The sequence below is a fragment of the Leiobunum rupestre genome, chromosome 11 (genome assembly GCF_980474605.1).
Source record: "Leiobunum rupestre chromosome 11, qqLeiRupe1.1.hap1, whole genome shotgun sequence".
NCBI classification, from domain to species: domain Eukaryota; kingdom Metazoa; phylum Arthropoda; class Arachnida; order Opiliones; family Sclerosomatidae; genus Leiobunum; species Leiobunum rupestre.
This window is the reverse complement of record NC_143394.1, coordinates 403,224-529,176: the sequence shown is the minus strand read 5'-3', so window position 1 is coordinate 529,176 and position 125,953 is coordinate 403,224. Positions and strand designations below refer to the sequence as shown.

Genomic DNA, 125,953 nt, shown 5'->3' with positions numbered 1-125,953 from the left:
TGACAAATAGCTCTTTTCTTACCCTTTTCTAATAAAACAGTTAATTATTTATTTTAGTAGCCAAGTACGCTACCATAGTACTATTTAGATTGTAAAATTTTCAAGCCTAATAACTTTAAATTTTGAATTGCGATATATTTGAAATCTGATAATTTAGAAATCCTAGAATTTTAACAACTTAAGATTTGAAATCTGATCATTTAGAAATCGTAGAATTTTAACAGCTGAAGATTTGATATCTGATAATTTTGAAATTTTAACAGCCAGAGATTTTGAAATTGAGAATTATTTTGCCTCGTGCAATCTTCCGCCTTGAAGACAATCCACAAGTTATCTCTCCGTGTTCAGGGGGAAAATGTGTTCAGAAACGATGGACGCAGAGATAGTTATGGCTGCATATTCTCTGATCCCTGAATACAATCTTTGTAAAATCCTCTTAAAGGGAATATAACCTCAGGTATTTGGTGTGGAACACCAACGCTTGCAGCTCTGGCCGCTCTTGCCTTTGGCTTTAAAAATGTTTGGCGCCACTGTACAGGGACATTTGAAAAATTGAAGGGGTCTTCCGTAAAGATTGCTTTGCAGGTTATATCCCCTTTAAATTTGCAATTTTTTCTAAAGGACATTTGCATTTAAATAGTCTCTATTTATATTTGGACATTTCGTTGTTTCATAGTTTCGTGGATGTAAACGTGTCATTTTCCGTGAAATGACTGAAATATTGAGATTCGGAGCTTCGGTTTTTCATTTCGATTGCTTTATATAATTTGGCTCGCGAATGGCATCGATCTGTCTTTGCCTTCATTCGAATCCAAATTTCGAATATTAATGACAACTTAATGAACTACCGTTTTAACAAAGAGGTTAAGCTCCAAACTTTGCGAAAGGGGACCATCTAGGCCGAAAATTCACGTTCAAACGCTTAGGTGTAAAGTCTCTATTAAATGAAACCAGAAGTATGTGATATATTTGTTACTAATTAATTATAATTAATTTATAAAATTATAATTAACGATCCGAGGGTAACCTGCACGAAACGTAATTATATCTAAGTATAAAACCAATACATTTTTGGTCCGAAGGTAAGTGTTCAATGGTAAGTGGTTTGCAGGAAAACCTCGCTCATTAAAAGCTGACTCGAGCCTGTGAACGGACATGTTTCATTTTTTAAGCCGAGATGGATACTTATCTTTTAATGCAAATTATATACTTCTGGTAAAACTAAAGAATTCTATTGCCAAAATTGATTGGACGAATCTAATGGATTTTGCTAATTTGTTTGTTTGACGTTTGAAGAGGAATGGTTTCAACTTCAACGGAGGTGCTGCTTCAATCGGAGATTTCTGGATTTTGGTTCGATATTTTAACTGTAAATTGCGTTGGAGGAAAGTAGGTTTGCGCCTTAATTCGAGGAAATTAATGCGAGTTTCGAAATGCGTGACCATTTTTGCATTTGAAAGTGTTCAAATACGTCTGTTTAAATTTCTTAAAAGGAAGATTATTGTAGACCCCTACGCCGCGAAATTGTGACCGGCGGCGGTGATCCGTTTATTTTCCATCGGCGGCGGCGACGGGATCGGCGTGCGCCGCCTTTTTTTGTCCGTTGAACCAAAATTTACCGGCGGCGGCGTTTATATAAAATTTCGTTTTCATTGTAGGACGTTTTAGCAATCCCTTTTCTAGGAGTTTAAGACGTTAAGAGTACGCACTAAATACCAACAGAAGTGATGTAAAAGAACTACATTTTTGTTAAAGTTGCAAAGAGATCGATATCAACGGAAAAACTGGTAGTCCTGTTAAAAAATATTATAAACCGTCGGCGGCGCGCCGCGAAAACATCGGCGGGAGCGCAAAACAACGATCGGCCTCTTCATCGGCGGCGTCTAGATTATTGGTGGGTTATTGAATTTCAATCCTTTGCCACTAGGGGCGCTGTTATAGACTTTTATGATGAAAGCTTTCTAAGAGTCTTTATTCTTACCACCAAATGCAAGAATATTAATAATATTAACAAAAATCCTCTGGGATAATACCCAAGGCACCACCTTAGACCAAATGTGTTAAAGAAATCAAAGCGTAGTGGAGATGTAGGTGGGTTTCGTTAGTGGCCGGTACATGGTACCTACAGAATTTCGTCGGGGGTACGATTTATGAAATTGAAACCGTCAAATTGCACTCCGCAGAATTCCAGAAATCATACTTCGCTTTATAATTTTCCAAATATCAATTATTTCTGAAAAAAAAATGGTTGTTAATTTTAATTATTGAGTGTAAAGCAGGGTACTCGACGGCTGCCACAGAGTAACGATATGTCTTACAAGTAAGTGTGAAAATCTGATTTTAAATTTGGTACCTTCCCCCACAGTTACGACACCCAACTTTCACGTTAATCAAACATTTATGTCTCCCGTGTGTTTAGAATTTCTAAGCTTGGTAGAACAAGCGTTGGAGAATTAGTCTGAGGGATCCAATGATCTCATGCTTGATTCGGGATAAATACATTCTGATGCTTTAAGCGCTCTAACTGGTTCTAGGTGATTCTGAAATATAATATCGACAAATACATGTACAAAAGAGTTAATTTTTTGGGCGCGCTCTTGATATATCGGTAGATTGTGGCGCGTTGATAAATACTCGAACCATACTACAGAAAGTAACCAAATCATGTGACCACCGTTCTTTTTCGGAATCACCTATTCACTATTTTGCTCAATCTGTGATACAAAGACGAAACACCGCGTACGTGGGATATATCCGTAAAATCTCATTTAATAAGTGCCCGAGATGAACTGATTTTTCTCATTCACTATGGTATGGAAATTTCCTTAGTGTATCTTTAATAAAATAAGTTAGCTATATTCTATATTACACGAGAGCTGATCGACGTACTGAATGTTTTATTTTAGGTGGTCGTCACTTCCTATAAACTACCATGCCCTGAACTTTAACCTCGAATAGCTCAGACCATAGATGGAAATTTACAATTTGGGCAACGTTACGACCAAGTGCCTTTTGGTTCCGTTAAATATAACATTCAAATGGGTTTACTTACGAAGAATGCCTTTATTCATACTTAGTCAGTGGCGTCTGTTTCAATCGTGTTGGATGGCGTCTTATTTTGGGGTGCATTTGGCCGATTTTTCATTTGGCTGACTGCTCATATGTCCGAATGCCCATTAACCGACAGCGCCCCCCTCAGCCCCGTTCTGTATAACCAAGCTGGGCCATCTATAACGCGACCTAGAGGACAGTACCTAGCCAAACGCCCCTAGTATCATCCAACCGCCAAATGAGCAGTTGGCCAAGTGAGCAGTCGGCCAGATGAGCATTCGGCCAAACAAGCAATCGACCGAATGAACAGTCGGCAAAATGCACTATCCATTTGGCCGACTGCCCATTTCGCCGATTGAGAAGTCGGCCGAATGTTCAGTCGCCAAATGAGCAGTCCATTTGGCCGACTTCTTAGTCGGACCAATGTGCAGTCGGCCAAATGGGCAGTCGGCGTAACGTGTATTTTGTGGTTGGCCAAATGAGTAGTCAGACAAACGAAACTCTCCGAATGAGATTTTATTGACTCTTACTGACCGCTAGGAGCAACAAACACAGCACCCCACGCAAGGAGAACGCAACCCGTCAAAAGTCGTGGATTTTCTTGCGTACAGTTTTCATTGGTTAGACGCTTTTGCGCCTGCTGCCGTCGGAAGGGAAAAATTTGGAATTTGTCTCCCCCCTTTCCGTAAAACGTTCAGCGTAAAGGTTCGTCTAATGAAATTTGTACACAACACTGCGTTAGCGTGTTTAAAGGCTAGCTACGTTCTCCTCGTGTTTGTTGCTATTAGCAGACAGGCCGTCAGGTTAAATGAAAAAAAACAAAACAAAATGACCACTCAACATTAGGTGGTTTCTTTTCGCTTGTTTCAGGATTTCGGAGTAGGGTAAGGCTTTAACGTCATTTCACTCTGATTCTGTGGTGGCGAATAGTTTGAGTCGGAGTAAAAACGTTTTTCCAAAATGGCTGCCTGTCGCTTTTATAGCAGATAAATTCTAGCTAGCAGACGACGAAATCCGATTTACTTCTTTGCACCTCTTTTTCACAAGGAGTAAAAAGAGTAGCCCTAATACTCCGGAACAAGCGAATAGTTTATGGGGCGGAGTAATTCTCATCTCCGGAACAGGCGAATAACACGTTTTAGGATAAAAAGAGTACACTTCTTCGCTTCAACCATAAAAACCCATAGATATAAGAAATGTATATAAAGGTCTAGATAAAATATTTCAAAGGGAGTGAATACGGAGGTGACAGCTAGCAGAAACGCGTAATTTCTGCAGGCTATCCTTATAAGACGCTATCTATCGGTAAGAAAGCTCGTGCTATCGTCGCGAGAGCCATTGTCTCCTGCTTAAAAATTATACTAAAAGTCACCAACAGATGGTGTCTAAAGACTACGGCCTGCGGAAAGGTCAAGCACTTAGTACTAAAATGCTAAGAGAGCTCGCGCTCTTGGTCACGTGCCTTCCTCGGTGTCTGCTAGGTGTCAATTCCGTATTTCATGTTAGGCTTAGACGCCCCGAAATTTATCTAGACCTTTATATACATTTCTTATATCTATGGAAAAACCTCCGTTGATTTACTCAAACGGAACTGTGCTAGGAAGAAAATACAATTTTGTTTCAAAACCTTGAGTTCTGAATTATTAGAATACTGCAAAGAACCCTTGGTTTAATTTTTCAGGGCACTCTGAGAAATGTATCGTTGGTTATCGTTTTTCCAATAGCCATTAGATACATACACGCCCACACTAACAAAAGAAGCTAAAAAGCAGAGTGTCAGAATGCGCTACAAATAACCCAGAAAACAATTGGAAACGATACCGGGCCGAGCAAAAGGGATCTGGATGGGAGCCAGACCGGGCTTTTGGAAATTATTTCAAATATCTACGGAATGTTAAAAAAACGGTACTAAGGTGGCCACGGGTCAGGGGAAAATCAGAGAATCTGAAAATATACGTATTATGTCAGGTTATTTAACAAAGTGTCAAAAAATGTCACGAAAAAAGCCAGGTAACGGAATTTCTTATGATCGTTCAATTCAATTCAATTTATTGAGTAGTTGTATTTTCTTAGGTAATTTTACAGAATTTATGGACCGACGTCATTTTGCGACGTTTTTTAAGGGAATCTAGTTACTAGGTTCAAAATTTCCCAATTTTTAACAAATTGTTTTTGATGAAATTGTTCTTGAAATTAATCATCTTTCTAAGTAATTTTATCTTAAAAAAATCAGGGAATTTTTTTGGATTTTGTGCAAGGAAAACTTGAAAAGTCAGGGAATTCTGAAAAGAACGGGGTAGCCGTGCAGGGATGTCTTGGAAACACTATAGTTGCGATAAGTGTTTGTAAATCCAGGGCCAAATATTTCTAAACTTATTTTTAATAGTACAATAGGCAGTTTTTGGGATCATTAAAAACTTTGGATACGATTGCTCTTTTGGAGTAATTTAATGAAAGCGTATATTGAATTTTGTTTAACATTGGTCCCTATTTGGTTCCTATTTTCAGCATCTGGGTTCATATTTTACTCTATTTAATCTTGAAAGTCCCTTTTCCCGTAATTATTTAGTTAATATAGTAAAAAGTACCGATTGTTATTACCACATCGTTGCTTAAAGTCAAAGTCGTTCTAATTTGTTCGCGTTTTGGTCACTCGCCAATTATCACCGATCAATTTTAACCTGACAATTTGTTTCGCTATACAATCTTTAAATACTGAAATAACGTTTTAATGGACGGCAAATCAACCTTCAATTAAGAGCTCAAAATTAGTATTAAATTGTTTGATGGTAAATTTCCAGGTTCCATTTACGGCCGGCGCGGCGCCCTGAAAAAGTTGAAAGCCCAACTGTGAAGTTTATGAAAAATATATGAAATAAGAGGGTAATTTTGGGGCACACATCACGGTGTCCAAATATTGGCTCTGCACTTCAGACTCGTAAAAAGCGGCGTTTCTGAAATGAATTAGGCAATCAGCCCTCAGACCACCCGTATTCTACCTCCATTAACATATCATTTACATCCTTACTTTAAAATCTTGAAATGTCCTTTTTCGCGTAGGAAGGTTTCCACCTAGATGGCGCTAATGGTTCAAAGGCGGGGCGTCAGCTACCTATAGAACTCCAGCTCGGGTATCGACTCGAGTCAGGGCGGTCACAACGCCTCCCTATAAAACCAGCTGGGAGCTGGGAAGCGAGCCTCACTTCAGTTGGCAGTCGCTCGAAGAAGCACGGCCGCGTTTTCACTTTCGTCGAAGCACTAGGGTACCACGCGCGCGTTTGACAGCTCCAACTCGACTCACTATCACCGAATAAAGGGAAAACTTCTCAAATCGTTTAAATTGTAAATTTGAAATCTTTCGAGCATAGTGTCGTGATTTTCTGTCCAATTTATCGAAAACTCTAAACTTTCACCGACAGCTGTCGAAGTTTTTGTGAAATTGATTAACTGAAAGAAAACTCATTATATTAAGAATGGAAATGAGGTTGTTACTCATCCTGTTTTCTAGCCTTGTTTTCCTCACGCTCACTTCGAGTTCGCCCGTTTCAAAGGTAATTTAATTTTTCATTTAAAGGATTTTTATAAATTTGATATCTATTTATTTTAGCAGAATTAGTTATAATTATCGACCATTGGAAACGTAAACCAAAAATTAAATCAACTTTAACTAACTCTTGTTAGAATTTGAAATTGGTATTGCTGCAAAAATGTTTTTTAACATTTTCATAAATACATTATTTAATTAGAATTAGTAATTAGGTGCGTTTTGAATTGACTTTTCTACAAAACCAGTTTTGGAATATTTTCCGAAATACATGATTTAATTAGTATTCGTAATTTGGTACTCTTTGAAATCAAGGATTTAATTTGTTACTATAATCTCAATTTTTAACATTTGAAGTATATATGAAAGTCTAAATGCAATATAAAAAGACGGGTAAAGAGGTTTGATGAGTTGGTGTCAGCCGGCGATCGAGTTTACAGATTTCCTAGCTTATGCTATTCTGTATCGTTCTCTATCCGATTACCTTGATTTATCATGGTCTAGTAAATTAATTGATATTTTGAGATTAGAAAGGCGTATGCTACGGGAGAAATTAATTAGATCTTTCGTGATTTGGAATTTCCCATAATTTGTAAAAATAAGGTTATAATTGCATGTAGTAATTTTCTAATAATAGTGAGATTATTCTTAAGTATATTTGATTATATCTTTATACAATAACCATCATCGAAGCTAATACCCGAGGACTTTTGAAACTAATTACCGGTGGCTGGGTTCAATTGGTATTCTGGTATTCACTTTCTAATAATAGTGAGATTTATCGAAACTATATATTTTCATTAAATTTATAAAATAATGTGTTTTATCCTAACTATATATTTTTATTAACTATTATGGAAATACTGAGATTTATTACATACATTTATTCTAACTATATATTTTATTACCATTTTTAAAATATTGATATTTTTAGTATATATTTATCCTAACGATATATTTTCATTATTTTCTTAAAATTTGGTGAGATTTTTTTAAAATATATATCCTAATATCCTATAATATTTTGTATTACGTTTTAATAATAGTGATATTAGTTTTAGATATTTATTTACCCTAACTATATGATTTTTATGAACATTCAAATTATAATAAGAATTTTCCAGTATATTTATACTACCTATATTTTTTGTTCACTATTTAGTGAAAAATAGTGAAATTAAACTTATATAATTTTCTATACTATGATAGTGATAGTGTTATTAGAGCTCGGGGAAACGGATAAATTCACCGTCGAAATTTAAATTAATCATAAAAAATTCGATTAAAGGGAATATAACCTCGTTTTTTATGTTTTTTATGTTAACAATTTAGGCGTGAAATCACTAACCAGCGCCAAAATATCTGAAGCCATAGGAGGGAGCGGAAAATGGTCGAAGTGTTGGTGTTCCACACCAAAAAACCTGAGGTTATATTCCCTTTAACTGTTTATTTATGGTTATAATTCGCGACTATTATACAATTTTATACGCAACAAATAATTTTTTATTTGGATAATTTTCGGATATGGATATAAAAGAATTGAAAATTTCTTATCCTAACGCCGAGCCCTAAGTGATATTATTTTTAAGTATATATTTTATATTCACTTTTTAATTCTGAGATAATTTTTAAGTATATGTATTTTAATAGTAATGAGATAAAGATCAGGCTAGGAAACGCCCAGGGAGAACTCCTATAGGTAAACAGTCTGCGCACGGTCAAGCTCGGTCTAGACGTTCTTCCTTCGCGTTTTCTGTCGCGGGCTCAGCTCGCTTAATAAAATACAAACTACGACGCGTGGCGCTTGTACATTTCACTAGACTAATAATTTCATTAAAACTATTTCGTTATCTGAAATAAAGTTCCCATTAACAAACAAAATGTTCGAAAGTTTGACACCGTCTACGAGTTATCCGTTTACGTTCCATTTACACGAGTTTAATGTCTCTAATTTGAAGTTAAAAAATTACAATTTAACTGATGCGGATCGGTTCGACCATTTTCGCAAATCTTTTCATATATAAGTGTTTAGGAAACCTGACGGTTTTGAAACTGGAATTATAAGTCGGCCAAGCCGTATATAAGTTTCACATTGTGGCGAGGACAATGTTAAATAAATGGGGTAGGTCCGATGGGCCGAAGACCAGCCGATCGAAGGGGTCCAGCGGATCGAAAACTCACGGCCCGAAAAAAAGGACCAACCGACCGAAATTTAACATACGTTTTTTATAGCAACAAAATAGAAAAGGTTTCAACGGACCGAAAAGTTGTATATCGTTAAATAAAAATTAAAATAACTTTTTTACTGTTCAAGTTTGTTTTTTACTTCTGCCCCGAGATATAGCAGGGTACGCGAAAAACGTTTTAGATTAGATTAGTTCGGATTAGGTTAGGTTAGGTTAGGTAAGCGCGCGGAGCGCGCAAAATTTAGGTTGGATACGTCCGTAACTTATATATATCTGATGTTATTGTTGACCCTTCTTCCCCACTTACTCGTGAATCCATCGTTGGTCTACTCGCGAATTTAAAATCTTCGCGACGTGTTGTTCGTCGTATTCCTAAGGGTGCCCGAACCTTGGCTGCCACCTGCCTCTCGAATATCATTAATAAGGTTGTCCCCGACAATTCGGTTGCCTCTTGGAACATTTTGTTTTGTTATTCCGCGTCGTGCTTACAAGTTCCTGTCGCGGTCGAAGGGAAGCCCGTTTCGCTCGCTACGCGCATTAAAGTAAATATTAACAACTTTCGTGAAGGCCTGGTTCTTCCTTCGATTTCGCGTCTCTCTAAATCTACTAAGAAGCGGTGAGTAGCTCGCAACATAGGGAAAATTGTCGAAGCCAAGCTCTCAGACGGTGATATTACCGGAGCTGTGCGTATTTTCTGCTCGGACGATTCGTTTGCCCCTTGCACCGCCGCTACGCTCGACACTCTTAGGAGTAAGCATCCGTCAGGTTCTGATCACGACGACTCTTCCTTCGAGTCCGGAACAAATTTGTGTTCCTTACCGCACCTTACTGTTTCTGATTCGGGTGTCCGCTCCGCCATTTTATCTTTCCCAGCCGGGTCTGCTGGTGGTCTCGACGCTCTTTCATCACACCATTTGAAGGACCTTACTGGCCCGGGTTCAGGGGCGGCTGGCGGCTGTCTCTTGAAATCTCTTGCCAACCTCTGAAATTTGATGCTCGGTGGCCTCGTCCCTCAGGAGATTTGCCCTGTCCTGTACGGCGCTTCTCTTTGCGCTCTGAAGAAAAAGGACGGCGGCGTTCGGCCAATCGCTGTGGGTCACACTATTCATCGTTCGGTCGCTAAATTGGCCTGCTCCCATATTGCTCCCACCCTTGGCCCTTCTCTCTGTCCAACACAGTTGGGGTTTGGGAGCCGTGGGGGAGCTGAAGCTGCTTCTCACTCCGCCCGCCGATACGTTAACCACCCGCATCTCAGTCCTACGGTTTTACTGAAAATTGATTTCCTCGACGCTTTCAACATGATTCGTCGTGATCGTCTTCTCGCGTGCGTCCTGCAGGATATTCCCGATCTCTATCCGTTCTTGCGCCCGTGCTATAAGGATCCGTCGCTTCTTACGTATGGAGAATCTTTAATTTCTTCGGAACGTGGTGTTCAGCAAGGGGACCCGTTGGGCCCGGCTCTTTTCTGCCTTGTCGTGCAAAAAGTGGCTTCCCGGATGAAGTCTACCCTAAATATTTGGTATCTCGATGATTCATCCTTGGGCGATGCCCCGGATGTAGTCAAGGCAGACCTACTACTTCTTCAGGAGCTTTCGGCGGACATTGGCCTCGAGCTAAACCCATCGAAGTGCGAGCTCCTTATTTTAAATCCGGGCGTTTTCGATGATGACTATTTTACGTCCCTTTTCGACTCGGCCGCCCCTGGCATAAAAATTATAGCTCGTTCCAATTATGTCCTTCTCGGTGCGCCACTCTCCGACGAAGCCATTTCCGCTTGTCTCGCGTCTAAAACTGACGCTTTGAAAATCATGTCGGAGAACCTTCAGGAAATTCCGGCCCATCACGGCTTTTTCCTTTTGAAAAACTCCTTGGCCATTCCCAAACTCTCGTACCTGCTCCGTAGTGCCCCGGTGTGGAGATGCGTAGACGGCCTAAAAGCATTCGATGAGACCCTCCGGTTCACGCTTCAGGCCGTTACCAATACTTTGTTGGACGAGGCTCCTTGGGAGCAATCATCTCTTCCCGTGTCTAAGGGTGGCCTCGGTGTCCGTCACGCTTCCAAACTCGCTCTCCCCGCCTTTCTTTCTTCCGCCACCAGTGTTGCGGATCTCATTCAAGCTATCCTACCGGACTGCGTATCCGCCACGCGTGACTCGGTACTTCATGACGGTGTTCAGCGATGGGAACGCCTGTCGGAAGCGCCATTACCTTCTCCCGATCAGTGGTCCCATCAACGTGTGTGGGAAGGCCCTCTTTTTGCCAAATCATCGTGTTTCTTGGCTGGTACGGCTCACAGTGATAGAGATAAAGCCCGGCTCCTCTCCGTATCCTCCAAGGAATCTGGCTGTTGGCTCAACGCTCTACCATCGCCGGCCTTGGGTACTTTCTTGGACGACGATTCTTTTCGTATCGCCGTCGGCCTTCGTTTAGGCACCCGCATTTGCGCCCCGCACATTTGTAATTGTGGCAGCCCCGTTGATTCGTTCGGGGCGCATGGTTTAAGCTGCAAGAAGAGTACGGGCCGTCTCTCTCGCCATGCCGCTGTCAACGACATTTTCAGGCGAGCTTTCGTCACAGCCGGCGTTCCTTCCGTCCTTGAGCCTCCGGGTCTATCGCGGGACGACGGAAAACGCCCGGATGGGTTGACTTTGGTTCCCTGGTCTGGCGGGAAATCTCTAGTATGGGATTTCACTTGTACGGATCCCCTGGATCCATCTTATCTGACCTCTTCCTCCTCAGCCCCTCTCTGGGCCGCTACCCAGGCTGAATTCCGGAAGAAGGCCAAATACTCCGGCTTGGAGAACCGCTACATGTTTCGGGCCGTTGCCATTGAAACTTTTGGATCTTTCGGGGGAGAAGCCTTAGCCCTGACCCATGCCATAGGTCGGCGTCTTCGTGAGGCTACAGGCGAGCCGCGTTCAGTTGCTTTCCTCCTACAAAGAATAGCGATCGCCGTACAACGAGGCAACGCGGCCTCCGTGATGAACACTTTTCCTCCGGGGGCTCCCCTAGAGGAATATTTGCATTGTTAAAAGTATTTTTCTTGTACATATTTCTATTTACATAATAAAAGAACCATTACGTCTTGAAAAAAAAAAATATCTATAAAAAAAACCTTAATTCGATGTACTAAAAAAAATATAAAGGTGCAAAATTGGGCTGTAAACCGCACAATTGGGGTATTTTCGATCGATTGGAACTCAATGTTAAATCGTTTTCCAATGAATTGGATTTCGGTCGAATGGGCCCAAAGCAAAATTATTGCATTAAATTACTATTCTTAATTACTATTCGAAAGGAAAGGCCTTCGAGGTAAAAACAAAAACGCGCGCGCGTTCAATTTCTTGTGGGGTGTATATATTTTGCCCTTTCAAGGTGGTCTGCTTTGCATGTTCTTGTTTTGATATAAAAATATATATTTCGGTCCGTTGAAACCTTATGCAATTAACTCATAAAAAAGGAATTTTTTAATTTTCGGTCGGTTAGTGCTTTCCTTCGATTGGATGGACTTCGGTCCGTTGGACCCCCATTCGATCGGTTGGTCTTCGGGCCATCGGACCCAGACCAAATAAATAAATTCAATCTAGGTATAATTTAGTTTCCCCCCCCCCTAACGGTTTTCCGGTGTGCCAAAGGACCAATTTTCTGAATTTCACTCACAATTGTCAGTTGAACTCCGTTTTCGCCCCGTAGGTCGTGGCCATCACTTTGGGCGCCAATGTTTTATTTAGAGGAAAAAGCTTGCGTGACCTCCTGTGACGTCAGAGTGCCTTTATGAAATTACGTCCTTTAAAAATACCAAGTCTTAGCATTTCAGATCATATTCGGGTACGCTAGACGTGTTCTTGCTAAAATATTTTTTCTTTAAAGGGAATATAACATCAGGTATTTGGTGTGGAACACAAACGTTTGCATCTCTGGCCGCTCTTGCCTTTGGCTTTAAAAATATTAGGGGTCTTCGATAAAGATTGCTTTGCAGGTTATATTCCCTTTAAAGAGATAGTTCTTAATATAAAAAACCTTGCTAACTTGACGCACCCTGAGCTTTGAACTTGGTTTCAGCCAGCGGTCGTTCACATATTACGTAACAAATACACATTATAATAGCACCATATACACCTTAAAACTATTAGATGTGACTGAGATTTTCTAATAATTGGTGAAAGGGCCCCTTGTGGGCAAAATAGCGCGTTCAATCTTTGCAGGTACCAAAGCGGAGATGTTTCAGTCGCTTAAAGGGAGTATAACCCTCGCAGGGAAGGTGAAACTTACGTCATTACTCACTCGTGGCGCGACAGTCTATGGTGGGGTGGCCGCAGCAAGAGGACCCGGGTTGCATCTCAACTTGAGGCATTGAGTAAAAATTCGGAAATACTCCTTCCGCGTTGAGTTTACAAACTCTCTCCCCACTGGTTAAAGAGGTTTTCCCTTCCCATAAAAACTTGTCGAGGTTAAAGGTAATAGTTAGTGTAGGGAGCTTTTGGCTCGCGTGGCATGAAGTGCTTGCCACCATCCTTCTACCCATTGTAACTCGGCCACCGGTTTAAAGGCATTATAAGTCGCTAGATGACTTGCATGGGCCTAAGGTGGTGTCTTATTTATTATAGACTGTCGCGCCACTAGTGTGTAATGACGGAAACTTGACCCTCCCCGCTCGGGTTACACTCCCTTTAAACGCATCATTTCATTCATTTGGCGTGTTGGTTGAAACCAAACTTTAATGAAAATTTCCGACATTTTTGAAAGAAATTTATCGCCGCCAAAATAGGCATTTCACTGAGAAAGGTAATATTCTATATTCGTTGAATTGGAACGAGGCATTAAAAATCCAGGTGAAAATGTATTCGCTGTTTTCTAATGAGAGCTAAATTTCCGTCCAAATGCTTTACACGAAAATGGTTTTAATTTTGAGAAACTTTCGGAAACTTAGAACTAATCCCAGCATTCAGTGGTTGTCACCGCTCTTTTCCCGAAGATGTCTTCATTTTTGGGGTGTTCTAGATATTTGGTTACAACAAACAATTAAATCGAATACCAAATAGAATATTCCAGCGGTCATATCGAATTGACCTTGAAAATGTTCACGAATATTCGTTTTTGCTCGTCAAATAGTCGAATATTAGTAAACGACGGTAGAAAATATTTCGTATTTCAAATAGTTTGCAAAACTCGTTGACTAGCATGGCGGCCAGGAAAATTTGTAGGAAAAATAGGAAATTTGAACGCGAATTATAAGAAAATATACGATAAAAAATAGCAAAAATAAAAGAAAATATAGAAAACCCCGCAGTGGCGTAGACAAGGGGGGTTTCCGGGTCCAGACCCCCCTTGGGCCTACCTTTGACTACATACTAAATTTCCACCCCTTCTCGAGCCCCTCTTAACATTCACATACTTCGAAGAATTTCTGGCTACGCCACTGAAAAATAAAGGAAAATATAAAAAATTGGCCAAATAAAGTAAAATATGGGATACATGTGAGTACACGACGACGAAATGTTATTAGTTTATACTAAACGGAAAAACCAAAGTTATTATTCTTGTGTTTTACGATAACTCCAGAATATTATTTTCCCGTTGTTTGGTGAAAATTCAAGATAAAATTTAAATTTAAAATAAGTACAACCAGTAATATGATTGAAAACTGGTGAAATTATAGGATAATATAGGAAATAAGGTAAAATTAAAGGAATTTATAGGAAAACATTGAAAATAAATGAAATATAGGAAATCTGGTCCCCCTGCACTATATTGGTTTTTAACGTAACTAGCACCAATCAGGCCAGCACCAGTTAAACCTGGTGGCTGAAATGAGAAATTCGTGGATCCATCAGAAATGGGGCCCCGAATCGTCTTGGCCACTACGAATAAGGTGGTCATTTTCACCCTAAATATAAATCAACAGCGTGGCTAGTGGCGAAAAAGTTTCATTCGTTGAATGCACCACCAAACGTTCTGATTAATATTGCTTTTAAAATGACTGTGGCGGTAGCCTAAATTTGGCTTTACACGGATCTTAAACTAAATTGGTCCTTATTAAAAGACAGGTTAAATTATTGTAGACGCCAATTAATTCAGTACAATCTACACTCCTACAAATTATCTCCATACGTCTTCGAGTGGTAGTTTCAGAAAATGTCTAATTTTGAATTATATCCTTCAAGAATGCATTTTTACATACTTAGAATTTCATTCTGCTTCTAATCTCCCTCACGTTTGAAGCGAACTCCGGTGACGGTTTCCCTTCCCCCTCTATCGTGCTGGGGGGGGGGGGGGGGGATTCGAGCATTATCCTCTCCACTTCATTCTTGCAAAGGCCATCCACCTAAATTTAGGATTATCATCTTAAGTTATTAACTTTCTATTTCGTCGAGGGATTACTGGCAATTAGTGTTATACCTTAATTGCGCTTAAGAAATGGCATACACGCTGATTAATTAGGACGCATTAATTGACCTTTATATTTTTAATTGAACGATATTTCTTCTCCTTGTACGATGTTGGCTCTAATAATGAAACGGAGTTGTTCGGAGTAGCATCGCTCGGTTGTGTTGTTGATGTAATATATTTAATGGCCAGAAATTATCCTTACCAGATAGTATAGTCAAAAGCGGGACGACCCTCGTATTTCTAACCTTTCAATCTCATCAATTTACGTTGGTTTCTATTAGGATTGCATTTACGATACAACTATTGATCGGTTCAAATTTAATCTGATACTACACTCGCATATACTATACACTTCGATATTCGCTGTGAAGATGCTTATTAATTTGAAAAAAATATACTAAAACTAAAAGTGTGTAAGTTTTAATTAGGCCTTGTTCTCAAACCAAAATTAGCTGGCGAACAGGCGAAGGAGCTTCATCGCGTCGTTACCTGGAAGTTACGAACATCACCAAATCCCCTTGCGGCGTATGATTGAACTACGCAATCAGGTCGATAAATGTTTTAGATGTGAACGAGACTTAGAGGGCCTTTAAGTTTTTTTTCCAAAAAGCATGTTACAGAGTTACACCAAAACAGAAAAGAAAGGATGTGTTATTAAAATCTCCACTTTTTCGTGATCGCCTCAGGACAGAATACAAACACACCAACAATAATTCAGACCCACTAGAAGCTCTCGGTCGCTGCGACTTAGATGTTGTTTATCAACATTTATAATTTAATTCTGTGGGTTGTATACTTCGCTTGTATCAGGTGTTTGCATTCGCGATTAGGTTTCTATGTCGTTGTAATCTTTAGCACGAGAATCATAGCTAACAATGTGGTTTCTATGTCGTTGTAATCTTTAGCATGAGAATCATAGTTAACAATGTGGTTTCTATGTCGTTGTAATCTTTAGCACGAGAATCATAGCTAACAATGTGGTTTTTATGTCGTTGTAATCTTTAGCATGAGAATCATAGCTAACAATGTGGTTTCTATGTCGTTGTAATCTTTAGCATGAGAATCATAGCTAACAATGTGGTTTCTATGTCGTTGTAATCTTTAGCATGAGAATCATAGTTAACAATGTGGTTTCTACGTCGTTGTAATCTTTAGCATGAGAATCATAGCTAACAATGTGGTTTTTATGTCGTTGTAATATTTAGCATGATAATCATAGCTAACAATGTGGTTTCTATGTCGTTGTAATCTTTAGCATGAGAATCATAGTTAACAATGTGGTTTCTATGTCGTTGTAATCTTTAGCATGAGAATCATAGCTAACAATGTGGTTTTTATGTCGTTGTAATATTTAGCATGATAATCATAGCTAACAATGTGGTTTCTATGTCGTTGTAATCTTTAGCATGATAATCATAGCTAACAAAAGTATGATACTGATAGATCTCCCTTAACAATAGTCGCGGAGTGTTTTTCCAATCTGGAACAGGAAACTCGTGACTCCATGCTACCTTCTTTTGCTCAACTACTTCCAGGTCAATTTGATGGAGATAAACGCATTCAGATCCCAAATTTGAAAATAACTACCTTCGGTAATTCATTATAATTTTGCCAAAGCAAAGCATTCTTTTTAATTTTAAAGGTGTTTAAATTTTCCCTAAGCCTTGGTTGGAATGTTTAAAAGAAAACCGTCGGAGGCGACTTATCTGACAGTTCTAAAAACTAGTTACTACTGGCAGAGAGTTGTTGTTAGTCCTTGTGCGAAACACACTATCACGTTGGGAGAAATTACCGGAGAAAAGGAGGTATTATACTTACGTTATTACGGTATTTATGTCTATAGCTACAATTACAGATCACACTGCTGACTCGATCCTATTTCTGTTTGCTGTAGCCTGATTGTATCAAGTCAGACTATACCACTTCTAAAGGTCAAGTAATTGAGCCACTAAGACTGTCCAATTAATTGGCAATGAAATGACCGGTGGAACAGCTAAAATTGGTACATATTTTGGGGAACCAACACTATTTGAAATTCAACCAATGAAATTGGGTTATTACACAAACTATCTGACTCGTGAGCTCTGTAACCTTTGACCCGTCGTCCGCTTAGTATTTAATATTGCTTATGATTTAAATCTTGCTAATTATTTAAATAGTAGCTAACGCCTTTTTTATTGTCCAAATAACAAATAATTTTGAGAGGTTAAACCTAATTTCTAAATTTCATACCGAAAACAATTTAACTGAGAGAATAAAAGATGAAGGCCGTAAGACCTTTTTCACGCAAAACAATGTTTCGCCAGGGAAACTATTTCTGTAGAGCATTAATTATATAATTAACATAAAAGAATTAATAGCGCCACCTGGTTTATTTCATTAGGTATTATTTTAGGCAATAAATTAACTCAGGGGTGACCCTAAACTAGTGCTCGGAATTGTTTATTCATTATCCACAAATTTTCCGATTTATTTAAAAAACGTTGATAAAAAGAATATCATTTTAACTTATTTAATTATGTTTTTTACGCAACCAAGCATTTATTTGAATAAAAGTGGCATTTATTTAAATAATTGTTTGTTTTATTTAAATAATAGGCTTATTCACTTTCGATTATTTAAACATTTTACAATTTTTATTCAACTATTGGTTATTTAAATAAATATTATTTAAATATCGCCGAGCTTATTTTATTCATGGATAAAAATTAATCGAATGCCGAGAACTACCCTAAACATCGCCTTTTTGGAGGTCATAATCTATTCTCAAGGTCGATTTTGAAAGTCTAGTTCGCCATTACAAAGGTCGAGATTAGTAAAGATCCCTGAATTAACTAATAAAAAACCTCAATTATTTGAAATGGGAATTTTCGTCGTACTCTCAGGGTGATTCTTGCCAGATGGTTCTTCACGTTAACTTGGCAATGCCACTTAAACTTCTCTGCATGAGTTGAAGATTGTGGTTAAAATTGTGGAAAGTCGATACGTGTCCCATTGGGCTATCGCCAGGGAAAAGTGTTTAAACTCTGATATTCCTTTATTTAAAATCTTTGCCTAAGATTTCCCCGACCTACTGAGCATTTTAAGAACATGGTGGGGATTCTCATTGGCAATGAAAATGAGAACGTCACCCATAACGAGTTGGAGCTCAGAGCGCAGTTTCCTTGCAGCCCAAGCCCAAGTCATAACGACCTTAGTTCCCTTATACATGACGGCAGTATCATTAAAGGTTCACTATGAACGGTTCACCTTTCATAGTCTTTGGCAGTATACTCCAAAATCAATTGATATTTGTAGTTAAATATTTATTCGGTCACAATTTAATTGTTGTACTTTATTTAAAAGCAATTCCGATAGAAATTAAGTTAATTATGATTACCGATATGACGTGAAATGTTTTTTCGGCCTTAGCTAGACGCAAATTAAATATACTGCCCGTCATGTTTTAATCAAAACGACGTCGTTCACTTTTAGCAAAGCCTATAGGCTTGATGCGTAGTTTAAATTTTGGTCCCAAGTATCGCCGCCTACCGATCGAGTTTTAAATTGAATATATGAATGTTGCCTGCTCGTTCAAAATGACCTCTGCGCAGCTGAAAGTTTAAACCGAAAAACATTAAAATTCAAAGGTCATCTGCTATTTCTTCATATATTTAGTTGACGGGTATTGAGGCAGATGGCGCTAAAGTACCTAAGCTCGAAGCCTATAGGCTAGAACCCCTAATGAATTCGGGTAGCTAAGAGCTATGAATATGGGACTGCAGATATCAGAGGCCCTTTGATATGTTGTTCAGGATCCTAGGCGCAGTGTTGTTTGGGGGCCTCGTTTTGCCCCCCTTCGAGAGTTTCTTTGGGTTTCTGTCTCTCCGCGGGCCTAACATCAAATGCCTAAAGGCTAGTTCCCACTTGCCGAATTTTCGAGACGAATGAAATTTTCGCACAACGAAAAAAGACGCGGTTTTTCGGTCGCTGGGGAAGCGGTTCTCACTTTAGCGCGAAAATTTAAAAACGCTGAAAACCACTCGTGCGGGTTTTTAGTAATGTCTTAGGCCTACCATAAAACATCAGTTCAAAATGAACCAAATGGATGTTCCTGTTGATAATTTCAATAAATAAACGATTCTATTCGAGAGATAATTACCTTTACTTCAGTATCTTGGTCAAGTTGGCTGAGCTGCTTTTCTAAAGACCTAGGCTTAATAAGTGACGGACGGAAGCGGAATAGATCGAGGGAACGCGTTTTCTGAATGGCCAAGGTGTGGACGTCAAAAAATAGAACATTTGCTAGATACCGCGGACACGTGACTTTAGCGGCGAATTTAAAAAAATTAGCAAATTTTATTCGCGAGCGTCAATTTTCAGCGCGAAAATTGTTTTTTTCGCTAAGTGGGAACTAGGCTTTAGTCGGAAAATCAGGAAAAAAGTCTAAACTTCACCAATCACGTACTTTGCAGCGACAGTTCGTCTGATTTTCATATTCCGTGTCACCCTTTTGGGATCAAGAAGCGGAAGAATTTACGCTTCGAGTTGTGTGAGGGCACAGACCACTTACACGAAACGGGACTATTAATGCTGGCATAGATACATTTTTCTCGTAAAATTCGAGTTATGCGCCTTCTATTGGCAGTTTATAGAAACTTTGAAGGTACTACATAAATTAATGTTTCAAATATTAAATATTTTACGAATAATTACAAAGAGCTTTTTATTAATTAATATTGAGTTAAAATAGTAATTATTTAACAAATTATTTAAATAATAGCTTTGAAGGACTTATTAAATTAATATTTAACGAATCATTTAAAATGCACCTTTAAAGTATTCAATATCGGACAAATGATGGCGCCACCATCATTTGTCCGATGTTGAATACTCAAGTTGAAGAATATTGTTAGTGTGCCGTTACGAGTCCCATTGGATGTTAATGGTCTGTGGCTATGGTGATATCCGAGTAGAATGGTATTATCCCATATTCTCAGTACCCGAATACATTATCTGTTATCTCTAGAGTTTAATTTCCCAAATAAATTCTTCGTAATTAGCAACTTTTTGCGCTTTATGTTAACCTTACGCTATTAAAGATCTCCCGAAACTACTTAATTTTAAATAAGCGTTGACCTCTACGACACCAAATCTAACTAACTAAGGAGGTGTAGGGTCAAAGTGTACGGCGTCAAAAGTCGGGAACAATGTATTAGCGTTTATTATAGTTCCCGGTGGGGCACTCATAAAGTTTCTGGTGAACTTTTAATTAAATTTACACTTTTGAACTCCTCCTGGCAACGGCGGCGGTAAACGCAAGTTCATATTGATATACGCCTTCATATTTTCGGTGTACGCATATTGATCTCGTCGTACCGTACACGCAAATGTAATTTTTCGAGAGGGGAACATAATCGTATTAACATTTGCCTTCTTTGTCTCGCGCTCTCTTTGCCCAAGTTATTAACGCCGAAGTCTCTTCGTCTACAACAAATTTTGATCACACCCCTCCCCCAACCCATCACTGCCCCCCCCCGTCACTGCCCTCCCACCCCCCGTCACTGCCCTCCCACATTCAACTGCTCATAAGTTAGCCCTTTAAACTCTGGCGACGAAATTTATTCTTAGGTATACCAAAGAGGTTAAGATCACCCTTTTTTATGAAAAAATGGTCTGAAAACATGTTTTTGGTAAAAATGCCATTTTAAAGGGAATATAACCTGCAAAGCAATCTTTATGGAAGACCCCTTCAATTTTTAAAATTATCCTGTACAGTGGCGCCAAACATTTTTAAAGCCAAAGGCATGAGTGGCCAGAGCTGCAAACGTTGGTGTTCCACACCAAATACCTGAGGTTATATTCCCTTTAAGAGATAACAATAATTGAAAAAATTCTTAAAAAATTAGTTTTTAGATAAAAATTCGATTTTAAAAAAAGGTTTTTAAAAAGTAAGATTTATATAAAAATAGAATTTTGAAAAAAGATTTTGAAAAAAAGGTTTTTTAAAAAATACGGGGTTTCAATAGAAAAAATAGGATTTTTGAAATAAATGATATGTTTGAAACAAACTAACAAATTATTTTTGTTAAAGTACTTTAAGGGAAAACAAGACGTACGACGGTCAGAATACACACAATCCTTCTAATGTGTTAAGTTTGTTTGAGCTATTCACAGCAACCTGCAACACCGGTATCACAACCAATATATATCCACGGTCACGCATAATTGTATTTACACTTATTTGTTACGTCTAGTCATACTTTGAAAGCACCGAAGATTCCTTCGATCAGTGTCACTCTTATTTTTTACTTCGGATCGCACTTATTTGTTACTACTAGTCAGCCGTTGAGTGTCACACTTATTTTTTCTGGTTATACGACAAAGACTAGTTCGATCAGTTTCATACTTATTTGTTACTTCTGATCACACTTATTTGTTAAGTTGAGTGTCAGACTTATTACTTTTGGTCCTACGCCGAAGACTAGTACGATCAGTGTCATACTTAATTGTTACTTCTGGTCATACGTTGAAAGTGTGGCGCACTCTGAACTGCCTTGAAAAACCAAGGATCCTATATGTTAGAAGGATAGGTAGCCCCCCGGCCAGCCCGTGTTTTCAAAACGCCGGCAGCGCCATCGATATTAAGAGAGCCTCTAATAGTGGGACGTCTTGTTTCTCAAGGACCAATTTTGGCGGTGCTTCCTCCATGTTTTGTCCTTGACGGAATCTAAAGACTGATTCTCTATCGCACATGACCCACCGACGGCGCTGCCATTTTTCGTCCCTCGCCTCATATCCTTCTAACATATAGGATCCTTGGAAAAACTCTAGAGGGAAACGGGCGCGTAGACCTCTATAACCACGTGGATTTACAATGTTGGAAATTGCGAGGGTCCGTATTCGGTGCTCAAAAACCTTACTTAGAATTAAAATTAAGGAACGTATATGAAACTCTAGGTTATATGTAAACCACAGCTATTCAAAAATATAACTTTCATGAAAATCGGACTTAAATTAAGGAACTGTATGTAGATTTTTAGGCGAAAATATAAAACCACGAAAATTGGGGTCCCGTAAATTACCCTGGAAACTATACTTAATTTTAATATTTAGTTTATTTACTGATATAACCGAAGTTGTAGGTTCGCTGAATCCTAACCTATCCAATAATATTTTTATAACGTTATCGGACTTAATTTTAAATAAAATATCAACCACATACAACGAAACCACCGAAAATAGTAAATTGTGCAAATGCCCAACTTCTAAGGCTCCGATTTGAAAACTTTATGAAAGGCTATCAATGGCGATGTATGTACATTCGAACGAGATATCATTGACTCTTCTAGCCCTAACCGTTGAAGAGTTATGCGCGGCACGGTGGCATCGGCATCGGCATCGGCTACACTGTACGTGAGACTAATACACACAAATCTTAAGGATTGTGTGTAAAAACCACTATTTTAAGAAAATACATTTTTGAAAAAGATCTACATTCTGCTAATTTTCTATTTTCAGTAACAACGACTTTACAGTTTACGTACTCAGACTCGCCAAGAAAAATCTCTTACATAATTAACCGAGAAAAATCAATAAGTTTCGGTCCAAATTAGATTCGCTCTTGTAGTTTGTAGAATTTAGTTTGGCAATCCTGTTTCTCAATAATAATAACAATAAAATGCAAGAAAAACTGAAATTGAACCGCAAACAAACGATTTTCATTACGTAACTTGGGAAATCTTTTACCGAACTTAGAAAACTCAACCAGGAAGCGCTCGCACCGTAAGATTTCTAATGCACCAGCTTTGACGTCATTTAAGCAGAGACGTAGACTTTAGTGGCGAAGCTGTAAAAATCTTTAATTTTTTAAGAGAAAAAGGACATTCAAAATCAAAGCTTTTGTCTCCAAAACAAGACAAATAAACATCGCATTTTGGTACCAGAGAAACGTTAAACTAGTAGCGCCGTTCAACGGTCAAAATTTTAAAACCGGTACAACGTCAGTCGGTAATCCGTGAGGTATTTTTTGAATGGCTTTTTGGCGATCAAGGTTTCTAGCGCCTATTTTTATTTACGATTGAGCAGTAATAAGTTAAAATAAGAATACGAAATATCTTTATTAATTTTAATAAAAATATGATGTATTAGTTCGTTAATTTTAAACGAACTAAGAATAAATATCTGGTTAAAATACAAAATCACGGGACATTAAAAATATCCGCTTCTCCATAGAGGGCGACACTATACGGGCAAAAATCACTCTGGGAATTGGTTTCCGACAAGGAGAATAGATACTACACCACGAAAGTTGGTCATGTATGCAAGGAGGATAGGAAGGGAGGCGAAGTAGGAGGGATGAACGCGCCAGCATCCTTGTAAGAAGTTTAGCGCGCGCTCGGCGGGAAAATTTCGGAAAAATGGCGGCAACACGTAGCGTAGCGGCCGCAATCTTTTTTGTCCGACTGATGAATTTTGTTTGGTCTGGCAGCCCGGTTTATCTAAAACGGATTAGCTTTTCGAATTAAGTCCCTAATTAGCTTGAAATACATACAGTCAAAAATTGCAAGGTTAACGGTAATAGTTAGTGTAGGGAGCTGTTGACTCGTTCGTGTGGCATGTAGGGCTTGCCACCACCCTCCTACGCATTGTAACCCGGCCACCTGAGTTAAAAGGTTTTAAAAGTCGCTCGATGACTTAGGCCTAGGGTGGTGCCTTGGGTATTAGCCTAGCTGATTATTATTATTATTGTTTAATGAAGCTACTCAACGTTATTGGGCTTAAATCTTTATTAATGGCATAAGTGTATAATATGGTTACATAACTGTGACACTTCCTACTCTTCACACGCCAAAGTTTTACCTTGGAGGAGGGAAGTATTCTGGAGTAATTAATAGCGGTAATAAGAACGTCCTTTCCCGCCTATTGCTGTTAGAATTACCCAGACTACCCCGGTTTTTGGTCGGACGTCAGCTTTATATGCCATCATTCTGGCTTGATGACGTCCGACCAAAAAGAGCATGATGGGAATTTTACAAAGCCGCAGGTGGCGCCCGACTTTTCCACTCCAGAATACTTATCTCATCCAAGGTTTTACTGAGAGCTATTCGCAAGACCGACTACAATAGGGCTTCGTCGCCATTTTGCGTCCGCTTGCTAACGCGTCACACGTAGCCTTTGACAGCGCCTCGCTAGGGGGAGATTTTCTTCTTGCGATGACGTCACTCCGTTACTAGCTCTCAGTATAATATTCCCCAAAGTGACAAACTTATAGAATAATATTATAAACTTATGATAATGGTTTAAGTGAGGCGGAAAACATGACATCTGCAAATCGCTTCACCGCGTCTAAGATTATAATTTCTATACAAGAATGACTAAAGCCGCGTTCACACTTACCCCTAGAATCGCTTCGTTTAGATAACTAGTTTTCGAAACCAGCGTGAGAAATCGCTTCGTGTTGGTTCGGGAAGCAACTTGTCCAAGTCCGTTCGCTAAGAATTATCGTCGGCGGTCAAAACTGGCATACAAACCGACCTAAACTGGGTTTTAGGCTCTAGTGTGAACGTGGCTTTAGATGAGTCAATCCCGTTAGTGCAAGACGCCAGTTTAGCGAACCAATGAGACACCGACCCGATTCGATTTGAGAAGGAGCTTCATCTTCTTGAGAGCAACGCTAAAAACGTCGCCGGATAGTCTTTCTCCCGAACTACAAATAAATGCATTCTGGTTTACATACATCAACTACTTATCGCTATTCGGACTTACAAAACCAAGAATGAATTCGGGAGAGCAGATAATTGGTAATATCTGCTTATTACATAAACGTTCCTCACCTGAAGTAGCTGATGCGTGGATTAAACATAATCGCGTTTGCCATAACGAAGTCACTGGAGCAGAGACGTCATTTCAGGATTTTTCAGGAAGGGGCAGAACTTAAGCTCCGGAAAAGAGTTTTTTTAGGGAAAATCTCATATTTTTTTAGTTTTAATGGAAATAGGTTTTCCATAATTGCTACTGATTTTCAGGATAATTGGCAGAACAAAACATTTTCCCAAGACATTGTACTTCATCCAATTAGAAAAATTCTTTTTTAGCTTATAGAAATTTAGGTGGGGGGGAGAAGCACACACCGCGTCACTTCTTACGATTCATCGGGTGTAACCCTCCGCTATACGATATAAAATAAAAAAATGCACTGACCACAGATATTTAAAAAGTTATTTTTGTGAAAATGTTTTGCGTAACATCAGCGATCACAACGGTAATTGAAATTTTAGTAGCTAATACCTCTTAATAATAACAATAATAATAATAATCAGCTAGGCTAATACCCACGGCACCACCTAAGGCCTAAAGCGTGTAAAAAACATGCAGTTTCCAATTTAACGGGTTTTCAAGCGGAAGTGGAAATTATCTGTTTGAAACAGGTTGAAGCGGAAAATGAACATTCTTTCAGCGGAAGCGGATTTTAATAATTTTTCCCGCCACTAGCGATTGTGAAAATGGGTCTTCAGTCAGCTAGCGACTTTTAATGCCTTCCATACCTCGTGGCCCTTTAAGCGAATAACATCATTGTACTTCTCTCTAAGGTTATGATATTAACATATGTATATAATATATATCTCAGAGTTGTATTAATTTGCTTATTATTATTATATTATTATTCGCTTGAAATGTGACCTTTTCCAGGTAAATTTTCAAAATTTCTTTTGAAAGAAAAATAGTTATAGATCGATTTTCTAATACTATTTCATGGGGAAAATAGGGTTAATAAATATGCTAATATCCTTACGTAGTATTATATTTATATCGTTAGCTGAAGTAATGCACTTTGCAAATTTTTAGCCTTAATGTTGTCAGTATAGCTAGGCCAGGAATGTCTTTGAGGAAGGCGAACAGGTCACCTACAGGCGAAGAAAGTCCCCTACGAGAAAAGGAAAAGCGGCTATAGGCAATGAAGTATAGTAGTTCGTCCATGTTACGTTATTATCGTTGCAATTACAAAGACGAAATAGCTAGCTTGAAACGGAGTCTAGTTGCACTTGGACCCAAACCGCTTATTGCCTCATCGAGTTCTCTGCTTTACTCAAAAATTTAACAAACCCACCAAAGAGTTCTCTTTTATAAGAAGCCAGCGGGAACTAGGCGGGACAAGATAAAAATATTATTTCATCAAATCAAATTGTTCAAAATTTAATATATTTGGTTTGCGGTTAGTCGTTCGAAACCAAACTTGCGAAGGTGCGTGTTTCATTTTTACGTCATATATGGATACTTCTTACTATAGAGATGTAATATCTACTTCTGATAATATTCGCGTTATAAGACAGTTGTCTTAGAATTCAAGTTCGCAGGCCCGGCAAGAGAGGGGAAGCCGGTACAAATTCCCAGGGCGCCCGTGTTTGAACAAACGGGGCATATTTCACCGGTTTCGCACCGAAAACGTAGTCACGGCTCTTTTGGGGCCTTGAACTAAGAGGCGTACCAATAGAGGTGCAGAGGGGGTATGTGGAACCGGACGTCGCTCTAGAGGTCTTCTGGAGGGGCGCCAAGAGGCCCAAAATTATTCCAACTATACAGGGTGTCTGCATTTGATCGGCCCAGGCATTATTCTCAAAAACTATACTTTCTAGAAATGTGAAATTTTCAGTATGTACTCTCTCGGGGGAGATCATTGTTATTTGTAAATTTCTAAAAAATCGCGAATTGTTTTTGAAAGCTACGTGGTAGACGAAAAGTTTAAAAAATTTGTTTGTTTTTCAGTGACGAAATGTCCGATTTCCACCATTAAAGGTTTTCGAGTATGCTTTACAACTTGCTTCTTGAAACTTTTCGTCTACCTCGTAGCGTTCAAAAACTAACACTTCTAAACCCGTGAAAAATTTCACGATTTTTCAGAAATTTACAAATAACAGCTATCTCCCCCGAGAGAGTACATACTGAAAATTTCACATTTCTAGAAAGTATAGTTTTTGAGAAAAATGCCTGGGTCGTTCAAATGAAGACACCCTGTATACGTTTCTTATATTCAGATGTTCCTAAAAGTCGTTTAGATGCGTTTGACATTTTAAATTAATGTGCGAGTAGAATTTAGTTTTTTTATGTTTTTAATGACAGAACACTGTTGCAGGTCGAACTCATCTGGATTTAACTGGGTATGTAATCAGTATATAATTACCAGTAGAACACAACCGACGACGTAATATGTAAGGGATAAAGGAATATTTAAAAATTTATGTTATTAATGACATACATCGTGGGCGTCAAAGCTAAATTTTTTACCGGGCGCTGGACCGGATATTTTACCGGGGCCCGGGCCTGCTCTCGGCCACCCAGCAAATTTCACCGGGGCCTGGGCCTGCTCTCGGCCACCCAGCAAATTTCACCGAGGCCTGGGCCTGCTCTCGGCCACCTAGCGTATTTTACCGCTGCCCTTGGATTCATGTTCCCATTAAAAGACCGTTTGCAATTGGATTTATGATCGCTATATAGAAATGAGCTTATCATCTGTGTGAATTCTATGATTCTGTACGTGGACGGTATTTCCACGTAAAAATAGTTCGATCCAAAATGGGCAAACTCAAATTGTTCGATACTCGCTTAGAATAAACATCACGTTCGTCGCATTTTAGCGATGTTTGATTGAGTTTCCTTTGAGTAAATACGACAGTATATGAAAGGCTAAGCCAACTCTAGAAAACGCGTAGGCGAACCTGTTGGGTAAACAGTCTGCGCGTAATAAAGTTACGCCTTCCCGATTCCTTAACTTGTACGTATTAGTTGTCTCAAAGTTTTAGGAACATCTGAAATTGCCTTTTTATTTTGGCCCCAAAAAACTCCCCATCAGAAAACCCAGTTTGTGAAACCGAAATTCGCTTTTGTTCTTGCCCTAAATGTAAATTATGTAAGATATATTTGGAATTTATGCTGTATTTTTCCGCAATTTTTCGTTTTGTTGAATTTACGTAAAAAGCTTACGCGAACTGAAATTCGCTCTACTTTACTTTAAAATGGTTTTCTCAGCGATGATAAGCGTTTGTCACAAGGGAGAAGATACTTTCGCGGGAGTTACGCCATTAGAGGTCGATTTTGTAGATACCCCGAGACTTACCAGATGGCGCAAAAGAATAAATTTTCTTTTATGCCGAATTTTTTCTGAGTTTTATTTAAAGTTTTTACACAAAACATCGTTTTAATTTTTAAATAATATGGTATGCATTTTTCTCTTCCCACTAAATAGCGCCATCTAGTAAAACTAAAAACATTAAAATTGAACCTACAAGAGCTTCGTACTATATGTTTGTTTCTCTTTAAACAATTTGTGAATTGGTTTCTAAGAGCGATGAAATGTGAGGGTCTTCTAGCTTTTGGTGGTTGAAACCGGTAACGTTGGTATACAGTAAAAGCCTCAGCAGCGGTTTGACATCCAAACTATTGGGCTGCTTTTTGATAATTACCCAAAGTGCCCCAATTAGGTCGTAGAATGGTAGAGCTTTGTGTATCGTCGCCCTTTGGACCAGGCAGCACTTCCCTCACTCTCCCGTGTATCCTACAAACTACTTCAAGCTAACAAACATTTAGAGCTTCGATTTTCATGATTTTATTTTTTTAGGATTGCGAAAATTTACACTTTAGCGAGGTTCACACTTACACATAAAATCGCTTCGTTTTAGAAAAAGTTTTCAAAACCAGCGTAAGAAATCGCTTCGTGTTGGTTCTGGAAGCGACTCGTCCCAGTCGGTTCGCTTAGAATCACTTTCAAAACGACAAGGCGGGGAAGTCAAATTGCTCGTATTTTCAAAAATAATGGGGATAAAATTCTAAATAATGTCCAATAATATTACTGTATGTATAGTAAACATGATTAACTAATTGTTTTGGGATATATTTTAGTATTTTCAAAATTCTGGTCATAATTTAAAAGGATGTTAAGCCTTGGCTATAAGCGAACCGGGGTGAAGTGATTTCGCGCGTGTGAACCAAGAATTATCGTCGGTGGTCAAAACTGGCATAAAAACCGACCTAAACTGGTTTTTAGGCTCTAGTGTGACCGTGGGATCAATACTTATTTTTTACAGAATGAAACTTCAAAATTCTTATTCCCGTTTCAGACGACGCTTATAATGCAATACTGTTTGGTTGTGTGCCCAAGACATGTACCTGTAGTGTCGCGCGCTAAAACGTCATTTCAAAATCAGTCAATTGCGTTGAATAGTTGATTTTATAAAATGTCTTTACGCTTGCCCAACTTGTTGAAATGTTGCCCTGGAATAGTTCAGCCAATGCCTACGAATGAGTTCATAAGCTCTTTAGTGGGAGAGAAAACGGAAGCGGGGAGGCAACATTTCAACAAGATGGCCAAGGTTATTTTATAAAAAGAACTATTATGTAAATTGTAATTGGATAAAATAGAAACACATTGTCGAATTTGCGATCAAAGTGGTATTGTGAATTTACAAGCAATAGACCATTTTCGTAAAGATATTTATGAAAAATCAAGTTTATTTTACTAAATACGGTTTCATAAGCAGCGAAAAGTGATTTTTTCATGTAAAAACTATAAACCTGAGATAAATTCAGAAAAATACAACGATGGATTTCAAATAATTTAAAATTCCTACGTTTCGGAATGTTGTCTCCATCTGGTTAGATTTCGCGTATTTGAGAATCGAACTCTAATGGCGTTACCCCGGCGAAAGGATCTTCTCTGTATGAATATTCAAGGGCCAGAGGGGAACGTTCCGGGCAGCTAGTGGCTTGTTTCCCTCTTCGTTAGTCCGCGAATATTGTATTCCCTTTAAACTTACAATACACCCGTGTAGCGCGATGAAGAACGGACTAGTCCCTGGGGCAACTTGATTTAAAAGTACGAAAATAGTTTCTGCATATAATTAATGGTAAAATTTGAATTTTTCGAACCAACTTAAGCTTGTCGGGGTGAACGGCCGTACACCTAGCGGATAATTCAGAAGGCTCTGATCACGTGGGGTGGTTTTGATCTTTTTTAAAGGTTTAGGATTTGAAAAATTATAATTATTTTCAAGATATCAAATATAACACATTTGACAAGTTGAATTTAATAAAATCAGCACGGTATATTATTGGTTTCCTAAAACTGGCATCTTCCTCCGCGATTTAAGCACACGATGGTGACTATTTCCACCCACTAACTCGAGGGGTGGAATTCGACCATGAACCCGTCGGATCGTTCAAATTATACAAGTTAGTATCTACATTTATTTAGCTTTAAATAACATACACGTAAAGAATTAAAATCTGTGATAATTTTAAATTTGGTTTAAGAAGCTCGTGCTAGTAATTTTGACAGGGCACTCAGAGATCCTATAATTCCTATAATTCTGAAATGGTCCTATAATTAAATTTTTATCCTATATTTCGTATATTTTTAACATTCAGTTAAAACCCAACTGATCAAATTTATAAAATATTTACGTCCCAACAAGAATCTTTGCATAAATTGAAATTATTGAAGGAGCAGATTTGAAAAGTGATCTGTCTTACATTGTTACTAATCCTTTTAAATACACGCTATAAAACGTACGTAGTTTAATCCTACATAACTCTTTAAAATTGGTAATTTAGTCCTATAATTATCCTATCATTTTTAAATTTGTATCCTATAATTCCTATATTTTTTGAGCACTACTTCGATTCGGCACAGTACTTTTGGTAAAGTAGATAAGTCCATAATTTAAAAACTTACTAATAACTCGTACCGATAGGTCTTCGAGCAACGCGAAACTCGGATCAAATAGATCGTATATACTATTCTCCACCACACTCCCCCCTTTTCGGCTTTCCGTTGCTATATGCAACGCGTTTTGAAATTTTTAATGTTTAGGCTTAGTTTCTCTTTTCGATTTGATAGTCGCCAGCCAGATTTCCCGCACGGTACTGATGAGTTCCAAATAGAACGAAACCGGTCTACCGTTGGAATTTCTGGATATTTTATTTATTTTTAATTTAGTTTATTACTCGAAGATCTATTTGATCCGAGTTTCGCGTTGCTCGAAGACCTATCGGTACGAGTTATTAGTAAGTTTTTAAATTTCTTCAAATTTGTTTAGGATTTAGCTATATTATCCCTTTTAATTATGGACTTATCTACTTTTTCGCGTATTTTGTCATCCTTCTCACAGTCCATAGGTGGTTTCTTCTAACTTAACTTACAGTACTTTTGGGCCATCTAGTGGTGCAATATTTCACAAAACAAATATTCCCCGCGAGATAACACTAATAAAAAGTTATATATACAACGTTATTTCAAGTGCACAAATATTTTTTATTTAAAAACATATAAATATTTACAAACCACCGTAAAACATTTTTAAATCTACGCTTTTATAATCATCTATAATCTTTAATACCCTAATCGATTAGTAGTTAGAAATTAGTTGGCTAAATATTATTTTATTAAACATTTAATACCCATTTAAAGATACGCAATTAGCACGTATACATAATAGAATCGCAACCATAGAATCGGGTTTTGAAACGAGGCTGCTAAACTGAAGTGGTAAATACGTGTCATTTGCGGAGGAGCGTTTTAGCTTTGAAATGGAGTCGTTGAAAAGGTTCTCTTTGGCGAAGAGATAGCTAATTCGAATAGAGAATATGAGCGAATTGATCATTTATTCATCTTTGTAAAGATTTTCAACTGTAATTTTGGGGCAATGTAATATGATGAGTTTCCTTTTGTTTCAAAGGCCTCTTTGTTCGTAGAAAGATTTAGCTTATCTACCGCCACGAGTTCCTCTCTTAGAACGCTTTCAGATCCCACTCTGAGCGTTCTAGTACCGCAAAAGAGAGTGCTCTAAGATGGTAAATCTCTAACTTAGTTCCAAAACTAGACCCTTAGACGAACAAATAACTTAGAAGCACGCGTGACGCCAGCGCTGTGGCGGCGAGTTTCGGCAACTTATCTACTCAAACAAAATTACGTGCTTAATCTTCAAAACATGAAATTTGAACTCCCTACAGTAGGTGGTATATTTTCGCCTGTTCTCGGACTAAAAGTGTACTCTTTTTACTCTAAATGGTTTTATTCGCCTGTTCCGGAAATGATATTTACTTTGCACCATAAACTATTCGCTTGTTCCGGAGTATTAGAGCTACACTTTTTACTCCTTCTGGAAAGGAGGTAAGGGAGTAAATCGAATTTTGTCGTCTGCTAGCAAGAATTTATGTTCTAAAAAGGCCACAGGCAGCCATTTTGGAAAAACGTTTTTACTCCGACTCAAACTATTCGCTACCCCAGAATCTGAGTAAAATGACGTCATAGCCTTTTTCTTCTTACCCTACTCCGAAATCCCGGAACAAGCGAAAATAAACCACCTTGTAATAGAAACGAGTGTCTCATTCTCAGTCAGACTTTTTCCTCTCACGTAGCTGGACGAAAGGATTTTGTATTTAATGGTCAACAGCGCCCTCTATTGCAGATAAATAGAAGAAAACAATGGTGGGGTAGATTAATTATGAAAATAATTTAATAAAATGTATTTAATTTTATAATATATAAATGTGATATAATACATAGGTTACGTAGATGTAGCTATGGGCAATAACGATAAAAGCCGGGGATACCTGCAAATGCAGGTATGGCTTCCGTTATCCAACTTCCCAACTTGAATAATCCAGGATAGACGATAAATAGCTAGCTTAGATCTAAAACCAAGTATTTTGACTAATGCGTATTCATTTCTGACGTGCGCTGCTGGTAGGTATCACATTAAAAGAAAATGGCGGTGATTTTATAGCGAGTCAGATTGATACCGCAACTGAAATTACTATTTTGAAGTATTGAAATGTATTTCACTTGTGTTTATATTATTTCGGGGGATCTGGCTAATCTTTAAAAATGTAAATAAACTGTCATTTGAACTTCTTAAAATTGATTTGTTAGGGCCGGTAGATCATCAAATAAATAAATTTAAACTTCATGGTTTTGGGCCGAACAATTTTTAATTATTTTTTACATTTTGGACTTACCTGGTTTAGGAACCAATGTAGTGAAATGCAAAGCTCCATCTTTAATAGGAAATCGTCGTTAGTTTCATTTGACAGGTTAAGCAGGGCCATGTGGGAGGTTTAACGGGAATATTAGATTGCATCTACTACAATGTATAATTATCTTGACTTTCCCGGTCATAACTATATAAAGGGCTCGTGTTTAACTCCGGTGTTACAAATGCAAATAGATCGATTTACAAGTTGGTCACAGAGAAGGAATCATTTAGAGCGATCCCAGTAGAAATTCGATTTTAACGCTTTTATTTCTACTAGATGGCGCTAGTTTACGGTCTTGAATGGACGGAAATAAATACTCAATCATTTTAAACAACAACCACTTTTAACGCTATTTTGAGGCAGGTTTTATGTTAAACATAAAAAGAAACACGAAAAAAGGATATTTTCCCAGGTCTTAAGATTTAAAATTCTTTTCACTTGTGAACTGTGTATCGATCTATAAAACTAATGATAAATACCGGCTTATTGGCTTTTCGGGGGGCGGAGCTTACTCTGCGAGCACGAGGCTGATTTGGATCCACGCTGAATATCGCCTCAACATTCTCCCGAAGTAGAAATTGATGGTGTAATGGTAACACGTTTGTACGCATGACTACTGATTTTCGAAAAACATTATGTGGTTTCCATTGATTTTCTTAAAGGGCAACTGTCCCCAAAACCAAAATTTACGATGTTTTTTTTACCGAATGATAGAAAATATATTAATGATTATGTCCCTGAAATTTTATAGTTATTGGAAAAGTATATAAAAAGTTACGCTACTTTTTCCGCAACCTACATCAAACGTCTCCAAAAATTTCAGAAATCGTGGTTGAACCTACGTGCAGCGCCAAAAGAATGAAGCCGCAAAAATTTTAGAAAGGGCGGCGTGTAAGCCATTTTAAAAACACGATAAACTACAATCTACGAATATAACTCGGTTAGAAAGTCAATGAGAGTGTTGTAGCAGACGACAGTTCCGAACAAAAAACGATAAAACCGGGGAAAATAAATTTCGTTCACGAGATGGCGCTGCAGGTAGGTTCATCCAAGCGGTTCTGAGATTCTTGAGCCGGTAGGGATAAAACACGAAATTTGGTTGCTAATAATAAATCAAATACTGGAAATATTAACATGAAATTTTTTGTATAACCATTTTCGGACGTCCTTTATCCATTTAAAATGTTTTTAACCAATTTTAGGCTGGTGACAATTCCCCTTTAAGTGTTTTTTTACTACTTACGACTTAAGTGATTGATATTTCTTTTGCGAAAGCGTAATAAGCCAAAGGTACTTTTAGTGGAAACTAATGTGTCAGTGGCGCAGCAATAATGCAACAGACCAAGCGTTGAAGTTCATTGGAAATGTTTGATGCTTTTCACCTGCTCCGGGGGTTCGCTTTTTAATCCGTTGACCAAATACCAAATCATTAATAACGCAACTTTGACAGCGATCCAACAACATTGAAAATAAATTTTATTAAAGGCTGGTTTAAAAAAACTAAATTCCTAGGACAACTTGGCAAGTGGTTTTAAGAATATCCTTTTTCATACGTTAAAGCTTTTAAAAAGCTATTTGCGTTAAAATTTCTTTATAATAATTGTTGCCACAATTTTAAACCAGCCTTTAATTCAATATATGTTGTTGTATCGCTGTTGAAGTTGCGTTATTAATAATCGCTTGATGCATTTCAGGTGTTTCCTAGTTTCGACGAAAGTTTGTAAACGCGATAACCTCTCAACCGTTGGTTGTAGAGGGATAATTTTTGCACTTTCTAAATATGAACCGACCATTGTGAATTCAAAAACGCGCGAGTCAGTGCCGTAGAACCAATATTTAAAAAGTTGTCAAAAATGAGTTTTGACGGTTCCCGCCAAACTATTAATTTTGGGCGGACGAAACCAATAAATAACGAAAGATATTGGAAAATAAATAATAGTTGCAATTGGTTTCATCGCTCTAACTATTATAGTTTTCTAGCAGAATTAAAAAGAGGGTAAAAATTTCACCTGTCGAAGACTTTTTAAACAGAGTGTTAATTTAACTCCTAATAGATTATGTTTTATATTTTTTATTATAATTTAAAAACTAATCATATGTAACAATTGTATCGCCTATTTGGCGGCCGAGATATGAATTAAAAGACGATGTTTCAGGTTCTTACTGTCATTACTATTTATTTGAGACTTACTGACTCAGTATAGCACGATGCCGAGTCCTGGTGGAAGGAAACGAAAGATTAATTAGATTTCCCCTTAAGCCTGGTTTTCTTCTAAGTTTAAAAAAGTCTTAACTTGAAATCTTACGTAAACCTACTTTGAACATTTCAAATCTAATTTTGAAATCAGGAAAACTGAATTATTGTAGAATATTAATGTCATAAAAGTTTCAATGATATTATGAAGAATGTATTTATTTATACTCAGGGAGAATTAATTTGTGATGATTATTTTGAGCGTTTCTCCAATTGCACCCGTTGGGGCCCCGGTATGCTCCTCCGTTTTAATAAAATCAAATAATACTGCAATCTCATTGGTTCTTAAAAATTAGGTTTTTCGACGCGATTAACGCTGCTGCGAGGACGCAAAAAATAAGACCGCCTCCTCCCCCCCCCCCCCCCCTTAGCATGACGACGTTAGGGCCTCAACGTGTCCGTCGATATTCCTTCTCCCTGAGTATAAATAAATACATTCTTGATATTATCAACAAGTTGCACTGACTAAGAAAATCTGGAAAACCAATTTTAATGGGAAAAATACAATAGACTCATGATGAAAGTTGGGGGCCGAAAATTAACATTTTTACCTGGCAACTCAGCATTTGGACGGAACATCCGTTTCCTGACTTCCGCCTGTAAATTTCAATGGCGGTCACGTGGGTCAAAACGTCACAAACAGGATGTTCCGTCCAGAGGTCTCACTTAAGCCTCGTCCGTCTGCGGCCCCTCTTTTGTTATGGGTCTATTACTAAATCTCTAAACTTTTTTTTTAAGAAATATATTATAATAACTCAAAGTGTGGGGTGGCGGAGTGGTTAGCACTTTCGCCTCGCAGCAAGAGGAGCCGGGTTCGATCCCAGCTTGTGCCACTGGGTGAAAACTCGGAACTACTCCTTCTGCGTTGAGTTTGCAAGTTCTCTCCCCACTGGTTTAAGGGGTTTTCCCCCGAGATCTTCGGTTTCCCCTTCCCATAAAAACTTGCCGAGGTTAACGGTAATAGTTAGTGTAGGGAGCTGTTGGCTCGAACGCGTGGCATGCAGGGCTTGCCACCACCCTCCTACGCATTGTAACCCGGCCACCTGAATTAATGGCTTCAAAGTCGCTTGACGACTTAGGCCTAATGTGGTGCCTTAGGTATTAGCCTAGCTGATTATTATTTATTATTATTATACTTATTAAACAACGAATAAAATAGTAGCTTGAAGTTACTCTCAAATTAGTTTACTTTGTCAAACAATTAATATCGAAGATTCTATATTTTTAAAAACCAAAATTATCGTGACTCGAAGTTACCTAATCAACTTTTCCTAAATAAGTATATCTTAACTGGAAGTTACTATAAAGTTAGATGTATTTAAACCAAAGTAATATATCAGTTTCTGATAAATCTGGTGGCTGAAAAGTGCCACCAATAGGCCACTTGATACTTCTCTTAACAAAAGGGTTGCGTAATTTCGCGTCAAAGAAAAGTTTAAAAATAGCGCGTCTAAATGCGGGTTTCTTCGTAGAAAAGTTCATAGAACCCGACGTTTCAAACGTCTACGCTTCCACGGTACTTCGCGGGCGTTTGGGGAAGCCGTACTTAATCTCGCTATTGCTTAGGTGTATTCGCGGAATTAGTGCGCGGGCCCTCCTTAATGGAGATCTGGCTCCTTTGTGCCTGCGACCACAAAAGACGCGCCGGAGATTAGAAGCGCGTTTTTCCAGGAATTGTTGTGGAAAAAACGCGAAGTTGGCGGATATTTTTTGCCTTCAAGCATTTTAATACTCATATTACGCATTTTCGCGTAAACTAAAAATGAGCCTGATGTAGATAATAATGCTCGAGAGATGATTAAAAAGTCGGTCGTGTTTAAATAATGCAAACATCTCTGGCCTTTTGGCATATTACCCGAGGAATTTAATTTTTAGTAAGAGCGCAAGTATGACACTTCATTTGTGTTAATTTGCTTAACTCGGCAACAAAAGTTGCTAGATGACTTGAGCCTAGGGTGGTGTCTTGGGCTAGCAGCTACTAATCTTTGGAAGTGCCAGGTAACGGTACCAAGGGCGTAATATTTCTTAGGAATCTCTAAAAAGTACTTTAAAGGTCAAAAAGGGGCGCGCAGTTTGAACCGGAAATGAAATGCTGGAAGGATCAGGCAAGGCTTATTGAAAACTGAAAAGCTTTCAACAGTAAATACAATAGAGATAAAATCACGATGCAGAATGTAAAATTGACTATAAACATCTTTATTTATTTATTTATGTAGTTATTTAGTTATTTTTTAATTTAATTGAGACATCTTTTTTTGGACACTGACTCTCTCTCTCAGCTCCAACTTGGACTAGCACTAAATGTTGTATATTATCATCCTTGGTAGTTAATTGGCGGCTCTGTGCTGGGAGCTAAACCTTAATTACGCAATTACTCTAAAAATAATTTCGGTGATAATATTAACTATTTGACATACTTATTGTTCTTACGTTACTTTGGTCATACTTACGTATTATGTTACTTATGGTGAATGCTTTATTCAAAATTCTAATGTTCCCTTTATTTCACAACATTTTTATTTAATTATTTTAAATTTATTTCGTAATCTCTCGTTTGTTTTTAAAAATTTGTGAAATTCTTCGCGTTTTGAATTTATTTGTATTTGGTGTTGGTGTAGACTGGGTAACCACCCCGAACAGGTTTAGCCTCAGTGCTGTTGTTTGGAAAGATTTGTGTACTTTGCACTACTTCAGTATTTATTACAGCACCATTTAAAGCAGAATATCGAAAGTAGATTCTAATCAAGATTTTGTTTAGACGGAATGTAATATAATCAAAACTCTATTACATGAGCTAATATTTTAGCTCTTCATTTCAATCGCGATTTAATCATTCAAATTTCAATTTATTTGTTCTGATTTAATCGTTGGAGGGTGTAATTCTTAAAAAGTATAATTTACTCCAACAAAATAACATTAAGGTGTGCCAGATTACGAAATCATTTAGTTTGGTTCAATCGAAACGATATATAATAAAATTTAAGTTAGAAGAAACCACCTATGCACAGTCCATAGGTGGTTTCTTCTAACTTAACTTATCGTATATACTATTCTCCACCACACTCCCCCCTTTTCGGCTGTCCGTTGCTATATGCAACGCGTTTTGAAATTTTTAATGTTTAGGCGTAGTTTATCTTTTAGATATAATAGTCGCCAGCCAGATTTCCCGCACGGTACTGATGAGTTCCAAATAGAACGAAACCGGTCTACCGTTGGAATTTCTTGCTATTTTATTTAGTTTTTATATAGTTTATTACTCGAAGATCTATTTGATCCGAGATTCGCGTTTTTTGTTTGCTCGAAGACCTATCGGTACGAGTTATTAGTAAGTTTTTTAATTTCTTCAAATTTGTTTAGCTTTACTATCCCCTTTTTCGCGTATTTTATAATAAAATTTGTCAATTTAAATCTGGGGACATAAACCTCAGTCCCAACACTTTGTGGAAATGAAGGCTCCAACAGTTCGTAAGTCATTTTGGCCGGCAATGTTAAGCGTTAAGATTAACTAGAGTGAATTGACATTAAGATGACCGTGATGTAGGTAAAAACGATTCGGAGATGATTAAAATGTCGGTCGTGGCCATTTAAACAATGAGGATATCTTGGAGCCTTTAAGGGTGATTTAGTCGGCCTTGGAACTCGGAATGAAGGTTCGCAAATGGTCAAAGTAGCCAGCAGAGCGGTAATGAGAGCTTTTTCTTAGTGGCGCTGTTGTTGGAAGCAGTGGCGGGTTTTCTTTAGCTAATAAGAGCGGAGCCTGAGATGTCCACTATCGGCTGACGGCAGAAAAGTCAACAGACAACGGCACTCATTAAGTCCGAGGAATGGACACCGTCGTAATCCGGAGGTCCCTAATTAGGCCCGGAACTCGATTCGATCCGCTCAGAGAAGAAGTTACGAGCGATGTCATAGACTTCCCCGATTAAGCGCGATTATCTCGAGTTATTGTGGCGTTAAGCCGCCAAAGTTCTTGTTCCAATATGTCCTCCGTCGCCTACAAACTGTTTTCCCAGAATAAGTTTTACTTACACTCAGCCAGCTGTCAGGAAACAATATAGACCTATTTGTAAATTTGTATTCGAAACAGATATTGTCGTTACGTGACGTGGGTGGCCGCTATCATGATTTTTATCATACATTTGAAAGATTAAATCAGATTAATTTGTAATTACAATGATTAAACCATGATTAAATTGATTAAAATAATAACTATTAAAGTATACATTTTTATTTCATAGTTGAAACGATTAAATCTAGATTTGAAGGATGAAATCTAATTTTGAATGATGATATCTAGATTAGAGTGATGCAATCTAGATTAGAGTGATGAAATCTAGATTAGAGTGGTGATATCTAGATTAGAGTGATGAAATCTAGATAAGAGTGGTGATATCTAGATTAGAGTGGTGATATCTAGATTAGAGTGGTGATATCTAGATTAGAGTGATGATATCTAGATTAGAGTGGTGATATCTAGATTAGAGTGATGATATCTAGATTAGAGTGATGCAATCTAGATTAGAGTGATGAAATCTAGATTAGAGTGGTGATATCTAGATTAGAGTGATGATATCTAGATTAGAGTGGTGATATCTAGATTAGAGTGATGATATCTAGATTAGAGTGATGAAATCTAGATAAGAGTGGTGATATCTAGATTAGAGTGGTGATATCTAGATTAGAGTGATGATATCTAGATTAGAGTGGTGATATCTAGATTAGAGTGATGATATCTAGATTAGAGTGATGAAATCTAGATAAGAGTGGTGATATCTAGATTAGAGTGGTGATATCTAGATTAGAGTGGTGATATCTAGATTAGAGTGATGATATCTAGATTAGAGTGGTGATATCTAGATTAGAGTGATGATATCTAGATTAGAGTGATGAAATCTAGATTAGAGTGATGAAATCTAGATTAGAGTGATGAAATATAGATAAGAGTGGTGATATCTAGATTAGAGTGGTGATATCTAGATTAGAGTGATGAAATCTAGATTAGAGTGATGAAATCTAGATTAGAGTGATGAAATCTAGATTAGAGTGATGAAATCTAGATTAGAGTGATGAAATCTAGATAAGAGTGGTGATATCTAGATTTGAGTGATGAAATCTAGATTAGAGTGATGAAATCTAGATTAGAGTGATGAAATCTAGATAAGAGTGGTGATATCTAGATTAGAGTGGTGATATCTAGATTAGAGTGATGATATCTAGATTAGAGTGGTGATATCTAGATTAGAGAGATGATATCTAGATTAGAGTGATGAAATCTAGATAAGAGTGGTGATATCTAGATTAGAGTGGTGATATCTAGATTAGAGTGGTGATATCTAGATTAGAGTGATGATATCTAGATTAGAGTGGTGATATCTAGATTAGAGTGATGATATCTAGATTAGAGTGATGAAATCTAGATAAGAGTGGTGATATCTAGATTAGAGTGGTGATATCTAGATTAGAGTGATGATATCTAGATTAGAGTGATGATATCTAGATTAGAGTGGTGATATCTAGATTAGAGTGATGATATCTAGATTAGAGTGATGATATCTAGATTAGAGTGGTGATATCTAGATTAGAGTGATGATATCTAGATTAGAGTGATGAAATCTAGATAAGAGTGGTGATATCTAGATTAGAGTGGTGATATCTAGATTAGAGTGGTGATATCTAGATTAGAGTGGTGATATCTAGATTAGAGTGATGATATCTAGATTAGAGTGGTGATATCTAGATTAGAGTGATGATATCTAGATTAGAGTGATGAAATCTAGATAAGAGTGGTGATATCTAGATTAGAGTGGTGATATCTAGATTAGAGTGATGATATCTAGATTAGAGTGGTGATATCTAGATTAGAGTGATGATATCTAGATTAGAGTGATGAAATCTAGATAAGAGTGGTGATATCTAGATTAGAGTGATGATATCTAGATAAGAGTGGTGATATCTAGATTAGAGTGATGATATCTAGATTAGAGTGATGAAATCTAGATTAGAGTGATGAAATCTAGATTAGAGTGATGAAATCTAGATTAGAGTGATGAAATATAGATTTGAAGGATGAAATCTAGATTAGAGTGATGAAATCTAGGTTTGAAGGATGAAATCTAGATTTGAGTGATGAAATCTAGATTTGAGTGATGATATCTAGATTTGAGTGATGATATCTAGATTAGAGTGATGAAATATAGATTTGAAGGATGAAATATAGATTTGTAGGATGAAATATAGATTAGAGTGATTAAATCTAGATTAGAGTGATGAAATCTAGATTAGAGTGATGAAATCTAGATTAGAGTGATGAAATCTAGGTTTGCAGGATGAAATCTAGATTTGAATAATGTAATAAGGAAATTGCCTTCATTGTGTAAATATTGGAATTATACTATTACTATATGTTGAATAATACTTTCCTCACGTGGGCTACCTTAGCTATAAATATATAATTTCCTGAGTTACTTTGAATTTTTCTTACAAAATAATGAAATAGTATATTTTTAACAGTGTAACTAGGTGCAAAGAAAATATACTGGTTACTAATAAACAACCACAATAGCAGTGCTGGCGGTTTAAATTAAAAATTGAACTGCAAAATAAATAAATAATGTGGAAATCGAATGAACAGACGCCAATCCGTAGGGATTCGACAAAATGTAACGGGGATTATGGATACCATCATAGAGAAGACTTAGCCACCGCTACAATACGTGTAGGAAGAACGTAGAGGTTGTTCACGATGAAGCCACATTTCCTGGTTCCCCGTACGCGTTCTTTAGCACCAGCTTAACTACTATATTGCATGAATATATTAGATTCGATAGGCGAATACAGCGCCTCCAAGTGGCAGGGAAAACAACTTCCATATCGCTGGAGAGGGTTTGCAATTTCTTTCGAGCCTTGTATGACACGCGAAACAATTTTAAATCTCTCGTGGAAAGGCGTCCATTGAAAATTCCTTGCATTTGAAATAAGTTTTGGTTTGAAGTTGTTTAGAAAGTATTGTCATAACTTCATAAGTCTATAATTATATTGCATAAGTGAATCAGTTAGCAAAAATAATGGATAAAAGGTAAAATAAAACATGGCATTTGCGAAGATAGACTCGTGATACTAATCAAAAAAGGCCAATTTTTTTAATTTTATTAATTTTTTTTATTACATTCTGAGAGAGTGGTGATTATTTCTTTTGGTATTTTTTAAATATATTTTTAATTTTTTTATTTACTTTATATTTATTTTAATTTTTTGTGGAAATTTTCAATTATTTTTATTTTAATTTATATTATTGGTGGAATTTTTTTTAAATATTTTTAATTTATTTAATTTTTTGTGGGAAATTTTTTAATTACTTATTATTTATTTTATATTTTTTAGTGGAATTATAATTTCTTATGTATGTTGTATAATTTAATATTTAATATTCTTGGATAATTTTAAATTAAAAGCAGTTACGGCTAAAGAATGTTTAGATGGTATTACCATAAGTAAATAATTATCTTTCGTAAGTGTGTCATCTAGTGGAAATAAATACTGCTAACTATCCGTGAAGTGACATAGAATTGACTGCATACTTGAAAAGATAAGCGCCTCTCGCGAAAAAACCCGCAACTTCAAAAACTAATCCCGCGCTGCTCCAACGAACGAGCAGACGCTCACCATGCCTACGAGGCCCAGAGAGTGTATGCCTACTGATTTCATCTGAAGTTCATCCTAAATGTGTTGTCATTCTAGAAATGACTCTCTGCCAGAGTCTTATATAGGTTAATTAAATAGGAGGTACGTTAATTAAATTAAATAGGAGATAAGTTAATTAAATTAAATAGGAGATAAGTTAATTAAATTAAATAGGAGATAAGTTAATTAAATTAAATAGGAGATAAGTTAATTAAATTAAATAGGAGATAAGTTAATTAAATTAAATAGGGGATAAGTTAATTAAATTAAATAGGAGATAAGTTAATTAAATTAAATAGGAGATAAGTTAATTAAATTAAATAGGAGATAAGTTAATAAAATTAAATAGGAGATAAGTTAATTAAATTAAATTGGAGTTAATTAAATTAAATCGGAAATAAGGTAATTAATTTAAATGGGAAATAGGTTAATTTAATTAAATAGGAAATAAGTTAATTAAGTTAAATAGGAGATAAGTTAATTAAATTACGCGACGTTTAAATATTTACTTTTTAACAAACCATATTTTAACGATGTAATTACTTTTGAAAATAAGGCACTCCTACTACTGGTTCATCAAAACATTTTCTAAATTTCTCAATTTTCAAATTCGTTTTCAACAGATTTTCAACGTAAACTTCTTTACTTTAAATTTAATGTAAAATAAAACGTTCGATGGTGGAACGAGTTTCATGTTTTTTCTCGATAGGAGCGATGTGGGTTTTTTAGGATAAAAATCCTTTTACGCATCAATACCTAAAAAGTGAGCCTTTTTCGCTACTTTTTGTAATAAATAGATTAATTTTGCGCCATCTAGTATAAATAAAAGCATTAAAATCGAGCCTCTAAGGGCTTAGTTCTAGGTATTTGTTCCCCCGTAAGCAATTTGTGAATCGGTCTAATAGAAAACGAACAACATTTGGTAATCTCAAAATCGATTCGAGGAAATAGTCTGTGTGTAATTGGTCAGTTTCAACGTTTATTTTATACAACAATGACGACTCGAATCGGAGATTGTCTGTTTGGATAAATCCTTTTCAATATGACTGCAGGGAAGAATAACCAGATAGCAATTTTGTTGGTCCCTCGCGAGAGGATTTAATGCAACGTCAATCCCCAAATAATGATGTTCCGTTCTGTCCCAACGGCTTGCCCACCTCGCCCCTTGTAGCTATCATCGAAAACTCAACTTTTAAAGAAAACAAAGCGGGTTTTACCGGGCGACCGAAGCGCATTGGCCCTTAGAACAACAAAATGGGGGACGCTACTCTCAATCGTAAGCAATGGCGGCTTTAGGTTAACGCCAGGCACCCGCGCTGTGGTGGCGATATTCGAAACCTTTGCGACTCAAAAACAAACTTACGTGATAACTCCTCAAGACCTCAGCACTGATCACTTGACATAAGAGTAGATATAATTGAACCCTCTGCCGGCAGAGGACGCGCGAGGCGTTGTCATTGGAAGCGAGGGTTTAGCATTGAGTGTGAGGTCCCTTATTTGTTAGACTAAGATTGGCTTTTACTCTTGAACCTGTACTAAAAATTACTGTTGAACGCCAAAAATAGGCTACAAACTCGACCACAGTCATCCCCCTCAAGCTTGAGCATGAAGACCTGGTTTTCAAAGAATTTGTAACCATAGACTGCAGATTGGACGGAAAACGTGGGAGTTTTCTCACTTTTCTGCAGATATTAAAATGTTGATTTTCCTCTACAAGGTTGAGTGGAAAAGTCCGAACGTTGCGTGATCGTTGTTACTGCGTGGGCGCTTTTATTAAAATTTGCGGAAACAATGGCCGACGCGTATCGCCATCTGGTGATCAGTCAATGACGTTCGGTGAAATGCAGACCACTTTAGGAGTCTCAGTTAACGTTGATTTCGAGTTTAGATTAATTATGTTAAAGATACTTGTCCGTAAGCTTAATTACTTGGGTATACCAGACATATTTTGGGTCCCAATACACAAATAAATTCGTGACAAGGCAAAAAATTCTCGAGGCAGCTTTAAATAAAGTTAACAGTCTGAAACGGTAAGATTGCAAATTAGTTAAAATATAATTATTTTTGTAATTCTTTGTTGATCTTTGAATTATTAAAAACTTAATTACGTATTAATAATTTAATAATTATTCAATAATTTAAACCATTTAACAATTATTCAATAATTTAAACCATTTAACAATTATTCAATAATTTAAACCATTTAACCATTATTCAATAATTTAGACCATTTAACAATTATTCAATCATTTAAACCATTTAACAATTATTCAATCATTTAAACCATTTAACAATTATTCAATCATTTAAACCATTTAATAATAATTTTATCAATTTAATTATGATTTATTAATTTTAATAATGATTTAATCTTTTAGGGGTGATCTAATTATCATGAGAGGGCCCTGATACGTAAAACAAACGTTAAGAAGTATAATTATTTTATTGTAATAAATCTAGTAAAACTACAATCATTTAAATCAAACCTTCAAAGGTTTCGTTTCAGATGTTTGTTTCCCTGTTATTAGTTTGAAAATCGGTCTATAACAATATATTGAAAATCACAACTTTTTTACTGAATATTTTAATCGCGGTATATTTGGCCGAAACTGGACGAGCTGTGACACTATTTTAAGTATTTTATTTTTCGTTTTCCGTAGGGTCAATGGTCAGCAGTGACTTTGCCTCGAAGTTCGAGCAGAAACAAACGGGAAGTCGTGGACGAAGTGGAACAGAATGATCTCTTTCAGCTCGAGCCCGATGAAAACGGACGTGAGTTGGATTTCAATTCCAGGAAGGGAACCTGTTCTTAAAGGGGAACGACCAAACTTTTCCAAATATCTCCTTATTTGCATATCAAAAGATCAACAAGACGTTCAATATACTTACACGTACCTTATTTAGTCTTGAAAAAATATTTTTTTTGAAACGCAAAATAACGCCAAGTATTTGGGTTTGAATTTTCGCCGCCATCTTAAGGTGTATCACCAGCGCTAGCAGGACCTTGGTGAGCGATTTGCGAACTATCCTAATTTTTAAAATCGCGCAACTTAGGCTTAGGTCTCGTATAACTGGAACGCGCCGCGCGTGCAAAACAAATCTTTCACGTCTTCAGCAGCGTGGGCTTTTATCTTGTTGTTCTGTCTCACCGATTTCTCACCAGGTGTCGCTTTTCAATTTCCCGAAATTTCTTTATTTAATTAAAAATTAACCACTTAATATATTTTTACGCGGTTTTCGCCATAAATTTTAGTTTTTAACGGGCTATAGGGCTAGTTAAAGCTTGACCGTTCCCCTTTAAACAAAAAAAAGTAACCCCATTTGGTGCCCATGGAATCAATACGAAACTCAATGTGGCCCAAATGGACGATTTCTAGTAAATTTCGATCTCGACCTTCAAAATGTAAATATAGTAAAACATTATAATAAAAATAATTAGTGTAAACATGGCTATCTCGACCTTCAAAAACGTAGAGCTATAAACTTACGTTTTCCCCAATCACAAACTCGACTTTTGATGTTCCAAAATCGTAGGAAAGGACACAAGGCATAGAAGGCGAGGGGCTAACCACTCTTAGAAAATCTGTACACCGGATTACGCTTAGATTAGCACTGCCAAAGGCAGGGACTTCAAAGATTACGCGTAATCCCATTAGTACAGTCAAAGGTACGGCTCTGTACACCGATTACGCGGGGTGATCAGCCCCTCGATAGAAGGGAGGGCTCAAAATTGGAAATCTTTTCGGGGGCGGCAGAAATAAAATGCTTTATGTTCCCTTTAAGAACTTTTGAAAAGGGAAAAAGTGTAAATTTTTAGGAATGAAGAGATTTGTAAGATACCACGCTAATTGAAGCTTAGAGGATCTATAGTTGGAAGAAATATCGGCCTAATTATAAAAAGGACCCCAGGCCATAAACCAATTTAGCTTAGTGTGTCACTTTTCGCTTGAGATCAAGGGCTATTGAATATCAAAAAGCTCCCAAAAGTAAATATTACGCTTACTTCGTCAAAATAATGATATTGAATCAGAATCTAAAATAGACTGTTATTAACCCTCGCTTCGTCGAAACTTGAACGCAAGAAAAGTGTTATCGCCATCAAAGTCACCTGAAACAAAAAGAGAGACACTTCTACAAGGGTCATTCAACTTTAGGAGGTTGGTTATTTACATCTAGTTTACATTGAGTGAAGATAGCCACAATTTTAATTAAATATTTACTGAATTTATTGGTTTTCAAAGTAATAAAATAAAGAAATTTTAATAAATTATTTTCATCATTAATCTACCCACTATTTGTGTACATATTTTTTCACGAACTTCTTTTTATCTGCAATAGAGGACGCTGTTGACAAATCAACATAAAATAACCTCCTTCACCCAGTTGGGGGAAGAAAGTCAGACTTATTGTGGGATCCCGGTTTCTATTATTGGTATAAGGTCATAATTCGACCTCTTAGAAGTTGAATAACCCTGCTCGTAGCTGGATTTAGGTAGTTGAAGCTTGGATTAATTAACGCATAGGGAGATTCCGGTCTCGTTGAAATTCCTTTCGCTTGCGGAAATTCCTGTTCTAATGGCGCTCTATCGGGAAAAATAGGCGTGCAAACGTCCGCGCATGCGCGAAACACGGGGCACAATTTTTGTTCGTAAATTACGCCACCCGTTACTATATCTACTTTCAAATTAGACGCCAAAACTAGTTCGAAAAATAAACTCCCCGTTTTTTGCGCTTGCGCTGATATAGCTGGGAACTTTCTCACCGCTAGAGCGCCATTAGCTTAGGTTTCCAGGTTTTTGCTAAACCGGAATATCCCTATGCGTTAATTAATCCAAGGTTGAAGTATATAGTTTCGTCAAAAGTGGATGAAATAAAAGTAATGAAGGGCCCATAGAGCAACGCTAAAATCATTCGACTCATTTGACGTCACGCGTCTACCCGTAAGTCGGGAAGCAGTTCGAGAGGGCGGGTGGAGTAATTCGGCACGTTCCCAACAAAAAAAAAAACGCGCAGGGTCTTCTGGGTAACCCTCTTCGACCTCTCAAAATAGGCGCGAAAAGTTGGGCGTTATTTCTCGGTTAAATTGTTAAAATGGGTATTTAAATTTTTTAAGTTAGTATAAATTAATTCATGTTTTTCTAAAGATGGATAAAAGTACGCAATACAATTATTATTTGATAAATAGAAAAATTACAAAGAATAAGGCGACGAATTGTGATATTACAAACTTATCTAAACTTTCAAAGCAAGTGCAAAGGCCTACAACCACAACTGGATATACCATAAACTCCAAAAATGTGTATTGCCAAGCAACTGATGAATTAAATTTAAGACAAGAAAAATCTGAAGAAAAGGCAACTCAGTGCAGCCGCGATATAATTATTTCACCCAAAGGGAAAGCAAACAAGTGTTCTGAAACTGATTCAACCATAACTAATCCCATGAGAGATTTTTCATGTCAAATTGATGGAAATTTTACGCTTCATAATCTTAAACTAAAAGACCCTGTCTTAGAAAAGTTTCCAATTGAAGTTTTACAAACCCTCAACAAACAGCAGTATGAAGATGTTACATTTGAGGTAATCTAAATAAGCATTTATCAAAAGTGGATCAAATAATTGATCCACGTTTGTATTTATGGTGTGAGCGAATTTTAAATTAAAATTTGTTTTCCTTAGATTAAAAATATTATTCGAGGAGAACATGCTCTAGCCTTCGTTCCTTCGCTACTGGGCCTCATTGAAGAAGACATTGAACCAATAAACATTCTACTCACCGAATCTGGAAAGTGTACTTTATCCGTAGTTTTTAAACCGACTGAAGTATTTAATCTCATTACCAGTAACATTTTTGACCAAGAAAAGTTTGAAGATATTCTCAACTTATTAGTAAAAAAAAATTACGTATATTGTTCTGGTATATTGAAAGATAAAGTTCAAGGGGTTTGTAACCCAAAACTTCAATTTTACAACCACCCCTTTCCTCGCTACCAATCACAAGATTGCCCAATATTTCATCTTTCGGAAAAGAAGAGAGGAAAAATTGAAAGAATTCAAAAATGTAGTAGTTGCATAAGCTTAACAAATTATCTAGGACGAGCCCAAAAAAGAAAAGCAGAATTAACTCCAACAACAAAATTTAAAAGGCTTAAAATAGACAGTCATTATAAAGCATCTTATTTAACACCAACGTCTAAAACTTTGAGGTTGCGTAAACTAGCTAGCGCTAGAAACGTACTGCTGCAAAAAGAAAAAAAAAATGAAAAAATCCTGGAAGACAGAAATCTTACACTGAGCGAAAATAATTCTACACAAATGTCCAAAATTGTCCAGATTTTAAATCAAAATTTCTCAAAAGAAGTTCAAGAGTCGATCACCAACATTGGAGGAACCAGTGAATTTCAGGCTTCATTAACAAAAAACTGGGAAAATGAATCGTTTGTTCAGCAAAAAAAGGATTCAACAGATTTCTTATCCGACCAACTTAAATGTGAAACTGGTTCAAAAAGCAACACTTGGAGTTCCATTACTTATCGAATTGCTTTATCCATTTATTCGAGAAGCCCAGCAGCGTACGAAGCGTTAAAATCATTTAAAATTCTCCAGCTTCCTAGCGTTAGTTCTCTAAAAAACAAAACAAAACATTTGAATAGCAAACCAGGCATTGATCACAAGTACCTGCAAGACGAGGCTGCAAAAAATGCAGATTTTCAAAGTGAAAAACATTGTAAAAATGAAAAGGTCCCTCTTGGAGAGGGTGTACTGATCTATGATGAGGTTAAAGTGATAGACAAGATCATATGGAATTCGAAATCACACGAATTTATTGGACTAGCAATGACTGAAGATGAATTTATTAACCTGCATGATATATTTGAAGACGGAAACAAAACAACTCCTTCTGCGGCTCAGTACATTTTGCAATTTCTATGGAGGGATATGTCTTCAGGATATGATGTAATTGGGCCCTATTTTACGTCAAGCTCTTCAGTGAAACATAGTTTTGTTCTTGCTTGCCTTTATGAAACTATTAGAGTACTTGAGGCGTATAATTTTTCCACTATTGGAATTGTGTGTGATGGAGCGAGTGAAAACTTAACTCTTATAAAATTAACAACAATGCGACAACGTGGAGTTTCGGATATAAGAAAACTGCAACTGGTCTTGATTTCTCGGTCAACCCTTCTTTCCCTAATCCATTTCGAAAAGGCCGCTTAATATATTTTGTTATTTGTCCCACCCATCAGTTAAAGAATATGATAGGTGCGTTATATGCATCTAGAAATGGAGGTCCGAAAGACTATAGTCTTTGTGGATTTAGATTTGGGTGGAAACAACTTATCGACTTAAAAAAAAGGGAAGATGAAAGACAAGAAAAAGGTCTTTTAAGATTTGAACCAAAGCTGCAAGAAAGTTACATAGTTCGAGATTCGTGGACTCGGTTAAGCGTCATACCCTCTAAGATTTTTCAACAAGAAAATGTTTTATCAGAGCTATGTGCCTTCCACGAGGACATCGGTAGATCACATACTGAAAGAATGAAAGCTTTTCAGTGCTACAGATATTTAAGAGCCTGTAATCAATTATTTGAAAATGGGTTGATTTGTCAAAAGAAGGTTTCTAGTATGGATAGTGAAATTTTAACCTCTATTCGTAAAGGATATGATTACTTTGAATGCTGGGTGAGTGACTTGATAAAAAGTAACCCTGAAATTGAATTAAACAAGTCAACGCAAAAAGATTTCATCTCGTGGCAAACTTGGGACCTTTTAAGAATATCGGTATTTGGTTTCCTGTCATTATGTGAAGACTTCATCTCTCGTAACCCTGGCTATTTCATTGCCCCCAGTAGAGTTAACGGCAGTGCAGTCGAGAGTCTGTTTAGTCAGTTTAAATTCTCCTCAGGCAGCAAATTATCAAGTGTTAATTATTCTACAGCTAAAAAGTCTATATTAATTAAAAGAAATATTCATGGTCATCATTCGGGAAACAAAGATTACAGAGATGTGCCACTGTATTTAAGGGAAGCTAAACTATAAAAACATTAACCAATTTTATTTTGAAAATATGGGGAAATTAATTTGAAAGTGGTGTGTTATTGAAAGATCAAATAAATCAAAGTAATTTTATTTGGAAAACTTATTAAAAACATCATGGTACTTAAAGGCCGACTACATAAATCTTCGGTTTACTCTGTCTTTCACTGGAAATAGGCTGACTGCATGGCGCACGTGTATTGCGGTCAGCCTACTTCCAGTGAAAGACAGAGTAAACCGAAGATTTATGTAGTTGACCTTTAAATAAGTACATTATGGCAGGAACATTTATCCATTTGTTAAAAACATAAGTATCATTTTTTTTTAATAAACAATTTAAAATGACTCAAAACTCGCAAGTTTATTTTCTAGAGCTACTCATAAATATAAAAGTCCAATAATTTTTTTATCCTTTTTCTGGAAGTTATTCTACCCGATGTAGACGGCTGAGAAGTTATTGGTGAGTTTTCTACTACTTGAGGCCCCTCTTTAACACTTTCACTTCTACTATTTGCTTCAGATTTTTTCCTTCGTTTAATCTTGATGGGCTCCATCACGGGTTTTGCATCAACAATTACAAGTTCGGCATTCTTTGGTTTAGCTTTCATAAAATTTTTCACTTTCCTTTTATCTTGACTAACTCTTTTGGGTTTAGGTTTGGTAAGTTCTTCTTTGTTGTCTTTATCTTGACTAGTCTTTTTTGGGTTCGAATTTTTAGGATTAGCTCCGGTCAGTTCTTCATTGTTTTTACCTTGACTAGTTTTTTTCAATTTTGAATTCTTGGATTTAACGCTGATCAGTCGCACTTCGTTGGCTTCATCTTTACTACCCTTTTTCGGTTTTGAATTCTTGGATTTAGATTGGATCACTTGTTCTTTGGTGGGTTCCTTTTGACTAGACTTTGACTTTTTAGGTTTTTGACTATTAAGTTTTTCTTTTTCAGGGTCATCAGTTTGGGATTGAGATTTACGTCCTCTCTTTGGTTTCTGTTTCTTTGCATAAAGATTGTCTCTTAAATTCTGCCCGCCTTTTGACATTTTTTTCTTTGCATTACCCGAAATAAATTCTTCAGTGGTAGCATGCACAATTTTCCATACCCACATTAGAAATAGGCGATGTTGTATATTTTCTTCCAACGTAACATTTTCTTCTTTAATACTGTTGTTAAATATTGCCTCGTACTGATCCAGGTTTTTTCTAACTGTCCCTACAGCTACCTAAATTGTAAAATATTGAGTTAATTTAACGGCCATAGAGGTCCTTAGATTAAATTAACTTACGGATATCATTGCTCGCCCATGCTCCTTGAAATCTGTTGGGTTAACTAGCTCTTTAGTGTCCTCCAATACACGCCTGATAAAAGGCAAAAAGTTGGGTCGAGGAAAAAACTTACCACCTTTCAAATCTCTATTTATCAACTCAAATGGTAAATAAACTAATTTCATTTCGTTGGTCATTCTAATTTCAAAAGTTGCTTTATAAATTTCTGTATTTTCAATGTTCTGTTGCAATGATAAGTTTTTGTTTTCTTTTGCTCTCTTCGTTCTTCTCCAAATTTCTCCAAGCGTGCCTCCTCCTAAAGTGTATAGGCCTCTAATTGTTTCTGGTTCTTTTCCGTAGCTTAAGCTTTCACAGTTAGTAGTAGAGGTTTTTCTTTATCTCCAAACTGCCAAAGAATCAGTCAATAGATATTCAAAAACACTGTTCGCATAAAAACTCAGAACCGGTTCTAAATCTTCAGAGAAATACAATATAGTTATGCGCGTTATTTTAGGAATAAGGTTTTCTTCCAATGTTTTTGCTTCTTCAAAGTACTCTATAATTAATTGCCCCATTAAGTCTTTTTTCCCAAGTTTTCTTTTGAGGGTTGCGGTATTTCTGGAATCAATGGTTTCTTTCAATGATAAAAAAGACTGAATTAGGTTTTCAAAATGAATGTTAACATTTTTATCTCTCATCAACATTTCGTGTAGTTCAAATCTTTGTTGGCATTCTTTAATATGATTTTCTTCATTGGTTTGATTTTGAATATACTCATTTAAAGTTGGCAATGTTGTTAATGGATTAGGGTTAGCATTGTCTTCATTCTTGTCATGGTTATTAGGGCTTATTATATCTTCATCGAAAGCAGTTACCTCATCAGTTAAAATATCACAAATTGGAGGACTATCAATATCACGCATTTTGGTTTTGATTATCACAAGTCTTCACAACATTATATCACAAAACTATATCACAACATTATATCACAAAACTATATCACAACATTATATCACAAAAGTATATCACAACATTATATTTTGGATTATAATAATAGCATTAATCCAAGTACGCATTTTTACGAACCTTGACCCTTGCCCTTCTGTTAATTTTTTTGGTATTTACGCAAAGTAATTTGCGCAGCCACGAATACATAACAAGTTTTTGGTCCTGCAATCGTTACATGTATTTTATCCTAGCTCCCTTTCAAAAAGTTCCCAGCATCCCTCGGGAAATTAGAGTTGTTTCCCTACCTCTCCGCTTGGTGGTCACGAATCGCTTAGGCGCGTGATTTCAAATGTGTCGAATGATTTTAGCGTTGCTCTATGGGCCCTTAATTACTTTTATTTGATCCACTTTTGGTTTCGTCTATACGAAGTTAAAAGCCTTTTTAAAGGTAGTATAAAGTGTTGTTAAAATTCCCCTTTTCACACTCAACCAAATCTGTCCATAGTCAACTTGGAAAGCGGCCAAGGAAGACGCCCAATTGTAAAACGTGTTTCGGGTACAACGTTTAATCTGCAATTGCGCCAAAACTATGACTCATTCCATAAAACCGGTCTTGTACAAAATAGCCGGGCCCTACTTTTGCGCGCCTATTTCGCTCAAATAATTGGGATCACAATCAAATATTGGGGATTTTTGATATTTTCTTTTTAACGACTAAATGGAGGTGCCTGCCAAAATTCAGCCCAGTAGCAATTTTTTCGAAGTTTGGCCAAAATTTGGACTAAGTGTATTCATTCATAGTTTCCTGATAAAGTACTATAAATGTTTTCCCCAGGTTTACGCAATTCGGTGTTAAGCAGAATCTCGGCCACTAGCCACTAAGCTCCTTCGGAGTTTTCATCCTAGCAGTCAATCAACAGGACTCCTAGTGGCAAAAATATAATTTCGTTGATCTACCATCTTACGCGCTACTGCCTACTCCATTTAACCTTGGAGGAATAAAACAAGTATACAGGAGTTGCGGAGAGCTGCGAAATCGGTTTCGTCAGTGACCGTGATCTTGCGCGATTCGGAGGGGTTCAAACGCGACTAGCGCCAACTGCATTCGGGATTTTGTAACTATTCTCATTTTATAGCATTGTTTTCGCGTCGTCTGGTTTGTTTTATTCCTCCAAACAAATACGAGTCATTTTGGAAAAAGGTGCAAAGAATTTAGAAATGTTTCAAAACAAACCAGACGACGCGAAAACAATGATATAAAATGAGAATAGTTGCAAAATTCCGTATGCAGCTGGCGCTAGTCGCGTTTGAACCCCTCCGTCTCGCGCGAGTTCACAGTCACTGACGAAACCGATTTCGCAGCTCTCCGCAACTCCTGTATACTTGTTTTATTCCTCCAAGATTTAACCTAGGAGCAACAAACACAACACCCCACACAAGTAGAACGCAACCCGAGGGGTCGGACATTTGTACAAAATCCCGTACACTTCGCAAGAAATCTCCGACGAAATCGCGAAATCCCTGACGAAATCGCAAAATCTCTGACCAAATTTCAAAATCTCTGACGAAATCGCAAAATCTTATGAAATCCCGAAATATTTGACGAAATCGCGAAATCTCTGACGAAATCGCGAAATCTTTGACGAAATCGTGAAATCTCAGACGAAATCGCGAAATCTTTGACGAAATCGCAAAATCTCTGACAAAGTCGCGAAATCTTATAAAATCGCGAAATCTTTGACGAAATCACGAAATCTTTGACGAAATCGCGAAATCACAGAGATTTCGAAATCCTGTACGCTTTTTTTGGGAATGTCCGACCCCTCGACGCAACCCGTCAAAAGTCGTGGATTTTCTTGCGTCGGAAGGGGAAAATTCGGAAATTGTCTTCCCCCCCGCCCGTAAAACGTTCAGCGTAAAGGCTCGTGACGCTCGTCCAATGAAATTCGTACACAACCCTTCGTTAGCGTGTTTAAACGCTAGCTGCGTTCTCCTTGTGTCTGTTGCTCCTAGATTTAACGGTCCGATAATATCAGATCGTTTTTCATTGAATTCCTCGGAAGTTGATATTTTTATCTTTCCGAGAGCGTCCGATGTAATTGGCCCACCTGCTCCTCCGCGGATGCTGGTCAGTCGCGGTTCGATGGGTCACTCCGCAGTTGGTGTACGATAACAGAAGCTGCGAAAGCCCTAGTTGCGGAATCGATTTGTGTCCATTAGGGCCCTTCCGCAGTCGTGGTTCGAATCGAATTACTCTGATGGGATTAATCTCGGGATACGGGCTGCCTACTTTGTTCTTATTGCCGCCAATTGAGCCAATTTTGGCGCGCAGATTTCTTAAAAAGGATTCGAAGTTTGTTTCCGATACTTATAATAATTATATTCTAGAGCTGGCAATATAATGACATCCCAGTAAAAGCATTTTCAACAAATTTACCAAAGAATCCTACAGAACTCTATAAAACATTTATGGGGAGCTATATAATTCTTTGGATATGTCTAAAGGAAAACCCCTAGATCAAATCATTCCAAAGTATTTCTATCCATAATACCTTAACTATTCTATACCGAATATATTTAGAAAAATTACCCTTTCTAAAGGTATTATACAGGGTGTTTCAAAGGTTATGGAAAAATTTGAAGGAGTTGTAGGGGGTGAGTTGAGAAGTATGCCTGTTTTTCCCCATTTTCATAAGATGAGTTAAAAGGGCGCCAGAGAGCTTCAAAGTGTGGCCTACTAGCCCCTGGAAGTAGGCTGCACCAAGCGCAAAATCAAGCAGCAGGGACTTTAAATACTGTTTAAGTTTACTTTTTTACGTTGGTTACCTCGATTTGTTTACAAAGTCCTTTTTTACCTATCACACAAACCCAAACCTTAATGTTCCCTGCTGCTTAGTTTGCACTTGTTGCAGCCTACTTCCAGGGGCTAGTAGGTTCATCGTAGGAAAATGGGAAAAAAACAGGCATACTTCTCAACTCACCCCCTACAACTCCTTCAAAATTTTTCATAACCACCCTGCATAGATATTGTATAAAGATTGTCTATAGAAACAAATATGAAATAAAATGGTTTTTTATCTGTGTCACGAGCGCAAGTTATTTAAGAGTTTTACTTTCACGAGAGTTTTGCACGCGGGCTTCAGATTGCGAAGGGTCTCGCGACTGCAGCGCGTGCTTTCTACCTTCAAGAGCTACAGCTTACAAGTTAGTGACGTATACCCAAAATTGTCACATGACGTCCCCTATTTGATAGAAACCAAATTAATTTCAATATTATTACACCTTTAATTTATATCTTAAATATTAGCACTCCAGTATTCGAGCCTGGATTGTACGAACGATATCTTGATGCTTTCCACGAGGCTACAGTGCCACGGGAAACATACCTGAAATGCCGGTGGGGATATTTTTGGAAATTGCCATTGAATTATACCGTCATTTTGAATTCCCGCTATATTGTATATGTAAACTAGCTATTTAAAAATCTGTTTACGACTACTGCTGTTTGTAAATCAATTATTTAGACATCTGTTTACGACTACTGCTGTTTTCAAACTAGCTATTTAGAAATGTTTACTACTGCTGTTTGTTTGTAAATCAGCTATTGAGAAAACTGTTTACGACTACTACTGTTAATAAACCAGCTATTTCGAAATCTGTTTACGACTACTACTGTTAATAAATAAAGCTATTTCGAAATCTGTTTACGAATACTTCAGTTTTTATAATCAGCTATTTAATTATTCAGTGACGGCGATCCCGTGGGGGCTCTGGGGCTCGAGCCCCCACAGGAAAAACCAAACGAGGGCAGAGCCCCCACAGAAATAATAATAATAATATTTTGCTTTTGGTTATAAAATTCTTATTTCTGCAATTGAGCGAAATATAGGTAAGCTTAATCACGGTCTTATTACTGCACGGTACAATGAGGTCTCACTTTTCCGCGGTCGTTCGTCGTTCCAAGTTTTCTCGTTTTAATGAAATTATAGGCCTACATTTCAGTTCGCGGTGCGATTAGTTTTAGGAGGAATAAATTTCGTGGCTCTTTGCAATTCCTTCCGCTTTCTAATTAGTGTGCCCAAAACGCCAAGTAGCTCGCTCATTTTTTTCCGTGGGGGGATTGTCATTATGAATTTGTAATTAATTCGTCGTAGACTTAAGCCTAGGCCCTCAATTAGGAATTTAAAGAAGCCTTGTTGCTTTTCGTCGAAAGATTAGGAAGTTACATTTCTTCGGCGCCGTTATTTTTCTTTCGGCTTAGATTACAAAGTTTGCTAATACTAAAAATAGCTATTAGTTCGTACAAAAAGTCTTGTAACTACGGTTCTGTAGGCTGATGTATGTTAAATTACGCGAGTGGTAACTTTTGACACGTCTACTCAGCAAAGAGTATAAAAACTACGTTACGTAGTTTTTATACTCTTTGTACTCAGGTACTATGCCATCGCGTAGGCAAATATCAAGGTAAAATGTGAAAGTCAAATTATGGGGAAATATTTTTTCGAATTTCTTGGTTTTCGTAATTTAAGTATAAATTGTTTCGGAAATTTAGGGTAGTAATTGTGGATAATTATGGTAATTGAACTTCAAATTCCCATTTCACACTAAGCCAAGTTGGCATTTCGGTAAAGTAAGATAGGTTCCCCAAGTTTACCCAGTGAGCTAGCTAACCTATGAAAAACTCACGCGTCTGAATTTGCCACTACGGAATAGGAATAGATCTTACAGACTTTTTACCCTAAAACAACGAAGAGCGCTACTAGCAGCAATCGCACTTGTCAATACGATCATCGGACGTTGTTTGGTACTGGAGTTCGAAAAACCAGTAGTATTTCTTGTTTACACGCACAACGATAAGTTACAGTTGAGGCTTAATCCATGGTTGAGGCATGGACTAATTAATGGTTGAGGTATGATGTGATATCCGGCGATGAATATTGTGAGGTAAAGTGTAACCAAGGACGAGATAAAACTAGCTTTAGATATTACTATTAAATTGGTTTTAAATTGCAATAAACAAGCTAAAAACGTTTAAGACAACTAAACTCTTATACAAACTTAAAATCTAAACATAAACAGCCAATATAATAAAAAAATAACGTTAATTATTACACTAAAAATAATTACTTTGAAAAGATTAAACGAAAGAATTTTCGTTTACGAAACTCTTTAGTCTACGGTAGATCCCTACTGTAATTACATCGTGACTGGGAGGAGGAAATTATTGATCGAAATGAAACCGTCAATGTCAAATCTTCGGATTTTCTCGCTTTTCAAACCATATTATTAGAATAAATATAGCTTCGTGGAACCCCTGGCGCCATCTCTCTAACTCGATTGAAACTATAATCCATCTCTCTTTATTTTTGCTTTGCCTATATTGAATTGACAAAACAAAGGGATAAAATTCGATGAAGGCAACGCCAATACGTACCAAATAAGCTTTTCAGTTTACATAGATCCACGTAGCGGCCAACTTCCGAACGATTTGCTATTACGAAAGACAAAGCGTCTGCTTAGCAGACGAAAATCGAGTAGTTTGTGGATTTCTCGTTCGTTCTCGCGTTCGTTGGTCGAAGTACAGATGCATTTAATTAATTTTACGAATCTGAGCAACAATTTTAGCAGTGTTTCTGCGTCGTACGATTACAATATTGCCTCTTGTGTTGGTAATTCAATTTGTAAAGTGACATTTTCCATAAATACGGCAAATGTCAAATTCATTTTTCCAAATCCTTTCGTCGGTTCTGCGATCGTCATTATCTGTTTCATTTTATGTTTTCATGTTTTGCTGGTACGGTTGGAACAGTAGTTACTAGAGAGAGAGCTCATTTTGTAAACACGGTGGATTCGATCAATTGTTCTTGCTGAATCGACCAATGTTTTATGGAGTCTCCCTTCGGACTTCTCCGAAAGATCTCGCCTGTCTAATAGAGAGCAGATCCCGGAGGTAATATTGCTTGGGAAGAGAGTTGCATATTTATTTTATGGGAAAATGCATACCTTATAATCCGAATAAGGAAAAAGAGAGGAAATCTTTTTTTTTCACAGATAATACTATAGCCTCTTTGAAACAGATCACTCTCATTTTGCAATACTTGTTATCGAGAATACTATTAGTGATTAGTTATTAGCAGCAAACTATATAGGTATACACTTGGAATGTCTAATTAAGATTTTTACGGCAGTGATGAAGCTCGTAGAAACGGGCGTGTCCTTTGGCGGGAAAACTCACGAGAAAAACTCTCGCGCCTCGCTACCCTAATTCGACGAAACCTCGTCATTAAGCCTAATCATGGTTATTATATTATTAGCTTACCTGATTATCTCTTTTATAAACATACAAATACCGGAAATTAGGTATCACTACACATAATTTTCTTTCACGAAGAACGTTATATTTACTTAAAAATATTAAGTACGATAACAAATTGTGGTTTTTAAATCCATTGTTTTATAAGCCTTTTTTTGCGTGGGAAGATCGCCTATTTGTTACCATGACGACGCATTCTTTTCGCGTCAAACCTAGAGCTAATGAATTTGAAATGTCATGTTACGTCTTACACTTGATGTAGTTAAGCCCCGCCTTTTTCTCGACGCGCTTTCGTATCACCATCCCAATGGAACCTTAGACATTCCAAGTGTTTTTATTAATTTCACGCAAAGGCGTCAAATTTTCATATTTATACCTTGGAAAACTGTAGCGCTTCCAACCGATTCTCAGAAACCAGTTGCGTTCTCTGATCCTAGAAAATAATTTCGATAGATCAGATATCAGGTTATCTGCATTTTTGCTTCTGTGTTGAGTTTGAAAGTTTTATACCCACTGGATAAAGGTGTTTTTTTCCCGAGCTCTTGGGTTTCCACTTTTCATAAGACTTGAGGTTAACGGGAATGGTTAGTGGAGGGAGCTGTTGACTCGCTTGGCATGAAGGGCTTGCCAACACCCTCATACGCATTGTAACCCGGACACCTGGCTTCAAAGGCATTAAAAATCGCCAGCTGACTTGCGCCTATTATTATTATTATTATTATTATGAAATCAGTTGATACCGGTGTCAATGCGAATTAAATAGATTAAACCCTAAAATAAGCTGAATTCAATGCATTTCGTCCGACAGAAGGTGACCGTATTTCAGCAGTCTCACAGTTATCGATTTCTCATATTCCTCGATTAAACTCCTTTCGGAATTTTTATTAATGTTTATTTTGATTTTATTTACTATACTAAACGTCAGAAAACTGCTCTACTAACTGAATCACTAAATCTTGTGAAATGAATTGTAGCAGATTAGTTCAGAGCGGTTACTTGGGATCATGAATCTGACCGAAATATAAATGTTTAAGCTGATACTAACTGAATATCTTCAGTTATCGGATATTTTGACTTAAGAAGGGCGTGCAATGAATGTATTATCGCTCCCAACAGTAGCGTAGTACACAAGGCACATGCCCCCGAAACGTATGGTTGTACGTACAAATCTTTTTATTTTATTTTATTACTTTTTTCAATGGTGTGCCCCGGCTCCGAACCTAAATCCGAAAAATTTCCTAAATTAAATTTCAGTCTATTAATTTTCCGAATACATTTGATTTGTAGATAATTTGGGTAAAGGTGGAAAATCAAGAACCACGAGAAGGAACAAATGTTTGAACAAAGCAATTTTATCGATGGTGGTTACTGTGTGGTTAAGTTGGAAACACGAAAAACACGATTAAGATTAAAATGTTTAAACTTTAAAGCAATTTTATCGATAGTGATTATTGTGTGTTAAAGTAGGGTACACGAAGACGGACACTAAGTAACTGTTTGGAAAATATTAACCAATGTATTTTAGTTATTTTGTTCGGTTTTTTACTTTTGAACCCTACCAAATATTTAATTCTGCCGCTAGTGTATATGATACGTTTTAAATTTTGTTTTGAACAGAGTGTATATTTGTGCGATCGGAAGAGGGCGTGTATTCGTTCTCTTCGTCCGGGGCGAGCCAAGTCTGCGGGCTGTACATAATCACGGCTCCCGAGTTCCTGGTCGAGTTCGAGTTCGTCGACTTCGACATTGGCTGCAGCAAAGGCGGATTACTCAGCGTAAGTCCATTTTCAGAATTAATGTCTTCCTTAATCATTCCACGTGTCGTGTCCTAATGTCTAAGAGTCATACGATTTTATAATTAAAGAGCTATTTGCCGGTCCGAATTCTCTCGAGACGCCAGACTTAGAGAACTTGGCAAATGGCTTATATTTTCGCGTGTAATTTATGGGTCTTTGTTGTATTTGGTAATTAGGTGATCGATGGCTGGGAGCTAAACGGACAGTTCTTTCCGGGAGACCTGGACCACCCGAAGCCCAAAACGCAGCGTTTCTCCGAATACTGCGGCTCCAATAAACCGTGGAAAGCGTTCTTCATGTCTCAAAACGCCGGATTATTGGCGTTCAAAGTGCCTCTTCAACACGAGGGCTTCACCGTCGCTGTCCGATTCAGAAGAAACGCCAAACGTGAGAGTTCTTTCTTACCAAATGTTTACACCGAGAATACATTCCTGATAGCGGATAATATATAGATCAATGCAACTTTTCGGCCGTTCACAAATTACGTACTACCTTAAGGGGAGAGTAAGCGTTATTAAATATTTCAGTGCATGAAGAAGGGAAATTTAAATTCAAACGTAAATTATCCATCTACAATCGCAATTTATGACTTGTTTTTCTCATTTATAATCGAGTGATTAGGTTTCTAAAGGTAAACGATTAAAAGAATTCGTTAATTGTCAAAGAATAGGCTGATGATTTTTATTATTTGCCTTTGTTATCATGCTAGCTAGAAGAGAAAATACCTACATGAAGAGATAGGTCTCCTTCCATTATCGGTAGAAAGGGGGCAGATAACCCGTGAAAAGGGGGAAGAGGCGTGGTTACACGAATACAAACGTGTAGCCATTAGCGCCTCGATTTTAATACTATTATCTATACTAGATGGCTTAAGCTGTTGGAAGTTAATAAATACTCTATGATTTTTTACAATAACACTCATTTTAAGCGATATTTATGTAAACCCTATTAATAACAGTTAATCTTGGGAAATATTCGCTTTAAAAACAAGTTAATAATATTTTTCAGACTGCTGCCGCCATCTGGTAAGACTTAGTGGTTTTCAAAAATCAACTTTTTAATGTTTATCAGTATATTGAAAAGTGTATTAATTACTAACTACCACAAGAATAACTTTTCTTTGTAATATAATAATGAAATTTACAATGCTTAGACGCGAGTTTCTATAACTCTAAAATAAGTCTATAAAAAGTTTCTACAAGTGTACGAGATGATCCAAATAATTACTGATAGCTAAGTGTATGAAGTGACGTAGAATTAGTGTATTACCCAAAGGATAAGTGGCTCTAGGGGTAGAAATACTCAACTGAAGTACAAATTAATACGCCTCGGCCAGGGCCGGGCTAGGGCAAGGCAAGCGAAGCGACTGCCTAGGGTCCCACATACCGTAACGCCGGGCCGGCCTTGGCGCGTTTTCACTATAAAGACGAAGCAAATAGCTAATGACTATTTCACAAAAAATTTGTGGTAGTTGTAGATTAAATAGTTTTGAGTACCAGTAGAGACGACGCGAAACCGAACAGTTAGATTTTTCACTGGTCTGAAACTTGCGTAATATCATTTCATTGTCTGTTTGCATCGTAGCTTGTAACGTGATCCTGCAAGAGACGACTGGCGTGTTCACGCTGCGCAACTACGGCCGGAGAACGAACTGCAGCGTGTCCATCATCTATCCGGAGAGTATCAAAATCTTGGCTTCGAGTGTGGGCGTACAATCAACGATGCTTAACTCGAGGAACCACCAAGTCGAAACAGGAATGCTCAGAAAGGTACTATGGTCACATGACTGCTAAGATCTCCTCACTCGGTGATTTTCAAACTGTGTACCGCGAAACTCCGCGAGATGGCTCCAGGGGTTCCACGGAAACATTTCAAAATATATATATGAAAAGGTTAAAAACCCTATAATTCTACTTCATATTTGTGTTGATTTGATTAATACATTTTTAATTCAGCAGTTTTGTTTATAAATTATTATAAATATTATTATTATTATTATAAATAACTTTTTCATAAAAAAAATCATTTTTTTTTATATCTGGGGCGTTTGGGTTTTCCAAACGCGGGGGGCTTTATCCACTGACCCCCAGGGTAATATTTCAATCCTCAAATTTCAGGGGTTCCGCGAATTTAGTTTCTGATAGCGAAGGGTACCGCGGAAAATAAATGTTGAAAACCACTGCCCTAACTAAAGCTATTAACCGAATTCGGTCATGGCGAGATCAAGATCAAACATAGGTTACGGAGGAAAAACCGTTTCCTAAAAAAAACCGTGTATTCAACTGTGAATCCATTGGTTCCATTGAGCGTTACTAAACGCAGGCCTGGTTCGCGAAGCAACGCGATGTTGGACGGGTAGCTACATAGAAATCTCATAGGTAACTAGAATGCTGCCGTGTAACTGGCAAATGGACCAAACGCCGTGGCAGACGATAGCCTGATCTCAGCCAATCAGAGCTCAAAGAGTGGTTCTGCCAAGAATCTAATGCCACCAGAGAGAATGACGTCACCTAGCTCCCGCGATAGTAGCGGAATTAAGGAGGATTATTATCCTCCTTGGCGGAACCATGGATTAAATAACCTTACAGGGATAGTTCTCTGGGGTACAATATTTGCTCCAGACGTACCATGGTGGCCAGAATTGTCAACGACCGAAAGTCTCGATTTTACCGATACACGGGGGAAAAATTGCAAATGGGGTGCAATCGCGATTGATGAAATTATTATTTTTGTAGGCCAAGGCCAATCTATTGAAAACTTGTTTACAGTTTGAAAGCCTATAATCAATTTAACGAAAAATTAGGTGATATACATAAATGGCTTAAAAACAATATGAAAAAATTCGCACAGTACTTATTTATTTCCCACATTTAACCAGGAAGCTCCAGAGCCACTGAGGTACTGACCACGATTGAATATTTCAATTTCAAATGTATTAAAACAAACCGTTGGAAAAATATTAAATTCGACAAAAGCCGCCGCGAGATGGCGACGTGTCAAGAAATCTTGTTCTGGATTTGTATCGGTAAAGGGGTAAAATCAAAATTAAATATGGGGAAAAGTCTATCACTGCCTTCAGATTTTACCTTCCACCATGCTTGACACCCTTTTTGAAGAGCTAGTGATCACGTGATATTTCTAACCAATAAGGATAGCACATTACGCGCGAAGTAGTGCATTTGTGGTATTCCGGTCCGCGCTCAAGATGAAAATTTTGAATTTTATTCCCTGGCAACCATGTCACCGCCTCGCGATTTCAAATAGTCTCTCTGACAAATGCTGACCATTATTTCCTTCGAAAACGGTTGATTTTAATTACTAATTACTATATCAATTGTAAAATAAACAAAAAAAGCTCGTAGCTATAGCTATTATTTCAGTTAAACTGGCCAATTGTTAGGCCTTAACATCGTAGATTTACCAATTAGTCCCGATCTCTGCTCTTAGATGGCGCCACGCTCTCCACGATTTAAGCGAGTGTTATTCTAGTTACGGTTTATTTCTTTTCAAAAGTCATGTTATTATTTTTAAAATGTCGCATTTTAGTTTCTATGATATATTTACGTTATTTAGGAACTAAATTAACCAAATTATCGAAAGCAAAAGTTTAATATTCACGTATTTTATAGAGAACTATTTTTCATCGTGGCGGAGTACAACCGAGACCTTTGTGTCCCTGTAAAGAGGCGAGGGGGAAGTCATTTCCGAAGCCCAAAATTTTTACCCCTCAAATAAGACGTCGTGCGGTTGGACCCAAGTGCCAGACTTTCTCCCCCTATTTATTTTTGGTAAAATTGAGGGGTCGTCAAAAATATCTGGAAGCCTTGTTTGAAACAAACATCTTCAACTCCTAGTATAGTAAAATGTATTAGAGAGAACTATCCCTGTAAGGTTATTTAATCCATGGCGGAACCACTCTACGGCCTCTCATTAATTTGGCTGAAGGTTCAAAACGAACTGGCGACAAGCTCGGCCGTAGGCGGCAGCATTCTAGTTACCTATGAGATTTCTATGGGTAGCTATGTAGCACTCGCGTTCCAGCTTTTGTTGTAAGCAGCGGAGTAGCAACCAGGTGGACAAGGGGACAATGTCCCCTCCGAAATTTTCTACTGTGGGACAACACCGGTGTTTGTCTCCCCTGAAATATTGTGAATTTGTTTTTACAACCCTTATGAAAAAGATAAATTTGTCGTTTAAAACTTTTAACAACAAAGTAAGAGTGAATTCTAATTCAACTTTCGATTTTTGGTCTAATTGAAGTAAAATTTCCAAATATTTGTCCACTCATAAACTTTCCTACGCCCCTGGTTTTAAGCCAGAATACACGAAGCTAAAAAATTATAGAACGATATTGCAGCAATGGTAAAAGTTCATTGGACTGTAGTCAATACATCCTTTTTCGTCGTCGTGTATCCTGCTGTAGCGAATAATACTAGAAGATCATTTTGAAAATTTTTAGTTGTTTTGTAGGGCTCGATGTGAACTACTTTGAAAAATGTAAAGTTTAAATCTTTTTTGATGGATTGTTTTGAACGTTTGTATCTCTACTTGGGGAAATGACTTTGTTGAGACGATTTTTAGCGCTGCTTCCAATCCCCCGGATGCTTTAGCAGTAACTTAGAAGGCTCCTTCCTCCTCAACCAAATCAAATCAGCCCGGAATCTCGTTGGCTCCCTACAACTGATCTCTTCTGACGCGATTGAAGCACATCCCAGTGAAGGTTTTTCATCCCCCTCTCTCATTCGATCATGACGGATACGGATCGTCTCGACCATAGATATAAGAAATGTATATAAAGGTCTAGATAAATTTCGGGGCGTCTAAGCCTAACATGAAATACGGAATTGACACCTAGCAGACACCGAGGAAGGCACGTGACCAAGAGCGCGAGCTCTCTTAGCATTTTAGTACTAAGTGCTTGACCTTTCCGCAGGCCGTAGTATTTAGACACCATCTGTTGGTGACTTTTAGTATAATTTTTAAGCAGGAGACAATGGCTCTCGCGACGATAGCACGACCTTTCTTACCGATAGATAGCGTCTTATAAGGATAGCCTGCAGAAATTACACGTCTCTGCTAGCTGTCACCTCCGTATTCACTCCCTTTTATATTTTATCTAGACCTTTATATACGTTTCCTATATCTATGGTCTCGACATAGCCATTCCCCTTCAGTAGAAATACTTTCATTCTAGCTAGTACAGTCGCTCGTGTGACTGTAACTTTAGTTCCTAATCGAAACGTCTGGACATTGGGGCTGGTTCAAACATTCTGCTGATTTGTTTCAGTGTAAGAAAAGAGGACTAGAGGACTACGTGGAAATCAAAGGCGGAGATGGACTGGATCCTGGGTTAATGAACCTGGTTGAAGATATCTGTGGCCTTGATTCTATACCAAGTAAGCTTATCGTTATTATGGAAATTACGTTTCTGAGATTCGAAAACGAAACGAGTCTATAGGGGGCGCTGCGGCGCTACGCTTTTCCGAGTTAGTGCCTATGGAGGAAACTAAAATTATAATAATGCTAATATGAACCTTTTCTAGCTTATATTTCATCCATCATAATCTTCTAAAGTGGCGTTCAGACTATACAACTTTTAAAAGCCAGTTAATTTGGCCACCGAAATTGACCAACTAGTTGGCAGTGAAGTAAGCAGTGTGAACCGCAAACATTGCTACACTTTTTGGAGAAACAACACGCAATTATTTTCGGTTCGGTGTACAATTTGTTTGAGATATACAACTATCTGAAATTCAACCAATGAGATTAAGGTAGAGTCGACGATAATAAAAAAAAAACAGATGATTTCATTAGAGGAACCTATCGTGTGGACTGTGGACAATTGTCATACTATTGTTATCCACAAAATTTTAATATACACCAATTGTTGGGGGGAATGGTGTGAACAACGTAGGGTGACCAATTAATTGTACATTGGATATGAACTACTTTGGCAGCAAAAAAATTACATAGTCTGAACGGTACTTTATAAACGTAATTGCGTACTATAAAAATACCTTATGCTATTAGCTGTCAAACACTAATAGAAATAGCGTCTGATAATTCCCTACCTAACTAGTTTTCGAGGGTAACCAAAAGAGGGCGTAGTGATAGCTTTTGGTCGTTAATATACATGAATTTAAATATTTATTGAAGAAAGATTTTTAACAAAACCGTACCAATAATTTCTTATAGATTGTGGTTTTAATAACTTCGTTTAACCATTCCCGTTTAGGTCCGAAAAGCTTCGAAATATTTTGCGGCAACACAGCGGTGCGGTTGGTTTCGAGCGGACGATTCGAGAATTCTGTAAGCAGAGGGAGAGAGAGAGAGATCTCAGACTACTTACGTGCAACGGGACTCGTAATGTTATTAAATACTGGAAAAGAGAAATTATCCTCGTAGAATGTTGATATTTTTTTAAGTCGAGTGATGCGACATCTTTTGTTAGTTTTTGTAAGTTTTGAAGGGGCTCTCAAAAATTAATATTACATATTGTACGAATTATTACGAACAAGAACTTCCAACGTTCTTATTAAAATATTAAATAGTGAAATAATTAATATTATGATTGATTAATTGAAAAGGCAGATTAAACGTTTACATTAACGGACAAATGATGGCGACACTAAAATGTATCCACTATCCTAGGTAGACGTATATTTTTAGTGTGGCGTTGCTGGTCCCGTTGGATATATGTTGTCTGAGTAGATTAAATAATAGGATATTTGTTTTTCTTCATATATGTGATAATGTAATTAATTTTTGTCAGGTGACCTTCAACCACGACCTTCTGATGGAACTTTCATCGCCTTCTTACATTTGCCCAAGTCTACTCGAAGACCTTTGATGACTGCCATCGAGACGAACTCGTCTGTAAGGATCATTTTCGAGTTCAACAGAGCTTTATGTTAAATTTTCAATGTTTAATAGGAATTTATCTTAATTCCCTCTTCGTAAATCTAGAAAGGTCTTAAACTTTTGTAGAAGGGCTGGAGCTATTTTAGTGGTTTTAATGTCTTGCAGAAGGTCTTAGAACAGTTTTTAAAGGCTTAAATCTTTTGTGCAAATCGGCTGTCCTATGGCAAAACCTTTTACCAACACGATCGTAATTTTGAGATATTTTTTACTTTTTCAAAACCTAAGTTATAAGATTTTAACGTGGTTTTAATGCGAAAATTATAAAATACAAAACCATTTTTTAAGTCATAAATAGTTAAATATTTATGAGTTTTTCCTGAAACTTTTACAGTACTTTTGTACATGCCTTAGTAATACTGATGCGTAAAAATCAAATTTTTCAAAAATTTGTTGGTTATAAGGTTTTGCCATGGGGCAGCCGAAATGCTTGGGCCTGGTTTATATCTCTCATAGACGGCCTTGGGGTAAATTTTAAAGGTTTGAGCTTTGGTTGTAGAGCTTGGATACAATTTCAAGGGTTTTAATCTCTGGCAGAAGGGCTTGGAAGTTGGATCATTGTTTAAGGGCGTAAAAGTATCGTAGAGAGGCTTGGATAAAGGTCTAAATGTTTTAAACTCTTATTGGGGACTCGATCATTAACTGATATGAGCCATCTTGATCTAAAGATTAAACGTATAAAATATTAATTTCAATAAACATTTGCTACTCAAATTTAAAAAATACCTTGTTTGTTTTAGGCTCGAAGCAGTGACTAAAACAAGTGTCTCAACCGGAATGTCTCAACAACACGAAATGGCAAGATAATCTTCGAATTATTTCTCGCAACTGTATAAATTCTGATAAAAAACATCGTTAAAAGTAATTTTTGCATTCCTACATTCTTGAAATTTTTGAATAAAAAAATGTTAAAGCGATCGTTAACCATTGTTAAATCTAAAAGTGTAACTTTTAATTCTAAATACATCTTTAATTATATCTTGATTCTGGAAAGCACGCTAACGCGCGTCACTATAAATTATGTCGAGAAGGAATTTTTCCAAATCGAACTAATATTTTCGTTTTCAAACAAAAAATACCAAAAATATCTCGACAGAAAAACATTCGACGGTTTTCATTCAAATCTGTAAGTGTTTCGAAATGTCATTAAAAAATCCGAATAATCTCCGCGGTGTTTTGTTATTCTCGATAAAAAGGAAAATAACCTCAACGCAAGGCCCTTGCAATTTGAGCCATAATTCACAAACTATCGTCAGAAACATCTAAAGCCATGGAGCGGCCAATATTGGAAAGATTGGTGTTCCATACGAAATACCCGCGGTTCTATTCCCTTTAAAGGCAGCATAGGGTATGTTAAAGCAACAGCCGTACCCAAAAATTTATTTGAATAATAAATTTCAACATCGTTTGGCTAAGATCAAAGTCTAGTATTTCTTTGGGCAATTTTACATTTTTAACACTATTTTCTGTTAATCATTACCTCAGTTATAAAAAGAGTTCGACTCTTGGAATCGCAGACTGAGACCGCGTTGCTTCTTAAGAATGGTATTTTGTATCTTAAGCCCGAGTTTTAGATATGAAATCGTAGATAAATTCAAAAATCCACACCTACTTCCTGAGATTGAAACATTCTTCTCTCCAACATTTCAAATGATTTAACATTAACCGTAATTATTACGACAATAATTAGAATTAAAAGAGAATTTTTCATTCTAAAATGTGGGTGCGCCATTTTCAAAAACATTATCCACCATTAAAGCTCATCCAGTTGTTGTAGGGGGATATCAGACATTTCCTCCCATGTTTTCCCGATCATTCTTCCGACTTCTGTGGACCGACTGGTTTAGTTTCTACCTGGGAGCAACAAACACAACAGCCCAACTCAAGGAGAACGCAGCTAGCCTTTAAACACGCTGAACATTTTTCGGAAAGGGGGAAGACAATTTCTGATTTTCCCCCTTCCGGTGGCAGCTCGCATTAAAGCGCCCGAGGGGTCGGACACTTGCCATTATTTTGTACGGGATTTCGTAGAGATTTTGGCGATTTTATCATTACTTTTTGAAGCCGTTTTGGGATTTCAATGTTAATTTAGCATAGAGCGAGATAAAAGATTTTGTGATTTTAGACAAAGTGTACGGGATTTGGGTAAATGTCCGACCCCTCGAAAGCGTCTAACCAATGAAAACTGTACGCAAGAAAATGCACGACTTTTGACGGTTTGCGTTCTCCATGCTGTGTTTGTTGCTCCTAGATTTCTACGTGCTTTGGTTTGCGTGGGGAAATTTAAAGTTGGGCTAGAGGGGCTTATATATTAACTGATACACTTAAGGAACATAATTATAGACTTATGGTATTACTATTCGAAACTGTGTCTATTTCACGAGATCCCTGAGCGTTTTAGCCGATAAACCGATGTCTATATATAAAGTTAATCGATAAAACCTTTACGATATTTGTTTGATTCGATTGCAGTTATGCAATTGCACAGCGACAAATGGCCATTAGCCGTCATAATTTTGTGTCAGGCTTAAGTGGATTTCAAACAAATGATGCTAACTGATTTAGAACCGGAATTTGCAATGAAATTTGCTATAGCATGAATTGTCTCGCAGCAAAAGGAGCGGGTTCGATTCCAGTTTGTGGCATTGGGTGAAACCCCCCAAAATTAAAATAATATTATCCAAATTTGTGAACAAAGTAGATAATCGTGGGACAAAAGAATGACATCCTTAAAGAAACAAATTGGGCTATATGTATTTTCATTAATTGAATCTAGAGTTTCTGTGGACTGGCAATACTCAATTATTCGAATTATTTATACATTATTAACATCGCTGGAAGCTAAATTATTTTAAACCATGGAAAAATAATTTGAAGTGATCCAAAATTAGTACTATAAAAGTCATAAGTTTTTAAAAGGTTTACATTTTTAAATATTTAAATTAATGACATAATTCAAAAATCACTAATACTATGCAGTTGTGAAGAATAAAATTCAATGGTGCAAGGCTTAGCGGACCACGATGACCATTTGGCGACAAGGCCAGAATATGAATGTAGGACAAAATATCCAAAACTAAAAAATCTATTGATAAAAAATCTAAACTGAAAAATCCAAAACCAAAATATCTCATGGATAAAAAATCCATGTAAATAAAAGCCAAATTGTCTTTTTTCAAAAAATTAAATTTATTGTCGAAATCTAATGTTATACGAAATCAGTGGCGACGTCAGAAACATTTGGTGGGTAAGCGGAAGTTTAGAAATGGGCCCCTTACAAGGAGGATTCAGGAGTCTACCCCCATTAATAAGAATTTAAAAGAAATTAATTTTAAAAGAAATTCTTAACATATTTGACGTTATTAAAATGTATGCCCTTTATTTGTTTTTATTCAAATTTAATACATAAATATAGGATCCTTGGTTTTTGAAAATTCTTCTACGACGGTAAATGGATTTTCTTTTAAAATATTAAAGAATTATCTATTTATTAACAGTACTGCTAGGTTTGATAATCTATTTTCCCTCATTGTCGTTCGGGAGTAACATTTAATTTGATTTAGTGCACTAAAAGTTCGTTCGCAAGAAGCGCTTGATACCGGAATGCATAGCACTATATCGAAGTATCTCAGAAGACATAGAAATTGCTCTTTTGTTTCAAGCAAATATTTGTAGCAATCCTCAAGAGAAGAAAATGCATGTTTCTTAACAAGAGTTTTAGCCAAAATAAGTTGCGATTTTAAAGAAGTCATATCAAATTCAATTCTTTGGAAAACCTTGCAAAATGAAGTTACATCTTCAATGTTTAAATAATTTTCATTTTGAGGGTCAGATGCCGATAGTAACTTATATAAACTTGCGTTATTTGTCAACATTTTTCTTAGCTCAGAGTGAAATTTATCCAAAACTTCGTAAAAAATTATTTTAAATTTTTCCGTTATTGTTAAAGCATCTTCTGACCTTCTACCTAAAGTGCTGTACACTACTATCTTGTAGTGTCTTACTACTAGCTCCCTTTCTCTTTAGAGGACGGGTTGGCATACTCTGCGGATCTGGTACTATAAGTGATATTTTTCCAGCCAAAGTTGAAGCTTCTTTCCAAATTTCTACAAATTGTTCATCATTTCTCATGTCAATTATCCCAGTGACAGTGGCTTCGCACATGTCTACAGCTCGCGAATAAACTAAGTTAGGATTTTGAAGGAACTGAGATAAAACGTTAGTTCTCTCAAGAACTTCGTCTAAAATTATTAGCAATAACATGCAACGGGTCGGTCGACATCCACCAGATTAATTATCTGTAATTAGAATTAGATACCGGTTACAAACAAATTGTCGACATTTTTTAGCTGACTAATATAGCCTCTAAAACTCAGCGGATTCTTCAGGTTTTCCGTTTTCTAAAATATTTTCTAAACCTAAAAACACCACGACAATTCTGTTTCTAAAATAGTGTAACCCTTTTTTCTTGGTGGACCATAGAATCTAGCAACTTTGCGGAATTTTAAGTATATCTTTGTACCCAAGTTCTTTTTGGGATTCTTGGAAATACTCGCTTCGTAGTGCGGAATTGCTTGAAGTTAACCGAGCAATTCTCTCACCTGCTGTATATTTGAGCAGCAATCTATGGTAACTAAATTAAGGCGATAGGCATAGCAATGCACCTATGGAAAAAAACCACCAACAGCTTTCTCCATACGAATATTCACCCCATTAGCATTTCCCGGCATCGCACTGGCACCGTCGTAGCTCTGTGCTATACAATTAGTAATACCAAGAATGTATTGATTTATACTCAGGGTAATACTTAACCCACTTTCTGATAAAATTATTCCTGACGTAATAGCTTCGGCGTTGAAAACGTGTAAATCCAAAAATTCTAAAAAGCGTTCTTTTACCTTTCCTTCGAAAGGATATCGCACACAAACACTTAATTGTTCTGTTCCACCGTTATCTTTTGACTTGTCCGCTATAACACTATAATATCCACCAGAGCTACTTATCTCATTTACTATCATTTTCTGAATTAGTTTTCCACTGACACCAATTAGTTCGTTCTGTATAGAGCTGTGTGTGTATTTAGCGTTGTTTGGCATCTTCTCCGTATTTGATTTAAATTCCGGGCATTTCCTCTTTAGCAAATCAAGAATTTCAATAAAGTTCACTCTGTTGTTTTCATTGTCACTATCATTTCTGGGACTCGAAGTGCTATATCTTGTTGGGCGCAAAGAAGAACCACTTCGACGTGAATTTTCAAAACTTCTCTGCTCCTAGTTACATCGTCTCGGTGTTGATTGTCGATATTGCAGACAACTGAACGCTTGTTTTGGGCGTGAACGCAGTCTAGATATTTTCCACGCGCTTCTCGGTGTGCTCTTTCATAACTTTTCTTAAATTCCCCCAATCACAAAATCCAGAAACTAGCGCTGTATCTGGAGAATTCGAAAATTGACAGCAGTAACAATGCCCTTTGAATTCGCGAAGTGGGGAGAAAATGACGGTCGCTAACGGCATGAGGGAAGAAAAAAAGGGATATTCAGATCCGCTAGCGAAATTATGATGTCAGTAAAGGGCTAAAACTAAATAATTTTTAAGAAATATTAATTTTTTAAATTAGGCCCTTTGTAGAATTTATTGTCTATTTCTCTTGCTTAGCAATAACTAATTTACTTCAACTAGAGTAATGTCTATTTAAAACTTTTATTACTACAATTTTACAGAGAACGACATACAAATTTGAGTGAAGCGTTAGACTGAACTTGCTGGCACTGGTAAACAGGCAAACACGTTTGATTTATATACTTAATTTTAAAAACAATATTTACACAATAAAAATGAGGCGACGGAGAAAATTTCTAACCTTTTAAAAGATAAGAAAAATAAAAAATGTCAATAATTTTTATGATATTTCTTTAAACAAAAATAGTTTTCACACCCTTCTCGACAAAATTGGGCCCCCTTGAAATTTCAAGTAAGCGACCGCTTACCTCGATTATGCCTGGCGGCGCCACTGTACGAAATCGCATTTAAAAAGTCAGGTAAACCACGAACATTATTTGAATATTCTTCACAAAGACATTTAAGTCTAAGTTGAAGGTCACAGAAAATCTTTCGTTTTTTTTGGTGGTAAATTACCTAAAGAATGTTGCGCAATTTTCGTCTCGTCAAATGCAACTTCTAAACGCATTTTTTTATAAGAGTCCACACAGACGGATGCTTATTGGAAACGATGTTTGAGAAACGGTTATTCCACCCTTCACATTGGTTATTGGTTCTATCACCATCGTTCAAAGTCGTTTGATGAACATTCCAAACATTTGTTTTTTTTTCGACCTGTGATTTCTTATACGCCTCTTCAATGTATCCTCGGTTGGCATACGTGACTTAGTTACATTGACAAGCATTGCCATCCCCTCTGCAAATAATTCTACCGGATTTGTTCGCGATATTAACGCCTTGTCCTTGATTTGTGATATGCATTTGGCAACCTTTACTTCTTCGTGATCTGCCGGATGATTGTGAGCTATTGAAATCTTTGGGCCATCTATTTCTAGTGTAGTTTTAAGAATGGCTTTGCACTTGATTGAACTAGATTTTGAGCACCGCCAGCGAATACGTGATTTACCGCGTACTTGAACAACATACATATAGCCGTTGTAACAAAGTTTTTCCTTCCCCTTATTTGAAGTAATAACCTGCATGACATGAAATTTGTGAATGAACTAATAATCCTTTTAATTATTTACATTATTTTTATTTTTATCAGTTTTAATTATTGACGTTTACATTTTCTTATCATATTTTTATTTGGATTAAATGTCCGTGGATTTTATTTATTTTAGATTTTTTGGCCGTAGATTTTTTGGTTATGATTTTTTATCCTTAGATTTTTTGGTTTTGGATTTTATTTCCGTTTACGCCAGAATATAGGCCCCCCTTCCATAAAAACTTGTAGAGGTTAAAGGTAATAGTTAGTGTAGGGAGCTGTTGGCTCACGTGGCATGAAGGGCTTGCCACCACCCTCCTACGCATTGTAACCCGGCCACCTGAACTAATGGTATTAAACGTCGCTTGATGACTTAGGCATAAGGTGGTGCCAAGGGTATTAGCCTAGCTGATTATTATTATTATTATTATTATTATTATAGTTGTCAAAAGATTGCTTTACGCGATGTTTCTAAGAAACCAGTCAGCATAATAAGGAAAATAGCCCATCAAATTATAATAAGGAAAATAGCCCATCAAATTATAATAAGGAAAATAGCCCATCAAATTATAATAAGGAAAATAGCCCATCAAATTATAATAAGGAAAATAGCCCATCAAATTATAATAAGGAAAATAGCCCATCAAATTATAATAAGGAAAATAGCCCATCAAATTATAATAAGGAAAATAGCCCATCAAATTATAATAAGGAAAATAGCCCATCAAATTATAATAAGGAAAATAGCCCATCAAATTATAATAAGGAAAATAGCCCATCAAATTATAATAAGGAAAATAGCCCATCAAATTATAATAAGGAAAATAGCCCAACAAATTATAATAAGAAAAATAGCCCATCAAATTACTTAACACTGATTTATATCATTCCTTAGCCCTAAAACTGAAAGATAAAATATTGACCGAAATAATAAAATATAAAATAATAAAATATTAATAAAAATTAGACTTTGATAGAATATGCTTACACCAATTAGTGTTTGGCGAAATTGCTTCTTTTAGGTCAGAAGAGAATTATCTTTTAGCACACGAATTTGCATCATACAAATCTTTAATTTCTAGTTTATTTAACAGTTAACGTATTTTAATAATTTAATTGAAAACTGAAATGTTAATCGTTATTATTCTTTAAATTTAAAATGTACATTCGGATTTTCCAATTTTTGATACCTTTTGAGAACCAAGACAAACAAATGATATGTCTTGCAGTTGCGTTTGATACTTAGTGCACGCTACCATTTTGTTTTAAACATAATTAATTTAAAAGAGTGCACAAACAATTTCCATTAAAACTTAATTTTTCTTCTAGAATGGGATAATATTATTAAAATTATTTGTTCTTGCAGAAAATATAATAAATTTTCTTCTTAAGTATTAAAATTAATAATAAATTTATGTAAGCAAAATCTAAGCAAGAATTGGGTATTTACATCAACTTGAAAAACTATAAATTTATGCGTGTGGGCAGCTATAACGTATGCAGTATGGACACCCGCACTGACTACATTAATCTCGGCACTATTTCTGAGAACCATCTGTTCTTGCCTCAATAGAGCAGCAACTTGAAAGGGTCTGCATTGCTTGACAATAGCAATGTTTAAATTGGCATCAAACTCTTTTAAAACTTTCAAAACCTCCATGTTACTCTTTTCAAGATCAAAGGGTTAACGTTGCTGGCGTTAAAAAGGTTTAGTAGAAAAATGAACGCTTGTTTCGTGTGGTTAGAAAGAGATGCCATTATTATTTTTGAGATTGACTTCCGAGTGATGTCCTAGAAGAGAAGTGGCGACATTTAAAGGTCCATAGAATGAAATTGTGTAAGGGCGAATCGTCAGCAAGTCAAGGAAGTAGGCAATAATATCATTATGATCTGAAGCACAAGCGTCGACTAATGGTGTTCAATATTTAGCAGAACTCCTATTCATTGTTTCGAAATAACCGGTTTTAAATGCGAAACTAAAGAAAAGTATACATTTGTATCAACAATAAAGCGTTATCAGTAGGTCCGTTTTGATATACTAAATGGAATGTAGTTGAGGCTTTTTTACTTTCTGCATTTACCTTCGCGCCAATTTTTACCAGCGAAAAAATGTTACAAGTATGTTCGTTTTGGGCTGCAAGATGAAGTGGAGTCCACACTTCATTAACCGCGGCACTGACATTCGTACTATTTTGTATCGGTAGATGAGTGATATCAGTCGGTTTTGCCATGCAGAATGAAGTGGGTCCACCAGTCTTTGTCTTCCGCTTTGACATTCACGTAATTCTGTAATCGCGAAATATCTTTAACAGTATGTCCACTTGCGGATGCCGAATGAAGTGGAATCCACCCACCTTTATCCTCAGCGTTGACAATCGCGCCATTTAGTAACAGTCAGAGAGCGGTATCTGTATGTCGATTTTCAGTTGCAAAATGGAGTGCGGCGTTCACATTTGCGCCATTTTGTATCAACGTTTCGAGATGCCAAATGGAGTAGGAGAGCGATTTCATGACATCACTTCCAGGAATGATATGCCTCAGTTCGCTTGTTGGCAGCTTAGTCAAATATAAACTCTTACTTGGGTAAAAGAATCATTATTTATCGAATAGTAACAGAAGTCTTATAAATAAAATCACTCCACTTGAAGTTCCTATATTAAAAATTGAGAAATCATTAACTCTAATAAATTAAAATTCAATGTATAATTAAATTAAATGTTATTAATAAATATAATTGACTTAATTAAAAATAATTAATTAATATATTTTACTTAAATAAACAATTAATTAATATATTTTACTTAATTAAATATAATTAATTAATATATTTTACTTAATTAAATATAATTAATTAATATAACTAACATAGTTAAATATTATTAATTACTATAATTAATTTATTGAAATATAATTAATAACTTAAATTTATTTACTGAAATATAATTAATACCTTAAGTTAATTTACTAAAATATAATTAATTACTATAACTAACATAATTAAATATTATTATTTACAATAATTAAATATTATTATTTACAATAATTAATTTATTTAAATATAATTAATAACTTAAATTAATATACTGAAATATAATTAATTACTAAAATTAGTTTACTGAAATAAAATTAATTACTAAAATCAATATACTGAAATATAATTAATTACTAAAATTAGTTTACTGAAATATAATTAATTACTAAAATTAACTTATTGAAATATAATTAATTTAAATTAATGAAATAAAATTAATGATTTAATAATAATCTTTCGGTAATTTATTACGTGTGGTGGCGAAGTGGTTAGCACTTTCGCCTCCCAGCAAGAGGAGCCGGGTTGGATCCCAGCTTATGGCACTGGGTGAAAACTCGGAACAACTCCTTCTGCGTTGAGTTTGCAAGTTCTTTCCCCACTGGTTTGAGGGGTTTTTCCCCGAGCTTTTCGGTTTCCCCTTCCATAAAAACTTGTTGAGGTTAACGGTAATAGTTAGTGTAGGGAGCTGTTGGCTCGCGTGGCTTGCTGGGCTTGCCACCACCCTCCTATGCATTGTAACCCGGCCACCTGAAAGTCGCTTGATGACTTAGGCCTAAGGCGGTGCTTTGGGTATTAGCCTAGCTGATTATTATTATTATTATTTTCCAAAAAAATAATATATATTAAAAGTATATTTTAAAAGTTTTTCTTTAGATGAAAGTGACAAGATACTTAATTATTAAAATTTAACTCCCGCGAGCTTTCGGAGCGTGGTCCCTTTTCAAGCTTGTCTATTAGAATTCTAAATTAATTCATTGATAATCTTATTCCTTTTCGGCAGCTTCCGGTTTTTTGACACAATATTATTGTTCCTTTTCCTTTATCTTTATTTCCCTAAATTGTTTATGTCCAACGGTCCATTGTCTTGATTTAATCTTCCTCTGTTTTTTATGTATACAGTTTCTTTAAAATTCCTTTTTATCCAATTCGTTTCTTTGTCTAATATTTTCTCATCATCCCACTGAATGTTATGTTCCCAATTTTTATTTAGATGATTAGCTATACCATTCTCTAAGTTTTGCTTAAAAATCGCGCCTTTATGTTCTTTAATTCGGTTTTTGAATTTACGTTTTGTCTGTCCTATATAACTTTTTTTACAATCACAGGGGATCTCATATATTATTCCTGTTTCAGTTTTGGGTTTATTTTTTAATAGTAATGATCCAAGGTTCATAAATTTGTTATTTATTAGTGTTATATTATGTTTTTTTAATTGACGCCTCGTTTTTTCACTGATTCCTTTTAAATATGGTAGAACAATTTTTGGTTTATCTTTTAATTTATTATTTTTTATACTTGGATCATTGCTCACAATGTTTACATTAAATATATCATATACAAGATTTTCGGATAATTACATTCTATTAATTGTTTAGCTAGTATTTTTTATCTTGGTCTGGTACATCACTAGTTAATTCTAATTTATATTTTAAACCTTTCAACAAACCAATTTTTATTTCATCGGGATGCGCTGAGTTATAATGTACAAAACGTTTTGCATGCGTGGGTTTTTGATAAAATTGAGTCATAATTTTACTATTGGTTTTTGATAATTTTAAATCTAGAAATGGTAGCGAACCCATATGTTCTTTTTCAATCGTGAATTTTATATCTTTATCTAGCATATTAATTTGTTCTAAAATCAACATATCCGATAAATTTGTATCTTTTACTATCAATATATCTATTATAAAGCTTTAAATTTTGCCATATTTTATCATTTGATAAAAACTGATTTTCTATTTCTTCTAAGTATATGTTAGCTATAGCACCCGATATAGAACAGCCCATTGCTAGTCCATTTATTTGTCTGTAAAATTTATTTTCGCATTGGAAATAAGTATTATTTAAACAAAATTCTGTTAGCTGTATAATAGTTTGTATACTTAAATTTGTCCGATCTGATAAATTTGTATCGTCTAATTTATTATGTAACACTTTTAAAGCTTTTTTTATTGGTATGGAAGGATACATAATCACAACATCTAAGCTCGCTAGTTCATCATAATTCGATAATTCTATTTCCTTAACCTTTCTATATAAATCTATTGAATTTTTTATTGTCCTATTATTTAAACCTATCAAAGGCTTTATTATTGTATGTAAATTTTTTTCTGTATTTCTGGTTACACTATTTATCGATGCCACAATCAAACGTATTGGATTGTTTTCTTTATGCAATTTTATAAGCCCATAAATATGTGGGGTTTTTATTGCTTTACTTAAACGGTATTTTTTTTTATCTACTGCTCTATTTATGATGGAAGATAATTTTCTTTCTAGAGAACCTGTTGGAACATTTTTTAGTTGTATGAACTTATGAAGTCTTCCTTTTAACATTGTATTTATTTTTTCATTATAATCTATTTTATCCATGACGACTAGTTTTCCTCCTTTATCCGCTTTTACAATCTTTAAATTATTATCTCTATTAGTATTGTTTAATGGTTTTTTTTCCAATATTGATAGGTTTGTTGCACGTGATTTTAATCTAAAATTATTTTTCCCTATCATTCTCACATCTTGTTTAATATCTTCGTTTATTTCTAATCGGGATAATTGTGATTCCGTATCGGCACATATATCTAATAAATCCACAGATACATTTATGGGGGCAAAATTTAAAAAAATAAAATAAAATTCACGTTTGAAAAGAACATGGGTTCGCTAAAATTTCTAGATTTAAAATTATCAAAAACCGATAGTAAAATTATGACACAGCGCATCCCGATGAAATAAAAATTGGTTTGTTGAAAGGTTTAAAATATAAATTAGAATTAACTAGTGATGTACCAGACCAAGATAAAAAATACTAGCTAAACAATTAATAGAATGTAATTATCCGAAAATCTTGTATGTGATATATTTAATGTAAACATTGTGAGCAATGATCCAAGTATAAAAAATAATAAATTAAAAGATAAACCAAAAATTGTTCTACCATATTTAAAAGGAATCAGTGAAAAATCGAGGTGTCAATTAAAAAAAACATTATATAACACTAATAAATAACAAATTTATGAACCTTGGATCATTACTATTAAAAAATAAACCCAAAACTGAAACAGGAATAATATATGAGATCCCCTGTGATTGTAAAAAAAGTTATATAGGACAGACAAAACGTAAATTCAAAAAACGAATTAAAGAACATAAAGGCGCGATTTTTAAGCAAAATTTAGAGAATGGTATAGCTAATCATCTGAATAAAAATTGGGAACATAACATTCAGTGGGATGATAAAAAAAATATTAGATAAAGAAACGAATTGGATAAAAAGGAATTTTAAAGAAACTGTATACATAAAAAACAGAGGAAGATTAAATCAAGACAATGGACCGTTGGACATAAACAATTTAGGGAAATAAAGATAAAGGAAAAGGAACAATAATATTGGAAGCTGCCGAAAAGGAATAAGATTGTCAATGAATTAATTTAGAATTCTAATAGACAAGCTTGAAAAGGGACCACGCTCCGAAAGCTCGCGGGAGTTAAATTTTAATAATTAAGTAACTTGTCACTTTCATCTAAATAAAAAATTTTAAAATTCAAGATTATTAAAAGTATAGTTATTATTATTATTATTATTAATTTATTGATGTCTTTTTTTATTTTACATTAATTTCATAGTACATCACTCATCCTTACCACATGAGCAAAAAGTGCTCGTGCGTGGAAGGGTATTGTAGTTATTTTACACTGTGTACAAAAAGTTTCTTTTTAGTAAATTGAAAAATTAACAGTTTTTGTTACCACGGACTTTTTTTAAATAGGTAGTTAGTATATTACAATTTTACATTAAGAACGTATGATATCATATATATTTTTGTAACCTTCTTCAATAAGCCATTTTACAATTAAATTTTTGAACGTTTTAAATTTTTCACATTTTTTCAGATCATTATTTAATAGGTTATAAATCTTCGGACCTAAATACATTGCATGTTTTTTACCTATAGTTTTATAAGTTATCTCAATAGTTATATTACATTCTGTTTTAAAACGGGTACAAAATGGGTTAATTGGAATTAATTTTTGTTTGTTTTTAAACGCATACCTTAAAATGGATTTCGCATATAATTGGGTGACAGTCTAGTTTATCAGTTTTAATGTTTTCCAAATCAAAGCACATCTCTCAATTTAAGTTCGGTAAATTGCACTATTATTGAGTGAATTCGACCAATTTTGGGGAAATACAACAAAATCAAGCTAAATGTTCGGTTGTACACATCGTAATTTTGTATAGTACATCTACCTATATTCATTTTCAAATGTTTATATAGCGCACGCGCGCGTGAAAGTGAGTTTTTGGTTGCTGTTAAAAAAGGTGTTATTTTTTGCGCGTGTAAAAATAAATTAACGGCCAGTTCTGTTTTGAAATAAGAGGAAAAAGGTTTACCGGTTTTTATGTCGGAAAAGTTCGCGTCTTTTATTTCGCTGTTCACGACATTTTTTGGTCCGTCGAGCCGGATACATTCGTCAACTTGATTATGTTCCTCAACTAATCATCGAATCGGCTATCTTTCCGTGAGAGACAGTGAAAATTAGCGTGGATTCTCCGTTGGAAACCGTTTAAACCATCGATCATATCCCGATCGTAAACGAATCAACATAAGGCATCATGGATGTTCTGGTGAGAAGAAGAGCAGCTATCAAGGGACAGATCACCAGGATTGAAAATGCGGTGGGTCAAACAGCAACGAATCTATCTGACGTCACCTTGAAGCTGTATGTAGACAAGGTGGAAAAACTTTCGAAAGACTTGGATGAGGTTCAAGATGCCGTAGTTGCAAATGTCGATCCCGACGACGACGATTTCGCGGATCACGAAGATGAATACAACCCCCTAATCGCTCGACTCGAAGATCTGACAATCCTACTCGTCACTGAATCGAATGAAAGAGCAGCAAACATTCCAGTGAGACAAGTCAGACCAGCTAGTGATGTACGTTTACCGAAGCTGGAACTTCCATCATTCAGCGGTGGTTACGTCGATTGGCTTCCATTTCATGATCTCTTCACGGCCACCGTACACAACAACGAATCGCTCACCGGAGCTCAGAAGTTTCAGTATTTGAAGTCATCATTACGAAACGAAGCAGCGCTCCTAGTTCAATCTATTCCGGTAACTGACGCTAATTATCTGGAAGTTTGGGATATCTTAAACAATCGGTTCAACAATACCCGGGAAATCATCGATGCACACGTAAAACGTCTCTTCAGTCAAACTAACGTCATCCAAGAATCTTCATCCGCTTTACGAACGCTCATCGATACCACCGCCGAATGCATAAGGGCGCTCAAGGTTCTCAAAGAACCAGTACAACATTGGGACTCCATACTACTTCATCTTGTAAAGGAAAAACTGGATTCAGAATCTCGCCGACAATGGGAACTTTCCCTGAGGGGGACCGAAAGACCAACTTTCGAGGATCTCGTTACATTTCTTGAACAACGGGCCAGAGCCTTAGCAGCAGCTCCGCCTACAACTACTGCAATCAAGTCGAAGCCTCCATTACATCAGAGACCGAGTACAAAGGCTCATCATGGTGCTCTGAGCGAGACGTGTCACTTTTGCAACGAAACACACTCTGTATACAAATGTACCAATTTTCTGAATGCATCTTCGGACGAGCGTTGAAACATGGTCAAGAGGAGTGCCATGTGTTTCAATTGCTTACGAACCGGTCATCAAAGCAATGACTGCAAATCTGGTCATTGTAGGAAATGCAACGCACGACATAACACACTTCTACATCAAGAAAAGGAATTCACGAAGACGAAGGCAACCTCCGGTGTAGTTTCATGCCCATCTCGTGAAATAATTGGATCAACCCAAGTTATCTTGGCAACCGCAATGGTCCAAGTCAAGGGACTTGACGAGCAACTTTATCCAGCCCGAGCGCTTCTGGACTCGGGTTCTCAAGCCAGTTTCATCACGGAACAATTCACGAGGAAACTAAGATTGAAGCGAACACGTTTCAACGTCTCAGTTGACGGAATTGGAGCAACCGGAATGAACACCTCTCAAGGCAGTGTCATGGTGAATATTCAGTCAAATATCATTAACACGTCGGAGGTCATCGTCGAGGCAATCGTCCTGAAAAAGGTCACGGATTATTTACCTAACAGTCCGTTCGATCCTGGAAATTGTCTACACTTGAAAGGCTTAACACTTGCTGATCCAACTTTTCATAGCCCTGGACAAGTGGATATTTTACTAGGTGCTGACGTGTATCTAGAGCTCTTACAAGATGGCATTTGCAAGGGGAAAGAAGGTCTTCCAGGTGCCTTTAATACTCTTTTCGGATGGGCAGTTTCCGGTCCATTGCTGATGTCCGGAAGAAGTTCGAAAATAAAGGTCCACCATTGTACATTGGAAGCAGATTTGAAACATCTTTGGGAGCTAGAAGACATCCAGCCTCGAAGAATACTATCTCCAACAGAAATTCAATGTGAAAAGAACTTTGAAGAATCACATACACGTGACTCTACAGGAAGATTCACTGTACGATTACCAAAGATAAACGATGCACCAAAACTTGGAGATTCTAAACAAATGGCAATCCGTCGATTCTCTCACTTAGAACGACGTCTACGTGTTAACCCGAATCTCTATGAGGAGTACCGCAAGTTCATGGGGGAATACATTGCCCTTGGACATATGGAACTCATTCCCTCGAATGAAATAAAAATCGAAACCAATCCATCTTACTACGTGCCTCATCATGCGGTATTCAAAGAAGACAGTACCACCACGAGAGTTCGTGTGGTGTTCGACGCATCTGCCAAATCTACAACTGGAGTTTCCCTAAACGATCATCTGCTAGTGGGGCCAAAACTTCAAGATGATTTGGTCAACCTCCTTATTCGCTTTCGTCAACATCGCATTGTAATGAAAGCAGACCTTGCCAAAATGTTTCGTCAAATTAGAGTACATCCAGACGACTCCGATCTTCAAAGAATTGTTTGGCGAAACAACTCACACGAACCCTTGCTCGAATACCGTTTGCTAACGGTTACATATGGAACCGCATCAGCGCCATACCTAGCAACTAAAGTCTTGAAGCAACTCGGCCATGACGTGAAAGAGACACTTCCGTTGGCATCTTCGGCTTTACAAAATGACTTCTACATGGACGATCTAATGACAGGCGACGAAACGATTGAGAACGTTTTAAGACTTCAGTCAGAAATCATTCAAGCTACATCTCAAGCAGGATTTGAAATAAGGAAATGGGCGTCGAATGAAGCTGCATTATTGGATACACTACCAGCCAACATGAAGGATTTACAAAAGCCACTATGCATCGAGAACGACGAATCAGTCAAGACTCTCGGCCTATATTGGACTCCTTCGGCTGATAATTTCTCGTTTATGGTTACTTCTCCAGCGTCAAGAAGTTCAATCACTAAACGTACGATTCTTTCGGATACAGCAAGGATATTCGATCCTCTGGGACTGTTGGCACCAGTAACCGTTCGAGCGAAACTGATGTTACAGGAAATGTGGCAGCTAAAATTGAATTGGGATGAGCAACTTCCCCAACCACTTCAAGCTAAATGGAGGTCGTTTCGAACCGATTTACCAGAAATTGAAAACATTACGGTTCAACGGCACATTTCGCAAGCTAATGCTACAGACATTAGCCTGCATGGATTTTGTGACGCATCGGAGAAAGCGTACGCAGCTGCCGTATACCTGAAGACGGTGAATAACAACGGACAAATCAAAATACAACTGATCGCTGCGAAAACAAGAGTCGCTCCGCTCAAACAAATCGCACTTCCGAGACTGGAATTATCTGGTGCATTACTTTTGGCTTCTCTGATTCAACTGATCAGGGAGTCATTGAGATTGGATATAGCTGATGTTCATTGCTGGTCGGACTCAACAATCGTCCTAGCTTGGTTGAAAGCTCCACCGCAACGTTGGAAAACGTTCGTAGCCAATCGAGTGTCAGAAATCCACGAGAAACTACCGAGAACGCAATGGCATCACATTTCAGGAGACAGCAACCCTGCAGATTGCGCTTCTCGAGGAATATCCGCTAGCGAACTGGGAAATCATGGTCTCTGGTGGCATGGACCGCAGTGCCTTATTTTCGCCGCAACAACGCAAGAACTACATGAACTCTCAGAGCCAAATGAATGTTTATCCGAGGAAAGACGAATTATTTCGTTAGTAACACATCATCAAATGGATTTCACGCTCCTTTCCAAATTTTCAGCGCTTAAAAAACTCATTCATATCACCGCCTACATTCTACGTTTTGTCTTCAATTCGCGAAATGCGACAGAATTGAGGATTACTGGACCTTTATCGAAGGAAGAGAACGAAAAGGCGCTATCCCATTGGATTCGGGTCGTCCAAAGCAACAGTTTTAACGAAGAGATAGCTTGCCTTAAACAAAACAAGGAATTACCACGGAAAAGTAAAATCCTTTCGATGCGTCCGTACATCGATCAAGATGGGATTCTTAAAGTTGGTGGCAGACTTTGCCACTCCAACTTACCATACGAGCAAAGGCATCCGGCACTGTTACCGAGACAGAGCAAATTAACAGAACTTCTAATACAACACGAGCACGAAAAACATTTTCACGGAGGTGCTCAACTACTAACTTCTGTCTTATAGAAACGTTATTGGATCGTCGGTCTTCGTGATGCCATACGTTTCCATATCAGAAGATGTGTTTCATGTGTACGACAGCAGGCAGTCACTGTAAAGCAACTTATGGGCGATTTACCACCAGCGAGAGTAAATCCTGCTCGGCCATTTTTGAAGTGTGGAGTCGACTACGCAGGACCATTTACCCTTAAACTAATGAAGGGACGAAGTCACCTCAGGTTTAAGGGATACATTGCCGTCTTCGCTTGCTTTACCACAAGATCAATTAATCTTGAACTTGTCAGTGACATGACCACCGAAGCATTTCTGGCAGCATTGAAACGCTTTGTTGCTCGACGAGGAAAATGCGCCGACATTTACAGTGACTGTGGAACCAACTTTACAGGAGCCGATCGAGAGATGAAAACATTCATCAAATTCATAGTCTCTACAAACAACAACGATCAAGTGTCACGATGGCTCGCAGACAAAGGAATTAATTGGCACTTCAACCCGCCTGCAGCGCCACATTTTGGAGGCCTCTGGGAAGCCGGGGTAAAGTCCGTCAAGTATCATCTGAAACGAGTTCTTGGCACCATGGTTCTAAACTTTGAAGAAATGCAAACGCTTCTTTGCCAAATCGAAGCTTGCTTAAATTCACGTCCGTTAACGGTGTTAAGCTCGGATCCAAACGACTTCAATGCGTTGACACCTGGACATTTCCTAATCGGAGATGCGCTCACCGCAATACCCGAACCAGATCTCACTTCTGAAAACGTCAACCGCCTGTCACGTTGGCAATTGGGCCAACAAGTACTGCAGCACTTTTGGAACCGTTGGCGAAATGAATTCCTCTCTCGCCTTCAACAACGTCCAAAGTGGACTACACCAAAACCGAATCTACGAGTCGGCGACTTGGTCTTGCTCAAAGATGAAGTTTTACCTCCAACCAAGTGGAGAATGGCAAGAATCACTGAACTTCATCCAGGACAAGACAATCAAGTTCGCGTCGTAACTGTCAGAACCTCTGACAAATCACTGAAAAGACCCGTAGTTAAATTATGCCAGTTACCACTAGACTGATTTCAATTGTATTCAAACTGTTTACTAAGGGTTATTTATGTATGCAAATGTAACTTTTCGGACTTTTACTATCTCATTTGAAATTCGTTATTTCAAGGCGGGCGGAATGTTCGGTTGTACACATCGTAATTTTTATAGTACATCTACCTATATTCATTTTCAAATGTTTATATAGCGCACGCGCGCGTGAAAGTGAGTTTTTGGTTGCTGTTAAAAAAGGTGTTATTGTTTGCGCGTGTAAAAATAAATTAACGGCCAGTTCTGTTTTGAAATAAGAGGAAAAAGGTTTACCGGTTTTTATGTCGGAAAAGTTCGCGTCTTTTATTTCGCTGTTCACGACACTAAATGTCGGTAACTGAAAGTAAGTTCCAGTAAATACTACTAAAAAGAGCTAATCAAAATCTTTTCGGTAAATTCATCTAAATTGCAAAAAAAACCCAAATAATTTGGTTAACATTCGGTAAATACCAAAAATTAAAAAAAAATGCGTCTAAGACTAGTAAGATATGTAAAGTTGGGTAAAAGCCAATTAACAAGTAACCGAAACTTACTTTTGATTACAAATTATCAACGATTTGAAATTAAATTCTTGTAAAAACCATAGTAATCTCCAAATTACACGTACAGGTAATAATGGAGGAATTTAGAAGCCCGCTATATCCCAATATTAAGATTTGGGGGTCAGGAATACAACATCAAAGCACACTTTTATTGGAGAAATGTAAGGTAAATTTCGGTAAGTAAAAGTAAGTTCCAGCTAGGAGCAACAAACACAAGGAGAACGCACATAGCCTTTAAACACGCTAACGAAGGGTTGTGTATCCATTTCATTGGACGAGCCTTTACGCTGCAGGTTTTACTGAAAGGGGGAAGACAATTTCGGAATTTTCCCCTTCCGACAGCAGCAGGCGCTAAAGCTTCTAACCAATGAAAAATGTACACCAGAAAATGCACGACGTTTGACGAGTTGCGTTCTCCTTGTGTAAGGTGATGTGTTTGTTGCTCCTAGGTTACGGTAAATGCCACTCAAAATGAACTAAATCAAAAATAATTGAGGTGAATTCATCAAAATTGTACGAAGCCAATTATATTGGTTAAAATTGAGAAATATTGGGTATATACCAAAAAGTGTAATATAAATGCGTTTAAATCTCATTTTAAAAACATTTAATTGACGTTGGCCATGTATGTCGAAAGATCTAATTCATTTGCATTTGGCCGAGGGATTTCGGTCTAACCTCATTTTACTCGCATTAGTCTCAATTTATTTTTCTGAACTCAAAGTGAGTCGGTTTTAATTGTTCGAAGGTTCTTACCGGTAAGGATCGTCCCCGGTAAGGATCGTCCCCGGTAAAAATCGTCCCCGGTAAAAATCGTCCCCGGTAAAAATCGTCCCCGGTAAAAATCGTCCCCGGTAAAAATCGTCCCCGGTAAAAATCGTCCCCGGTAAAAATCGTCCCCGGTAAAAATCGTCCCCGGTAAAAATCGTCCCCGGTAAAAATCGTCCCCGGTAAAAATCGTCCCCGGTAAAAATCGTCCCCGGTAAAAATCGTCCCCGGTAAAAATCGTCCCCGGTAAAAATCGTCCCCGGTAAAAATCGTCCCCGGTAAAAATCGTCCCCGGTAAAAATCGTCCCCGGTAAAAATCGTCCCCGGTAAAAATCGTCCCCGGTAAAAATCGTCCCCGGTAAAAATCGTCCCCGGTAAAAATCGTCCCCGGTAAAAATCGTCCCCGGTAAAAATCGTCCCCGGTAAAAATCGTCCCCGGTAAAAATCGTCCCCGGTAAAAATCGTCCCCGGTAAAAATCGTCCCCGGTAAAAATCGTCCCCGGTAAAAATCGTCCCCGGTAAAAATCGTCCCCGGTAAAAATCGTCCCCGGTAAAAATCGTCCCCGGTAAAAATCGTCCCCGGTAAAAATCGTCCCCGGTAAAAATCGTCCCCGGTAAAAATCGTCCCCGGTAAAAATCGTCCCCGGTAAAAATCGTCCCCGGTAAAAATCGTCCCCGGTAAAAATCGTCCCCGGTAAAAATCGTCCCCGGTAAAAATCGTCCCCGGTAAAAATCGTCCCCGGTAAAAATCGTCCCCGGTAAAAATCGTCCCCGGTAAAAATCGTCCCCGGTAAAAATCGTCCCCGGTAAAAATCGTCCCCGGTAAAAATCGTCCCCGGTAAAAATCGTCCCCGGTAAAAATCGTCCCCGGTAAAAATCGTCCCCGGTAAAAATCGTCCCCGGTAAAAATCGTCCCCGGTAAAAATCGTCCCCGGTAAAAATCGTCCCCGGTAAAAATCGTCCCCGGTAAAAATCGTCCCCGGTAAAAATCGTCCCCGGTAAAAATCGTCCCCGGTAAAAATCGTCCCCGGTAAAAATCGTCCCCGGTAAAAATCGTCCCCGGTAAAAATCGTCCCCGGTAAAAATCGTCCCCGGTAAAAATCGTCCCCGGTAAAAATCGTCCCCGGTAAAAATCGTCCCCGGTAAAAATCGTCCCCGGTAAAAATCGTCCCCGGTAAAAATCGTCCCCGGTAAAAATCGTCCCCGGTAAAAATCGTCCCCGGTAAAAATCGTCCCCGGTAAAAATCGTCCCCGGTAAAAATCGTCCCCGGTAAAAATCGTCCCCGGTAAAAATCGTCCCCGGTAAAAATCGTCCCCGGTAAAAATCGTCCCCGGTAAAAATCGTCCCCGGTAAAAATCGTCCCCGGTAAAAATCGTCCCCGGTAAAAATCGTCCCCGGTAAAAATCGTCCCCGGTAAAAATCGTCCCCGGTAAAAATCGTCCCCGGTAAAAATCGTCCCCGGTAAAAATCGTCCCCGGTAAAAATCGTCCCCGGTAAAAATCGTCCCCGGTAAAAATCGTCCCCGGTAAAAATCGTCCCCGGTAAAAATCGTCCCCGGTAAAAATCGTCCCCGGTAAAAATCGTCCCCGGTAAAAATCGTCCCCGGTAAAAATCGTCCCCGGTAAAAATCGTCCCCGGTAAAAATCGTCCCCGGTAAAAATCGTCCCCGGTAAAAATCGTCCCCGGTAAAAATCGTCCCCGGTAAAAATCGTCCCCGGTAAAAATCGTCCCCGGTAAAAATCGTCCCCGGTAAAAATCGTCCCCGGTAAAAATCGTCCCCGGTAAAAATCGTCCCCGGTAAAAATCGTCCCCGGTAAAAATCGTCCCCGGTAAAAATCGTCCCCGGTAAAAATCGTCCCCGGTAAAAATCGTCCCCGGTAAAAATCGTCCCCGGTAAAAATCGTCCCCGGTAAAAATCGTCCCCGGTAAAAATCGTCCCCGGTAAAAATCGTCCCCGGTAAAAATCGTCCCCGGTAAAAATCGTCCCCGGTAAAAATCGTCCCCGGTAAAAATCGTCCCCGGTAAAAATCGTCCCCGGTAAAAATCGTCCCCGGTAAAAATCGTCCCCGGTAAAAATCGTCCCCGGTAAAAATCGTCCCCGGTAAAAATCGTCCCCGGTAAAAATCGTCCCCGGTAAAAATCGTCCCCGGTAAAAATCGTCCCCGGTAAAAATCGTCCCCGGTAAAAATCGTCCCCGGTAAAAATCGTCCCCGGTAAAAATCGTCCCCGGTAAAAATCGTCCCCGGTAAAAATCGTCCCCGGTAAAAATCGTCCCCGGTAAAAATCGTCCCCGGTAAAAATCGTCCCCGGTAAAAATCGTCCCCGGTAAAAATCGTCCCCGGTAAAAATCGTCCCCGGTAAAAATCGTCCCCGGTAAAAATCGTCCCCGGTAAAAATCGTCCCCGGTAAAAATCGTCCCCGGTAAAAATCGTCCCCGGTAAAAATCGTCCCCGGTAAAAATCGTCCCCGGTAAAAATCGTCCCCGGTAAAAATCGTCCCCGGTAAAAATCGTCCCCGGTAAAAATCGTCCCCGGTAAAAATCGTCCCCGGTAAAAATCGTCCCCGGTAAAAATCGTCCCCGGTAAAAATCGTCCCCGGTAAAAATCGTCCCCGGTAAAAATCGTCCCCGGTAAAAATCGTCCCCGGTAAAAATCGTCCCCGGTAAAAATCGTCCCCGGTAAAAATCGTCCCCGGTAAAAATCGTCCCCGGTAAAAATCGTCCCCGGTAAAAATCGTCCCCGGTAAAAATCGTCCCCGGTAAAAATCGTCCCCGGTAAAAATCGTCCCCGGTAAAAATCGTCCCCGGTAAAAATCGTCCCCGGTAAAAATCGTCCCCGGTAAAAATCGTCCCCGGTAAAAATCGTCCCCGGTAAAAATCGTCCCCGGTAAAAATCGTCCCCGGTAAAAATCGTCCCCGGTAAAAATCGTCCCCGGTAAAAATCGTCCCCGGTAAAAATCGTCCCCGGTAAAAATCGTCCCCGGTAAAAATCGTCCCCGGTAAAAATCGTCCCCGGTAAAAATCGTCCCCGGTAAAAATCGTCCCCGGTAAAAATCGTCCCCGGTAAAAATCGTCCCCGGTAAAAATCGTCCCCGGTAAAAATCGTCCCCGGTAAAAATCGTCCCCGGTAAAAATCGTCCCCGGTAAAAATCGTCCCCGGTAAAAATCGTCCCCGGTAAAAATCGTCCCCGGTAAAAATCGTCCCTTGTAAAAATCGTCCCTTGTAAAAATCGTCCCTTGTAAAAATCGTCCCTTGTAAAAATCGTCCCTTGTAAAAATCGTCCCTTGTAAAAATCGTCCCTTGTAAAAATCGTCCCTTGTAAAAATCGTCCCTTGTAAAAATCGTCCCTTGTAAAAATCGTCCCTTGTAAAAATCGTCCCTTGTAAAAATCGTCCCTTGTAAAAATCGTCCCTTGTAAAAATCGTCCCTTGTAAAAATCGTCCCTTGTAAAAATCGTCCCTTGTAAAAATCGTCCCTTGTAAAAATCGTCCCTTGTGAGGATCGTCCCTTGTGAGGATCGTCCCTTGTGAGGATCGTCCCTTGTGAGGATCGTCCCTTGTGAGGATCGTCCCTTGTGAGGATCGTTCCTCTTAAGGAACGTTCCTCTTAAGGAACATCCCTCTTAAGGAACGTCCCTTTTAAGGAACGTCCCTTTTAAGGAACGTCCCTTTTAAGGAACGTCCCTGTACACCTTACCACTTACGCGTAAAATATATTTTATTTCGTAGGAGAACGCAACTAAAAATTCCGAAATATAAGTTTTACTTGCTTGGATATGGATATCAGAGAAGAAATGAGTATTGAGTAATATGAAACTCGCCAAAAAATGGCTATAGCACACGGTAATACCCTTTTCGCTCAACGTTTCGTTTTGGATGCAATTTTTGAGCTCCCCCTCTCAATTAGCCTTTTCTTTACCCTTATTATCTCCTCTACCCTACGGCTCTTTCGCGACTAGAAGGATTCGGACATTTCGGTGGCTCGCTCGACTCCCTTCTGAGATTTCGGAGGAAAGCCAGCTATTATCTTGTGAATCCTCCAATTTTCGGAATTCCCGTCAACTAGTTTGTTTTTGTAGAAATAGTGATTGCCACACTTCCGATCGAGTTAGAATCCTAACGGTAGCGACATCTCGTATTTTTAAATAAACAACGAAAACGGTGGTAGGATAATCTAAAAATGTATATTTGTCATAGTGTAACTCGTATGTCAAATTTGATAAACATTCATTAATTCCTCAATATATTTGGCCACTTATTGAAGTTTCAGCGATAGTAATCGGAGCAGTAGTAATAAAGATATTGCGACAAAAAGAATAAAGTTTACCGACTTGTATTAAATTTAATTTTAAAATTTTAAACATGAAAATAACTCATTAAGTACTTTAATTATTCTTCTACAAAATAGTGCAAACCGTTTATTTTTAACTGTTTTAGTTTTTCTGAAACTAGTTGAAAATTACAACCATGTTTTCTGAGATTACTACTAACTTCCCCTCGAACTTCCCCCTTAATGGTATATATATCGAGTCTTATTGAATAACTAAAAAACAATTTAATAGATTAGGGCATATAAAGGTCTGAAAAAAAAAGAGTTCAGATGGTCTAACTTCTTAATGTTTATGAAGAAAAATGGATTAAAAATTGTAAATTAAGTGCTTTAACACACCACAAAAGGACTGAATTTGGAGAGCAGAAGGCTTAAGAATTTTTTGTAACAATACCCTAAACGGTCTTAACTATTGGAAAACGTTTTAACCACTTTTGAGTTCTGAAATGAAACTATTATTTTTAACAGTGTACCTTGGTTCGCTGACAGATGGCAGCGGCGCTCGGTTCGAAGTAAGCGTTGTAGGCAAGGCGACAGGGAGAAAAAAATGCCAAATAAGGAAATAATTCTTGTAAATCTAGAATTTTTTTATTAGTAGGTCACCTTCAATAGATAAATTTTCCCCCTCGTGGGAGGTCTGCGTTGGCCGCTATCTTGGAAAAATCAACACACAAATTGGTGAGAAGAAAAAAATAAAAATAAACAATGTGCTTACTCAAACATTGAAGCACAGATCTTCAAAATATGATGTGGCAAATTTGCAGTTTACGTCTATTCTTTTGTTCAATTTCGCAAAGTTAACGCGTCAAGTCAAACTGAAAAGAACACTAGCCCGAATGTAAACAGAATGTAACTCTATAAATGAATCGACTCAAACGTTGGTTAACACTGTTAATAAAATTAATCAAACTGATGAAGATGAAATATTTGAGTTTTTCCCTTGTGAGCTTGGAAAATCCATATACAATCTTACTCGATTATTTAAATCACTGTCTTGTGTTGAACAAATTTCTTCTAATCAATTCCTTCTAATCACCTAATCATTTAACTCTTTCTAGTCACATCTGGAAATCACTTGAACTTTACTACTCCGATCCTTGGAAATACATTCTCACAAACACCGGTGTTACGAAATTCTGCTCTATCTTTAAAGGTGTTGAGAAGGAACATTGCCTGGTTATTGATAGTGAATTTCAAATTGATCTAGCAACTGAGATAATTAAAAATGTTACCAGTGAAGATTTAGTATTTTGTCAAGGCCTTGGAAATGACATTAATGAAATTTTATCCACACTTGCGAATAAACCCAAACAATTGGTGGTCCATAAGAATCCAGTTCCTCACTTGACATCAGCGAAATGTGAAATTTTCTTTAAAAAAGCCATTAACGTTAGTGCTGAAAAAAGCAATAGTTGTAAAAATTGTAAAGCTTTACATAGATATTTACGTGTGTGTTTGAAACGTACAGTTTCAGCAGTGTCATCACCCGTTAGAAAGAGGAAATCGGATCCTTCTTCAACCAGAGATGGGCCAAAATTGCGAGCGCTCAAATTTTAAAATAACCAAGTAATGAACGAGCACTTAAAATTCGAAAGTCGGCTGATCGTGTTCAGAGACAGAGGTAAACTGAGCAAGCTGAGGGCGAACGCAGAATAGTTTTTTTTTCACTGGCTGATAATTCACGGCGCGGTGAGCGAGATCGGCCGATCAACGGGCTAATCTTTTCACTTATGAGCGATAATCCCTCTAGCGGCGCGGCAGTTTTTCAGTTGAAAGCGTATAGCGGGGCGTCGAGAAATATCTTCTCGATTGACGGAATTGGATGTTCAATTTTGAAAACTAGTAGAGGGCGAATCTTGATCACGCTGAGCAATGGCGTGGTTTTTTCCTCGAATATCGTTCACCGGGAGGCGAACCTTCATTGAAAATATTTGGTTTTCTCATCGATTTGTCTATTATTTTTTTAATAAGTGGCCGTTCGAATAATTGTTTACGCAACGATTTGTCTATTCTACAATTTGAAATATCTAGGCGGTAATAAAAACATTACTATTATACTTTAAATATTCCAAACTTTATAATTATTAAGCCTAGTTCACACTGTACAGTGAATTGAGCCCCTTAATTGTATCCAACTATTTGTAAGCCTGATAATTCAGAATTTATAGCCCGGTGTACCTAGTAACAAAGACCATACCACCGGAGGTCTATCATCATAGTGCCCTACGCCAGCGTCCACCCAGCCCGGACAGGTGACAAATCCAGGCTCCAGCATGGGTAGCAGAACCCTACTACTGATGGTCGCACCCTTGACGCAAGCCACTCAACCCAGCAGAAGGTACAGCAATGGGCGGACCAATTCCCACTACGCACACAGCAGTGGGATTAAGTGTGGATGCTGTAGCAACTCCAGCCGACACCCTACCTACATAGCTCCTAAAGGGCACACAGCAGCCCAAGTAACCCGGCACAGCTGGCACCGGAGATCCCGGTGTGACCCCAAAAGGCCGGGCAACAGGATCGGCGTGCCCTCATACGGAGGCCCGCCGCCCCACAGCAGGCTACCCAATCCGCCGAGGTGGCCAGTTTGCACGGACCCTCTCCGTTAGCCTGAACCGAAGCTCAGTATCCAGCCCATACGTGACCGAAGTCGGAGGTGGAGATAGGACCATTTAATCGGAGCTAACATATCCCAGTGCGCCACCGCCCTTATGGGTTACAAGAGCCGGACCCCGACTCCCCGGTAAATCCACCAGTTATTGCACACTCCGGCCCGTTAAGGGCCTGTATAGTGTGAACAGAAAAAGTGGGAACAATTGTTACAATTTTCCTGTTCATTGTATAAAATTTTCTTCCATAAAATTAGTTTGATACAATTAAGTGGGCCAATTAATTGTTTAGTGCGAACTGTGCTTTAAATACAGTGGCATATTTATTGGTTATTTTTGTAATTGTTGTCGCCCTCCCCCCATTCGTTCCGGAAACGTTACAATGGTTAACTTGTTCTTTATCATTGTTCGGAATGAATCGGAACCAAGCTTTAACAATGCAAAATATACGATAAAAAATTTCTGGAAAAAAATGTAATGTACACAAAAAATAAAGTAGCCCATGGACATGATTTTTAAAGTGCTTAATAACGCCATTACGGGCTATCAAATGCCACCTAAGGAAACCTTGAACTCCCAAAGGGAAGCTAGAAGGCGCAGCTGACAAATTTTGTTACTCGGTTAATCACTGTTAATTTTTATTACAAATATGCAAACATTACTTAAATGATAGCGGTTTTTTTTTCATTTCGCCAATTTTTCGGCCTTTGGATACACTGTACCCTTTTCAGGGGCGGACTGACCTGGTAGGCAGGTGGGCGCTATACCACGGGGCCGCGACCACAATTACCTTTTAGTTCGACATGGCACCGCTAAAAAAGCGATTTGGGGGCCGCAAGTCAACAGTGCCCACCTCACAAAAATGGCGCCAGTCCGCCCCTGACCCTGCTTGTAATGCTTCTTACGAGTGGCTGGGTTATTAGCTAGGCTAATACCCTAGGCGCCACCACAGTCCCAAGTCAGCTAGCGACTTTTAATGCCTTATTAACAGGACTGGTGGCCGTGTGAAATTGTGTAGGAATGTCGTTGCCAACCCTTCATGTCACGTGAACTAATCAACTATACTTTTTATGTTTAAAATCAATTTGAATTTAAAGTTTTACGAGGGTTCAGTTCCTGGTTACTCAATATCTACGGGAGGGGGCGGGAACTAATCGTCATTTTAGTATCGTATTATACAAAATTGCGAAAAGTGGTAAACACCGATGAAGTGGACAAGCATTATGATTTGTAAACACTTCTGTCGGTTAAGTTGTGTGGCAATTTTTTAATGAAATTGTGGAATATAATTAATTACAACCGATACTATTACTTTATTTATTTATATAGACATAAAATTTGATGAGGCAAAACTTTAACTACTCTACTTTGTCCCATCTTGCTAATTGGGTTCTGAAACTTTTGTTACCCCAGCAAAAGAAGTCTTGAGTTTATTAACGAACCAGCGTGGTATCTTTGTTATTTTTAGCTTGATGACCACCCAGTTTTCTTTCTTCGTTTTCTCAGCTTCGTATTGGTCAATTTACATCGGGGAAAAGCTTATTAGACGTAAAATGTGGTAGCACACACTTTTCTAATAGGAACAAAATCTCTAAACCCAGTGGTTCTGAAGTGAGATTTTGAATGACCTTGGAGACATGGTTTCAAGGACATTGAAATTTTCATCGTCCAACTGCCCCCTGGGCGTACTATGTGACATGAAAAAATTCAAAATCCTAGCTAAAATCGATTTTGAATTATTCCCCCTGGATCGTTTTTTAGTGGACACCTGTATAATAATGGCCGATGCCCCGTAAGATGCTTGTAAATAAAACTCTTATCAAACAATGCCTTCAAGATTTTAATTTGCCCCCTGTTCAATTTCACAGCGGGGGCACCACCCTAGCTACTTTTCTTCGGGCATATATTGGGCAAAGTTGTTGCTCACTCAGTATTCGTAGGTTTTTACCGTAAATAATAGGTTTTTTTACCATATTGTCCTAGACATCTTGTTTTTGCCCTGCTTTCGTAAAAACGTTGGTATGCGCCCGTGGAGGTTTGTACGGTTCTAGCCCGCGCCTAAAGTAACCCACGGGCGTAACATAAGCTTGTTAGGGCTAGAAAATACGAAGAATGTACTGCATCAATAGCCTTTCATAATTTTTTGGAATCACAGCCCAAGAAATTGGACATTGCCAAATTTCCTTTTTTCATTGGTTTCGTTTTGTGTGGTAGATATTTTGTTAAAATAAGTTCCGATAACGGCAAAAAAGGGTTAGGTTAGGATTCATCGAACCTATATTTTCCGTTTTATCAGTGAATATTAATTTTAAGTATGGTTTTCGGGGAAATTTACGTGGTTTTATATTTTCGCCTAAAAGTCGAATTAACGTTCCTTAATTTATGTCCAATTTTCATGAAAGTTATATTTTGAAGAGCTGTGGTTTCCATATAACCTAGTTTTGCAATTACGTTGCTTTATTATAAATCTAATTTTTTGGAGCAGCCTATACAAACCCCCGCAACTTATAACATTGTCAATCCGTGTGTTTACAGAGGTTTATACGCGAGTTTTCTTTTCGCATTTTTCAAAGCTGTTCTCACACTCGACCAGTTGCGTACCTAGACCCTTTGACACTCGGGGCGCATCACGAATTTGCCGCCCTCCCAATTTCCAAAAGTGTAATCGTTTAATCGTTAAAAACCGTAAAAACTACAATACAAGGAACTGTAGGCACACCACAACGAATAATTGTGTTCTAAAGGCTAGTAACCTTGCTTTATTATCTACAAATTATTTGAAATGTTCATGTGTCCCGCGTTACAGCAAAAGTACAAAAACACTAAGAATACGCATTCATTCTTGCCAAATGAACAAAAAGCTAGTCTCACTACGAGAAAAGGATAAACGTTAACCATTACTAAAAACAGGCAATTTTCTTTACTTGAATGAAAAATGTCGCCCTGTAGAAAATGCCGCCCGGGGCGGACAGCCACCTCCGCCCTCGCCTAGGTACGCCACTGCACTCGAAGGAAAATTAACAACGTAAATTTGAGTAGGGCTCGGAATTCCTACAACTTTTATCCAATGGATAAGGCCTACTATATCCAAATGACGATTGTTTATTTGAAGAAAATAGAATTCGTTTACTAGTGAATAAATGCATTTCTTTAAAATTTATATTTTTAAACAATTATTTATCTGAATAATATTACGTTGTTCATAAAGAAAATGTTGTTTATATGTTTCAGGGTTTATGTTTTTTAAGAAATAGTTATTCACGGAATAAAGGTCTAAATCAGTTTTTTTCTTTTAACGAACTCAAACCTTCAAAAACGTATATTAAGTATAAATATATCCAAATCTTAAATAAACAATAGTCGAATTCATTTACGAAAAAAATTCACGACTGGATAAATTTAAAACAATTTGAATTTTTTTATTCGAAATGTATTATCTACATGGACAAAAGAAAAAACGGTATCGCTTTTGTTTACTTTTATCCAAATCGAGAACACATTTTTAATAGACCCGATCTCCATATCGGTATAATTTGAGGTCGCGGTCGGTTAGTAGTATAATATAGTTTTCTCTGACCATTTTAAATAAAATTCCTGAACGTTTTCTATTACATCTAAGAGCACCACGGATACCTTCATAGTATCTCGAATATTTTATATACACAAAAACTAGGATTTGTCTATAAACCTACGAAATTTGTTTAGTTCCAAGGCAAGAATTTAGGACTTCTACGCGATGTAGTACATTAAGGAATCAGGGAATCGACGAGTTTACAATTTTAAATGGATTAAATTAAAAATTCCCTGACATTTCCCTGACTTTTTGGGCCTATTTTCAACTTATCCAGGTTTTCCCTATCGTGTACGAACCCTGAACAAGAATTCAAAGACGCCCCTTATACGGATACGTTGCTCGGTTGAAGGGTACCTTCAGAAACTTGGCAACTATCTTATTTTTTTCGGTTGAACTTTTTGAGGTCCCAAGTACCCAAAAAGACCCACGAACTAAATACATACAGCGACTACGTAGGAGCAATCTCCTGATTAAATTGCTGTACTATTTACCTTTCTATTGTCAAAAGCATGAGGGATAGAGAATGTCCACCTTATGGGTTCCAATGGCCCAACTTGTGAAAGCGACTACGAAGTGTTCAAGCGGAGAATATCTCCTATCGTTTAATGTACCACTTTCATATTTATCTTTTTGGGTGCGATAGCAGCGAATGCCCAATTTATGGACGAGGAAGATTGGTACGTTCTATTTTGATAGATCCAAACATGCGGATCTACTTCGCAGTGGCGTAGCTAAGGTAAGTGTTACCCAATGCGGAAATTTAGAGTTTCACTCTTGCACATTGAGCGAGGTATGATTTTATTCTGTCGTCAGATCCTTCAAGGGCCAAGAGTGTCACCCCTCTTGGCACTCTTTGAGGTTAACACCCAAGGCGGTCCGCACCCCCACACCCCATAGCGACGCCACTGCTTCTTCGAAGATCTCGAGCCCCAAATCGCCCAGCAAATGGAATGTCACTCGTAGCGAGTAACGGAAATCGCGTTAAGGGCGTGGACAAGCGTTTCTAAAATACCATTAAGAGGTCGCTATGTAGTTAAAATCTGTTACGTACAAAGCTACGAGACTTTAAGTCTAAGGGGAAATGGAAACTACATGACTGTCTTTAAGCTAGTGCTCCGCACATCCTCGGGGCCGGCGCCAGAGCCAAAACTCGGCTCCCGTAAAAAGCCGGAGCCGGAGCCGGATGCAAAATCCTAGAACCGGAGCCGGCTCCGGAGTCGGCTCCAATTGCACTAATTATTTTTTTAAGCGCATGTATATATTAAGATAACACTTATGTCTCTGTGAAAGAATACACTATTGTGGTTCAAAAGCTAATCGAAGCGTTAAATAAACTTCACAACATCATCATTCAACAATACTAATAAAAATATTTTATTTTATTTTTACACAAGATAGATAACAAAGTTACCAGTGGAATGTACCACTGCTACTGCTAGGACTTAAATAATTGGTATTTACCAAGTTATCAGTGGAGTGTACCACTGCTAGGACTCGTAAATTCATAACAAAATAGGGAGCGTCCATTAATTACGTGAGGCGATTTTGGTTATTTTTCGACCCCCCCTTGGAGATATGTCTTGAGATTTAATCTGTGTTTGAATGCGTTGGATTTATTTAAGACTAGTATTTTAGACAGAACGTAGTCTAGAATCACAGTGAGAAAATCGAACAATAAAATACTTCAATTTTAAGTATTAAGGAGCGACTAAAATTCGTAAAAGAATATTCATTCTAATTAGGTCCACGGGGACTCATGTGTGATTTTCAGTAAAATAAATCCTCTGATCCTTCAACCTCACTCTGATTTAGCCACTTTAAACCGTTGTCGCTTGCACACAGAAGCTCGGTAACTCAGCGTGTGACAATCCGTGAAGGTCACACTTTGTGCGCTGGTGCCGGAAGTGCTCTGTGGACCGCAGCCCTTGTGATGGATGAAAAGTAGATACCGCATGTACTGCAGCATCTCTTTTTCAGATCAGCACGTACACTACGGCACTAGAGGTCATAGGGCATGCTGATGAAGGTGTGCGAGGGTTGAATTACTTAATTTAACCCAGTTTTATAGCAAATTTTACACTGTTTCTTGCGGAAAAAAAATTACGTGATATTTGCCGAAACCCCACTTTCCTCCACGTGAGATTGGGTGAGATTCAGCTCGACCCCCTCCCTCCCCTAAACGCCTCACGTAATTTATGGACGCTCCCAAAGCTTAGACATAAAAAATTACCATAAAACTATTGTATCCTTTAATTCGGAGCCGGCTCCTGGATCCGGTTTAAAACACTTGGAGCCTTCACCGGAACTGGAGCCGATAGGGTTTAAGTCGGAGCCGGAGCCATGCGGAGCACTACTTTTAGCCATGGTCGACATAGATAAACAGAAAAGGTTAGCGGCTCGCTCCAAATGGCAAATTTTTTTATTTGAACAATAATTATCCAAAAGCATAAGTCAGTAAAATTACCTTAGTTACACAACACATTCAAGGTAAAATAGACATTGTTTATAAATATATAAAAATACTCGTTTCCCACTTCACTATTTCAAAGGATATGTTTAGGAAAAAATGTTTGGTCATGAACAAAAGTGATAAGAATAAAAAATCTTGTACATATTTTACTAATAAGATAAGTGAATTCAAGTTTTATCCAAATGAATAATATTTTAAAATAAAAATTATCTTTATCTATTTAACGAAATGTTCGTTTTATGAATAATTGCAATTTATTCATTTCTACAATTCTATCCTTAAAGAAATTCTCCATAAAACTATAAATATTTTAGGATAATGGATATTCGATTCCGAGCCCTAAATTTGAAACCACAACAATCTTCCACAGTGACGGGAATGCGCTCGTTTCAATGGATAGGTTTAATATATGGTAGAGGATGGGAACAAGTATATCGGAACAGCCTTTAATTATGAAGAGAGGGATACCGTCCACACCAGTAGAATTGGTAAGCTTGATTTTTTTATTGCTGCTAATATGTGAGCTTCTGTGATATGTATATGCGACAACGGAGTGGCTGGTGTTGAAGTTGCAGGGAACTGATAATTATGAGCATCAGTGATGGTGTCCGACGCTATGTTTTTAAAATTTTCTGAAAAGGCTTTCGCTAGCTCAGTGGGGTCAGTCGTAATTGTGCCATTGACTTGAAGGGCGATTGGTGGCGCATTGTTTTTCAAACGTTCGTTGACGTCAGTCCAAAGTTGTTTCACATCTTTCAATGATTTTTCATAAGTAGAGTTGGCATGCTGGATTTTGGCGAGGCTTAATAATGTTTTAACTTCTGTACGGAGTTTCGCGTACTCTACATGGTCTACCGACCTGCCCAATCGCTTTGATTTGCGGTGGTAATAATTCTTCTTTTTAAGAGCTTGGATCAATTCTGTGGTAAACCAGTGTGGAAATTTAGAATTAGAATGCTTTCTCTTTTTGGGAATGTGATTTGACATGACTTTCTGGACATTGAGCGTGAGATAATCGACACACTCATTTACATCTTTTGAGTTGTGGATTGGGGACCAGTCGGTAGTGTTGAGGTCTTTATAAAGACTGAAGTAGTCACCTTGCCGATACTTATATTTAATGTCCGGTAGTGACCCCGAGTTGGGAACTTCACTGTGGTAGGTTACCGTTAGTGGCGGATGATAAGAATCAATCAGTACTAGGGGCGTGTCGGCTTCCCCTGTGGTAACTAGGTTGTTGTTAACTAGTACGAGATCTAGTAAACTTCCCTTAGTATTGCGGGTGGTGTTTATTTGCATTAGATTGCATTCCGCGCAGAAATCTAGCACGGCTTGAGCCTTGGTACGGATAGTAGCACGACAGTTGGAATTGGAACTTAGTGCCCAGTTTATTCCGGGGACATTAAAGTCGCCAACTATTATTATTTCGTCAGTGATTTGAGCGAGTTTTGTACTTAAAGCTGTAAGGTTACGTAAAACTTCGTCTGGCTTGTGCCGTGGTGACATGTATAGGTCCCCAATTATAAGTGAAGCATAATTTGCCGTTTTTATTTGTACAAATACACTTTCCTGGATTTCTTCGAGATCGGTTCGACGAAGGATGGTAAAACGGGTTTTTAAACCTATAAGAGTTCCGCCACCAAATGCTGGTACATTTAGGGGTGAAATTCTATCCGAGCGGAGTACAGTATAGGAAGGGGGTATAAAGTCTTTTGTAAAATGATGTTCAGTGAGCCAGGTTTCAGTTAGGCATATGACATCGTAATCATTAAGTAGTATATTAGAAAAAATTTCATTTGATTTAGTGCGGAGACCGCGTACATTTTGATAGAATATATTTAGGTTGGCTCTTGATTTGGTGTTATTGATCATGAGTGCTGGTACCAGGTTTAGAGATGTCGGACGTTGGAGGACTCTTTTCGATAGACGAAGCCTTGTTATTTGCGTCGTTTTCCGAGAAAGTGGACTGTTGTTCAGTGGAGGTGGATGCGACGAACTCAGACTCGTGCCTTCTGCTCTTGTGTAGCAGCCCAATGAATTCGTTTAGTAGGCAATCATTTGGCCATGTGCCAACGTCCATGAGTATAGCAAACTCTGACTCCTCGGCCGACACGTGGAAAGATGAATAATTAGGGTAACGGGTTTTCAGTCGGACACATTCGACAGTATTTAAAGTGTTTTCAGATACAAGATAATCCTTGAGGTCCGCTGAAGACAGTTCCGGGTGTAGCCTCGTGACGAACACAGCGCGTCGGCGAGGTCTGACGAGTATAGGCACAGCCTTAAGGGAGGTGTTAGTGTTTGAACCCCTTAGTTTAATCTTAAATTTTTCATCAGACTGCTTGGATTGACGATGTCGTCCAATTTGTTTGTCGTCCGGTTGGGAACAAATTAATAATAAACATTAAGAACAAATTAATTATTATTAATAATTAAAAACAAATTTTAATTAATAATAAACATTAAGAACAAATTAATAAAAAAAACATTAGGAACAAATGAATAATACACATTAAGAACAAATTAATAAAAACATTAAGAACAAATTAATAATAAACATTTAGAACAAATTAATAATAAACATTAAGAACCAAATTAATAATAAACATTATGAACAAATTAATAATAAACATTAAGAAACAAATAATAATATAATAAATAAGAAATTAACTATTAATTATAAATTAATAATTAATATATTAATTATTAATCATTAATTACTAATTAATTATTAATTATTACAATCTTTTTTTGCAAAAGTAATCAGTGCATTTGTATAAACCTTTGGCATTTTTAAAAACCATTTTCAAACGCATTTGCTATTTTTATTTTGAGTTGCAAAAACCATTTTACATTTGGCATTTAGAAAAACCAATTTGAGTTCTGGAGAAAGTATCTTACATTTAGCACAAAAAAAATTGTCGACGTGGTAGGACGTGTGCTTTTAGGCTCTTCTACTAAGCCTAATTTTAACCTCAAAATAATTGAACTTAAATTTTAGATAATTATTAACGCAACTAATTTTAATTGGTTTAGTTTTAATGGTTTTATTTATAAATAAATCGTGTCAATTGATGAAACAGCCACAAAATTAGACAATGACTACTGTTGATGAGGATCTACACTGTACCTCAGAATGTCTGTACAACCGGAAGGAAGATAATCAAATGGTACCCTGTGATATTTGCTCTAAACAATACCATTTATCCTGTGTGAATATTACTGCTAAACAAGCTAGCCGTTTCTACTGCTGTAGCACCTGTAAAGAACTCTATTTCACCCCATGCCTTTGCAAGGACCTGGAACCTGCTAAAATAGTGAATAACTCTCATGAACTTATAGAATTAAAGAATCAAATAGCAATCTTAAAGCTACAATTTAAGAGCAAACTAAGAGCCGTTCAGGAAAATCTTCGGAGATTTAAAAGCGAAGCCAAGGCTGAACTAGAAGTAAAAATCAACATCATCAAGCAAGCCCATATTGAAGGTTTTAAGGCCATTGACCAAAGACTTAGTAACTGCACAGATGGAAGCAAAGGGACCCCGGAACCGATGAACTATCTTGCAGTGGCTGAAAATAGCATATATAACAAAAATTTAAACAATAACATCAATAAACCATACAGCACAGTATCCTCAGATTGTGACCAATCTTCACGTTCCCCTACCAGAAAAGAAAGGCAAGAAATCTAGTGATGTAAATCCCAACAATCGTAAAATAACCAGGATTAATCAACGAACTGCTGGCCTAATGCCTAGTGATAGACTTGCAGTATGTAAGCTTGCGACTAAACAGCAAACAGCAGATTACTTTATTGGAAACTGCTCCTTAAGGACCAATGAGGACTCCATAATTCAGTACATAGAATCCCAGGAAATTAATGTTAGTGCCATAAGACTAACTAGGAAGTCGCAAGACCCTGATGCCATTTCAAAATGCTATATCTTTAGCTCAACAACTGAAGTAAATACAATTCTTTCCCCTGATAATTGGCCTGTGGGGATGTCATGCCATAAACTGCAAAAAGATCCAACAGACAGGGCCAAAGTTTGGGGAACTAACCATCACGCGAAGGGCTTGCAATTATCAGCATCCCCAACTTTCAAATATTTCCTTTCAAATTGCCCAAGGACTTAACGACCCAAGAACTGACCGAACATCTGAACGACATAGGAGTCGATTTGGACTTTGTAACGCTTACCGAACCAAAGCAGATTACCAATTGGAAACGGTCTTATATCATCGATTCGACGATAAAGCAAGATGAGGAAATATTAAATCGCACAAACTGGCCCTACCCGTATAGGATCCAACGCTATCGGGAATTAAGGAAACCAAACATGAGAACGGATGAAGTATGACCCGATAAACTTAAGAATGGCCCTAAGGGCCTGAAGATTGCACATTTGAATGTGAATAGATTGAAAAATAAAATTTTAGGGATTGAGTATTTACTTCAATTTTACCAGATCGACATCCTTGGCATAACTGAGACCTTCTTATATCCAGAAATACCAGATACTCTTGTTGCGATTCCTGGATACTCTATGATAAGGGAAGATAGAATGGAAACTGGAGGCGGTGGGATATGTCTATACTATAAAAATGGCATTCAAATTGTCAAGAAAACCCTTGATCAAACTGACAAGCTCCCAACAATAATGGAAGTCCTTTGGACTCTCATTTCCTATCCAAACTCAAGTGACCTTATTATTGGTATAATTTATATACCACCCCGTCATTTCAATAACTTACTGACTGACGAGTTACGTAGACAGATTGACCTTCTTCTGACTGACCACAAGACCGAACTTATCCTTCTGGGCGATACAAATTGTGATATCGCAGCTAAACCAAAATCTACCAAAACAAGAATCTTACTAGACGCCCTTACGGATTATAAACAAATGGTCACTACCCCAATTAGAATTACCAGTGGGACGGAAACTATTTTAGACCATATCTACTCTAATTTTCCGGACAGATTACAAACCAACCTAATAAAGTGGCCCATAGGCCACGGACATACTTTTTGAAGTGCGTAACAACACACTCACTGCCTAACAAAATACAAAATGTTTGAAAAATTATAATACATTTGCGCAGGTCGCCTGCAAAGATGGAATTAGCCCAATCCATATAAAATGTAATAATAAAGATTAAATGATATATAACATTAACAAATATATATTTTATTATAAATAACCTATATTTATATTTATTATTAATATTAAATAAATAAATTAATAAATAATAATCAGCTTGACCAATATCCATGTCATCACTTCAAGAATAAATCAACGTACGTTGTGGGTTGGGCAACGGCTCACGCGATGGTGTAGACACCAGGCCTGTAGACAAAGGGAACCCAATATAGCCATGAGATGTTTTACGCCTGATCTAGCCATTCTTTGGACTCAACCCCCACTTGTCCAATGTTGTATATCCCTCGACCCCTGGTAGACTCATACCCCCTCAACAAAATGTTGCCACATGTTAAATTTAACGTAAGCCTAATTGAAATTAATTCGATTAACGTCGATTCGAAACTATTAATAATGATATCACAATATACATGAAAATTAAATTCAATATTTATTGTCATTTGGTAAATTTTGTTTTTGCGAAATTTAACGTAAACGTATATCAAACCTTTACACGGATGGACTCGCGTGGCTCTGTTTACATTTTTTGTCGGTGTAGGGAGCCTTATTAGGCACTCCCACAATGCTCTAGAAAGCTAGTTTTATTATTTGAGGAAATATAGACGAAATTGTTTAGGATTAATGATATAGAATCGGGAACCAAGTTCATATCAATTCTTTGTTCAACGAAAAGAAAAAAAAACAGGCAATTGAAGAAATAGCATCTTGCAAGTAACTAAAATAAATTAAACAACGCCAGTCTACATCTCTAAGGAAAACCACTATTTGTCCTGAAAGTTCGTGGTACCATCACATACGGATTTTGTTCTTTGCTATATAACTAAATATATCATGTAAGCGTATTTCAACATAATAGTACCGAAGTACTTTTCTTCCGATTTCTTAGAGCTGAGTGGGGTTGGCCACCCGAAATCCGTCAAAGCCCACGGGCCGAATAAGGCCGACCCCTTGCTTATGCAGGACGGCAGGCCGATATTTACAAAGCCCTTCGTTTTGAAACAAGACGTACGACAGTCAGAATACACTCAATCTTGTAGAAAACCCGATTAAAATCAGTGTCACACTTATTTGTTATTTTTCGTCACACGTTGAGAGCGACGTGCGTACTGCTCCGATAAGTGTCACACTTATATTTGTTACGTCTGATCATACGTTGAAAGTAACGTGTACTGCCCCGAAAAGTGTTACACTCAGTGCCGTAACTAGGAACTCCGCCCCCCCCCCGCGAAAAACTACTCTGGCTCCTTTTAAATAGCACCGATTTTAATCATAAATGTTTGGGGGCCCCTAGTTCTTTCCCCCCCCGCACCGCTGGGGCGCTATTTACGCCACTGGTTACACTTATTTGTTAATTCTGGTCATACGTTGAAACCGAGTCATACGACTCAAGCTGGTTTCACACTCGACGGAGTGTCTACGATAAACGCCGTGCGGAATTTTGTTTCACATTCGATTTGCCGACACGCAGCATGGATTTTTACAATCCAGGTCGGTCGAAACAAATCACATGAGTTTCCTCAACGATGTATTACCAGCCGTTCTCACCCAGGGTCAGGTAGATGTAATGTCAATTGACCTGTCAAAGGCTTTTGACAGAGTGTCCCACCCGCTTCTAATCCACAAATTGAACTGGTATGGGGTTGTCGGCAAATCTTCTCGGTGGTTTGAGGACCACCTAAAGAACCGTAGCAACGTCATCAAATGCAACGGCCAACTCACTCATATTTCCTTCTCGACCAATTGTGGCGTTCCGCAAGGAAGCTCACTAGGTTCTTTATTCTACAACTAGCTGAGAAGCCCGCCTTACAGGCGGGCCCTCAGCTAGTGGTGTGTTTCGAGGCACCCTTTTCCCCATATTCGAACCACCGCAGTAAGGCCACCTCCCCCTGTTTCCCATGCGAGAATTAGCGTGGCACCCTTTACCCCATAGTCGAACCACCGTAGTAAGGCCCCGACCCTTTTTTCCACGCGATAATTGCCGTGGTATCCTTTACCCCATAGTCGAAATCCCCCCCCAATAAGGCCTCCTCCCCCTTTTCCCTAGGGGATAATTTCCATGGTACTCTTTTCCCCATAGTAGAACCACCCCAGTAACTCTTTTCCCCATAGTAGAACCACCCCAGTAAGGCCCACCCCAGTAAGGCCCTTCCTCTCCTTTTTCCCCATGTGATAATTACCGTGGTACCCCCGCCCACCTTTTCAAATGTGATAACTACCGTGGTACCCCCTCCCCCCTTTTCAAATGTGATAATTACCGTGGTACCCCTCCCCTTTTTCCCATGTGATAACTACCGTGGTACCCCTCCCCCCTTTTCGCATGCGATAATTACCTTGGTACTCCCTCCCCCCTTTTCCCATGTTATAACTACCGTGGTACCCCTCCCCCCTTTTCGCATGCGATAATTACCTTGGTACTCCCTCCCCCTTTTTCCCATGTGATAACTACCGTGGTACCCCTCCCCCCTTTTCCCATGTGATAATAACCGCGGGACCCCCTCCCCCTACGTGCCATGCGATAATTACCGTGGTACCCCCTCCCCCCTTTCCCATGCGAGAGTTTCCGTGGTACTCTTTTCCCCGCAAAAATAACTCAACCCATCTGTACTCCTTGAAATCCCCTGTATCCAATTCCAATGGCTGATTTACTTTCATGACGAACAAATTAAAATACGCTCGTCCTTGAGTCCCGATTTACAGTGCGAAATTCGAGCCAGTGCGAAATCCGATCCAAAATTCCAAAAACAAACTTAATGACCAAATGTATACTTGACTGAGTATTAAGGCGAAGCGCAACGACCGCGGGTTTTACACAGAGAAAAATTACCTTCGGCGATGTCACGTTAGACCCGATTTCTGAAATATGCTCAATGACCTAGTATTAAGGCGAAGCGCTAGGCATACCTTCGGTGTGTACCTCCGTGTACCCGTGGCGATGCCACGTTAGAGTCGCGAATGAGAGTCAGAAAAAAATGCGACGAAAGGGGCTTAGTGTTTTATAATGTAGATATTTACGCGAACGATTTACCGTACGTCATCCAGCACTCCAAATTACAACAATTTGCAGACGATAACAAAATTTACAAAACCATCAAAAGTGCTCCAGACTGCGAATACCTTCAAATTGACATAACCGCTGTTTCCAACTGGTGCGAGAGAAATAACTTGCTGGTAAATGACACCAAAAGTCAAATTATCAGTTTTACCCGGAAGACAACAAAAACATTACGTGACTCTACCATAAACGGAAAGATAGCTCCACGCACCGCGCAACTTAAGGACTTGGGAATAATTCTGGACGCTGGTCTCTACTTTCGCGAGCATATAGCGCATGTAGTTGGGCGTTCCAAAAGTACCTTGTATGGCACTCTCCGCCTCGCTAAAGAGCTTAAATCCATCAATTGCTTTAAGACTTTATATACAAGCCTAGTCCGTTCAAAAATCACTTATGATATGCTCTCCTGGGGGGGGGGGGGGGGGCTGCGCACAATACCTGCTGCAACGAAACGAAAATGTACAAAACAAATTTTTGAACTTGCACACACGCACTTCCTCCACCACCTGCCATATACCCATGAATCACTACGCCACCACTTGGGCCTGGAGACTATCGGATTATACGCTTCCAAACGGGAATTAATTTTTCTAAAAACAAAGATTTTATTTAAACCGAATCTATTCGAATTAACGCCTTTTATTAATTTCCACGTACCTACCTTCAACACCAGACAAATCAATACATTCAAACATTGTACCCCACTAACCCCATTGCTAAGGATTCAGAAAACATACAATAAGTTCAGTGAGCAAATTGACATTTTATCATGCAAATACCATGAAATCCACCAACTAAAATGAATATTGCCTCCTGTGTGTACAAAATCTGATCTCTTTTATCTGAATTTATATCTGTATACTATACACCCTGATTTTTCAATATTGTAACCATTACTTATCTCACTCCTGTAACCCTTTGTTTTTAAGATTGCTACATTGCATCTCCCTGTAGGTACTTCGGTACTGTTGATTTGCACACAAATAAAACATTTCATTTCATTTCATTTCATTTAATGTTTATTACTAATTTGTTCTTAATGTTTATTATTAATTTGTTCTTAATGTTTATTATTAATTTGTTCTTAATGTTTATTATTAATTTGTTCTTAATGTTTATTATTAATTTGTTCTTAATGTTTATTATTAATTTGTTCTTAATGTTTATTATTAATTTGTTCTTAATGTTTATTATTAATTTGTTCTTAATGTTTATTATTAATTTGTTCTTAATGTTTATTATTAATTTGTTCTTAATGTTTATTATTAATTTGTTCTTAATGTTTATTATTAATTTGTTCTTAATGTTTATTATTAATTTGTTCTTAATTATTAATAATAATTATTTGTTCTTAATGTTTATTATTAATTTGTTCTTAATGTTTATTATTTATTTGTTCTTAATGTTTATTTTTAATTTGTTCTTAATGTTTATTATTAATTTGTTCTTAATTATTAATAATAATTATTTGTTCTTAATGTTTATTATTAATTTGTTCTTAATTATGAATAATAATTATTTGTTCTTAATATTTATTATTAATTTGTTCTTAATGTTTATTATTTATTTGTTCTTAATTATTAATAATAATTAATTTGTTCTTAATTATCAATAATAATTAATTTGTTCTTAATTATTAATAATAATTAATTTTTATTATTTATTAATAATAATTAATTTTTATTATTTATTAATAATAATTAATTTTTATTATTTATCTGTTAATTATTATTATTAATTAGCAATTAATTGTATTACTAATTTATTATTTAAATTATTATTAATTAATTAATTATTATTATTGAATTGAATTGAATTATTATTTGTGATTAATTATTATTATTGTTAATTATTATTAATTAGTAATTCATTATTACTATTATTAAATTGTTATTAATTATTATTAAATATTAATTAATTATTTTTATTAATTTGTTAATACTTATTATTATTAATTATTAATTAATAGTATTTTGCATTTGCAAAAGGCATTTTGAACAACCCTGCGGCCACCATCACCGCTTCCCGACTTCAATAGTCGCTGAGGTCATTTCTACAATTTTTCAGATCTATGATGATTAATTCAATTACCATAAAGCGTTTAAATTTATCGAGTTCAAAACTATAACTAACTTTATAATTAAACGAGAATTTTCTCAAGCCGTTATTCCCGAAATATAATGGTCAATTTACTTAGATGGCGCCACGTGCTCCGTGATGGATCAGTATTTACGTCTACCATAAGTAGTTGTTTGTCGGCGACAGGATAAAAACGGTCTCTGCGCATGCGCAAATATTAACCAATCTGGTGTTCCCTCCCGAGATTGCGTCCAGTTTTAAAGTAGCAGCGATCGTTAATAATTCCACCGCATTTATTTTTCCGACTATATAAACTAAATTGTGGGGATTTTAGGTGCCTATTTTGTTGTGTGGCTCTGCGGATAGGAATTAATCTCCTAATTGTGGTGAATTCGGCCGATTTGACGTTTGGATTTTCTGTTTTCCCATTAGCTATTTGTATTGCCATTTCAGTTAGACCACGGCCAACTTTGATCACGCGCTCGGTGGTTATATTGTCCCCAATGTAAAAACTATACTAAAAATAATAATCCGCTAGGGGCGCTGACGTCATACACATCTTTTGCTCATAGGTTAACACAGAAACGTCAACGAATGAGATGGCCGCTGTAGCGCGAGAGATGCGCGAGAAATCAAAGTTGGCCGTGGTTAGACAAAGTAGTAAGGTAATTGAAATGATCGATATTAGATGTAGGGCAAATCCCTAAAATCCCTAATTTTATCGAATCGGAATCCCAATCGTAAAATGTTGACGAATCCCTCAAATACTTTATGTAAACATAAGAATAAGGAAAACGAAAAAAGGGTTTCCATATGAAATTAAAAGTTCATAATTAAAGCGAAGTTTTAAATCTGTGTTTAATGAAACAAAAATTTAGGAACAGTTTCCACAAAACAACTAAATTAATAAAGATGCAAATTATTTCAGAAATAATTCCCATCTTCCTTTTTAGACATTAAAATTTCCAAACCTGTTTAAAGGATTCGAATGACGAAAAAAAGACGATGAGTCGAGTTTTCGAATATTTTTTCTTCGGGTTTCGAGGATTTGAGGATGTCCTATCAAATCAGAAAGAACTTATCAAGAAATCTACATCAGATTATTTTTTCGTTTTTTGAAAGCGACTAAAACTCGGGGGTGCTCTATTATTTTTGGGCTGCCTTAAATCATCATTGCACGGTTGCGGCTCTTTGGTCGGTCTGTTTGCGGATGCCCAAGGATGCATTAGGGATGGTTGTGCATCCCCTCGCTCGCCAAAACTACAATTTTAATTATCTAAATACTAATATTTTCAAGATCCAAGGTGCAGTTATAGCTATAGTCTATGGATAATTTAGGTTTGATTTACTAATGCTAGAGTGTATAAACCTTTGTAGCTTTAAAATGACCAGCGCCTCAGCTAAATTGACTTTATATCTCGTTAAATTGACTATACATCTCATCATATTGACTATAAATCTCGTTAATATTTTTATAAATCTCGTTAATATTTTTATAAATCTCGTTAAATTGACTATAAATATCCTTAAATTGACTATAAATCTCGTTAATATGACTATAAATCTCGTTAAATTGACTATAAATCTTGTTATATTGACTATAAGTATCGTTAAATTTACTATAAATCTCGTTAATACGACTATAAATAACGTTAATATGACTATAAATCTTGTTAAATTGACAATAAATCTTGTTAAATTGACTATAAATCTTGTTAAATTGACCATAAATCTTGTTAAATTGACTATAAATCTTGTTAAATTGACAATAAATCTTGTTAAATTGACTATAAATCTTGTTAAATTGACAATAAATCTTGTTAAATTGACTATAAATCTTGTTAAATTGACTATAAATCTCGTTCAATTGAATAGAAAGACAGCTATGACAGAATTTCAAAAAGAAAAATTGTTTGCATAGACTAAAGCGAATTTTCTAACAAAGAGCTGCAATATTGTTCAAACCGTTTGTTATACAGGGTGTTTCAGAAGTCAGTGCAATAAATTTGAGGTGTTATAGGGGTTTAGTAAAGATGTCTGACTGCCTTTGTCGCGATCCTCTGCGACGAATAGGAAAAGCGCTAGAGAGCGTTAAAGTTTGGCCTAAAAACGCCTAAATGTAAGCTTTCAACGAACAAAAGAACCCAGATAGAAAACCGGTTTTAAAGGGGTAGTAGTAAATTTTCCTACTCCCCTTTGGAAATAGTGTCCTTTTAGTTCTTCACATGGATGAAAATTATGGAGCTGATCTCATGCCTAGTCCAAGACAGGCTTTGGTTGATACCGTTAATGTATGGTAGTCGGTCATAGAAGAGGAGAAATGTTTTTGTCTCAAAATTTTACCTCATTGTTATAGTTTGAGCCACCACCTAAAGCAAAGATTTATTTTGATGACATTGCAACAAAGCGTTTTCTCTCATTGTACAATGATATGAAACCAAAGGTAAAAGAGAACAAGTTGGCAAACCAAAATATACATCTCCTCGGAAGAATGGTCCCTAGTGGTATTAATTTCTCGACACGACCCCCAAAGATATCTCCGCAATTCAGAGTTATTTACGAAAAACGTATTCTCGGTTCAAACCCTGCCCGGTATAAAATTTTAATTTTAATTTTAATAATTGAGACGAAACAATCGAGTTTAATTTATTCAGAATATTATAAATTAAGTAGTTACAACAGAGAGTTAGACTTACTAAAACAATGCACAATTGAATTTAACCCTTTTTACAGTACATGTTTATCAGTTGAATATAATACTAAGCAAATTTTAATGAAAGAAATATCTACAGATGGTATTTGTATTTTTCTCGCTTACGAAATACTTGCCGCATCTTTAACGCTCATTTTATTTCAACTTCCAGTTGACGTTGTGACACATACCGCATGAAAAAGACCAATGCCGTCCAATTTCCAATATCATATAATGACTCGCACACCCAGGAAATCATTGACTGCGTTAGAAATCGTAGATATCCAAATATATTTACAAGAAGCAAAAACCTTACCATCAACAAAGCACAGAGAGCCACTTGACTAACCGCCAGCTCTTAAAGCAATTAACGTTAAATTATCTCCTTTGAATTAACACAACTATATATAGGTCGTTAAGAATACCCGTAAATAAATAACAAAAAAACTAACAAAGTGGACTACCCACAGGGTCTACCCTTTAACCCTCTTATCTCGGCTGACTGCGCTAAAACAAGATTTAACCTTTAAAAAAACCAGATTAGGCCTTCATAAATTCATTAATAAAAAAGACTTTATTACCTATTATGCTTACGATGCGTGTCTTAATTTCAGTGAACCTAAGCAGCTATCGGTGGTTCTGTGGTAGAGCGCTCGACTGCCAAGCCGAATGGTCTGGGTTCGAAACCTGGGTGGCGCATTTGTTTTTAATCAATAGAGAAACGCTAAATTAGAATTTCTTCGATGCAATAATTTCAATTTCAATTCTATTTCAATTAAACCAAAATTTCGTACTCTATTAAATACGCTTCCGATAAAGCTGAAGGTCTAATTTTCAATAAGGCGTAACAAGTGTGGGTGGTTCTGTGGTAGAACGTCCGCCTGTCAAGCAGGAGGTCTCGGGTTCAAATCCCGCCCGATGCGATCGCAAATTGATACTAAGACGAATACCGTGTACAACTGGTGGAAACCCTGCCATTGGACGTTGAGAGGTAGCATTACACTCAGCACTCGGTCCGTCCCAAGGTCATTTAGAAGAAGTTGGAGTGAAAACGCCCATATCAACACAACAGACTCAACATGCACAACCATCAGAACACAAACACAACAAATTCAACACTCACAACATACGCATAAACATTACAAAAACGTAATACACCAAACCGTCACGACGGTGAGCGAAAAAACTCCATCCAAACCGAACCGCAAATGAATCCGTTAACGCTCACCGTCACACGGTGGTTTTGCCAACCCTTCGAGAAACTGCGTACGCAGTGATTACACTTTGCACCGAAAATGCGAACGCGTTCGCAGGCCTGACAGACAGACCCACAGACCCACAGACAAGCACGTAGATATAGAAAGTCTAAGGGGGGGGGACGAGTTATTACTCAACCAGATGCAATCGCGAGCGTAGCGAGCGCGAAATTTTTCGTTAGCAATAAGTTCAATAACGCATATTTAAAGTACTGGCTAGACTTGGGACGAGTGACAATGACATTTCCGCATGTGTATCAAACGAAGTTTTTTAATACATTTGCGAGAAAATTATAATATTAATGATCCTAAATAAAGAACAGAGAACCACTGTTGTACAATAAACTTTAAAACTTTATTAAAAAGCTATGCTACGGCCGTTTCGGCGCTAAAACTGGCGACGTTGTCAGGCAAAACTAATCTAGATACAATTTTTGGCCGAGAGTTATTGAGAGAAACAGAGTAAACACGGTTCGAGTGTAGGCACAAGAATAACAACAATACATTTTATACCAAAGGAATATTCCCCTGGTTAAGTAACTGTACATAGTGCATAGCAATCTCCTGGGCGGGGACATCAATGTTGTTAATAAGTCGATTAACAAATTTTTAATTTCACAATTTCTATAGACTCTCTAATGTTCAATTTTATTGGGTTGTTTTCTTTGGAGATTAGTTTTGCATTATTGGTGTCTATAGTGTGTGAAACCCCCCGAACATGTTCAATAATGGCTTTGGGCCTTTTTAGTCTAAGATCCGCATTGTGTTCCTTTAATCTGGCTGATAGGCAACGTTTCGTTTGGCCTACATAGCCCATTGAGCAACTGCATGATAGTAAATAGATTCCACTCTGGTCAGCCTTATCTACTGTGTCTTTTCTAGTTGGCAAATAATTTCCAATCTTGTTAATGGGTTTGAAAATCGGTTTAACGTGATTATTTTTACACAGGTGGCCTATTTTTTTCTGGGAGTTTGCTATAGGGTAATATTATGAAGTTGTCCTTCTTATCAAACGGTTTGGGCTTGGTGTGGTTCAAGGTTTCGGCTTTAATTTGTACAAAATAAATGATCTTATTGACGAAATTTAAATCAAAACCCCTATTAAGTGCTACCATTCTAATGAAATTAATTTCGTGGTTATATTCCAATTTTTCGCTACAAATGTAAAACGCTCTTTCAACGTATGAGAGAAACGCAAATTTTTTCTGAGAGAAGGGATGTGTGGATTTGTAGTGTGGTGGTGCTACTATTGCAAAAGGTTTTCTAAAGACGGTCGTGGTAAACGATGTGTCGTTCTTCTGAATTAGGGTATCTAAGAATGGAATTTTACCCCCTAACTCCACTTCTACTGTGAATTTTATATTAAGGTTTTGTGAGTTTAAGTAGTCGAGGAATATATTTAAATCGCTTACACTATGTTTCCATTTAGCTAGAACCCGATTTCTTTAGATCTTGTATAAGTTCTTTAGAATTTTTTACAGTTTATTTATGTTTATTTACTAAATATCCGAAGCATTTGACGATGCATTTTGCGATGCGTTCCAATGAAGAGTTGATGTTCGGGACAATCGGTCTAAACTTTAGTAATTCTTTGTGTATTTTTGGCGATAGGTAGAATCTGGGGGCTATAAACTTGGAGGGTATTAGCGCTTCCTGTTCCTTATTGTTTAGGTGTAGGCAACTTTTCACCGTACTCTTAACTTTGTTGTGAAAACTATTTATAGGGTTGCTCTTTAGCTTGCTATACGTATCGTCATTTAGAGTTTCGTCAACCGCTTTTTCATATTCACCTTTATCCAAAATGACTGTACACCCCCTTTGTCTGCTTTACAGATTATAATTGAATTATCAGAGACTTGAGAGCTGCAAATTCACCTGGTGTTAAGTTTGGGCTATTTTGGTTCGATCTGTGTTTTTCGAGCTCTCAAGTCTCTGAAAAATGATAAGTCAATTATAATATGTAAAGCAGACAAAGGGGGGGGGGTGTACAGTCATTTTGGATAAAGCTGAATAGGAAAAAGCGGTTGACGAAACTCTAAATGACGATACGTATAGCAAGCTAAAGAGCAACCACAATGCGGATCTTAGACTAAAAAGGCCCAAAGCCATTGTTGAACATGTTCGGGGGCTTTCACACACTATAGACACCAATAATGCAAAACTAATCTCCAAAGAAAACAACCCAATAAAATTGAACATTAGAGAGTCTATAGAAATTGTGAAATTAAAAATTGCTAATCGACTTATTAACAACATTGATGTCCCCGCCCAGGAGATTGCTATGCACTATGTACAGTTACTTAACCAGGGGAATATTGCTTTGGTATAAAATGTATTGTTGTTATTCTTGTGCCTACACTCGAACCGTGTTTACTCTGTTTCTCTCAATAACTCTCGGCCAAAAATTGTATCTAGATTAGTTTTGCCTGACGACGTCGCCAGTTTTAGCGCCGAAACGGCCGTAGCATAGCTTTTTAATAAAGTTTTAAAGTTTATTCTACAACAGGGGTTCTCTGTTCTTTATTTAGTTATAACATGTACAAGTTAGTCCTAAAACATATTTAGTTAATGATCCTATTAATATATTTAATATATTAATATATTTTACTGTGCTGCGTTGCGGATATTTCAATTCATTTTTACGTCTTACCAAAAGTAAATATGGGGAAAAGTCTATCACTGCCTTCAGATTTTACCTTCCACCATGCTTGACACCCTTTTTGAAGAGCTAGTGATCACGTGATATTTCTAACCAATAAGGATAGCACATTACGCGCGAAGTAGTGCATTTGTGGTATTCCGGTCCGCGCTCAAGATGAAAATTTTGAATTTTATTCCCTGGCAACCATGTCACCGCCTCGCGATTTCAAATAGTCTCTCTGACAAATGCTGACCATTATTTCCTTCGAAAACGGTTGATTTTAATTACTAATTACTATATCAATTGTAAAATAAACAAAAAAAGCTCGTAGCTATAGCTATTATTTCAGTTAAACTGGCCAATTGTTAGGCCTTAACATCGTAGATTTACCAATTAGTCCCGATCTCTGCTCTTAGATGGCGCCACGCTCTCCACGATTTAAGCGAGTGTTATTCTAGTTACGGTTTATTTCTTTTCAAAAGTCATGTTATTATTTTTAAAATGTCGCATTTTAGTTTCTATGATATATTTACTTTATTTAGGAACTAAATTAACCAAATTATCGAAAGCAAAAGTTTAATATTCACGTATTTTATAGAGAACTATTTTTCATCGTGGCGGAGTACAACCGAGACCTTTGTGTCCCTGTAAAGAGGCGAGGGGGAAGTCATTTCCGAAGCCCAAAATTTTTACCCCTCAAATAAGACGTCGTGCGGTTGGACCCAAGTGCCAGACTTTCTCCCCCTATTTATTTTTGGTCTTACTGTTTATTTCTTAATATTGCGCTCGTTTCGTAAGAAAGGAATCGAGTCCTAAGGGGGGTGTTTGAACCCCCTAACCCCCAAAGTCCCCTAGGAGAGGTAAAAAGATCAAATCGGCGAAGAAAATGTGGGAAATGATGGCAAAGGACATAAATGAGCTAGGCTATAGTTTTGATCAAACGCAAATAGAAAACAAGTAATAGATAATGAGTATTTCTCTACTCCTTTATATTTATATTTATAAACCCTCTTCGGGCGTAAGTAGCACCGCCTAGTCAAATTGAACACCATGCAATTATATTACTGTCGCAAAAAGTGTGTCATTCTGACCTATTTCTTAATGAATGCTACCAGCGAAATTCAAGTTGGGCTCGTGGTGATGAATGGAAGAACTACGTAGCACTAGTCAAAGCTAGTTTCAGGGTTGCAACTGGAGAAACTGTGGCAACCCTGTAGTTAATTTATTAATTTTTAGTTACTATGGAGACGCTATCACCATCTACTTACGATATAATACAAGAGACTAAAAAAGAAATGGCACAACTGCATTGAAAGAATTCTTACGTTCAGAGCTCTGATTCTAGAGTTGGAGGCTTTGAAGCTAAGCTATTAAATATTTAAATTGTTATTGAAGTTTTCATACTTACCCCCCCATTTGAGAGGATATATTTTAGACTTCTGGTTAATGTTGTGAATTTCTATATGACATGCACTAACTATCTTGGTAATTTATCTCTCTCTAGATGGAAAACTCTCGAGAGAGGATTTAAAGCGGTTACAAAAGTAAATAAAAAGACTGGTCGTGGTAGGGCAGCTTGTTCCTATCAAAGGTACGTATAATCAATCTATTAGATGTCAAACATAAGAAAATTTTATTTTAATGTAGATAACTTGAGGAGATATTGCTGGATAAGCCCAATGTAATGCCCGTTGTTTATGTAATGTGGAGTAGCTGCTAGTAGGGTTTGTCGACACGGGGCTAAATGTTACAGATTGGAAGGGGAGGGTTCACCGAAATGTTATACCTAAATTATCCTTTTTTTAACTTGCAGTTGCAATTTAGTATTTGATTTTCTCATTCATTTAGTTTTCACGAGCTAAAAAATACAGAAATAGACTTAATTTTGAAAAATATATTAGTAATTGGAATGTTAAAGGTACTATTACAATTGAGGGGAGAGTATTTAGACGGTGTGGATCTGTCCATTTGTTACTCTGCATTTTACAAGGGAGATTGTTGAAGTCTTTTTGTATGAAATAATTTGTGCGCAACCCCTTAATATTTTGTTTTAATTTAGACAAGAAGGTTTGGTAAATAGCCAATCTAAAACTGTGGAATTGGACGATGGCAACATTGAACCCAAAAGCGTGGATTTGGAAAATGGACAAGACTGTCAGTGTGTCAGAATTTATAGCCCGGTGTACCTAGTAACAAAGACCATACCACCGGAGGCCTATCATCATAGTGCCCTACGCCAGCGTCCCCCTAGCCCGGACAGGTGACAAATCCAGCATGGGTAGCAGAACCCCACTACTGATGGTCTCACCTTCGACGCAAGTGACTCAACCCAATCGTTTGCATCAATTATATTAATAAGATTTAAATTTAATAACTAAAACTAATAATCCCAAAATTTTAAATTTTCCATTATTACGTCTTTAGTCTTGGTGTTGAAATTGACTGCAAAAAAGTCGTGCGCAAAGTGATGACTCTAAGATACCAGCTATTTTCGACACATCAATTTCAATGTTCAAGTTTGAAAATTAAAGGACAACTTTGAACAGAAATGCTTTGGAAATAACGTAACCAAACGATCTGAGAAAACATGATTTGGTTTATGAGGTCAACAATAGGCAAGCCAGATTCCCTGCCCCAAATAGAACGAAACCGGTCTACCGCTGGAAATTCTGGCTATTTTATTTACCTTTTAATTCGTTTTTGACTCGAAGATCTATTTGGTCCGACTTTCGAGTACTTATTTTTCTCTCGAAGACCTAATGGTCCGTGTTAAGTCGCTTTCACACATTGCCTTGATATCAATTCAAATCGATTCAAAATGTTTCGAAGGAGTTGTGTGAACCAGGTTAAATCCTTTTAAACCGATACCAACCGTTTTCTACCGATTAGATTAACGAAAGTAAAACTTAGATTTGTGATTTCAAGAGAATCCTAACGTGACGGACAACTTGAATAAATGGATGAAGTCAATTTTATTTTCTTTGTGATGTGGTCGGTGAATTTTCGATTAATGTAATCAATTATTTTTTAAATAATAATTTAAAATAGGCTTTTAAGTTATAATTTGACCATATTAAACGTTGAGATTTTTTCGCCTAATATTCTTTTTAATATATGACCCGATCAACATTTCTACAGTTGGAATTATCAGGCTCGCGATTCCTCTTTGATAAAATATTATTGTTTTAACTTTTTTTACGATGAATTAGTTGAACATTTTTTAGCGTAAAAGTTTTTATTTGTTTGGAATTTAACTAATTTATGTCCTTAATGTTGATATTTTTGGTAATTGAACGGTATTAATTAAAAAAATTACTTTAAGTGTTGAGATTAGCGCAAGTCTAGGTCGTCCATTCAGAAAACATTGTAATAATTATCATCGGAAAATCTGATTTGTCAAGGCGATGAATTCGACGAGTAACCGATGAGCAGCGTGACGTCAAACCGGAAACCGGACACACCGAAGAGAATAACAAGCAATGCGCAGTGTTTCAAAGAGCCCAAATTTTGGGAAAAATAAAATATAGTCCGTTACAAATAATATTTACAAATTTGTAATAAGGAAATAATGGAGAATGACGTGGCACTAAATGTTATAGCTGTGACCCCTAGCTGGTTTTCGTTGTTGTCATTCGATAGCGAATTTAGAACGTGAAAAAATCACAGTCAGATTTTAATTCGAACAATAGTTATAACTAGTTTAAGGCTTGAAATATACCATTTTAATAATAATAAATTCTAGTTCCCCTTCGCAACCTTTGGATAAAAAAACCCGCCATATTTGATTACAAATGGTTTTAGCAGTTAATGAAAGGAATGTTTAATAAATGGCGTAAAACTATATTACAGATGTAAATTGAAAGTAAAGGTTTCAATATTTTTTAACTCATTTTGATCGAAAAGAGAGCGGATAAAAAATAATTCATTTTAAGTGGCTAGATGACTGGGGCCTAAGGTGCTAGGTGGTGCCTTGGGTATTAGCCTAGCTGATTATTATTATATATTTTTCTAATGGTTATTTTCTTGCTTAATTTCGTTTATCGAAAGTGTTGATAATGTGAGGGAGAATTCATGTCTACGATTTTTTATTTGCATTGATTTTTACCGGCTTCATTGGGTTGTCGTGGTGAGCCCACGCAGTTTTTACAATCACCGTGTCTGTCTGTCTGTGGTTCTGTCTGTCAGGCCTACGAACGCGTTCGCATTTGTGTAGCAAAGTGTAATCATTGCGTACGCATTATCTCGAAATCCGCGTTCGCAATTGCTTGGAATTAGGGATCGAAGTCGAAAGATTGACAAAACCACCGTGTGACGGTGAGCGTTAACGGGTAAATTTGCGGTTGGGTTGGGTTTGGTTGTTGCTTTTCGTTAACGCTCACCGCCGCGGCAGTTTTAACTCAGCTTGATTGTATATTTTTTGTAATGTTTATGTGTTGGGTGGGAATGTTGAGTTTGTGTTATGACGGTTGTGTTTGATGTGTTTGTGGTGTTTGTGTTTTGTAAGTATGCGCATTTTTTCTCCAACTTCTCCTTATTCTTGACTTTTGGGACGGATCGAGTACTGAGTGTTAAGGCAACCTCTCAACATCCAATGGCAGGGTTCCCACCAATTGTTCACGATATACGTCTTAGTGTCAACTTGCGATCGTATCGAGCGGGGTTTGAACCCGAGACCTCCTGCTTGACAGGCGGACGTTCTACCACAGAACCACCGACACTTGTTACGCTTCATTGAAAATTAGACCTTCAGCTTTATCGGAAGCGTATTTAATAAAGTACGAAATTTTGGTTTAATTGAAATAGATTTTAAATTGAAATTATTGCATCGAAGAAATTCTAATTTAGCGTTTTCTCTATTGATTAAAAACAAATGCGCCACGCAGGTTTCAAACCCAGGTCGTTCGGCTTGGTAGTCGAGCGCTCTACCACAGAACCACCGATAGCTACTTAGCTTCACTGAAAATAAGACACTCATCGTAAGCATAATAGCTAATAAAGTCTTGAATTTTTTTATGAATGAATTTATGTTGATTTAATCTTGTTAAAGTCTACATTTTTTACGTATGAAATTTTAAAGGTCAAATCTTGTTTTAAAGTATAAAAAGTATCTGGGTTTCAGGCAAAGTAAGGGTTTTATGTTATCTTTACTGATCGAGATAACGTTGTTTTTTTGTCTATTCTTGGTTTTTCAAGCTTATTTTTCGAAATCGTTCAGTTTTAGCGGAACCTTTCAAGTGGTTACATCGTGGCTTAAAGTTAATCCAGTTTCATTATAATAACGTCGAAAATTCGTATTTGTGAATGGTAAGGTGTTGCGCTTCTTGATTTTCTATTGCTTGGTTTTGAATTAATTTATTACTCGACTGCGTAATAATATTTTTCTATGAGCTATTTTGATCCTGAATTCTGATTGATTGGGATATTATTATAAATTTTTTATATTCGTTATTTTTGCTCTGAAGCCTGATAATTTGGGTTATTATTAAATATTTTTCTATGCGTTATTTTTGCTCTGGTCTGATTGATTGGGTTGTTATTATATATTTTTCTATTGGTCGTTTTGGCTCCAAAGTTTGGTCGATTGGGTTTTTGTATTTTAATTTTTTGATTGTGTTGATCTTTTGGGCGGTATTGTTGGTTTTTAATTATCATTTTTCCGTGTGAAGTGGTTTAAAGAAGGTTTTTTGTGTTGTTATTTCGTAAGCGAGAAAAATACAAATACCCTCTGTAAATATATCTTTCATTAAAATTTGCTTCGTATTACATTTAACTGATAAACTTGTTCTGTAAATAGGGTTATATTCAATATTATTGTGCATTGTTTTAGTACGTCTAACTCACTGTTGTAACTACTTAATTTATAATATTCTGAATAAATTAAACTCGGTTGTTTCGTCTCAATTATTTAAATTACAATTAAATTGTATACCGTGCGGGATTGAACCGGGATCACGTTTTTAGTAAATAACTCTGACTTGTGGAGATATATCTTTAAGGGTTATCTCGAGAGATTAATACCACTAGGGACAATTCTTCCGAGGAGAGGTATATTTTGGCTTGCCAACTTGTTATTAGTGCTTTAACTTATAGTTTTGTGTTCGCTTTAACTTTTGTTTTCCATATAAATTTGATAGTTTCTCGCACGCATATTTTACGTAACGTGAGCCTTCTAATAATTGTTAATTTTGTATTTTCTATTTCTCATATTTGTCGCTTTGTTAATTTAATAACGTTTTTGGTCTAAAGTTGGTTTTTGTTCTATTGATATTTGAAATTTATTTAAGGCAATAATATTTGTAATATTTATTTTAATTATTTTATACAATATTCTACCGGTCAGCATAGGACCTGGACTACGTTTTTAGGAGGACGCGCATATCGTTGGGTACCGTGTCCAGTGGTTAATATGACCAGGGGGAAACTCATTCGAGGAGAGGTATATTTTGGCTTGCCAGCTTGTGGTTCCAAAGCGATTTTTGATACAAAATAGATTAACTTAGTTTTATTTCTATGAAAACTATTTGTGCAAATTAGTTTTATCAAACGGTAACACTAATTTGCGCAACGGTAGGACGTTTCTAATACAATTCTTTCTAAACAAATTTTAGCTCTTCGGTTTCCCCTTCCAAAAAAACTAGAAAGGATAGTTACACTAAAAAGAAAACGATTTATTACGCTAATGTCCTTCATGTATTTACGGATTCATAGTGAACAAGACGTACGACGGTCGGAATACACACAACCCTCCTGATGTGTTAAGTTTGTTTGAGCTATTCACAGCAGCCGGCAACTCCGGTGACATAACCAATATATATCCACGGCCATACTTATTTGCACTTATACTTATTTGATAATTCTGGTCAGACGTTGAGTATCACATTTATTTGTTACTTATGGTCACACGTTGAGTGTCACTCTTATTGGTTACTTCTGGTCACACATT

The 125,953-nt window shown here is 37.1% G+C and overlaps 2 protein-coding genes across 3 annotated transcripts; one reads left to right on the top strand and one right to left on the bottom strand.

Annotated features, from left to right (window-relative positions):
* The first annotated feature begins 6,270 nt into the window (after positions 1-6,270).
* LOC149921060 (corticotropin-releasing hormone-binding protein) lies at positions 6,271-69,529 on the top strand. Its single transcript, XM_090163186.1, has 9 exons — positions 6,271-6,602; positions 45,775-45,886; positions 61,288-61,445; positions 61,643-61,853; positions 63,051-63,235; positions 66,754-66,862; positions 67,702-67,775; positions 68,239-68,342; positions 69,125-69,529. The coding sequence occupies exons 1-8, from the start codon at positions 6,525-6,527 to the stop codon at positions 68,314-68,316; spliced, it is 1,005 nt and encodes a 334-aa protein (XP_090019312.1). The 5' UTR covers positions 6,271-6,524; the 3' UTR covers positions 68,317-68,342; positions 69,125-69,529.
* On the bottom strand, positions 51,499-52,870 carry LOC149921061 (uncharacterized). Of its 2 annotated transcripts, none has more exons than XM_090163853.1 (3): positions 52,543-52,870; positions 52,430-52,461; positions 51,499-52,366 (listed from the first exon to the last, which is right to left on the bottom strand). In XM_090163853.1, exons 1-3 carry the CDS (start codon positions 52,604-52,606, stop codon positions 51,524-51,526), a joined length of 939 nt encoding a protein of 312 aa, XP_090019979.1. In that variant the 5' UTR covers positions 52,607-52,870; the 3' UTR covers positions 51,499-51,523. The 2 variants fall into 2 exon arrangements, with proteins under 2 accessions (XP_090019979.1, XP_090019980.1); XM_090163854.1 differs by having other exon boundaries at positions 52,546-52,870.
* Positions 69,530-125,953: the final 56,424 nt, after the last annotated feature.

What these genes read in the sequence shown, in the direction of transcription:
- LOC149921061 (XM_090163853.1), bottom strand. Translation starts at nt 52,606, where the DNA reads ATGACCAACGAAATGAAATTAGTTTATTTACCATTTGAGTTGATAAAT. An exon ending in AAATAGAGATTTGAAAGGTG is followed by an intron (nt 52,462 to 52,542) that starts GTAAGTTTTTTC and finishes TTAACCCAACAG; the next exon opens with ATTTCAAGGAGCATGGGCGA. An exon ending in ATGGGCGAGCAATGATATCC is followed by an intron (nt 52,367 to 52,429) that starts GTAAGTTAATTT and finishes TTTACAATTTAG; the next exon opens with GTAGCTGTAGGGACAGTTAG.
- LOC149921060 (XM_090163186.1), top strand. Translation starts at nt 6,525, where the DNA reads ATGGAAATGAGGTTGTTACTCATCCTGTTTTCTAGCCTTGTTTTCCTC. An exon ending in CGAGCCCGATGAAAACGGAC is followed by an intron (nt 45,887 to 61,287) that starts GTGAGTTGGATT and finishes TGTTTTGAACAG; the next exon opens with AGTGTATATTTGTGCGATCG. An exon ending in GCGGACGATTCGAGAATTCT is followed by an intron (nt 67,776 to 68,238) that starts GTAAGCAGAGGG and finishes AATTTTTGTCAG; the next exon opens with GTGACCTTCAACCACGACCT.